The sequence below is a fragment of the Canis lupus genome, chromosome 25 (genome assembly GCF_011100685.1).
Source record: "Canis lupus familiaris isolate Mischka breed German Shepherd chromosome 25, alternate assembly UU_Cfam_GSD_1.0, whole genome shotgun sequence".
Classification (NCBI taxonomy): Eukaryota; Metazoa; Chordata; class Mammalia; order Carnivora; family Canidae; genus Canis; species Canis lupus.
Window position 1 is genome coordinate 29342076 of NC_049246.1, and position 144179 is coordinate 29486254.

At 43.0% G+C, this 144179-nt stretch overlaps 2 protein-coding genes and 1 long non-coding RNA gene across 7 annotated transcripts; 2 read left to right on the forward strand and 1 right to left on the reverse strand.

Moving 5' to 3' along the window:
* The first annotated feature begins 2631 nt into the window (after window positions 1-2631).
* ZNF395 (zinc finger protein 395) lies at window positions 2632-49251 on the forward strand. Of its 2 annotated transcripts, none has more exons than XM_038573723.1 (10): window positions 2632-2755; window positions 33047-33293; window positions 35064-35296; window positions 37192-37301; window positions 41283-41518; window positions 42009-42109; window positions 42865-43144; window positions 44496-44588; window positions 45321-45424; window positions 45740-49251. In XM_038573723.1, exons 2-10 carry the CDS (start codon window positions 33060-33062, stop codon window positions 45849-45851), a joined length of 1503 nt encoding a protein of 500 aa, XP_038429651.1. In that variant the 5' UTR covers window positions 2632-2755; window positions 33047-33059; the 3' UTR covers window positions 45852-49251. The 2 variants fall into 2 exon arrangements, with proteins under 2 accessions (XP_038429651.1, XP_038429652.1); XM_038573724.1 differs by lacking the exon at window positions 2632-2755 and adding an exon at window positions 2838-2937.
* Window positions 49252-50953: 1702 nt separating this feature from the next.
* PNOC (prepronociceptin) lies at window positions 50954-73470 on the reverse strand. Of its 4 annotated transcripts, none has more exons than XM_038573069.1 (4): window positions 73333-73470; window positions 63189-63346; window positions 54052-54442; window positions 50954-51396 (listed from the first exon to the last, which is right to left on the reverse strand). In XM_038573069.1, the coding sequence occupies exons 2-4, from the start codon at window positions 63312-63314 to the stop codon at window positions 51311-51313; spliced, it is 603 nt and encodes a 200-aa protein (XP_038428997.1). In that variant the 5' UTR covers window positions 63315-63346; window positions 73333-73470; the 3' UTR covers window positions 50954-51310. The 4 variants fall into 4 exon arrangements, with proteins under 4 accessions (XP_038428997.1, XP_038428998.1, XP_038428996.1 ...); XM_038573070.1 differs by lacking the exon at window positions 73333-73470 and adding an exon at window positions 73060-73151 and having other exon boundaries at window positions 54124-54442; XM_038573068.1 differs by lacking the exon at window positions 73333-73470 and adding an exon at window positions 73060-73151.
* A 1568-nt stretch (window positions 73471-75038) lies between these two features.
* LOC119865846 lies at window positions 75039-81951 on the forward strand. The gene is made up of 3 exons (XR_005378224.1): window positions 75039-75226; window positions 75514-75594; window positions 81796-81951. It is a non-coding gene; the product is annotated as an uncharacterized LOC119865846 (long non-coding RNA).
* Window positions 81952-144179: the final 62228 nt, after the last annotated feature.

Consider the following 144179-nt stretch of genomic DNA (forward strand, 5'->3'; position numbering starts at 1 on the left):
GTGTGTGCTATTCGATGTGTCTTTAGAACAGGGCCCGGATTCTTTATGAGGGTGCTAAGTGCTGGGTGTGTGTTTGGTAATGGCTGCTTGTGATGGGAAGTTTTCTCTGAGCCTGTGTTAATGTGCAAGACTCTGGAATGCATACTGTGCAAGTATATACCTGCAGTGGAAAGGGGTATGTGTGAAGTACACACTGAGAGAGAGAGAGAGGGAGAGAGAAAGAGAGAGAGAGAGAGCGCATACGCCTTTTGCTGGCCTGTGTTCACAAAAAGTCTCAAACAGCATAAGCAATGAGTTCTGTTCAAACTTAAGAGATTTTTTTGGTTCACTCTCTACACAGCAGGAACTCACATATTTGTCAAATGAATGATTGTTTCCGTTTTATTAAAGTTCAATCATTTGGGGGAAATAGAGAGGTTTGGTTACAAGTTTGAACTAGATGTTTTAAGAAAAATAAACTCATAGCCCAGCACCAACTCCATTTGCAAAACCTAGCAGTTTAAGCACTGTAAAGGAGTTTATATACTAGTTGGAGTCCTACCCCATGTAAAAAGCCTTCTTGATTTTGTATTCAGTAAACATTTACTGAACACCTCAGCCACATAGGCAGTGCTGGGCTGTTGCTGCTGAACTCACTTCCCTCTCCTCTGGGCCACCTTAGTCTGGGTGCAGCAATTAAAGCTTAATTATATGCTCTCTTGTATTGTTCCTTAATTGTTCCATGTGTATGAATCCACTTTCAACCAGGCTGTATGTTCCTTGGGGGCAGGGACTATATTACAAACTTCAGGATAGGTGAGGAACTTAGCAGAGAGGTGAACATACAGTGAATAAACACCCACCGTTTAGGGGAAAGGGAAGAAAGAACATAAAACCATTTATAAGCCACAGTAATACATAATATATAAAATACCTTAATAATAAGGGAGCATACATTATTGTCAATTAACTATAAAATACTCCTTTAATAATAAAATATAAAATTTGAATCTGCATTTTCATGTTAAGGAAAGGCTTTGTACATTGGTAGAATTGCTGTGATCCCCACAGTGGTTTCATTCTTGTTCTATTTAATGCAAAGCAAGAATGTTTCCTTGAGGATGAGAGTTGAAAGGTAGAAGTCTTTGGTGAACTGATAGCAGAATTATCCTATAGCAGGATTTCTCAACAGCGGCACCACTAACATTTTAGGCCAGGTAATTTCTTGTTGTGTGGGGCTGTCCTGCCCATTGCAGGATGTTTAGCAGCATAGTTGGCCTATACCTATTAGATGCTAGTACAATCCTCCCCTCCTCTGTGCACCGCCCCCCTCCCCCCCCCATCGCCCAAACATTTCTAATGTCTCCTGGGGGCAAACTCATCCCCAGTTGAAAACATATGTCCTATAAGGATTTGGTTCTATTTAGATATTTTTCTTATGTAACTAATGGTGAGAGAAGGGGGAAAGGAAATAATATTCATTGCTTATTTGGTATGAGCTAGGCACTATACCTGTTTCCCATTTCATCTTACAGATAAAGAAGCTGAGGTTCAGAGAGATAAAAATCTGCTGAAGATCATAAAGATAAAGCAGTAAAATCAGGATTGCAAACCAGGCTTGTCTGACTGCAAAGTTTAGTCCTTGCCAGCACACACCCCACTGCCTCTCTGCAAGAAAAACAGCATACCTCAAGTTGAAGAAGTGCAACAAGTATGTCCAAAAAGATTTAAAACTTTTCTTTGGAGGGGGAAGGGAATCATTTCTTCCATTCCTTACATTTACTTGATTCTAAATGTATGTTACCCATACCTATAGACACTTGGGGCCCCTCACTACCGTTTTGACTCTGTGGTCTTATCTCTGAAAAACACAGAGCAACACAATGGAACAGCTTCAATTCTCCTTGTTACAAATTATACAAAAGCCAGAGCCTAACGGTGCCAAAAGCAACTGGTATCGTTTACATAAGGGCCGAAAGCTAATAGTTAACTTTCTTTCATTTAATTCCAGAAAGAGTAAATAACGCCTCACTTTACAGCTGCGAACGGGTAAAATCGAGTAAAATGTCATAAAATGGAGAAGAAAACATTGACCCCAGAGGAAAATGGAAAGATTGGCTCCCAGGCTCCCTCCTCTAAGGCGCTTTCGCTGGCGCCCGCAGCGGGCTCCGGCTGCGCGGCCTGGGTCTCCCCGGTCCCCGGCGCCCGGAGCTCTCCGGCTTCCTTTCCCGCCCCGGGGCGAGCTCGGCCTCTCCGGGAGAAGCCCATCCCGGAGCCAGGCCTGGAAAAACAACAGCAAGAAACTTTGGCTCGGGTTTGCGGTTCAGTGAAAAAAAGCAAACACTCAAGTTTGGTTTGGGGCTGCAGCCGCCGGTTCCGATCCGGGGGCGGGGGTGGGGGTGGGAGGGGGGGGTGTCACAACTCGGTCAGGTTCAAGTGCGCATGTGCGTGAGGAGCCGCTCGGGCACTTATTGAGCGCCCACTGTCTACGGGAGGCGGGCGGGGGGGGGTGTGTGCGGGGAGGGCGCGCGCGGCCGGGGGAGGGGGAGGGGAGGGGAGGGGAGGGGGCGCGCAGGCCGCGTGCGCGCGCGGCGCCCGGGGCTGGGGAGGGGGGCGGGGGGCGGGCGCTGGGGGGGTGTGTCCCCGAGCCTCGCTCGCTCGCTCGCTGGCTGGCGCGCTCCTCCGCTCCCTTCCCGGGCGGGGAATCCGGGCCGGGTTGTGGCCGCGGCCGCGTACGTGAGCGCAGTGTCCCGGAGAGGGAGGGCAGGCCGGCCAGGTGGGCGCGAACGGAGCCTCGGCGGGCGGGCGGGCGGCCGGAGCGGAGCGGAGCGGGGCGGAGCGGGGCGGTGGGCCGCGCCGGGTGGGCGCGCAGGGGCCGCGGCCGCTGCAGCCCCGAGCCAGGCCGAGCTGTCCGAGCGGGCGCTGCCCGGCCCGCGCTGCTGCTCGTGGCGGGCCGAGGTGAGCTGCGCGGGGACCTCGCGGCGCTGCAGCGCGGGGACGGGGGCGGCCCGGGAACTTCCCACGCTCCGCGCGCCGGGGGGGCCGGGCCGGCGGCCGGAGGGCCCGGGAGGCGGGCGCCGGGGGCAGCGGCCGGCGGGGCGCGGGGGCGCTGCGGCAGCGCCGGTGCCCGCGCGGGCGGGGTGGGGGGTGGCCGCCCGCCCCGCCGTGCGCCGCCTTGTTTATCTCGGCCGCCGCGGGCGCTCGCGCGGGCACCCCCTCCCCAACTTTGAGCGGCTGTCCGGAGTCGCCGCTCCGACGGAGACCGACCTGCCCCCTCCCTGACCCTTTCCGGCTGGGCCGCCCGCCCAGCCCTCGCGGCGCCCCGCGCGTCCCTGCCCACTCCTCGGAGCGAGTGCCGGGCTCGGGACGCGCGGCGCGACACACCCTCCACCTCGGGGGCCGCCCCCCAGCCCCTCTGCCCCCTTTTGTCCACCCCCACTTCCTTCCAGGCGGTGTAACTCTGTCTCTCCTCGCCGCGGGGGGGGGGGACGGAGGGGGGCCCTCCTCGGAACTGGTGCTGTGGGCATGTGGGGTGCTCGGGTGGGGGCCTGGACTGGGAGTTTGTCGTGTGCAAACAATTTCAAAGGCAGAATTTTCTTCCCTGTCTTGGAGTTAAGGGTTCAGCGCCTTCACTTTAGGATTGACTCAGAAATCTAAAGAAGCCCACCTGCCCGGCGGTGGGGGTGCCACTGCCTCCTTGAGGTCAGGCAGTCCTGGGCAGCTGTCGGTGGCTTTGCCACATTCCCGCCAGGCAGGCGTTTTTCGTGATGTCAGGCCGCCGGCTGCAGGGTTACCTACAGGCCACCCCTGTCTTCTTTACGCTCTTTCTATTAAAGTGTCTCTGGTGCAGTTTGCCTGAGAGTGAGTGATCAACAGGTATTGAAGGCTTTTTTTTTTCTTGACACCCTCCTGAGGTGTTGTGTAAACAGAGGTTCTGGGTCTCAAGGAATTTGAAACACAGGGAAACAGCAATTAAGTTCAACTCCACAGGTACTTTTGAGGGGCTGCTGTGTTCTCAGGACTGTGCCAGGCTCTGAGGGAGAGATGATAGGAGGCACACAAGAAATCTAAGGCCTCAGAAATCCTACTGACCAGGTGGAAGTGATTTGAGAGCTCAAGTTCAAATTAATGTGCTGTGGCTGCCTAAATTACTGTAGATGCTGGGGGTGGGGAGGTGGGAGGAGGAATATCAAAGGAAAGGTTAGAGTTGGGGAATGGATTTAGGGTACTAAGTTATGAAATAAAGTTAGGCACTTGGAGAATATATTACCCATTGGCCAAGGCCCAAAGGCAAGAGAGGGAGAGAAGTAACAGGTGCCAGAGGTTGCAGAGGTATTGCCCGAGGAGAATAGGTTCAAACAGTTATTTCAGTGAGGGAGGATACAAAAGATACATGAGATGATTCCTTCCAGGGTTTATAATCTCATGGAGAAGACAAATCCTTGAGCACGTGAAAGAAGACCTCGAGATAAGGCACAGGGGCACCTGGGTGGCTCAGTTGGTTGAGTGTCTACCTTCAGCTCAGGTCATGATCCCTGGGTCCTGGGATCGAGCCCCATGTTGGGCTCCCTGCTCAGCACGGAGCCTGCTTCTCCCTCTGCCTTTCTCTCTCAAATAAAAAAAAAAAAAATAAAGATGAAACACAATTAGCTGTCAAAATATGAGGTATAGAAGAGGTGCTGTTGGAGCTCGGAGAAGAGTGCTATGCACAGGAATCACTAGAAATGTATTCCTGAGGATGAGACCCTCGAGATGGGTCATGAGGTGCGATTGACCATGGCCTTCCTGAGAGACAGGAGATGGGCTTGGCCAGACGAGGGAACGTTTCCTGAGCAGGAGATAAAGATGCAGAGGAACAATGGTTAAGATTGTGAAAGTCCTAGAAAGCCAGACTGGGGAATTGCACTTTACCCTGTGTGTACTGGGGAGACATTAAAGATTTTTGAGCCAGAGAGTGACGTAATAAAAGGGTATTTGGAAAGGTTTTTAAAAGTAATGTTCAGAGACAAATCAGTAGACAGTTACAGTTGTAGAGTGCTCAGAGTTTGGACTGGGATAACTGGAAATGGGAAAGAGGGTGGATTTTAGAAGCATTACTGTTGAAATAATCTGTTGACAGGGGCAGGGTGAAGGAAGGAGATGAATGGAAATTAATTCTTTGTGGAAATTGATTACACGCCAGGGCCTTGGAACTGCTGTAGTTGGTAACTCGAGAAATCGGAAATGTGTATTTTGGAGAGAAGCAATTGACAGGCTACAGAGGTTTCTTGTATTTGCCAAGACGTCCAAACATAGGTGTCTTGCAAGCAACTGAAGCTCTGCGATTGGTGGGAAACCAGGCTGCCAAAGCCAGGAGAGGGAAGACACGTTGAGTGGGATGTTGTCTTGGTCGTAGGTCATAGGTCCCAGCAGTGGAGGATGCTAGTGAGTGGGACTGAGGGTCTGAATTGGAAACGTCTGTTCTGATTGTCATTCAGATGACATTGCTTGGTCCTGAAGTTGGCAAAGTAACTTGGGATTGGAGATTGGAGGGAAGAATGGAATTTGCTAAACACAAAAATTATTGGGCTTTGAAACCGGTTGAATTATGCTCTCCACTGAGACCTTCAGGCTATCCCGGTGTCCCTTCCTAGGTGTGTTTGGGGGGATGGTGGTGTGGGTGTGGGGAAGCCACAAGGCAGGGGAGCTGCACAGTGACCAGCAAGGGATACTGCCCTTCCCAGGGCCAGATCTGTCCTAACCCATGCCATTGCCAGTTCTCAGGAACAGAGCGACCTGCAGCGGGGGAGCTGGTGCCGGTTTTTTCCTGAGCTCTGAATTCCGCTTTCTTGTTGCAAGGGTGACTTAGGGTGATTTGCTGAGCAAATTCCCCAAGCCTCAACTTGCAACATCTGAGGGCTGGCGAATTTGAAGGATGATTGCAAAAAGTTGCAGAATGGAGTGGAGAACGTACTTACAGTCCTTGAGCCTCCTTGTTTCTCTGAGATGCAGGATCAGTGAACTAGCAGGGGAAAGCTGCCTTGCGTGGGCAGAGGCGGCCGTCAGATATTTTTCCTTTATAGGGAATATATGACTGTCAAAAAAATTTCACGGAGCGATGGTTGAGCTAATTTATTCTTCAAACAGTAGTGTGTGTGTGTGTGTGTGTGTGTTTTGCACTTTTTTTTTTGTCTGTGACCTACATTAAGAAATAAAATTGACATCATGACCCAGGTACACGAAATCATGTATGTAAAAATCTAATTTAAGTTCTTGAAGTACTCCTTTCTTTTGCTTGGTGCAGTCTCCTTGGGTGCTTTTATTTTCTATTCTTTTATTTTTCATTTAAAAAAGCTCACTGTCTCCCAATAAGTTGACTTAACCACTCTGTCATGGATATAACCCAGAGTTTGAAAAACACAGTTATGGAGCGTTTTCACATCTAGTAAATGTTTATTAAGCTGCTCATGTGCAGGGCTCCCCTTACCAGTGCTGTAAGTGGAAGGAAGCATGAGGAAGAGATTGAACATTTACAGGCTAGTTGGAGAGATAAGGTATACCGATGATTAAGGAGCAAGGCAAGATGATTAAATGCCAAAGGGAAAAATAAGCACCTGTCAGGTTCATAAGAGGGGGCAAGCAGCTTGGGCTGGAGTAGCTTGGGAAAACTTTTGGGGATAGAGAAGGAAGTCTGGGATGAACCCTCTGAGGTGTTGCATGGTGCCCTGCAGGTGTGTGTGTGTGTGTGTGTGTGTGTAACCTGGACGAAGGCTTGGGGTTAGGATGAAATAGAGGGTTCTTGTTAAAGAGTGGGGAGAAGCCAGTCTGGAAAGGTTGGTTAGGATCAAAATATAGGGGTTGTAAACCAGAGACCCAGAGAACGTGTTCTACCTACAGAAGTGTTATAATTTGGAGAACACAAAGGTTTGAAAGAATTGGAACAATCCAGAAAACCTCTGGATTTGGGACTCCGTTAAAGAATCAGATCAGGCAGTGAGCAATGGTGAACCCTTGTGGACAGGAGACGGGTCCTATGGTCGCCAGTTGTCATTGTGCCAGCATTCCCTGTTGCACGAGTGTGGTTGCTCTATATTTCTTGTTTAGTCCGGCAGGCCTTTGGGTTTGTGACCGGATCTTTCAAGAGACTTTAAATGCCAACCTAGGGAATTTGGGATGGCTGTCCTGGCTTTGAGTGGCCACTGGGGGATTTGGGTAGGAGTGTGACATGTTGGAATCTGAGATATTTGTGTGCAAGTAATTTGTTTTAGGCAAGCCAAAAGGCCAGCACTTTCTGAGTTACTGCTGGCTAGGACTTTGAAAGATTTTTCTGATGATTGGAATGGTACTAATTAGGGCTTTGGGCTGTGTTATGTATTGTGAGGCCAATTTCTAGTGACCTCAAGATTTCTCAAGCCCTCCCATTTTCTACTTCTGGCTGGCATCAGTAGATGGTGGCTCCTGGCATGTATCTTCTGAGAATGATGTTGGGGTAATAATTTGGGGAGATGTGAGTCACCACTGTCAAATGCCATATGACATTAGATTCTCAGGATCTTTGGTTGTATGAGTCAGTAGTAAAGGAAGAGCAAAGAGAGGGGCTCTGTCATTTCTTATTTCACTAGTCGTAAGAAACCCCCAGGGGGTAGGCCTCTAGGGTTCAGAGATTTATAATCCAGGATTCAAAATGACCGCGGAATTATTGGTTTAAGCCCAGGTGTTTGTGCAAATGACCCCTGGAAAACTAGGCTTATTTTAGGACCAGCTGAAGTGAGTAAATTCAGGACTCTGGTCTAGAGACAGTTTGGTTTACCCTGGAAGTTCATAACCATCAGTGATTCTGAGCATTTCCCCAGGTGAGCTACAGGTTGCACAATCTGATTACTTAAACTGTTGCTGTTGTGGCAGTAATAGAAGTCAGAGCTGAAGTGCTCTTTGGTTAAAAATGTGTGGTGGTAGGGTGTAAGGATAATCAAAAGTCAGCCTAACGGTATCAAATTGAATCCATTTCCTGTTTTATATGGTGGTTCTGTTACTAGAACAGAGGAATGAGGCAGTAGCTATGGTGCACTCTGGCTTTGGTAAAGTATTTAACAGTTTCTTAAGATGTGATGGTCTGTATTAAATAAGCGGTAGAATGTGGGCTGGGTGGTGTTATTAATTTGACAGTCATATGCAAAAACTGTTAACTAGTGGCACTGAGTCAACCTGGAATGGGGTCTGAAAATTAGTGTTGCAGGGTTCTATTTTTGGCCTTGAGCTACTCAACATCTTTTCCAGTGTTGTGGATCGTGATACAGAAGGTGTGTTTGTCAGCTTTGTTGATGGCACAGAGTTGGGACAGGTTGCTTTTTTAGTTGATAGATCAGGGTTCACAGTCATCCAGAACGAAGGCCCAAATTAGAAAAGAAATTCAGTAAGGGATAAATAGAAAGTCTGATTTAGTTTTAAAAATTTGAATTGTTCGTACATTCTGGTAAGTTTATTTCACTTTTGGAGGTGGAGGTACAGCTAAGACCATATCCAAAATGTTAGATGATGTTTATGCACAGAGATTATTCAGAGTTTTTTTTTTAACTGTTACTAAAGTGATTAGAAGTTAGAAATAGCCTAAACATCCAGTGGTGTGACTGGGCTGAAAGTAATTTATAAGTGATTCTGATGGATATGTCATTATAATGGAATATTATGAAGCCATTAGAAATAATGTTTAGGGGGCACCTGGGTGGTGCAATGGATTAAGTGGGCAATTCTTGGTTTTGGCTGAGGTTGTGATCTCAGGGTTGTGAGATCAAGCCTGGTTTTGGGCTCTGCACTCAGTGGAGAGTCTCCTTGAGATTTTCTCTCCCTCTCCTTCGGCCCATCCCATTTACACACTCTGTCTCAAATCTTAAAAAAAAAAAAAAATAGTGTTTAGAAATAGCTTTAAAATAACATGGACAGGGCAGCCCGGGTGGCTCAGCAGTTTAGCGCCACCTTCAGCCCAGGGCATGATCCTGGAGACCCGGGATTGAGTCCCATGTTGGGCTCCCTGCATGGAGCCTGCTTCTCCCTCTGCCTGTGCCTGTGCCTCTCTCTCTCTCATGAATAAATAAATAAAATCTTAAAAAAAATAACATGGACAAATGTTTCTGTTAAAAGTTGAGGTGCATCTGCAATGTAATTTCAAATCTTAAACAAAGTGCCTAAGAAATGGCTGGAAGTAAATATCCTAATAATTCTAATACCAAAATACTAATACTGGATAGGGGGTGGAGTTGAATGACTTTTTTACATTTTAAATTTATTATTTGCATTTTCTATGTGTATTTATAACACAGTGGGGGAAAACGCTGTTATATATTTTTTAATGTATTTTTTTTAGAGCAGTTTTGTGTTCACAGCAAAATTGAGAAGGTATAGAGATTTCTCATTTGTCTCCTGCCCCCACACATATATATCCTCCCTCACTGTCGACATTCTACCAGAGTGGTACATTTGCTGTGACTGATGAACCTATATTGACATGTCAAATCACCTAAAGACCATAGATTACATTAGGGCTTACTGTTGGTGTTGTACATTCTGTGAGTTTGGACAGATGTATAAATGGTGGACGTGTATCCACCATTAAGTATCCTACAGAGTACTTTTACTGCCCTGAAATCCTCCGTGGTTTGCCTATTTATCCTTCCCACTCTCCAACCCTTGGCAACCACATTTACTTACTGTGGACAGTTTTGCTTTTTCCAGGATGTCATATAGTGGGAATCATACAGCATATAGTTTTTTTCAGATTGGCTTCTTTTACTTAGTAACATGTGATTAAACTTCCTCCATGTCTTTTAATGGTTTAATAGCTCATTTCTTTATAGCACTGAAGAATATTCCATTGTCTGAATGTGCCAGTTTATCCACTTACCTACTGAAAGGACACTTTAGTTGCTTCCAGGTTTTGGCACTTTTTATGAATAAAGCTGCTGTAAACATCTGCAGCTGCTGTAGGTTTTCATGTGGCCACAAGTGTTGAACTTGTTTGGATTAATACCAAGGAGTGTGATTGCCAGATCCTATGATAAGAGTATGTTTAGTTTTGTAAGGAACTTCCAAACTGTCTTCCAAAGTGACTGTATTGTTTTGTATTCCCACCAGCAGTGGATGAGATTTCTTATTGCTCCACATCCTCACCAGCATTTGGTGGTGTCATTGCTGTATTTTGGCCATTCTAATAGGTGTGTGGTGGTATCTCGTTTTAATTTGCATTTACCTAGTGACGTGTGATGAAATCTTTTCATGTGCTTTTTTGGCATCTGTATATCTTCTTCAGTGAAGTGTCTGTTAAGGCCCATTTTGTAATCAAGTTATTGGTTTTCTTAATTGTTGAGTTTTAAGAGGTCTTTTTATATTATGGGTAACAGTCCTTTATCAGATGTGTCTTTTGCAAATATTTTTTCCCAGTCTGTGGCTTGTTTTTTTCACTCTCTTGAGTACTGCTGTTAAAAACAAAACCCTGTCCTATTGTTTAAGGACAGCATAAAGACAGATGATTTTTATTCAGTATCTTGAGTACCTACCTACTATATGTCAAGCACTGCAGTCACAAAATGAGACTCAGTCCCTGACCTGCAGTGGATAATCTAATTGAAAGGGGGAAATCAGACAAGTGAATAGACATTGTCTTGTGAACTGACAAGTACACTGTAGTCCTGGTGGTACTCCAGGTATGCTGAAGAGGGGCAAATCATGTGGGAAAAAAAGTTTTGAGATTTTTCTATTGTTCATGGCTTAATGTGAGCTCTGAGTGGGATGTGGCTTTTATTTATTTATTTATTTATTTATTTTTTAAGTTCTTTTTTTATTATTATTATTATTTTTTATTTATGATAGTCACAGAGAGAGAGAGAGAGGCAGAGACACAGGCAGAGGGAGAAGCAGGCTCCATGCACCGGGAGCCTGATGTGGGATTCGATCCCGGGTCTCCAGGATCGCGCCCTGGGCCAAAGGCAGGCGCCAAACCGCTGGGCCACCCAGGGATCCCGGGATGTGGCTTTTAAAAAAATGAATCTAGTTCATAACTGGATGAGAAATTCATCCAGTCACAGGATGTATTTTAATGACTTCTGGTCATATGACATTTGGGCCATGAGGGGTTTGGGGAGGCATGATTTAAAGGAAACAAGAGGGCAGCCCCCGTGGCACAGAGGTTTGGCGCCGCCTGCAGCCTGGGGTGTGATCCTGGAGACCTGGGATCAAGTCCCGTGTGGGGCTCCCTGCATGGAGCCTGCTTCTCTCCCTCTTCCTCTTCCTCTGCCTGTGTCTCTGCCTCTCTCTCTGTGTCAATAAATAAATAAAATCTTAAAAAAAAATAAAGGAAACAAGAACAAGCAAGGCTTTATCCTCAGGAGGGACCCTGGGATGATGTAGGATCAGGAATGACTGCAGTGAGTAGTGAGTATACTCATGTGGTCGATATACAATAGTGCTTTCATGTACTTTCATGGTTATCAGGTACAGGAAAGAGTAGATTTGCTCATTTTTGGTCGTGGTGTTGGAATATGACCATTGGATAGAACAGTTGCTTTATCCTCTTTGTTTCAGGTCTCTCATCTGTAGAATGATTATACATTACAAGATCCCTTATCTGTAGAATGATTACACCAAAGTTTATGAGCTTTAAGTTTCCTTTTAACCCTAAATACTGAGAGATCAGACTTCAGGTCACTATGAAAAAGGGTTTTTTAAGCTGGCAGAGCTGTCCAACAATGGAAATGTCTGCCTATGGAGTAGTGAGCGTCCCTTTGTTAGAGGTATTCAGTTGGGGCTGAATGCTATTGATTAGGGATGCTCTAGAAGAGAAGGACAGGAATTAGACTGACCTCCAAAGTCCTTTCCAGTTCTTAGTGTTCTTATGTGATTTGTCAAAGCTGAAAGATACTGTGGAATAGGGGTTATACCTCTGGTTGTGTAGTATTTGAGTCAACATCATCATGTGTCTTTTAAAAAAAATGTTTATAAATGAGACCCCACACTTTTGAGAGACCCTTCTGGGGCCATTTTGGAAAGGATGAAGAGAACTGTTTCATGGTTGGTCAGGGTGGTGACCCCAGAGCTGCTGAAAACTTAATTTGGTCTTTCAGAGAAGCAAGAACGTGGGGGTGGGGTGGAAATGGCAAATCCTAAAATAGATTAACATGTAGAAGACCAGTGTGTTTATTGGATGGTTTTACTCAATATAATGAATGAATGAAGATGGAGCCCTTTAATTGAATAATGGACCCTTGGCTTGGCTATGGAGGACCTGGGAGTGCCCTTGATCATCTCCTTCCTATTTCATTTCCCACACCGCAGATTTATATCACTAGCTATAGCACATTAAAAACTATCCTGACGCCAGGGATAAGACTGAGCCTCGTGATGGCTTTCTCAGTTTAGGGACAAAGAATTTCAAGGGACAAATTGAAAGAAACTTGAGTGGGATTTTCCAGGAGTGCATATATTTGTTTCATATCAGACAATAAGTTTGTGGTTCCAGTTAAAAATGTTTATTTTTTCAATTTATTAATAGTTTACACATAGAAAATAAAATTTCTCTTTCTGTAAAATTTGCTTTAGTTTAATTTTGCCTAAATTTTACTTAAATATATGGCCTATTTAGAATCTACTCTGATTATTTAACATTTTTAGATATTTTTGGATTACTTTTTGTTGGCAGGTAAGGGGGCAGTGCTAGGGCTAAATATCCCATTGCAAAAGTTTCTTAGCTCTGTAGACAGAACGAAGGTTTATCTCATCTTTGGAGAATATCACAAGATGATTTCCATGTCCATGTGATCCAGCCTCACATTTTGGCACTTGAAAAATCAGTATTTGGCAAGAAAGTGCTCTCTTTACATGGAGTAAAGCAGTTTGGGGGTTCATGAAGTAGGAAACAAGGGTTTTAGATGTATATAAAAATACAGGCAGAACTTGGTTATTTAGAACTAAAGTTGGAGATGTTTGTGCATTTAATGATACAGGGCCTGGGTCTCCTTTATCTCAGTATCACTTGGGCCTCACAGAGTATGGTGTATCATCTGGGCTTGTTGACTTGCTTTGAACTGGTTCCTTAGGCCATGTATCATAGGTATGGGAAACACTTAGACTACCATTTTTTTTTTTTTTTTAAAGCAAAGTATGATAAGAAATAACCGTTCACAGCCTTTTTTGTCCTTTGAGTATAGGGAAGCCATAAAACTCTTTTAGTAAAAACAACCACTTTCAGTGGCTGTTTTTTTCAAAGTGCTGGGAATGAAAAACTCCCTCTCCTCTTTCTATTTTTCTTCTGCTGAAAATGAATTGCTCTTGGTGTGCCGTTCTTAAATTCATGTGTCCTCTATCCATTTTAATCTTGTTATCTATTTTTATGGTGACTGTCGCCATGGTACTCGAGCTCTTTACATAGCACAACAGAGATTTCAGATGTCTGATAGGACAGCTCAAAGTTCTGCTGCAGCCAGCAGAGAAACAGTGTTTGAGTAGCTTTCTTTTTTTTTTTAATTGAAGTATAATTTGCATACAGTGGAATGCTTAGATCTTAAGTATGCTGTTTAATCAGTTTTGACAAATGCATTTTGAGACAGAACATTTCCATCACCCCAGACATGTTTCTTGTGACCATTTCCAGATTATCCTCCCCCCAACTAGAAGTAGTACAGCTCTGATTCCTATCACCTCAGTTTAGTATTGCCTACTAGGTTCTTAATAATAAAATATTGTATTTCCGAGTAGTGCTTTGAAGGGATGGAAGAGTCTGTGGTTAAAAAATCAGTGTTCTATATGGTTAGGTGGCCCTGGTAAATAAATAATTTTTGGCACTTGTCTGCTCTTGCATACAGATTATTCCTTCTCATTAGTCCATGGGATCCAGATTAATGTTAGGAATTCTGGTAAGAGTCTGAGGCACAAGCAGCTAGGCCTAGTGTGGAATAGGCTGCCATTTGTGGCACGTGTGTACTAGTTGGTTGTGTTAGGGAGCTAGAATGCTCAACTAGAAGACCTGCAACTGCTCCTAGGACATCTGCGTGGATTTCCCAGAAAGCCCGCCTGATATACTTTCTTTTCCTGCCTCTTTCTTGAACTAGCTTATAAATTTAACGATCCACAGAGTTACAGTGTTGGGCTTGTAATATTGTAACAAGATCTGTGTTGCAAAGCCTACTCTCTCCACTGCTGAGCTCTCAGCCTCCTGGAAAGCATGTGTCAGATTCAGATAGAAATTGCCCCAACACATAATTGAAATGTATCGAACAGAGTCAGTTTCTTTCTTTCTTTTTTAAAAAACTTAAATGGTTACATGAAATTTTCATTACTAAAGTAATGCATGAATACATTCTCTGTAGGGGGAAAATGCAAACTTTCTAGAGGAAACAAAATCCCCCTCAACAACCACTCCTAATCCTTGTCCTTCTCTAGACATCAACCTCTGTTAGGAGTTTGTTGGTGTTCAGATGCTCTACGAACTTGTATTTATACCTTAGAACTTAAGACAAGGTAAGTGCATTGCACTGCAAGCACTGGGCTGTTGTTCCCCTGTCCCCCCTCAGTGGGACATCTTGGTGACTGCTTCCTGTCTGCAAATCTAAGACTTCTTGATTTTGTCCAACTCCTACATAGCTTTCCTGAGAACCTTCCCCTAACTGATGGACATTTAAGTTATTTCTAAATCCTCTACTGTTACAAAAGCTGCTACAATAAACTTGGCTGCACACATGCCTCTTTGCAATGCGTGTGTTTCTCTAGGGTAGACACTGAGAAAAAGCAATTGCTGGGTGATAGGGTTTTCCAGTTTGAAATCTTTTTTTTTTTTTTTAAGATTTTATTTATTCATGATAGACACACATAGCGAGGCAGAGACACAGGCAGAAGGAGAAGCAGGCTCCATGCAGGGAGCCCGATGCGGGACTTGATCCCAGGACTCCAGGATCATCACACCCTGGGCCAAAGGCAGGCGCTAAACCACTGAGCCACCTGGGGGATCCCCCCCAGTTTGAAATCTTAAGATATATTACAAGGTCAGTTCCTAGCTTAGTCCTGAGGTAGGCCAGGGCATATTTGAAGTGTGCTCAGACATGAAGCAATTGTTTCCTTTCTTCCCTCCTTCCCTCCCTCCTCTTCTCCTCTTTCCTTCTTGTTGACATGCAATATAATATTAGTTTCAGATATACAGCATAGTGATTCAACAACTCTCTACCACAAGTGTAGCTACAATCTGTCACCGTACAATGCCATTACAATACCATTGACTATATTCTCTTTTCCATATCTTTCATCCCCAAGACTTACTCGTTCTATAGCTGGAAACCTGTATCTCTTAACTCCCCTTCACTCATTTTGTCTTTCCCCTCACCCCTGTCTCCTCTGGAAGCCATCAGTTCTATGTATTTATGAATCTGATTCTTTTTGTTTATTTGCTTTTTTCTTAGATTCCATGAAGGAGTGAAATCATATGGTATTTATCTTTCTCTGACTGCTTTCACATAGCATAATACCCTGTAAGTCTGCCCATGTTGTCATAAATGGTAAGATCTAAATTTAAAAAAAATGTTGATTGAGTAATATTCAATTGTATGTGTACCCTGCATCTTTTTTTTTTAATATTTTATTAATTTATTCATGAGAGACACATAGAGACAGGCAGAGACACAGGCAGAGGGAGAAGCAGGCTCCATGCAGGGAGCCCAATGCTGGACTCGATCCCAGGACTCCAGGATCAGGCCCCTGGCTGAAGGCGGCCCTAAACCACTGAGCCACCCTGGCTGCCCTACCCTGCAACTGTGGACACTTGGGTTGCATCCATATCTTGACTACTGTAAATAATTCTGTAATAAACATAGGGGTGCGTATATCTTTTCAAATTAGTGCTTTAATTTTCTTTGGGTAAATATCCAGTAGTGGAAATCATATGGTATTTCTATTTTTAATTTTTTGAGGAAACTGCATACTGTTTACACAGCGGCTGCACCAGTTTGTGTTCCTACCAACAGTGCATGAGAGTTCCTTTTTCTCCACATACTGGCCAACACTTGTGATTTCTTTTTTTAAATTAAAAAATTTTAAAAAAATATTTAAAATTTTAAAAATTTCTTTTTGATTTTAGGCATTCTGACAGGTGTGAGGTGATCGCTCTTTGTGGTTTTGGTTTGCATTTCTTTGATGATGAGTGATATTGAGCATCTTTTCATGTGTCTGTTGGTCAGCTGTATGTCTTCTTGGGGAAATGTCTTTTCAGTTTCTCTGCCTAATTTTAATCAGATTATTTATTTTGAAGGTGTTGAGTTGTGTAAATTCTTCATATATTGTGGTACTAACCACTTAGTGGGTATGTCATTTCCAAATAGAGTTGCCTTTTTATTTTGTCAATAGTTTCCTTTATTGTGCAAAAACATTTATTTTGATGTAGTCTCAAAAGTTTACTTTTGCTTTTCTTTCTCTTGTCTCAGGAGACAAATCTAGATAAATGTTGCTAAGGCCAATGTCAAAGAAATTAGTATCCACATTCTCTTCTAGGATTTTTATGGCTTCAGGTCTCACATTTAGGTGGTTTTTTTTTTTTTTTTCTTTTTAAGATTTTATTTATTTATTCATGAGAGAGAGAGAGAGAAGCAGAGACACAGGCAGAGGGAGGAGAAGCCTGTAGTAGAAAGAGCTCCATGCTGGGAGCCTGATGTGGGACTTGATCCCGGGACTCCAGGATCACGCCCTGGGCCCAAGGCAGGCTCTCAACTGTTGAGCCACCCAGGGATCCCCACGTTTAGGTCTTTAAAGCATTTTGAGTTTCTTTTTGTGTATGGTGTAAGCAAGTGGTCATTCTTTTACATGTAGCTGTCCTTTCTTCCCAGCACCATTTATTGAAGAGACTGTCTTTTCCCTATTGTGTATTCTTGCCTTCTTTGTCATAGATTAATTGACCATATAAGCATGGGTTTATTTCTGGACTCTCTATTCTATTCTGTTGATCTATGTGTCAGTTTTTGTGTCAGTACCATACTGTTTTGTCTGTTGCAGCTTTGTAGTGTATCTTGAGATCTGGGATTGTGATACATCCAACTTTGTTCTTTCTCAAGATTGCTTTGGCTGTTCAGGGCCTTTTATGGTTCCATATACATTTCAGTATTATTTGTTTTAGTTCTGTGAAAAATGTTGGTATTTTGTAGGGTTTGCTTTGGGTACTATGGACATTTTAACAATATTCTTCCAAACCATGAGCATGGAATTTCTATTTGTGTCATCTTCAATTTCTTTCTTTCTTTCTTTCTTTTTTTTTATCTTCAATTTCTTTCATTGATGTTTTATAGTTTTCAGTGTACAGGTCTTTCACCTCCTTGGGTAAATTTATGCCTAGGTATTATGCTCTTTTTGGTGTGGATATAAATGGAATTGTTTTCTTAATTTTCTTTCTGCTACTTCATTATTAGTGTATAGAAATACATCTGATTTCTGGATATTAATTTTGTATCCTGCAACTATACTGAGTTCATTTATAACTTCTAATAGGTTTTTTGATGGAGCCTTAGGGCTTTCTATGTTTAGTATTATGTCATCTGCAAATAGTGACAGTTTAACTTCTTCCTTACAAGTATGGGTACCTTTTTCCCCTCTCAGGTATAATTGCCGTGGCTAGGATGGAGCCATTGTTTTCTAAGACTAGAGCAGGGTTTAGGTTGTGCTAGGTGTGTGTGCCCCGTAAGTTAGAGCTGATTGACTATAACACTTGGTGTTAGGAAGAGCCCCGCTGAGCCCCATTGTTCATTCTGTGTGGTCTTCTTGAGGACTTTGGTCTGCATGTTGGTCCTGGTTGTGTGGAAGAGAGTCACAGGATGAGCAACACATTGAGAACATTGAGAACTCTGGATGGCAAATTCTAAACCAGTTCATTTCCAAACTAGAAACCTTCAATGCATCTATAATTCTTTTCTGTGACATCTTGAGAATTCAAAGTGTGGCTGAAATGCTCAAGCCAAGGGTGAGGCACATTTGGAAGCATTTAGTGTTCTTAAAAAAAAAAAATCTAGAACACTGTCATGTTACTTTTATTAACAGTTTCATTTTATTTGGTGAAGGACAGTGTGTGTCTCTCCATATTTACACTTTGTGCCATCATCTCTGGATTTCTGAGAACTAGAAATCGTGAAAATTCATCATGTCAGGCCAAATCCATGCCTTTAGGAGTCAGTGTGGCAAGGGAGGGCTTGGCTCTGTCCCTCTTGAAGGCACATGCTGGTGCTGCCGGTCACCTAGCTGGTGAGAGGCAGAGTCTTTTTGCAGCTGTAATTATTTCACATCTGTTTGCCTTCAGATACCTTATGAAGACGTTAATACAAACAGTTCTGGTTCTGACCCCAGGGCACCACTCCTCCCCTCCCCCGCCCCAGGTTGTATGAAAACTCCTGTCCAAACCCAGTGATGCATTGATACAGTCTTCTTCTGGGGGTGTTTGAGGCATCTCCCACTCTGGTCTCCCTTCAGTGTTAATAGGTGTTCCCTTTTCTGTCCTTTCAAGACTTGGTGACAGAGTTGGCACCTTATTTCAGGGCCTCCTGGCCTTGGTCTTTCTGACCTTCTTAGCATACTTTCCCCATCACACACCCCCAGTTAGGCGACTGTCCTCTGGTTTTACAAGTTGTCTTTCTTATTGGGCAGCAACCAGTATTCTTAGTGTGGATGAATCTCTAATTTAATGAGGGGTGGTGTTGGTGGGCAGTGTGTTTGTTTTTAGTGTTCTTTTTATTTTTTTTTATTTTTTTATTTTTTTATTTTTTTATTTTTTTATTTTTTTAGTTTTTAGTGTTCTTGCAGTGGTGCCAGATGACACGGTTTGTCCATCTGTCTTTTGGCCTTTGTGACCGCATAGTAGGATAGCCTGATCTACAGTGACATCAAGGTCCTTTTATGAGGTTTGGACTGTTGCTCCAGAGCTTTTACGTGGTCTTGATTTTTTTGTTTTTTAAGATTTTATTTATTTATTTAATAGTACAAGCAGGGGGAGAGGGAGAAGCAGACTCCCCACTGAGCAGGGAGCCTGATGTGGGACTCCATCCTAGGACCCTGGGATCATGACCCAAACCAAAGTCAGAAGAAGCTCAACCAACTGAGCTGCCCCAGCGCCCCGGTTTTGATTTTTTTTCTTTAAATATTTTACATTGCCCTTGTCATTGTTAAAATTTACTGGCTGCTTTTCCTCATATTTGTTCAGTTTCCCTTGTAATCTTCTCATAAGTTTGACTCATCACTACCCAGAGTTTTGTATCTTTTTTTCTTTTTTCTCCTCCTCCCTCCTCCCCCGCCTTTCCCTCCTTCTCCTTCTCCCCTCCTCCTCCTTCTCTTCCTTCTCCTTTTCCTCCTCCTCCTTCGCTATCATTTATCAGGTACTCTGCGAGAAAGGGATGATGCTTAGTACTTGAAGTGCATTTTTTCATTTTTCCCAAGACTTCTCTGTCAGACCCAGGGAATCAGAATCTCTAGGAAGAGGAGCTCGGGGACACTTTAAAACCAAGACACTGTTGAAAGGGAAAAAGCTGCATTGCTTCCTCTAAGCCCCAAATTATCCTTTGAGCAGGAGCGAATGTTTCCCTCATTTTATAGGTGAGGAAGCTGAGGCACAGAGAGATGAGGTGACCTGCCTGAAGTCACACATTAGGAAGTTAGAGTTCATTTGCAACCTTGACTCTTTCACTGTGCATTCTCTTTGGGGTATTTATAAAAGTGTTAAATCAGAATAATTTTAGTTCTGACTCTGGGGTGAGCCCCATGCTTGATACTTTGCTCTCAGAATGCCCATTTCATTTCCTCTTCCGTGCCCCAACCACCGCTACCACATTAACCTCTCGGTGACCTGAGTTTTTACTAACAAGGAGCCTGTAAGAGGTCATTTAGTCTAGCTTCTTCCTCCTCTTCCTTGATGCATAGATTTCCTGCATAATATAGTAGAAAGAGCATAGCTTTTGGAATCAGACCTATCTGAGCTAACATCTCAGTTCCATCACTTTCTGGCTCTGTGGCCTCGGGCATATGATTCAGCCTCTCTGAGTCTCAGTGTCCTCATCTGTAAAACAGGGAAGACGACGGTCTGGGGAAGATGATGGTCCTTCTCTCATGGGATTATTGTGAGGGATGAAAGGTGTTACAGTACACAAAATACTTAGCCAGTGACTGGCACGTATGTCTTTGCCAGATAATGGCTACTGGAACATTTCTTAAGGAACATCAGTCTTTGAAAGGCTGTTTCTTTACAGAGAAGATCTATTTTTCTCTTGCTATTTTACTCTGGAGCAGTTCTAATGAAGTAGTTAGATGCAGTTTTGTTGCTTGTGCACATGGCAGTGCCTTTTCCCTCTAAAAAGGTTCTAGTCCTCTTTTGGCCCTGAACTAAGTATAGTCCACCTGCCAACCAGATACGGGGGTGGGTGGCCTCCTTGATTGTCCTTGAGGCAGGCAGGAGCTCACCAGTGCCGTGTAACCACGGCCTGTGTGTCTTGGCTTCCTGAGCGCTGATTTCATCCTTCACTTCTCTCAAAACTCAGGGGCGTGAGCCATCTGGTCTCTGTGATTGATCCACATTTATTTTGTCACTTTGGCTTAGAACATGCTTACCAGTGAGCACTCTCTGCCCAATGCCATTAGCCTGTCCATTTCAGGGAAAACATTCAAGAGTGGATACCCCAATATCCTGAGCCAAGACTGGGGGTGACCACTCATTCAGCCAGTTTCTCCATCTCTGTTTTGTCTTTGAACTCAGCCTCGGCCCTGCAGTTGTGAGGCCATGAGGATTCCTGAAACAGCCTTCTCCAGAGAAAGATACTTCCTTAGAGGTTGTGCTTTGGGTAAGCCCCCACCTCCCCCACCGTGTTCATTTTTCACTCTATTTAAACAGTCTTCCTTTATGGTGTCTATTGTCTCTTCACTTAGGCTGAATTTCTGTTTTCTGGGGAAATGTGTCTGTCTTCTTTACCCTTTAGTCACCCAGCAGATTTTTTTTTTTTTTTTTTAGGGTCATACTTTATTTCGGCTTAATTAACTTATGTCAAACACTTAAAATTTTAACATGCACACTCATTTAACTTTATGAGCTTAATCCTGAAAACCATCCTTTTATCAGGCTTCAGTGTCAGAGTGCTGGATGTTCTTTGCATTGTCCTGAAAGAAGCAAATTCTGATTTATTCATCTAATTATACAGCATAAATATATCAATGTGGCTCTGGAGCATATTAAGTGCTTTTATAAACAAGTGCTGGATGTGTGATCCAGGTGGGAGCTCAGTTTGGCCTAACGTTCTTTACAGGCAGGGTCTGAAGCTTAGGCTTCTTAATTATTCTGTTCAGTTCCTAGGTGAGAGTCTGGCACATGTGTTGAATATCAGCTTTTAAAAGTGCTGGTGTTTTGGTTCTGGGGTGCCCACTTCCCTGAGTTTCTGGTGAGTGGGTGCCAATTTGTTTCCCGTGTGGGTCTGCACTGCTGTGGGCCTGATCTGGATCTGGGACAGCTGGAATCTGAGACTGAGTGTCTGCGGGTGGGGTTACAGATTGGGAGGCAGTCACTGGAGGTTGCTCAGAGAGGCTGGTCAGATTCCGCCTCAGGGAGCTTTGGCAGCAGGCCTTGAACCACCCTGGGCAGGGCACCAAGAGTGAGATTTTGGCTTGGGATGAGCAGAGCACGATTTGGACCTGTGTGTGAGCAGGGGCCAGGTCATGTGGGAGACAGGCAGTGGCCCCTGGGTCTTGACTTTGTACTGCAGGGGCAAAGCTGTCTGGCTTGGCATTGAACTCTAAGCACTGATCCCTGGGGCTGATTCAGTGTGGCCAACAGGCCTCCAGATGGAATATGCTGGACTTCCCAGTTCCCCTAATCCTACTGAGATCAGTTTTGTTGCAATTTCCATTCATTACTGCCTCACCCTTGGTCTGCTTTTTGATTTCCTTCGGTAGTAGTATTACTGGTTTTGGTTGAATATCCTTTGCTAACTGCAGTTCCCAGATGCCAGCATGACAGTGGCTACTGAGCCTTTGGAGTGGCCCGTTGTGTTACTTAGCTCTCCAGCACTGGTCTAGAGTATCAGAGTCAGGGAAGGAAACACATCTGTTGAGTTCCTTCTAGATGCTGGATACATTTCTCATTTTTCACAGGTAAGGTAGGACATTGAGGCTCCAGTCACACAGGTGGAGGTGACTGACTCACATCCCTATCCCCATCCATTCTTTCCCTAGAGAAGTGCCCTCTACAGTGAGTGTAGTGGCTGTACTTTGGCTTAGCTTCACCTGCACAGGCTGGCCATCCACTTTGATGAGCCAGGGTCAGCCCCCTTAGCATTGCCCAGCCTTTCCCCCATCTCAGCCATGGTATTCCTGGGGGATTGGAAGCATTCCCATTGGTATTGGACGAATACTCCTCTCTCAGAGCAGAGTCTCTTAGGAGGAGATGATAGAGCGACAGGGTGAGGGGCTCCCCCCATCTGGAAACAGAAAGCATGTATAGTTAATTGGGGAGTAGGAATAAAGGGCAAAGTTGGATTAAGAGTTGGTCTGTGGAAGCCTGGCACCCCTACTTCTGGCCAGGGGGTAAGATCTATAGCCACTGGCCAGTCAGCCACTCTGGTCTTAGAACAAATTCTGGTGTCCAGCTCCAATTTAAAGATTTAAATGCTTCCAGCCACTAGAATATTTTGTCATGCCAACATCACATGCTTCTTGTGATTTATAATTTCCAAAATTGCAGTTTATTTCCCATTAGCTTAGATTTTAGACTAGTGCCTCCCAGATGACCCTTGGATTCCTGAGGGGTAGTTGGGTTGCACTCTGGTCCCTTTCCTCACCTATTTATCTTTCTTGGTTAGATGTCTCTCAGTTGGCCAGTCTTGTGTACATGTGCATGGCTTATCTTTAATTTGGGGTCTCACACTCCTGACCCGCCCCCAGACCAGGTGGCACTTTCCTTGAGCACTCAAAGCCCTGTGTGCCCTGATTATCCACCACAGGAAAGGGCTGCTGCCCTTTTATTACCTGCTGATTCCAGCCAGGCAAGTCGGCAGGTGGCTCCCACCCTCCTTACAAGCCTCACTGTCTGTTTATTTAGCATTGTCAAGAAATGTAATAGTTATTTTTTCCAGTTTATTGAGAAGCAATTGACATATTTCACTGCATAAGTTTAAAGCATACAGCATGATGGGTTGATTTACATATTTTGTGAAATGATTATCACAACAGATTCAGCTAACATCTATCTTCTCATACAGATTCAATAAAAAGAAAAGAAGGGAGAGAAGTGTTCTTGTGATGCGTACTCTCAGGATTTATTCTCTTAACACCTTTGCTATAGATCACACAGCAGTGGCAGCTCTAGTCAGCATGTTGGGCATCACATCCCTAGTACTTAGTTATCTTATCACTGGAAGTTTGTGTCTTTTGGCCACCTTCCTTTGATTCCCTGCTCTGCCATCCCCCTGCCTCTGCTAACCACAGGTCTGATCTCTTTTTCTATGAGTTTTTGTTTACTTGTTTGTTTTGCTTTTGTTTTTTTAGAGTCCACATGTAAGTGAGATCGTACAGTATTTGTCTGACTTATTTCACTTAGCAAAATGCCTTCAGGGCCTATCCATGTCGTTGTAAATGGTGGGATTTCCTCATGTTTCACGACTGAATAATATTCCATAGTATATACATACATCATCTTTATTCACTCACCCATGGACACTTTGGTTATTTCCACGTCTTAGCTATTATAAATGTTGCTGTGATCATGAGGATGGAGATATCTATTTGAGTTCATGTTTTCTTTACTTTTGACTAAGATCCTAGAAGTGGAATTCCTGGATCATAAGGTAGTTCTGTTTTTAATTTTTGAGGATTCTCCATACTGTTTTCTACAGCGGCTGCACCAGCTTACATTCCCACCAACAGAGGATGAGGGCTCCCTTTGCTCTCCATCTTTATCAGCATTTGTCCTCTCGTCTTTTTGATGATGGCTCTTCTGACAGATGTGAGGTGATCTCCTCGTGCTTTAGCTCTGCATTTCCCTGATGATGAGTGACATTGAGCATCCCTCCATGTACCCATTGGCCTCTTCTTATATCTTCTTTGGAGAAATGTCTATTCGGATCCTTTGCTCATTTTTAATTGGGTAATTTGAGGATTTTGCTTGTTTGCAATTGAGTTGTATGAGTTCTTTATATGTTTTGGATATTAAGGCCTTATCAGATACATGGTTTGCAAATATATTTTTCACTATTCTGTAGGTTGTCTTTAGGGAATGTGATTGATTATTCATTCAAATAGCTGTTGAATTCCAAATTGTTTCTACTTTAACCACTTAATGAAAAAAAATATATAGAGAGTACATTTTTCTGCCTTCCTAAGGGTGAACATCAGAGAGACTTTTTTTTTTTTTTTTTTTTTGGTCTTGGGATTGCCACCTTGGGCATCATTACTGTACAGACTTCTCTTTCTGGCACGTGCGGTACTCAGGGCCTTATGCTAATGGATTGTTAGGCTTTTTAAATTCTCACCTCCATGTTTTCTATTTTTGGGGGTGGTTCTTTTGTTGCTAGCTTTGTGCTTTTTGTTACTGTGAGTGCTTCTAATAGATCCCTTTTTCACAATGAAACTCACACTTTCTTCCTCACAGTCCTCTGAGGATCAGACAAGGTGGTGGGAAGGAGGGGGCTGTGAACTCCAGAGCTCTCCATCCTGAGCCCCTGTCCTGCTGCTGCTAGGTCTCCACTTGTGGAGAAGACAGAATGAGACCAGAGAGGATCCAGGAAATCTGAAAATGCCACAGCTTGTTAGCGTGGACCAATAAATGACCTTGAGGAACCTCAGTTTTCTGAGTTGTGAAATGGGGATTATGTTGTCCCTCCATATTTTCTATTTTCTTGAGTTGCTAGGAGATTGTGAGGAAAAGGAAGTCCCCAGATGTGTGTATTATGGTGAGTGTAAACCCAAGTGCCATTCAAACAGCCCTCGGTGGTTTGAGTTAATGAGCAGGCCTCTTGTATGCTTACCTTAAAAACTGCTGGAGAGAACTGTTAGTTCTCTGGGCTCGTTCTCCAGGAGATCCTCAGCTCTAGGTTTCCTCCCTCCCACTGGGCTCTGGGTGAAATGCCGAGTCAGCAATCACTCATCTCCCCACCTCCTTCTGGAACGCTCACATAGTTTTAGCACAGTGCAGATCAGGTTTAACCACAGTGCACACACACACACACGTACACATGTGTGTGCGTGCTCTCCCTTCCCCCGTGCATGTGCAAAAACAGTGCTACATAAACTCTCTACCTCACACAGCACGTTTGCAAGCATGTTTTTACTTATGCCTGCTGCCTTTTATAGAATTCTCTGCCTGTTTTCAAGAAAACACTACAGTCTTAGAACTGAGTTTAAACACTAAAACTCTACCTTTGCTTTTGATAACCTATCTTCATTTTAGGGCAAGCAGCAGATATTATTTCTTTTTTTATATTATTTCTTATAACACATTATCTCTGGAATCTGGGGCTCTCCTCACCCATAAGAATATCATCCATTTAAAATCCTACATCTAAAAGAAAAATCATCAATCTGATGGGATGAACAAGATTTGGTCTGTGCTCAAAGGGCTTACAGTCTAAGGAGGTGCAGTCCTACTGGCACTAGTAGAAATAGTTATAGATTACTGAGCCTACCCATGTGCCAAGCACTAGCCTCAGAATTGTCTTGTTTAATACAGAGTGGTGTATGCAGGATAGAGCAATGAACAAAGGGCACCGCGGTGGTTTTGAAAGCAACTGAGGAGCTAGGTGTGAAGGAAGGGGAAGTGCACTTGTTCCTGGGCAGAACTGTGAAAACAGCTTTCCTTCCCTGCTGGCAGCGCAAACAGAATGATCTCTTTTACTTGACTGAATGATGGCTGTGCCATCAGACCCACAAAAGTGTTTGTTGACCAGGGTCATTTTTTATTTGCTGGAGAAAATTCAGTGTAACCAGATCAGATGACCTATTTCTATGGCCCATCTGCTGGAATATGAAAATAGGACTGCTATTTGGGACCTTTATTTTTTTCCTTCCATTATTCTATTACATCTATTACTCACAATAATGGGAAGGCTGGGTACTCACTTATAGGGGATGCTGTGGAGAGGATGCCAGCCCTGGATGGGAGATGGGCACCCTTTAAGGTCCCTGTCAATCTTGGTCGTCTGTAATTTAAATTTTGCTGGTAGTCTAAACCATTATACACTGATGCAGTGTAGTCCAGCTTCTAAAAACCTACAGAAAAGGATGATAATTACAATGCCCTGAGAATCCAAATAGTCATTTTTCGAACAGCTGACTTAGAAATGTTGGTATCAAATCAATCACTAATCTGCTCAGTGCTGTAGATCTTCAGCTTGTACTGTGAAAATCTAAAATGCACACCATACATTTTGAGATGGCATAATAGGGCCTGATAAATGACTGGAGGGGTCTGAAAGTTTTAGCTTAGGCCCTTGGCCACTCTTGGAAGGGTTTCTATCAAAAGCCAGGCTGGACAGAGTCTTCTGGGAAGAAAGATCAATGTATGCCCAGTGAAGTGAATATTTTTTAACTTTTTCTGGAGCAGGTATCTTAGAAAAAAATAAAGCTTGAGCACTGCCAGGTAGCATTTGGGTGGTGATAACATATGGGTATGGCCACTTGCTTTTGCCAAGGTTCAAATGGTGACCTGCGAACTAAGAGGACCACAGGCATATTTGCATATAATCATAAGCATGCTGTAAATGCACATGGAATCTCTCAACAGAGATTATCCCTGGCTAAACATTGCTGGAAAATGAATTGTTTGGGAATCCTATACCCCAATGGGTTTTGCTGTAAAATAGTAGATATGGTTTGCTACAGTGTTTTGGCCTTTGGATGAGCTTAGAAAATCACCCTGAAGGACATTTTTAAGTTAAAACTTTATAGATTTAAAAGAAAAAATATTAGCTTTCTGATAAGAGATTAAGAATACTATGCAAAATATTAGCCAAAGAATTAAAAACTCAAACTGTCATTCTGTGCAGTAGTCAGCTGGTGGAGGTCATAAAATAGAAAACTGAGGTTTAGTAGAGGACCTGAAACTCTTGGTAGAGGGTTGGTGTCCCTTGCCATGATCCATAATTATTTATTAGAGAGGTAGCAGGCACCCAGGATTTAGCAAATGGCAGTCTTATTCCAAACTCCACTCTCCTTCAACAACAACAGCACCCCCCTACCCACCAAGAAACCCCATTGGTTGTGTGTTGAATCACATTGACTTATGACCTGCATCCTGGAAGTGCCACTAGGTGATGTCATGGCTTGCTGCAGTGTCCTTGGGTGGTAGGAGAGAGCAGCCATTGTGCGTGAGCATGTGCACACACACGTACGTGTGCTGAGACAGGTGGTTGTCCAGCAACAGTCACATGTCAAATACCAATTTGCAACTCAGAACCACAGAAAGAATTTGTTTTCCTATTCTATCTGTTCCAGTTATTTAACTGATGGCAGATGTTCTCATTAAGGGCTATTAGTAAGTACATCAGACTATATTTGCTGAGGTTAACCCCTTTCGGACGTTTGACCAAAATACAAGGGCAGCTACCCTACCTATTAGTGACAACAGCAAGGGTGAGAAACACAAGAAGGCTCAGGATCCCCTTAAAACTGTCCGTCTGCTGGGAAGGCTTTTTTAGCATACGTTTATGCTTCAATCAAGGAATTCTGTAAGTAACTTCATAAAGTGGGATTGGGTTACAGGCTGAAACACTGTTATTGTTACCCTGAAATAGAGGTTCCTTGATTTCTTTTTGCTTCACTAGAACCCTATAGATAATAGGGCAGGGCTGTTTATATGCATCACTGATAGCTCCTGAGAAAGAAACCAAACAGGGAATGAATAGAAGTAGAGATGAGGAAAGAAGGGTTTGAAGGAGGCTATAGTTAGATTAATAGAAGCAACGTAGGAGGGAGGGTGGGATCCCCTACCCCTCGTGTGAGACCCCCTACCCCTCGTGTAATGTAACGGGTGATCCTGGCGAGTCATTCTAGGTCCAGAGTTACCCTGGCTCCTTCACCCACCTGTATGATGGACCTCTGGAGGCACTACCGTTCATTTCTGGATCCCCGAAGGCCTCTGTGGTTTATGTTGTGCATAAAGCCATGCCCATAAAATAATGAGTATACTGATGAACACAAGAGAGGCATTGATTCGCTGCTGGCCATGCTGCCCAGTCTATATTTAGCCTCGATTTGTATTCTTCACTTCCATGCTCTCAATCCCTAGTATAAACTTGGCTAAAATTTTCCTTAACTTTTGGGACTGTCATGTTATCTCTGTGCCCTCCGAGAGGGCAGTATGTGTGTAAAGGTCTTCCCGAACCACTAAATGATTAACAGTGCCTTCGACTGTTTAACAGGGTCACACTAAAGCATTGACCTTTATTTTGTAGGTAGGAGGCCAAGTGGTGAAACAATTTTCAAAGAAAGAAAGTGCACTAGGAAATGGAAAAGAGAGACTTGTAGGATTGGGAGCTAGTTTTTTTCTATTGGGGTTCATTCATATAGGAAAAAAAATACCATGTAGATAAAAAGCAGCTTAACTGTTATATTTTGAGAGATTGCACACCTACTAGAAACCCCCCACCCTGAGCACTGGTTCCTATTTGTGTAGCCTCTGTAAGCTAGCCTTACCGGGGCTCAGTTTCCTCATCAGAAATAGAAGAGTTTTGATCTCAAGTCATTTCTGAGGATTTAACTAAGTACAGTGTGTGAAAGCTAGTGCCTGTTTGCTACTTAATAAAGGCCGTTTCCCTTTCTTGTTTCTCTTCTGCTTTTAAAAATTAAAATGTGGGCATCCTATAAATAAATCAAATAATAAAATGCATTTCAGTGGAATTGGGCCAGTTAAAGGAGGAAGGCCAGAGAATGAAAGCAGATGCACATGGGGACGAGCTGGGAGTGGACACCAACTTTGCAGGCTTTGGAAGGCGTGGGATTCACAAACCAAGGGAAAAGTTTATTCTTTAAGTTTAAAAAGAAAAAGGCTCACAAAAACATCATCAGAGTCTGTTAGCCAAATATTTCAGGCCCCATCTGAAGACTGGAAGCCCAGGAATTTTGGAAATACTATCCTTTCTTCATTTCAGTGGTAGAAACCTCAGACTTCCTGCTGTGGAAAGTGGGGGTGGCCAGTGTGTGTGTGTGTGTGTGTGTGTGTGTGTGTGTGTGTGTGTTTTGGTCAAGGAAAGGGTTGGGTTTTTCACCCCTCCCCCTGGATGGGTGCTGCCATCTGATGTCTGCAAGTGGCACTGCGGCTTCGCCTCTAGCTCTTAGGAACCCATTGAAATTAACCTGACCGTCTAGAGAGGTTCTTGTTTCAGGCTGGAGGCTTCAAGGATGAAGGTAGGTGACTGAGTTTCTAAAACTCAGTTAGCTTCGATATACTTTTTTTTTTGTAGTGGTAAAGAATTTACTGCTTACATGTTTCTTCCTTTTTAGTGTTAAGCTTCCTAATAGTGTTACTGAATGTAAAGTCACCAGACAGCTAAACAGGAACTCCATAGGATGCTGTGGCTCTGACCTTTTCTTATCTGTTCTTTGCTTTCTAGGGAAATCACGGTGAGCATACCATGCTATCTGATTCCATCTGATTCTGATACCATGCTATCTGAAGCTTGGAGTAAAAAGCATTTCTAAAAACAAGCCTAGCACTTTTTCTCAATATTTGCAACTGTAAAGATTTTACTTACTTATTTATTTGGAGCATGAGTTGGGGGAGGGGCAGAGGGAAAGAGAGAATCTGAAGCAGATTCTGTGCTCCATCCCACGACCCTGAGCTCACGACCAGAGCCAAAACCAAGAGTCGGTTGTTCAACTGACCGAGCCCCCCAGGTGCCCCTCAGTATTTGCAACTTTATTATTATCTTTTAAACTAATTTTTTCCATTCATGTTTTGCTACCGTAGAAATGTTTGCTTAGCATAATTTGCTGGAATGGTTGGAAAGAGGCCAGGATTGAGAGATGTGGAAATAGCATGGGACTAGACAAAGCCCCAAGGCACTTTGAGACAAGGGTAAAAAGTAGAGGAGATTTTTGGAATGGTTCAAAGCAAGCCTGAATTCTTTGCTGTGGTGATAGTTTTCTTCTGGTGTGAGTGTGGCCAGGGGAAAAGAGATGAGAGGGAGGAGAAATGTCAATGAAACAGTCTCTAGCAATGCCAAGCCTAATAGTCAGGGGTGGAGTGAGCCTGATGGGGCATTTCAGGTGTAGCAATAGCATTGGTATAGAGGTCCATGAAAATCCTTGTAGTTTATATTTACCACAGCCCTGGGGAATGTGCTTTGCACATATCAATTCCTCAACTAAATATTAACTGAATAAATGAGTAGGAGGGAACAGAGGACCTGGAACAGTAGAGGTTAGGAATGTGCTAGAGGACCCAGAGGAAATGAACTCCAGGATGGCTGAAGAATCATGAGTGCTGTAGAGAAAGACGGCAACCTGAGTTTGTAAAGTGCTGGGTCTGATTCCTCCTCTTCTTTCAGGGGACACAGCCCTGAGAACCCCCTGGTAGGCACCTGCCCCTTGAGCCCTGTGCAAGAGCAAAGGGAATATAAGGGTCTGTCATGTTGTTAGGTGACCAATGGAAGTCAGTTCTCAGGAGTTGGAGAAAAGGACAGCTATTAGGCTGGGGAAACCAAGGAGGAGGGTGTGGTTGGGAGTTGTAAGCACAAAGCTTACCCTTTTGGAATTGGACAGTACCTCATGAAGCCAGTTCATGACATAGGTGCTGGAGATGGAGGTTTGGAATCAAAGCAGGTGAGGAATGGGGAAGTAGAGGCTGCAGGTCATGGGTCCTAGGCAATGCATATTTGGAAAGAGGATGGGGAGCATGGTGCATGGTGTACTCTTAAGAAATACAGACTTTGAAGCCAGCAGGTCTTGGGATCCCTGACTTGGCCTTTCACCAGCTTTGACCTCAGTTGAGTCTCAATCTCTCTGAGCCTTCGTGTTTATCTTTTGAGAGCGGAGCAAGGAGGATGCTAATGGTACCTGTGGAAAAAAAGAGAATGCCATGACAGCATTTAGAATAGGGTCTAGCACATAGGAAATGCTCTCAAGCATTAGGTATGAATGTAATGTCTATGTATGTATGAGAGGTGTTTGGAGGTGAGCTGTCCAAATGACCTGGGGGTTAGAACTTATTACCTAATGGGAAAAGAAAGGACCATTCATCTTTTTTAAGAATATGAGAGTTAAGTCTATTACAGAATTATTGTAGAAATCTGTGTGCAGAATGTTCATTTCTCTGAATCTGGAAGCAGAGTGGACTTCATTATAATAATGCTACTTTGTATTTCTGTCATGCTTAGCAGGTTGGGAAGAGCTGCTACAGGAATGTTTTCATTTGCTCCTTCAAGATATTGGTGAGGGGAGTGTTGGTGTGATTTGTAGATGAGGAAACAGACTGAGTGGGTACTGCCCTTTTGGCCTGAGGGTACATCTGTGTTTTCCCTGCATCTCCTTTAGCAGGGAGGCTGTAGGTCAAGGGAAGGATTTCCCAAGAGCCAACTGGTTCAGATCACCGAGGTATCTGGAAAATAGAGTTCTTGTTTTCTGGAATGACGTAGGTGCATGAAGGTCAAGGAGTGGTCCAAAGAACTCCTGAGGGCCCCACACAGCCCTGGGGCTCACCGAGTGCCACGGTGGTCAGAACCCCTCCTCTCAGGAGGATTTTGACATGATGTCTGATGTAGGGAAACATCAGAGCAAAGTTTCTAGTTCCAACATCCTCCCTAGCTTCCTCTTCCCTACGATGTGGAAGGCAGGTGCTCCCCAGTTCTCTGCTTTCTGCAGTATGATAAATGGGGGTACAGGGATGCCCCCAGAGTATCCTGAGATGGCATGTGCCATTTTTCACAGCAGCTAGTGTTCATCACGGGATGAATGTGCCAAGGCCTGGAATAGTCTTCCTTGGTCCTTTTCAGGGCTGTGGTCCTATGGTCCTATGGTCACCCTTTATGTGTTAGTAGCCTGACACCAGGTGCTATTGGAGAGAGCGTATTGGCCACTCTGATTCATGGAGGGGACCTGGATTTGGACTTGGGAAACCAGATCTCCTTCAGGGCCTGGCACCTACCAGGTTTATTGCTGCAAACAAGTCACTTAAGCTCTCAGCATTAATTTCTTCAAGTGTAGAATGAGGAGAGGAGAGTTAGCTACTCATTTCTGTGGCTCTTTGCAACTGAATCCAGCTAAGCCAGAGAATGTGCAAGTCTCTGACAAACGTCCTCACACTCTGACTTAGTGATGTCCTGTATGGGAAGTTGACCTAAGGAAGCATCCTTGGTATGTGTGTGAGCTCAGAGGATGCTCCCTGCAGGCAGAGCAGATTAAACAGCATCATGCGGGATAGAACCCTCAGGTACAATAATAAAGGACTTGTTAAGTTAGCAATAATGCATCTGCCTAAGAAAATACCGTGTGGTTTCTAAAAGTGTTTACTTATTTATTTTTTATTATTTATTTTTTAAAAAAGATTTTATTAATTCATGAGAGACACACACACACACACAGGGAGAGAGAGAGAGAGAGGCAGAGACATAGGCAGAGGGAGAAGCAGGCTCCATGCTGGGAGCCCGATGCGGGACTTGATCCTGGGACGAAGGCAGGTGCCAAACCACTGAGCCACCCAGGTGTCCCTAAAACTGTTTTTATTGAATAACATTTAGTGTTCTAGTAAAACCTATAGAGGCTATTAAGTGAGAATTCAGTTTACCTAACCATGATCCCATTTCTGTAGAGATAGAAGTATATCAACATATATATTGAAGAAAGCATGGAATGTTATGTAGGTATTGGGTACCTCTGGGAGGCAGCATCTTGAGTGATTCGTTTTTTTCTTTGTGCTTATCAGTATTTTCTAAGTATCCTACTGGGGATGGGTGTTACTTTTGTAAAAGGAAAATAAACTGTAGAAGTTACTTTAAAATGTTTCACCTACTTTAACGGATACTTACAGACTCCTGCTGCATGTAGGGCGTTGTACTAAAGGCTTCCAAATTCCTCCAGATAATGGATAAAGGACTCCCTGTCCCCTTTGCCTCCTCAGGAAAGGCAGCAGCATGGCCAGTGTGCTGTCCCGGCGCCTTGGCAAGCGGTCCCTCCTGGGAGCCCGGGTGTTGGGGCCCCCCGGGGCTGCCCCACCCTCAGAGCCTCAGACTGAGCTGCTGGAAGGGGCGGCTCCCCAGTCCTTCCTCGCCTCTAAGGACATTTCCTGCCAGGAGCAGCCCAAGGAAATCCTCAAGGCTCCTGGTACCTCAGGCCTCCAGCAAGTGATCTTTCAGCCTGGGCAGAAGGTAGGTTGATCCCCTGGTAGACAGGTGTCTGATCTCCCCTGACTTGGGGCTGGCAGGCCAGCAGCACCCTGAGTGCCCGGCCAGAAACTCTCTGGGTACCAGTTTGTACATAGACCTTTTACTTGTAGCCCTGTGGGCCCTTGGGCAGCAGGCTTCCCTAGAGAATGAGCCATCATTAGCAGACCCAGGGCTCCTCCATGACAGCGCTGTCAGGCCTCTGTTATTCTGGACTTAGGCCTACTCAAAGCCTCAGTTCAGAGCACGGCAAGAGCTCAGTTTCTCCATCTGCCTCAGTTTCCAACTTGACAAAACAAGACTCTTAGGCTTGTAAGAGATAATATTGCACCTTTGAATTGCCTTTAGACGCTTTCTTTTTTAAAACTTTTATTTATTTATTCATGAGAGACACAGAGAGAGGCAGAGGCACAGGCAGAGGGAGAAGCAGGCTCCCTTTGGGGAGCCCATTGTGGGACTCAATTGCAGGACCCTGGGATCATGACTTGAGCCAAAGGCAGACACTCAACTACTGAGCCACCCAGGTGCCTTTTGCCTTTAGACATTTTCAAAATGCAAAGGTGTTGGTTTAGTCAGAGTGACATTTGGATTTCCTTTTTTAGTGTTCCCTCCCCTTGTGGCAGAGCCCAGTCATCATCTGTACCTGATATAACCACTAGGTCCAAGTGCATTGCCTTCTTGAGGGCCCATAAATAGAGACTCTACCTTTTGTCTCCTGCTGAGGCCTGTGTTGTCCAGGCCTCTCTTCCCATAATGTAAGGTGACCTGCCAACTGCTAGGCACCCCTTGAGAGAGGTCTACCTCTCCATTGCCACTATCTTGTCCCCAGGTAGACTTAGAATTCCCTGAAGGGAAAAATGCAGGGCTGATCAGTTCCAGGTATAGTTGGGAATATATATAGACAGTAGATATATAGGACTTCAAAGGCAAGACAAAGCAAGACATCAAGAGAATGGATACAGATTCCAAATTCATTTGGTAGAGAATTTAATCCATTTACATTTAAAGTAATTATTGATAGGTAAGGACTTCTTCTTTTGTTAATTGTTTTCTGACTTACAGTTCTTTTCTTCCCCTCTTGCTGTCTTCCCTTGTGAGTTGTTAATTTTTTTGTAGTTATATGCTTTGATTCCTTTCTCTTTATCTTTTGTGTATCTATTATTATTACTTTTCTTAAGGTTTTTTTTTTTTTAAAGAGATCTTATTTATTTATTCATGAGAGAGAGAGAGAGAGAGAGAGAGAGGGAGGCAGAGACACAGGCAGAGGGAGAAGCAGGCTCCATACCGGGAGCCCGACGTGGGACTTGATCCCGGGACTCCAGGATCGTGCCCTGGGCCAAAGGCAGGCGCTAAACCGCTGAGCTACCCAGGGATCCTCTCTTTTGTGTATCTATTAGAGTGTTTTTCTTTCTGGGTTACTGTGAAGCTTACAGAAAAAAAAACATCTTATGTTTGTAACAGTCTATTTCAAGATGATAACAACTTAACTTTAATGGTATATAGATTCCAAAATCAGAAGGTCCAGAAACTGGCATATTTGCTTCAGAGAGTTTATAAGGATCTGTTTTGGGAAGAACTGATCTACTGTGGATAATTTGGGTACTCAGGTGGGAATCAGGTACCTGAGAACATGTATTTGAATTAAAAATTAGAGAAGCAGTTTGTGGTAGGTGGATCCTGGCTCTCAGAACAGGGGGCCTATGGCATAAGAACTACTAAGTACTGACCACCGATTGCTCTTTTTTACCCCCTCAGGTTTATGTGTGGTATGGAGGTCAAGAGTGCACAGGACTGGTGGAGCAGCATCGTTGGGCAGAGGATAAAGTGATGGTCTGGCTTTTGGATCAGAAGTTACAAATCTGCTGTAAAGCGGAGGAGGTGTGGCTGGCAGAGCTACAGGGTCCCTTCCCTCAGGCACCACCTCTGGAACAGGGAACCCAGACACCAGCCTATAGGCCTGTCTCTAGGAACATTGATGTCCCAAAGAGGTTTGTGTGGGAGCACCTGGGCTCTGAAAGTCATATGGGTGGTGAGGTGTGGGGTTATGGGATGTCTTGTGATAGGGAAGGAATGTGAAAGTCCTAGGTGTCTAGTTGTCAAGATCTTGGACAAATGGGATACAGAGAGGGAGCGTCCTTTAAAAAAAAAAAAACACCTCAGAAACACCTCAGAATACCATCTTTTCTTCTCTGTAGCTCTGTTATGGGTGGCATATCTTTGGTGTGGCTAAGGGCTATTTCCCCCCTTCATCCTTAAATTAAAACGAGTAGTTTTTCATGATGAGAGGCAGGAAAAAATAGCTTAGATCAGGAGTCTGCAAACTTGTTCTGAGTGGGCCAGAAAGTAAATCACATAGGTTTGGGAGCCAAATAGTCTTCATCCTGGCTACTCAGCTCTGCTGTGGCAGTGTCAGAGGAGCCACAGACAATACAGAAACACAGGGCATGGTTGTGCTCCAATAAAACATTACTTACAGACACTCAGATTGTAATGTTATATGATTTTCATGTGTCACATATCAAGAGATAATTCTTTTGGTTTTTAATGCCATATAAAAATCTTCCCTTATGAGTCATATAAAAACAGGCAGCAAAAACAACAACAAAAAAAACAAAAAAAAAACAGGCAGCAGAGCATGTTGGCCCACAGATTGCTGACCCCTCGCTTAGATACTCAACACCATTGATGAGTGAAGAATGTATATTTTGCTTTAGAATTTTATGATACAAATTTTGCCCTAGAATATACATATATAATCTCCTAATTTCTGTATTATGTACTCTGTTATACATTGATATTTTAAGATTTTTTTTTTTATATTTTAAGATTAAGAAGGGAAATCTGCCAGTGAAGACTGCCTTATATATAGGATGTGTAAGCACTTAGGTCTCATTTTCACATCTTCTGCTGTGCTTGCCTCTGGGTACTACTGTTACAGGATATCTAATGTCTTTACACCAGACCAGAGCAATAATATTTGATTGTGAATTCAGTGGAATGCTGGCAAATAAATTATTTTACTGTCCTATGGAAATAAATATTCAAAAGATCAGACAAAAAGAGGGATGCACATTTGTTTAGTATGATACTCGATTTAGTTACTTTCAGACCCTGTTGCATATTTCAGTGTCTAAATAGTAAAGAATGAATTAATACAATCCTTTGAAATAGATGAGCCACCTAGAAATTTATTTCAGAATAACTTTTCATACTTTAGCCATAGCTTACAGCTCCAAGTTTACTTCCACATAATGTAACTTTATGTGGATTTTTAAAGAAGTTACATGTAAAATACTATAGAACTCTGCTGTCTGAAGCATTGAGATTTGTACCAGGAGATTTATTTTAGTGTTTCTGGTTTACTTGCTCATTGGCTTGTGTACTAGGTTCAGAAGCTATCAGAATACCTCATCATTTTTCTCAGGGGAGGGGAAAGGAACTGGTTAGTGTAATTGGTTCCTCTTCAGTTTAATAGAAGAGTGGGGGGAAGGAAGGTAATTTTAGTGCTTTCGAATCCCAGCAGGCATCTATTTGCTCATGGTTGATTTTATGACTTTCACTCATCTTCCTTTGCCCCCAAATAAAATCCTCCACTTTAAGCTGCAGTTAGAGGGCCAACGTGAATTTAGCGGGGGACGGAGCTGCCTCTAGGTGTCAGCAGTGGCATGGGGACCCACCTGCTTGCACTGGGGTTGACTGATAGTAGGAATGCCATTCAGAGTGGGTATTTTTCATCAAGAATGAGGAGAGGCCTTCATGCTTTATTTAACGCACACACTGGCTGATTGGAGTGGGGGCACGGAGGGGACAGTCCAAAAGTGTGAGCTGATCACGCGCCCCGCTGTCAGGAAGTAACCTTTGGCACTCACCCACTTGAATTCAGGAAGTCGGACGCAGTGGAAATGGATGAGATGATGGCGGCCATGGTCCTGACATCCCTGTCCTGCAGCCCTGTCGTGCAGAGCCCTCCTGGGGCCGAGGCCAACTTCTCTGGTGAGGAAGGGGGCCCCCTGGCGGCTTCTGGGTGTGGTGCAGGCCCGCCACTGACTGCCTCTGCTTTGACCAGCCCGTTGTGGGCCAGTAGGAGGATTTCTGGAGTCTCTTCCCCACTGGCTCCTTAGACTGGCTGAGTGACATTGAGTTAGATGCTTCCATTCTTTTTCTTCAGCTTCCTCAGCTGGGGAGGAGTTTCCGGGTGCCTTGTGAAGATGATTGAGCACGAGGCTCAGCCACTCGAGTGGCCACTCGAGTAAGTTCTTCTATGGGAGTAAGTGAGCGAGGCACTTTGGTGGGGGCCTGAACAGGGCCAGTCGAGCAATATTTTAGTTCACGAAGGGGAAGCTTACCAAATGGTCCCCTGGTGGCCTCAGAAGATTCACGCCCCCGATCCAAGTGCCTACTTCAGCCTTGTAAATCAGAGCAGGCCTACAGGCCAAGGACCTGGAATACATGAGCTGAAGTCTAACAAATCGAACTGCTTAATGCAAAGCAAGAGTAAAGGACTTCATGGCCAATTTCTTGATTAAAAGAAAATCCTTCTGGTGCGACCCCTAAACACATTATCATTAATATGGGAGGAAGAAGGGTTGCTGGATGCTAGTAGTTTGACGAGACTGGTAGTGAACCTGAAGTTCTTTTCGAAATTCACTGTAAAACTGGCCTAACTTACTCCCAGGGAATAACTTTTTTTCATTGGTGACATCTAACTGAATTGCAAGCTACTTAAAAGCTGATAGGAAAATATGAGTTAGCTCAGAACACATGCCAGGAGGAAAGTGGCCTTTACAAGTATCCGTCATAAGGAATTTCCCTAGATGGAAGGTAAATCTGAAGGAGCAGTGAGGCAAGCTTACTTTCTTCACCCAGAGCCTGTCATCAAGGCTGAGGCTGCTAGTGCGAGTCATGGCAGTCAGATGGCACCTAGTCGTGGAGCTCAGCACCGCTGGCCTGCTCTGTTAGCTCTTGGGAGCCGCACAAGCAAAACGGGGAGGAAAAGAATCAATCTTACATTTTTAAGAAATTCTGCAGGTTTAGGAGATCTGGGAGGTTTGTCAACAGGAGGAAGATCAGGAATGTGTCATAAAGGGAAACAAATCACTGACTCCGTTCCCATCAGGTTATATGTGTATGTTTAGTACATCAATACGTGTTCACACACACCCTGACACCAACATATGCACACCTGACTGATACTATGCCTGAACCTGACATCTTAGGTCCCTGTTTGACAAACATTTTTCATTGTCTATTAAAGATTCTTTTTTCATTACAATGTATTTCTAATCTATGGTCAAAGTCAGTGGAAAAATAAGTCTTTCTTGGCAGCTGATTATATTGAAGTATTCTGCAAGGTGAGCTCTATGCTTTGCTGTACTTGTGGGTATATTTGCACAGAAGCCACCTATTTTCTTTATTCTCTGTATTGTTAGGATGGGTGTCTGTGTGTGTGTGTGTGTGTGAACAGAGGAAATTATAAATATTTCTTAGAAATTCAGTGTAAACTCTCATAGTTATGCAGAGGAACACTTTGTTTTCATGGTATAGAATATCTATTAACCTTACCCTAGAAGATCTAATGATCGGGCACCAGGGTGGCTCAGTGGTTGTGCATCTGCCTTTGGCTCAGATTATGATCCCAGGGTCCTGGGATCAAGTCCTGCATCAGGCTCCCTACAGGGAGCCTGCTTCTCCCTCTGTCTATGTCTCTGCCTCTCTGTGTGTCTCATGAATAAATAAAATCTTAAAAAAAAATCTCATAACCTAAGGTAGAGTCATTTATGTTTATCTTATAATTTATAGATTAATTTATGATTTAACATTTGTTATTTCGTTTTCTGTTTTTCTTCCTTTGTATGTCAATTTGCCAGTTTTGACATTTGAACCATTTGAATGGTTCCTCCGTGGAAGGCTGCTGTATTGTAGGGTTGGCCTACTGTTTGACCTACCTTTTTTCTCTAGAGTCTTTTTTTAATGTTTTTTTTTAAATTTTTTAAAATTTATTTATGATAGTCATACAGAGAGAGAGAGAGAGGCAGAGACACAGGCAGAGGGAGAAGCAGGCTCCATGCACCGGGAGCCCGATGTGGGATTCGATCCCGGGTCTCCAGGATCGCGCCCTGGGCCAAAGGCAGGCGCCAAACCGCTGCGCCACCCAGGGATCCCCTCTCTAGAGTCTTGATCACACTAAACGTAGCATTCTGTTCCCTGGCCCTTATTTCCCTAATAGGTGTCCTAAGTAGATGTGTGGGCCCTGGACCTACTGGCCTGTTGGTGGCTCCTGAGTTCTTCCCTGAAGGGCTATCCTGTTTTTTTTTTTTTTTTTTTTCAGATTTATTTATTTTAGAGAGAGAGAAAGAGAGCAAGCTTGGGGGTGGGGGGGATAGAGGGAGAGGGAGGAGAGGGAGAGACAGAGAATCTCAAGCAGACTCCTCATCAAGCATGGAGCCCAACACGAGGCTTGATCCCAGGACCCTGAGATCATGACCTGAGCTGAAATCAAGAGTCAGATGCTTAACCAACAGAGTCACCCAGGCATCATGAAGGGTTACCCTGTTTTAAGCCCTATGTGTACATGTTGAAACTCTGGATTTTCAAGAAGTCATAGCTTTGAGACTTGACAGTGATACTTGGGGAGGGAAGAATTCCTCCATCCTGTTCTTTTTGGGTGAATTCTTTTTGAATTCCTCCATCCTGTTCTTTTTCTCTTCATATGGAGGAGAGCCTGCATTGGAAACATGTAATGCTGAGAGTCTATTTCAGATGTCTAGATGAGCCTAGAAGCAGTTGGGAATCCGGAGCAGGATGAGAGAAAAACCGTTGGATTTTTATCCCGGCCACAAGGGACATGGTAGCGGATCTCAGAATCCAGGGTAGGGCAGCTCTGTGGAGCACCTGCCCTTGTTGGCAGTTGGGACTTTAGGGGACATGGCTGCCATACCTTGTCCCTGGCTTTTTCCGCCTCCTTCTCTTGCTATTTCCGTGTATCAGAATTTCAGATTCTCCTGTCCCATAAATCAATCTGGATTTATGGCCTAGGCAGGGAGGGTCTGGGTTGCACCTAAAAAAGTAGCCTGAAGAAAGGCAGTGTAGAAACTGAAGAATGCACCTGTCTCCCTGCAGTCTTCTTCCTGTCCAGACACACAGCTGGGAGCAGGACAGTGAGTTCAGGGCTGTAGCAGGTGGAAGGGTCTCCCCGACATCTCATGGTCAGTCTGAATTGCCCTCAGAGTTTCTTTCCTTCTTCAGACGTGTTACTTGTGGATAAAAGCAGGAGCCGCCCGGGCTGTAGTTAGCTCTGGTAAATGTTACACCTCCCGTAGCTGTAAGGGCTGGTAGGATTGTTTCTCACACGCAGGTTTTGGTGTCCTTGCCTGGGTTTAAATTATGGAAAGGCATTTTTCAAGAAAGCCTGACCAAGGAACCCTTCAGTTGGCCTTTCCATCTGCCTTTGCTGTGGAGAAAGGGTCTCAAGTGAGACCTCGCACGCTGGTTTGTGCAAGTTCTCACCGACCCTCTTATGTCTAGATGCAGAGGAAGGTCTTGCCCCTCCCCACACCGGACACCCTACTCTCCCCCTGCCGTTTTTTTTTTTTTTTTAAACACATAAAGTGAGAAATACATTTTAATTAGTTTATCCTTCTATTAATAATCTATAAAAGAAAGTTGCAGTGTGTGTCTGTGGGTTAATGATTATCAACATGGCTGTGGTAGGAAATGCCCACTAGTGCAGAGCCGGGCTACTTCATGGAAGCTCAGAAAGGAAAGATTTTAGGGTCCTCCCCCACTCAAGGAAGTGGCAAAGCCAGGCAGAGCCAGAGCCAGAGCCAGCAATTGGATTCAGGAAGCCAGACTCCAAACTAGAATTTCATGGCCTCTGACTGGGGCTGCTGGTACGAATCTGATGTAGACAGAGCTGTGCCAGGGGCCCTGCCTGGGGATAGCATGTGAATGCCTCTGTCTTCTCTCTCTGGGCAGCTTCCCGAGCCGCCTGTGATCCGTGGAAGGAAAGCGGTGATGTGTCTGACAGTGGCAGCAGCACCACCAGCGGGCACTGGAGTGCGAGCAGTGGCATTTCTACTCCCTCGCCTCCCCACCCTCAGGCCAGCCCCAAGTATTTGGGGGATGCCTTTGGTTCTCCCCAAACTGATAATGGATTTGAGACCGATCCAGATGCTTTCCTGTTGGATGAACCAGCTCCACGCAAAAGAAAGGTACGTGGTATGGTGTGGCGCTGACATCGGCTTGAGGCCCAGCTGTAGAGGGGCGGGTGGGGTGGAGGTGGTGGTGGCGGCATGGGTCCTTAGGTCTTTAGTGTTCTCAGGCTCCATCCCATTTCCATTTTCCTTTGCTCCTGTGTTCCCTCATGATATCCCCAGGGGCACACTCCTCGTCCTTCACACTGGTTCCTTTTTACCTCTGCCCCAATCCCTGCCTTCTTCACTGCACTCATATAGGGCCCATGCACGAGGGCCTCCTGTGGGGTCTTATCCCCAGCACCCAGCACTGCTGCTAGCAGCAGGACCATCTCCTGGGTCTGGGCTTTCTGCCTCTGCCTATCAGTTTCTCTGGTCCCAGAGAATCCCTTCCTTAGAGCTTTTTGTTGGGTTCTGTTTGAGGGCAGCTGAAGTCCCCACTGGGTGAGGATGAGGAGTGGTGAGAGGGAGGGGCATATCCCCATGATCTTCTCTTCCTTTCCCCCAGAACTCCGTGAAGGTCATGTACAAGTGCCTGTGGCCAAACTGTGGCAAAGTTCTGCGCTCCATTGTGGGCATCAAACGACACGTCAAAGCCCTCCACCTGGGGTAGGTATGGAGCCCAGGGCCCATTTACGTGGGGACCCACTCAGGTGTTCCTCCACTGTGCCAATTCCCCATGACCTACAGCCAAGAATGGCTCCAAGAAAATGACTTGCTGAGAAGACCACCTGGTGCCTATCCCTGGCCCCTGTGTTTGGCAAAATAGCCTGTTGGAAAGAGATCTTTGCTGGGAAGGAAGGGCCCTCCTCTCATGGTGAATGTTGATGCTATTCATGGGAAGGGAGCCCTGTCCATCTGTGGACTTGTCTTCCTGCCTCACTGTAGCAAGATGTTTTAATTCTGTGTAGAAATTGGGTGATTTGGTGAGACCTCATTGTGGGTTCTGCACCCCCTTCCCCTCAGGGAGCTGGGGCTGCATCAGCTCTGACTTCCCGGAGCCAGGGCTGCTTCTGGCAGTGGAAACTGACTCACAGCCCTTTCCCTTAAGGAGAGGTTGTGACCACAGTATGTGGGGCTCAGAGGGGACCCGTTGCAGAGTCAGATGACTATTGCAGGAGGAGAGGTGTGCACACATCCCTTGAGAGGAGGAACCTTAGGTATGAGGAAAAACAGTTCCCACTAATGTGTAAGCACATCATCCTTTGCATCAGCAGTGAGACCTTTGAGGGTTCTCTTGGTCTCCTTCCCTGCCTTGGCTGGGTTGGCCTGAGCCATCACTCTTCCCTCTTGTGCCACAGTGTCCCTGTGTTTGACCTGAGACAACTTGTCCCTGACCATCACCACATCTCCCTCCCTCACAGAGACACTGTGGACTCTGACCAGTTCAAGCGGGAGGAGGATTTCTACTACACAGAGGTGCAGATGAAGGAGGAAGCCGCTGCTGCTGGCACCCCTGCAGCTGACCCAGCACCCACCCCCGGCATGACCAGCCCTCCTCTTGCTCTCCTTCCACCACCTCCTCCCAAAACCCAGTCCTCAGGCCCAGAACACCCTGGCCTGGAGTCTTACCTGCCGTCTGGTGCTCTCAGCAAGTCAGCTCCTGGCTCCTTCTGGCACATTCAGGCCGACCATGCGTACCAGGTATGGGACTGGTGGACATTGGGAGCTCAGCCTTGTGGCCATGAGGATGTTTGGTGTCTGACCTGTCACTGGTCAGCCTGATCGAAGGCTGAGGCCTTTGGCTAGATTGCTAATTGCTAACTTCTACAAAGAAGAAAAGAAAAATGACTTCATGGTCAATAAATGTGGGAATTCCATAGTTCTCCATCGGTGGCTGTCATGAGTAGTTACTAGAAATCTGGTTGAATCCGAGTGACCTGGTCGATGGATTTGGACTGGGGAATTGTTATATCCCTGGTTATACCAGGGGATGGAGTTGTGGATTCGGGCTTCCCACGGTAAATCCCTACCTCCTAAAATTGTGTGACGTTAACAAATAACCCGGCACCCATGTTTTTGAGCACCTACTATGTGTCAAGCATTCAGCTAAGCTTTTCAAATAGAGTAAGAAATAGTCGCTGAAGGTGTGAAGTGCATGGTTTAGCGGGAGAGAGAAATGAATATGTAAGTCTGATTAATTATAATAAGTAGTCAAAATGCCTTTTGAGAGGCAGGAGAAATTGTTGTGGGTACAGGAAGAACCAAGCTATCATGCCCGTGTGGCTGGGCAAGTTATCGTAGAGGGGGTGACACATAAGCTGATCTTTACCACACATAAGTACTCAGTGAATGCACAACTTGCTCTGTGCCATTTTTTAAAAACATCCTTTTAGGCTTACAGCTTGGTTTTATCAGACTCCAGCCTGGCTTACAAGTCAGTAATTAAAAAGCAGTGCTTTCAATCAGAAAGACTTTACAAAATGAGCCAGCTCTCCTTAGAATGAGTGGCTGCTTGGCTAGTTCATGTTTGGCCAACTTCAGGGGGCCCTTTGGGCTGCTGGCTGACCCTCAAGCGGGGCCCTAGAGAGGGCAATTGGTGTTTTTACAAACAGACCTAAACCCGAACATCTAGGAGAGTGTTGCCTCCTTCCAAGTGGTTGCCTGGGGACACCATATACTTAGTATAGCAATACCACCTGTGCTTAGAAGGGTTTTGGACTTCTTTGGGGGCACTGCCTTTAGCATGTTCTTGGAAGGTGAGCCAACTGATGCTAATCCACAGTGATGATTCAGTCGTGAGGCTGGCACAGAGACCAGCTCTGAGAGAAGGGATCCAAAAAAGGATTGGAGCCTGGGACTAAGGAGTAACTTGAAGACTTGGGCTTGCTGGTGTCTCCCCCAGGCAGAGTGTTTGGGTGCATCCCACTATTGTCTGCTTGGAGGCCCATACTCTGCTGTGGTATGAGTACCTAGAAGTTCTAGGGAGCATGGGTAGACTTGCACACTGCTCGAACAAGTGGGCCTGAGGCCGACCTGCTCTTGTCTTTGGCAGGCCCTGCCGTCCTTTCAGATCCCCGTGTCGCCACACATCTACACCAGTATTAGCTGGGCTGCCGCCCCCTCCACGGCCTCCTCCCTCTCTCCGGTGAGTTTGTCTGTCTCTGAGCCCCTGGGCACCTCTGGTGGGCCCAGAGCCAGCCCAAGGCTCTTCTGTATGTTACTGGTGCTGGAGGCCATCCCCCCCAAGCCCCTGTACTTGTTTCCAGTCCCCAGACTTCTAGATGGCCTACATGCACTCTTCCCCTTGCCTGGCACTCCCTAATGGTCACAGCCCCTCTCAGGAGCAGGTGTGTGAGAAGGAGCATCCAGATCAGGCAAGTTTGCTGCCAGGGAAGTCACTGGGCAAGTGTGGGGTCGGTGCCCTGCTGAGTCCTGAGTTATCTGTGGGTGCTTGTTAAGGTTCCAGTGTGCAGAGGAGAAAAAGGGAGAGAAGAAGGGAAGGTGGAGAGGATGAGGGTAGGCAAGACACATGATGGGAGCTTGTGAGGGTGTTGCTTACCTCTGAACTAAAATCAATCTGAAATCCTTTTGAGCCACTCACAGTGGGTCCTGGCCTTAAATATCTCCTATGGGAAGGTGTCACATGTTGTCAAGTCTGAGTGCTTGCAGAAGCCACTGAGGCAGCACAGCCCCTCCTTTGTTCTACCTGCAGTGATTCCACTTAAACCTACAGGTGGCCAGGTTAAGAGGCTCCCCTGCCAGAGGCACCTGCTTTAGGCACGGAAGTGTGCCTTAAAGGCCTGCCCTCACTCTGCAACCTTTCACTACTGTCCTGGTGTCCCCGGCCTGTGCTGATGGCCCCTCTCTCTGTGCCCAGGTCCGGAGCCGGTCGCTAAGCTTCAGCGAGCCCCAGCAGCCACCGCCTGCAATGAAATCTCACCTGATTGTTACTTCTCCACCTCGGGCCCAGAGCAGTGCCAGGTGAGACCGTTTGCTCCTGTGGCCTCCCCTCTGGCCTCTGTCCCCACCATGTCCACTCTAGGTGTCAACTATAGCCCAGCGAGCCTAGTCTCCAGGGTTAGTTCCCTGGTTGGGGGGTGGAAGAGGCAGCTGGGGACATGCTGGATGCAGGGGGACGGTGGTGGTAGTGGGGTGTGGAGGGGACTTTGCTCCTTTGGCCCATTGGCTCCCACCTTTTCAGCCTTGCTGGTTTGCTCAGCCTCATGCCAGGCTGTGCTGTGCTCCACGTCTTAACTACCAGTGCACGTCTGTACCCTCATTCTTCCTTTTTGACAGGAAAGCCCGTGGGGAGGCTAAGAAGTGCCGTAAAGTGTATGGCATCGAGCACCGGGACCAGTGGTGTACAGCCTGCCGCTGGAAGAAGGCCTGCCAGCGCTTCCTGGACTGAACCTGTCCCACCGGCTCCTCCTCTTTGCTCCCTGCCCTGACTGGCAGCCAGATGACAAAAGACAGATGTGTCACAAGCCCTCAGCAGAAACCTAAAACATAGAGTGGACATGGGGAGTTTGGGCTCTATTGGCTAAGGTTCAATACTTAACACATTTCCCCCTCCCTTTGGGGAACAGTTTAGTTTTTAAAAGAAGAAAGGAAAATATCCCCCCTCCCCCAGAATAGGAGAGAGAGCCAAAACTGACCAAGGGTAGTCTGCAGTGAACCAGAGACCAAAGAATTAATTACCCTCCCTTTCCTGAGTCTCTCTCTAGGGGATTAGTTTGCATGTTTCAAAAGACGGAACAGCTCATTCTGTTTCCTGCTGAGTTGGTGAATTCTTTGCTTTCTCAACTCTTCCAGAAGGGACGGTGAGCAAGATGAATTTACTTTTCTTAAAAAAAAAAAAAAAAAAAAAGAAGTTTCTGGCTGATGAGTCCGAGAGCAGGACCTGCTGTGGATAGGGTGGGAGGAGTGGGGAATCTGTGCACTTTTTAAGGTACAGCCGGCCCCTCTTCTCCACCCGCATCCAGGAGAAGGGAGAGCCTGTTCTCACCGAGCAGCTTCCATGGAAGTAAAAGGAAAACCCTTTCTTGATGACAACGATTTGAATCTGGGGTCACTCAGCTGTTGGGTTACATCCCAACAAATTTGTATGGCTTCTTCTCAAAGCCCAGACTAGTAGGTTTTTAAAGATTGTCCCCCAAATAGCTGAGCCAAAAGGCTATATGAATTCACTTTTTGAAAAATGTGGCAATTAAACACTACCTTGATCGTTCTCCCGTCTTTCCTTGAGGAAAAGCTGGAGGGTTTTAGTGTCTGTGAAAGCCCTCTGCTGTTACCTGAGTAAACTCCCTCTTGATGTTCCTCCCTCCAGTTATGGACAGGACACCTCTAAAACACTTTGTGTTCTTTTCCACTGTATTCAGAAGCCTTTTATCTGATTCCGGCTCCCTTCCACTTGAGTGAGAGGCCCTCCCTCCTTCGTCACACTCTGCACAGGTTCCTCGGTCTCTGGTTTTACCAGGGATTTTCTCATACTTTCCTGAGGCTGCAGTTAGGGCTGGTGTGGGGGGATGGAGGGAGGAAAGAAGAGACAGAAAAGTAAGTGGCAGCTTGCCCCCACTATGGAGAGGGAGTTGGCAGGTTCCAGATTGTTCTGTTGGCTCAGAGGGTCCGAGAGAATCCAATCTTCCTGAGGTGACGGGTAGGACAGGAGTCTTCCATCAGTGTCAGCGGCCTCTGGATTTTTATCCATGTTGGTCCAGTCCCTGTGGTGGGAAGGTCAGTTTGAGGCCGAGACCTGCTGGACACCCATTTCTTCCCTGCAGGTAGGAGGGGGACGGTAAAAGAGTGGAGGAGGAACTCCTGCGGGGGGGAGTTGGATGAGCAGCTCCTGGTGCTTTTTTAGCCTTTGCTGTTTCTGGAGCCCTCAGGAATGGAGGGGAGCCTGGATGGCACTGTTTGTGGAGTAAATAAGCAAAGCTATTTTTGTTGACAAGAAGGGAGATGTGGGTGGGGAGTTTAGAACCCTGCCCATCTGTGCTTAATTGAGACCAGATGAGCTGAGGAGCAGGACACATTTTGTTTTAGCCCTATGTGTGTGTCTGGGAGTTCCTCAGGCCTGCATGAATGTGGCCCCCTGCTGCTCACCTGCCTTGGGTACCGGCACTGCACCTACACGCCAGAGGTCAGGGGTTCAGGAATGTCACCAAGTCCATCCCCTGGCTGTAACTGAGGTTGTCCTCTTACTCCCAGGTGAAAATCCCTGGCTGTCGAGGCTCCTTTGGCCACTTCACGTGGGAGCCGCACAGACGCTTGTCAATCTGGGACACACTGAGTGTGAGAAAACCCGCTGACCTTAGAGATGTGATGTTGCAAAGGGTGATAGTGACCCAGGTTTGGTGATGGAGGGAAAGACACCCATGTATGGGTGTCTGTGGTGGTGATGGGGTATATTTTTATAACTTAGTAAAAAAAAAAAAAATAAGAAAGAAAAAGTATGTGGAATCTGTCCCTAAAGCTCAAAACCAGGCCAGCAAGAGGTGGCCCGGGGTCCTCCTTCCTGTCCCTTCCACCTCTGAGAGAATTAAAAGCTGACAGCAGGTGGTTGCTTGTTGTCTATCTTCAGCTCTTACCAGCGAGGGGAGGGAGCTTTTGAGACGTGAGGACTCTGCCTAGCAGCGTCTTCCCTTCCCTTCTTAATCACAGCTCTGGCTGAGTCTCGTCATTAGAAAAGCTATTTTCATTTTTCCCTCAGTTTGGTCTGTGTAGATATAGCTGGCTATCAAGATTTCCTCTAAGTGAGGTAGGCTTCTCATGTCGTTGGTACCCAGGGCAGAAGAGGCAGAGAGAAAGAAGAAAGGGATGAAACAGTTTAAAAACTGAGGTGGTTTTTTTTTTTTTTTTAATGTTTTATTTTGGTGCAGCTTTCCCTGTCTGTATCTGTTCCTCTCTCCTTATAGGTGGTGGTGGCGGTGGCGGCCTCCGCTCCCATCTTGTGGCTGTTGTGTTGGTTCTTGACATGTGGTCTGTCCGTGGGGTTGCCCCATTTGTTTCTTCTTGGAGGGTGGGGGTGGCTTGTGAACTGATCAGCGATTATGCCTGTTTCCTGCATCTCCGCATCTCTCCCTACTTCCCAGCCCACCTGGGCAGCAGAATCTGACAGGAGGGCAGGTGCCACAGCTGTGCACTGGAAACTAACAGGACCGATTTTCAAAAGAAATGATTTGGGGAAACCATTTATTCCAGGGATGTTACCCCTATTCAAAGTTTTTCTTGGGGTTGCCTCTGGAGTCTGTGGTGCCTGCTTCGGACAGCCTTAATGATTCTCAATCTGCACCCATGCTCATTCAGTGCAGAGTCCAGTGAATGATGTCTGTGGTCAAGTGAGATCACAGGGGCAAAGCTCATGGACCGACTAGTGAGGGAAATAGCTGGATTTAATTATGTGGCTTTTAAGCTGGCTGTGAAAGCAATTTTGTAATTTCAGAGAGCATTCTGAGTGATACCAACTTTCTGATATAAGCCTATAGCTTGACTCCTTGGAGGACAGCATTGATTTGGATGTGAGAAACTCATTTGTTTGAAGAAATCTGTCCTGTTACTTTCTGGTCCTCCCAGGTTCTGACTTTACCAGGGCCAAAAATTTAAAAAAAAAAAAAAAAAAAAAAAGGAAAGAGAGAAGAGGGAGATAAATCCCATCTGTGAATTTGTCTTATTGGCGCCTTTTCCCCCCAGCTGTCTTCCAAGTATTATTTTTACTGTTAAAAAAATTTTTTTAAAAATGTGAAATGTAATGTTTTTACAGCGACAATATGAAATATATTTTATAAGGAATAAAATGGTACATTGTCTGATTTCATGTGTGCCTGTCCCTCTACTCCCTCCCCCTCTACAGAGGCTAAGATTACTGTTGTTCTTGGTGGTAAACACATGATGGCATTTGGGCAAAGCCTACGCGCATTCATTAGCTTGTAATAATAGGGACCATTAGGAGCCAGGCCAAGTGCTTACCTGAATAACCCCATGAAAGTTACTACTATTATTCCCATTTTACAGATGAGAAGGAGGCAGCACAGAGGTTAAAGAACTTACCCAAGGGCATATGTTGGGAAATAAGGACACTAAGATTACAACCCAGGCAATAAGCATTTTTCAGTACTGCTTATCTTGACAATGGGAAATATGCTTTTGGCTCTATTCCTGAGTTTCTTGATGAGTGGCCAAATGCCTTAGGAAAAAGTAAGTACATATTCTGCTTATGGGATGGTCCTGACTTCAGGGAGCATGCTGGGGACACTCCTTGAGTTCACCAATTCCATGTACTGTGATGGCCTGGATGGCTGGAGAATGCTGGTCTAGGTGGTGGGAAGCAGAAAGAAACATCCCATTCTTCCTGAGCTGGGACTGCTTTCTGTAATTTTAGCTTCAGGGACTACGGATGTCTCTGGGAGTGGGATCTGGAAGTGGGATCTAGGGCTCCTAACGGGGCCTGCCAGTGTGGGTGAGGTGCCCCCAGTGGGGGGTTGGATTACCTCACTCGAGCCCAGTGGCTAGTAAAGCTGGCCCAGGGGTGGTCTTTTGGCCCTTTTCCTTACTATGTGGTAGAGTGGAGAACTTCTCTCAACCCCCTTTTCCTTGCTCCCCACCCCCATGAAAAGTCTCAGTAGAATCCACTGCTTCACTGAGGTTTGTCCAAATCCCTCTACATCAGTTGTGACTTTGGGCTGCACATCCTCCATGTGTACCTGCCAGCCTCACCTTTATGGTTGGCTGTATGCACAGACTTGAAGTTTCCAGCTTCCAGCTGGGTTTGATCAACAGGTGAGACCAGACTGGAGATTGAAGGGTAGGGGGAGAGAGACGTTGGGATAGCTCATCTCCTGGCCCTTCCTGTACCCCACAGTGTCTGAATGACTGCATTTTCCTGCTGAGAGCTACAGGGAGTGGGGGGGACAGCTATAGTTCTCCCTGGGTTCCAATAACGATCCCCCAGCATCCCAGAAGAGCTCCTTACCCCCTCATTGATTTCCCATCACCCGGTCTACACTGTAGATGTTTGACGCTCCTCAGTTACCCTGTCTGGGTGCACCATATGTTTCCCCGCCTAACTGACAGTTACACCTTAACATGCTTCATGCTAAATTGGAGATAAAAATGACACCAAGTGTGTCTAGGCTCTTCCGTTTTCCACGTGTCTCAATCCAGTGATCTGCAACCAGTAAGATCTGCATCACCTGGAATTTGTTAACAGTGTAAATCCTTCCTGAGTCAGAAACTGGAGGTGGAGACCAGCGAGCTGCCCCAAGGGTGCTGTTGACCGGGCGCTGGGAGGTTCTGAGCACCCTGCCCCCTCAGCCTGCTCATCCATTCACGCACTTGGATCTGGAGATGCAGTGCAATCAGGGTGTTTATGCTTATGTATTCTTGCCCGTCTTGTTTTATATAAAGCAGAGCCAGGTGCTTTTTGCCTCTGCTTCCCAAGAGAGGCAGCTCTGGTGGTGTGTCTGGAGTCTGGGCTTCTCGGTGACCTCACTTAAAAAACAGCCACCCAATGTATTAACCATTTGCTCAGTAGAAGTTTAATGGAGAAATATCTGTTTAAAACAATCAGTCAAAAAGAACAGCTCTTTTACAAACAAGTTATGGCAGTGACAAGTCAAAACCCCGGGCTTAATTTCCTGTTCCTTTGACCCACCCCTAGAAGAGGAGAGTGTGGAGTGAGGACGGATGGGGCCGTTTATATGTTAGCCAGAGGAATTACAAAAATACACTCTGATGTAGCAACAAGATTGTCATGAAACATGCCATGGGGGGGGGGGGGGGCGGGAAGGGACTGGGGGAGGGGGGAGAGAAAGACAACCAGACAGGGAGGTTCTCCACCCTGAGGGTGGAGACCTGAAGGCAGAGCTTGCCTCAGGGCCTTGGGAAGGAAGGAGTCCCGATTCCCAGCCGACAGGTCTGGGGCTGGAGACATGCTGTTTTGGGGATCACCTGGACACCTGGGGAGACAGAAATGATTAAAATGGCAAACACAGTAGTTTCTTTGACCTTTGAATGCTATTTGCCCTGGTGACTGAGCAATAGAAGGGAGGCAATGGAAAACTTATCAACTGAATAAAGAGCCCCTGAAGCAGCAAGTAGAGTTCCCTAACTTCCTCCATACACCTGCTTTTTTCTGGCCTCAAGTCTATTGACAGGATTCACAGAATAATGGCTGGGACTTGAAAGGCAGAGCTGAGGCCTGGAGCCCAGAAGCAGCTCTCTTATCCTTGATGTTTGGAATCCAAGTGTAGTAATTCATTTTTTGAGGCTAAATAGTATCCTCATTTATGGCTCTTTTATATTGCAAGTGCTCTTTACACCTGATTTCACCAATTCCTCACCACGAATGAATCTGCTCACTTTCCACTGTCTAGAAAGATCAAGGTGTGGGGCAGAAGAGAGTAGAATAGGAACAGGGAAAGGGATAGGAGGCAGATACCCTTTGCACAGATCTTTCTAGGACTGGACTTGCATCTCAATGTCCCTCCTTCTCGACATCATTACACCTTCTAAATAGGGTTCTTTAACCCATTTCAGTGTCAGGAGGCCCCACTTCCTCCAGCCTTCCAAGTGGTGGTTGGTATTGGGTATCTCAGAAGTCCAGAGCAGCCCTGGCAACAGGATTCCCCACAATGGAGACATCTGAGGCATGTGTAGGGCTGATTGGGGTGTGTGTGGGTGAGTGAAGACAGGGTCTCAGCTGCCTGGTGTGGACTCGTAAGTACATATCCATATTAGAACTCAGCCACCGTGAATGTGTGCAAAAAGGAACCAGAGAGATGGCTGCAGAAAGAGGAAGGAGAACAATCAATAATATACTCAAATGAGCTGGTTAACATTTCCAGTGGTTCTCTCAAGAACTTTACATCTTGAGCAAAGAAGCAGACAAGCTAGTTACCAAGTTATGTTTCAGTGCCTCTCAGCTGGAAGCTTAATAGAAAACTAGTAAAGTCAATTGTCTGAATAGGGGCTCAAAAATTTTTTTTAAATAAATTGATTTCTGCTAATGTGACTGATTTTATTTTTTATTTTCCTTTTTTATTTTTAAAAAGATTTTTAAAAGTCATGAAAGGCACACAGAGAGAGGCAGAGACATAGGCAGAGGGAGAAGCAGGCTCTCCAATGAGTAGGGAGCCCAATGCAGGACTCAATCCCAGGACCCGAGGATCACACCCTGAGCTGAAGGCAGACAGACATTCAACCACTGAGCCACCCAGGTGCCCCTAATGTGACTGATTTTAAACTTTTTAGGAAAAGAAAATAGCTGTGGTTCAAAATTAGACAAGAGCCTCAGTGTCCCTTAAGAGCGACTTTAAGAAGAATAAATATCTAAGATTGGAAAGAATTCAATCCATGCCACTTTTGAAAGATATGCTGTGTTAGGTACTATGCAAATATGGCTTAGGAAGGAATAGGATCCTTGTTAAGGATCCAAAAGTATGACTTCAAAAACCGTGAGGGTTAATTCAGGGCCTTTAGAGATTAGTCATTCTGCTAAAATGCACATGGCAGCCTTCTCCTCACAATTTAATACTTACGTCTGTATTTGGTAATGCATCTTCTACAACCAGCTTACCTGCAAAGAGCTATGTGGGCTGCCCCCATGCTGAAGTGTGGGTGCCAAAGATTAACAGTTGTATTAATATACTTTGAAAATGAGGATTATTAATGATCTGGCTACCTTTGACATATAGAGAGCAAAATAAAACAGCACATGTAGACTTTTTTAATGCCCCTAAATCAGGGAAAAGCCTCACTTGGGTAATGTTCGGGGGAATGTTTATGACCAATTGATTAGTTCTTTCTATTAGGGTAAGTTTCTACTGTTAACGAAGAGGTATGAGGCTCTGCAGATAATCAGATTCCCATATATGAATTAAGGCACATATGTTTGATGAGTAGAATTTTCTTAGATTTTCAGAAAAATTCCACTGTGCTAGTTTTCTACTCCACTAGAAGTTCTGTACAGGGTGACGGACCAAGGAAAGTGGAATTTGTAATGACTGGGCAATAAATTAGAGGGTTTGATGTTTATTATCTGATATGTATTATAGTACATGTAGAAGCATTCCCTTGGGCATAAGATGGCCCAGATTCTCTAAGCCTTGCTCAGTGATGATGATGAAGTAGGTCTAGCTATGGGTTCCTAGATAGTCTCTGAGGAAAGGTGAACTGAATGGTTACTATGGCAACTGGATAGGTAGATTGGTCCACTTAACTGTCCCCATAGTAACTGAGCTCCTGGAGAGTGATAGAGGAATTAGTTATCTTAACAGGCTACTATTATCCCCATGGTAACCAATCTCTAAATGGCAGTGGTCAGCCCTAAGGAACAATCTGAGGAAAATGTTTGCTCCCTAGAGAAAGGATAGGTAGGAGGCAGAGAGGTGAATATACCTTCCCTGCCTCCCAGGAGCTGAATACCTTGGGGAGGTCTGGGATGTGTGTGTGTATGTATCTGGGGGCTAATGTGCTTCCAGGCCCAGGAGAAAGGCTAAGACAGTTGGGTATATAAGGTTTCCTTTTGCCCCCAGCTCATTCGTGCCCAACTCACTCATGGGTTGAAGTGGACGGTGCAGCTGGGAGGGGCTCCCCTTCCGGCTACACATTACCATTCTGATGCAAGGTGCGCCGGCGCTGACTGGACTGCATGCTCAGGACCAGGTACTGCCTCATAAACTCACTGAACCGCTTTTGGTTGGCCAACTTCCGGGCTGACTTCCGGGCCCCAGTGAAGCCTCCAAATCTCTTCTGCAGCTGCTTCTGCTCTATCTCTCCAGCCTCATCCATGCCTGGCTCGGTCCCTTCCTGGGCTTGGATTAGGCTCCTGATGCGAGGCATGCGCTTCAGCTGGATCTCAGAGGTACTTGGCTGGTGAAGGACAGTTGCCACGTGCTCTGGGGCAGCAGGGCTGAGCTGCCAGGAGCTCCTGGCCATGACCTTGGTGCATGGAGTCCAGAGAGGGCTGCTGAAGACCTTCCCTTCACACTCAAGGATGCACACCTGCAAAGATATAGGCAGCGTGGGGAGGGAGGGAGGGAGGAGAAGGATTGGGAATGTCCATTAGTCCAAGGTGATGACATAAAATCCTTCTATTGCATACAAAATCCACATTGGTACCAATGCAAGTGCTTCTGAAGCATCTCTTTTTTAGGTATCGTGTAGCAGTTTTACACATAATCACTCAGGTTTGTAGAATTTCAGAGTTGCAAAGACACAGAAAACTATCTGGCCAGAGAGGTGAGTTAATTTACCACAGGTATCACAGAAAGTCAGTGCGGAATGAATGCCCCAAACCACACTCAGAGCACTAGCTGAGTTTTTGAAGCCAATACGACTCACGACTCACCCATAAAAAAGAATCTTATTTTGTTCTCTTCCCAGGCTTGGGAGAGATCAGTTTGGTTTAAGAAGCTGGGGATGTCAAAGCATGTACTTAAATCTGCATGTTGAGATGAACCCTGGTGTGGTTCATTTTTCATCCCACATATACTCGTTCTCACTTACCTGTGTCTCAGTTATAGGAAATGAGGGTCAAGACCCTTTGGAATGTAGACAGGTTGGAGTCGGGTTTAGGTGGGGAAGAGGGGCCATCAGATACCATCCAGTAGACCTGCCAGGGCTCTGGGAACTTCTGCTGCTGCTCTGTCTCTCCAGGTGTCTTCCACTTCTAGTCTATACCAACACCCTGGTTGGTATAGGTTTCCATACCCTTCCTGACTTGTTCTGGCCTTGGCCATGCTTCCCACATTCCTATCTTTGTGCTTTTTGGAAGCATCTAACCTCCAACTTCTTTTACTATTTGCTGTCTTTGCTTCACCCCAAGTACTTCTCTGTGTTTCTGTCCTCCGCCAGATGAAAACCCCATTTCAACTTGACCTTGCCATCACAGTCACTGGGTAGCTGCGGAGCCCTTCATCAAACCTTGGAGCTCTTGCCTGGCTTACAGGGCATCAAGAGATACTGCTCTGTCTGGACAGCTGTGGGACATCAGAAGACTGGAGTGTGTGCCCAGTATCCCCTATCTGGGGAGCAAAAGCCTCCCCATAGTGTTCAGAGTGGCACAGATGTTAATGTAGGCAAGGTTTCCCACCGGATCCCTAAACAAGGATCCCTCCTTGTGCATGAAGCTAAATCACATACCTTATAGCCATCACACTGAACTTGAAAAAATGGCTCCTCCAGTCCCGCTTCTCTGCGACCCTTTGCCACTCTTGACCCTGACCCTCTTTTGTCTCTGCCAAGCTTCTCCAAGATGTGGTCTGTACTCATGCCTCCATTTCCGCATCTTCCATTTTTGCCTCATCTCCTTGAAATCTGCTTTCTGCCCTCTTCTTCCACTAATTGCCCTCTCGAGGACCACCAGTGAATTCCCAGTCACCAGATCCACTTGGGCCTCGTTGTCACAGACTATGCTGCATTTGGCAGCACAGGCCACACCCTCCTGAAAATTCTCTGACATTGCACTCACCTCTCAGACTCCTTCCTTCTGGGTTCCTAAGATTCTATCTTTAAGATTCTTCAAGATTCTTATCTCTCTTTACAATCTTCCCCTTGGTGACTGTTCATTTCTGAACATTTTGGTCATAACTTTCAGAGCATCCGAGGTCTATAGGTTCAGCGCCTGACATCCACTGAACTCCAGACACTTCTCTGATCCCTGTCTGGTATCACCATCAAAGTATCTAACTAGCACTTTAAATGCAAGTTGTTAAGAATTCCCTTCTGGGGCAGAGACTGCCAGTTGCTCATTCCATACCCATCTTGCCGCTTCCTTCCTAACAGAACACTTGTCTTCTTCCAGAAGGCCACATGTATGTTTCTCAAACTCCTTTTTAGCCAGAGGTGGCCAATGACATAAAAATGGAAGTGACAAGGTGGGGCTCCTGGGAAAGTAGGAGGCTGACTCATCAGGGGAGAGCATCCTTTCTTCCTTCTTTTTCCCCGTCCTCCAGCCTCCTGCTGGAACTCAATTGGCTGGAACTCAATTGGCTATCTTGAAGACATGAAGTGACTCAGAGGATGGAAGCCATGTGGGAGTGGCACCCATATACGGATAAAGTAGAAAGAGAAGGAGCCTGGGACATTGGCGATGTGGTAAAGCTGCCATACCAGCCCTGGATTATCTACCTCCCAACTTCTTTATGAGGAATCAAATCGCTGTCTTATTTAAGCCATTGTTACTTTAGGTCTTTCTTACTAGCAGGTGATATACCTTCTCTACCTTAAGTCTGCTCTTCTGCTTGGTCTGGGTGGGAATCCAAATAATCTCAAAATTATTTATTTATTTATTTATTTATTTATTTATTTATTTATTTATTTATTTAATTTATTTTAGAGAGAGGGGTTGGGAGGGGCAGGGAGAGTGGGAGAGAAGCAGCCTTCCCATTGAGCACAGCGCCTGAAGCCGAGAGGACTTGATCCCATGACCCTGAGATCACGACCTGAACTGGTGATCAAGAGTCGGACGCTCAACCAAGTGAGCCATCCAGGTGCCCCTCAACACTTTTAAAAAGACAGAATTCAAAAGCCAGTTAAATTCCTGAGGAATAGAACCAGGGATTAAAATGCACTTTTATAAAGATCAGGTAATTGTGAAACCTACCTGGGTTTGGAAACTGCTAACATAGTCCATGTTCACATGTTATGATGAGGTTTAGTAATTAATGTGTCCAAAACTCCACTGTTAGACAAGATATTACCTGAACGAGAACCCAAGACTTTCAATCCAGGATGTCTCCTATTCAATGAGCCCTGTGTGCTTGCAATACAAATTGGTGTAAATTAATACAAGAGTAAGAATCTTGCGAGACTAAAAGGTAAAGTTCTGATGGGAAAATTGCTAATTTTTGCTGGGCCAGAGAGAAGAAAGAGACAGTAGCCAGTGGGAGTGCCACTTATCTTCTCTGATAAGATTTCCAAGGTGCACCTTTTGCCAGGCCCCCCTGCTAGCCATAGGTAGTGACGGTGGCCCCTGCTGATATACAAGTCGTGAGCATATCTTTTCCATTTAGATTTTCCTCAGAGATGCTGATAGAACTATTATCATTAGTGCCAACTCAGCTGAGATACAAAGAGAAGCCACTTTTTCACATCCACAGAGTCACTGGGTATGAATGAATGGGAGCTTCCATAGTGGGGGGAGGGTAGACTTTAACACAGTGGTAGCTACAAACCCAAGTGCTCTTTAAGAATGGCTACTGGTTAAGGGTGCTTGGGTGGCTCAGTTGGTTAAGCATCTGCCTTCAGCTCAGGTCATGATCCCAGGGCCCTGGGATTGAGTTCTGCATCAGAGTCCTTGCTCAGCTGGGAATCTGCTACTTCCTCTGCCTCTGTCCCTCCTCCCGGCTTGTGCTCACTCTTTCTCTCTCACATAAATTTAAAAAACAAATCTTAAAAAAAAAGAATTGCTACTGGTTTGTTAGAATGCAGATTCTTAGCCTATACTCCTAGAGATGCTGATTTAGTATGTCAAGGGTAGGGCCCAGGAATCTGCATTTTTAGCCAATGCCCCGGTGATTCTGAGGCTGGACTGTATTTGAGAAATCCTGCTTTGGATCTTGCTTTGAGGAGGAAGGTGTCATCATGGAATATAGTGGTCGGAGAAAGGGTTACTTGGGTCTTTATTTAGCTGTTCCTGAAATACTTTGAAGAAAACCAGGCACAACCAACTTGTAGTACATTCTTTTCAGATCATCATCCCATTGAGTTATTATTCTATAGCCGTGGGTATCTAGTGGGGAGCAATTTTGTCCCCAGGGAACATTTGGAAATGTCTGGAGCCATTTTTGGTTGTCACATGGTGGGTGGGGAAGGGGGGGATGCTACTGCTATCCAATGAGTAAGGCCGGGATGCTGGTAAACATCCTACAATGCACAGACAGCCCCCCACCCCCACCCCATGACAAAGAATTATCCAGTCTACAATATCCATAGCGGTGAGTGTGAGGTATCCTACTCTATAGGGTCAAGAGGAAAGCAGGAAAGCATGGCTAGTACTGGGAAAGCCAGAAGTGTAAAATTTTGGAGATAACATGGAGTTGGAGCAGACTTGGTCCGCTCCTTACAGAATAGAACCCCAAATGCTTGTTGAACAGTTCTACACCATCCATTTACAAGAACAGGTGGAGGTTATTAAACCTAGAGGCTATGAGATCTTCTGGGAGCCCCTGGGTCGCTAAACCCAGATGGTAATTAGATTAGGTGTCAATCGGAGAAAATGCAGTTCTATGATCAAACCAGATGCATAGGCTGTACAGAGACTCAACATACTGTTAGATGAATTGGATACTGACAAAATCATCTCAACCCTTGATTTAGGAGAAAGTTTTGGGCAAATGTGAGGAATCCAAATTTGCAACAGCATTTGTAGCACCAGATGGGCATATGAGCTTAATGCCTAACACTCTGGTCTAAGGGACCCACCAGCCTCTTTCCAGAGATTGGTTAATGGACTATTAAGTGGAGCTGGACACATTTTCACAGCCTATACCGATGACATTGCTATATTAAGCCAGAGTGTGGATGAGCATCTGGAAAGTCTCAGACTGGTGCCAAATTCATCTGTAAAGCTGGGTTTAGAGGGAAACTGAGCAAAGGGCCATCTGGATGTCTGGGATCAAACATTAGGGAAATAGGCACATGAGCCCATTGGAAGGAAAAGAAGAGGCTCACTGAGATTGTCAAGTTTCTGCCACTAAAGAATCAAATCACTTTTGACCAAAACATTTAGGAGCTATTTGCTTTAGTAAGTTATGCTAGAATATGAGGGCTAACATTAGTAGGGAAACATATAAATAGTGCAAGAGGAAAACATATTAGGAACTCTTACTGCAAATCAATCAGTAAGTTTTCATGTAATGAAGGTAGAAAGCACTAGAAGTTCATTTCTTTTGCTATTATTCAAGTTTCAGGAAGTTATAAATACATTTCCCCAGACCTTGAGGGTTGCCTTCTTCTTTGTCTCTAAAACAACTTGGTGAATCTAGTTTTTTTTTCTCTCTACATAAGCTTATGGGCTAAGTATCATTCATAATTAGGCAGAAGCCCAAGACATTGCAATGGGTTTGGGTGTGAGAGTCATTTACTGACCAAAACTACAGTCTTACACAAAGCCAGCCATCCTTGGACCATTGATCTAGAGTGAGAAATACAGAACTTCCTGATAAAGCCAAGGATTTAAAGTGTCCTGGGAATAGCTCAGAATTCCATAATTTAGTGGAGGGATTGGGAAGGTGATCCTTGCTGAAATATCTAAGTTCCCCCAGCTCCCATAATTCACAAAGTTGGGAAAGAGTTGTAAGATTTGGAAATGAGATGTGGTTGCCAACGTTCTAGGCATTTCATCAAACTTTAAAAAACAGGTGAAAAGTGAATAAAAACTAGGAATAAAACAACCAGGCAGTCAGGTTCTCTGAGGGTCAGCAGGCACTTTGAAGGATTTCTCTTTCACTGTGAAGGTCTAACTGGTTATATTCTAACTTGTTTCCAAGAAGTATCAACTGGTGTTGTCTGGATCCCAGATATTTAAATGCTAGGGTGGAATGGAAACATGTTCCAGATTCTTTACTGGCTTTGAAAGATGCCAATGTGAAAACTCTGCAGCATTTGCACTGGATGGACCCATTAGGAGCCTAGGGGTCTAGCTGTCTTACAATTTCCATGGAACATGTTCATGAAGTACTGCTCTCTGCCATGCTCTGTGCTACACGATGGGGATCCTCAACACAATCAGAAAAGGACCCTTACACGTTATGGTAAAACACTGGCAGACACAAGTACCTGTCAGAACACAAAGGAGCGAGGTTGTGGCTCTACAGGGGGCAGGTGGAGAATCAGCATAGTGTTCTCATAGGTGAAATTTATTTTTTTTTAATATTTTTTTTAATTTTTATTTATTTATGATAGTCACAGAGAGAGAAAGAGAGGCAGAGACACAGGCAGAGAGAAGCAGGCTCCATGCACCAGGAGCCCGACGTGGGAATCGATCCCGGGTCTCCAGGATCGCGCCCTGGGCCAAAGGCAGGCGCCAAACCGCTGTGCCACCCAGGGATCCCTCATAGGTGAAATTTAATCTGAGTTTTGAAGTAGGAGTATTGGATGAAGGAGGAGGGAGAAGGCACAGGATGGTGGGGCAAGTTCTTGAAGCCTTGGGAAGGCCAAGAAGGGAAAGCGGGATTTTTAAGGAACTGTAAAAAGTGATTGAGGTGAGGAGTGTACCCTGGGGAGACATCTGCAGCCTGGGGAGAGCTGCAGGCCTGGGATCCAGGATGTCATCTCAGAAGGAGAGAGTATAGGAAGAGGAGAAGCCCCCGATCTTGGTGATCACTTGTGTTTACAGAGTGGGGAGAGGAACAGGAACCCAAGAGGACATAGAGAGTCTGAATGGAGAAGAGAACCAGGCAAGTTTATCAGGAGAGGATAAGGAGGACCTACAAATTGGTCCTGGACCTTGCTCGATGTGATGCAGTACAAAGGGGGCGAAGGCACAAGTGTAGATTACTTCCTGAGTGTACAAATATCTGTTCAAGTCCTAATGCTTTTTTTTTTTTTTTGAGTGGGAAATAATGGGTTACTTACCATGAAAGCTAGAGATTCCAGAATTGTGCATAACTTTCAGTCTTGTCTAGGCTACAAATTGAGAATTTAGCAGGATGGTGATTATCAGATTATCAGCTCATCACGGGTTTACAGGTAAACTACGTCGTCTGCTCTGTTTACTAAGATCAGGGGAAGGTGTTTTTTAGATAAACTTTAAACCTCTTTGTGCTGCACAACAAAGCTGTGGGCCTTCTATGTTTCAGCCAAACTCAGCTTTTTCAGGTCCTTAAATGACATTTCCCTCTGGGCAGAGGCATTTGCACATGTGCGCCTGGCCTCCCTCCACCATGGGGAACACTCTCCCTGCCTCTTCACTCCCACTTTTCAGGTCTCCTTAGATGCTTCTGATCTTCCAAAAGCCCGCTCTGTCTTTCTAGTCTAGTTTGGGGGCCACTGCTCTGGGCTTCCCTAGCACCCAATAATTAATCACTCCCTCTTGGAGGGATTGTGGGATCTTCTCTCCCACTGGTTGCAAACTCCATCCATCTGGTTACCTACCTTTGGATCCTTTGCCCAAGCCTTGGGCTCAGCATATAGTAAATGCTCAGAAAAACCACAACAGATCAATGAGAAGGATGGATAAACTTTGGATGGGTTACCTGGGGATGCTCTTCATGATGCAGTAGTTATTGCTGTTCAGAAAACAGGTGTGGGGATAGGTTGGTTTTTGGGTCTGTAGGGGCTGTGTCCACTCATGGTTAGTGAGCTAACCCAATATGAATATATATTCCATATTTGTACACTTGCCTTAAGGAGCACTAGTTACTTTTGGTTGATTTTTAAAGATTGAGGAGTTTGAGGGGTGCCTGGGTGGCTCAGTCGGTTAAGCAGCTGACTTCTGATTTCAGCTTAGGTCATGATCTCAGGGTTCTGGGATGGAGCCCTGCATCAGGCTCCATGCTCAGTGGGGAGACTGTTTCAGGATTCTCTCCTTCTCCCTCTGCCTCTCCCCCCATTCTCTCTCAAATAAATAAATAAATAAACCTTAAAAAGATAAAGGTTGAGGGGTTTGGAATATGACACCTTTTCAAAGAAGTTTGACTACAAAGAAAAAATAATTGAGTTATATTGGGCTTAATAGAGGAATACCATTCAGACTGCTATGAAAGCAGTTAAGAAAACAGTTTATTTAATGTAAAGAAATTTAATGCCAGATTTGCACCTCAAATTCAAAATTTAAAATATAAGGGAGCATTTAGGTATTTGTTGTAGAATTAACTTTATTTTTTTATTTATTTTTTTTTATAAATGGATTTTAGCTATCCTTTTTTAAAAATTTTTATTTATGATAGTCACAGAGAGAGAGAGAGAGGGGCAGAGACACAGGCAGAGGGAGAAGCAGGCTCCATGCACCGGGAGCCCGACGTGGGATTCGATTCTGGGTCTCCAGGATCGCGCCCTGGGCCAAAGGCAGACGCCAAACCGCTGCGCCACCCAGGGATTCCCTGTAGGATTAACTTTAATACCAAAGATGGAGGGCAATGTACATGTTCAACAGGAGGACCATAGTTAAACAAATTATACTGTATTCATAGAAAGAAAGAACTTAAAATAATGTTAAATAACATGGGGAAATTATCCTGGTATAATATAACACCTGAAAAAACTAAAATTGTTTCTCTGACAGGTGGGATTAAGGGTAATTTTCTTTTTTTCAGACTTCTCTTAATTTGACAAATTCTCTAAGAGGAGTATGCATTATTTTAATAATGGGAATGAAATGGCGGCCCAGGCAGGCCTTTATCTGAATGTGAAAAAGTGGAAAGATGTCAGGGTTTGTACTTAGAAGATGTGAAGGCCCGTATTTGTTTCCTTTTTTTTTTTTTTAAGATTTTGTTGATTTATTCATGAGACACACACACACACACACACACACACACACACAGAGGCAGAGACATAGGCAGAGGGAGAAGCAGACTCCCCTCCCCACAGGGAGCCCAATGTGGGACTTGATCCCAGGACCCTGGGATCATGACCTGAGCCAAGGGCAGATGCTCAACCACTGAGCCACTCAGGTGTCTCCTGCATCTGTTTCCTACTGACCACGTGACACCAGATGAGTCACCTGACCTCTGGGTAAGGCCCTAAGTTTCTCCTTCTGGGTCTGGAGGGAAGAAGGAGGAGAAGGCAGGGATGCTCCAGGACCTACCTCAAGGTTGAAGCTGTCAAGAGCTGGGCGGAGCTTCTCTCTGCAGGTCAGACAGTCCTTTTGGCAGCTTCCAGACACGCTGGAGAAGAGGCTGAGCAGCAGGAGGTCACAAAGGAGGATTTTCATGGTGCAGGAGCAGGAAGTAGGGTGCTAAAATGCTAAAACACAAGGAAGAGTGAGGGGGCAATTACACCAGCCATTCTGTGGGGACCTCACACAGCGGATGCACTAGAGGTCACAGCACCAGAGCCTAAGATTCACCTCCAGGAGGGAGTGGGTTATCCAGGAAACAAGAGGCCTGCCTCCTGTCAGCCAGGTCTACCCTGCATGCCCGGGGTTGGGGGTCTGGGCTCCTAGGGAGAGCACCCTTGTGATTCTAGCCACCTAGCTGGTCTCAACAGGCAGGAGCACTTCCAGGGAGCTAAAGGCCTCACTTAGTCGCTTACCCATGTGTGACCGTAAGATGATCTTGCCAAACTTCAGTTTTCACAGCTACAAAAGGGGTATAGTGGTACCTGTCTTGTCACAGGGCTGATGCAAAGAGATGAGATCCATAAGGGGAGTTTTGCACACGGCCTTGCAAGAGTGAGATTCATGAATGACTCATGGACTTTGTCTTGTCCTCCCTAGCCTTCCCTGTCTCAGCCAGGAATACCTGAGTCCCGGAATTTGCTCTTCCAGGAAGCCTCCACCAGGCTCCTTGTCTGCTTCCCGCACTAGGTGTGAGCTGGCTTCCTGAACACAGGGCCTATATGTTCACTGTGTTTAGTCCACACAAAACACAGGACCAGGTATGTGGAGTGGAGTGATTGAAAAATGAACAGAGACACGAAGATAATAGCTCCAGCTATTAGTTAGGTCAGCCGTTTATATTCTTTATGTAGGATTGCCTAAAAGGTGTGCAGTTTTTCCTGCTGCTCTTTAAATTTATCCGGCAATCAAGCCCCTGAATCAAAATGCTGTTTCCTTGGACTGCATCATTTTAAGTCCCTGTAGAAACATCTTTACTTGGAGAATTAAATGGAATAGGGAACAAGGGAAATTTCTGGCAATGTTGGGAAAGTTCTTGGCTGAGGTATAGGTCGCAGGGGTGTATACACTTGCTGAAACCCTGGGAATTGTACATTTAAATCCTGTGCATTTCACCGTACATAAATTTTAACTTCAACAAAGAGTCCAGTGTAGAAAAACAAAAATTATTGCTTTCTCATCAGACTATACTGAGAAAACGTATAAGCCTTGCTCTTCAAATGCGGTCTTCAGACCAATATTGGCATCATCTGGGATCTTTTTAGAAGTGCAAGATGTCAGGCCCTAAGCCAGAGCTACTGAATTTGGATCTACTTTTTAAGCAAGATTCTCAGGTGATCCAGACACATGCTAAAGTCTGAGAAGCCCTGCTAGAAGATGGATCTGGAATGAAGCAAGTCAATAAGAGAAGGAAGGGGATCCTGCAATTGAATTCACCCAATGGCCACATTGGGAGACTTTCCCAGTTCTTCTCCCGTGTCATCCAAGCATCTTATACTAAGAGGATGTCCACTAAAAGATGCTTAATCAGTGCTTGCTAAGTCAATGAGGTGATATATGAGATGGGTTTTGAATGAGTAATGGTTTGCCAAGAGGACACAGAAGAGGGCATCTGAGAGGCTCAGGAAACAGCCTTTGGAAAGACATGGAGGAGTTGGGACCACAGCCTGTGAGAGGTACCAAGGCCACTTGCCCACACTCCCTATGGGAAGCTCCCTGGAACTGGGTCTTGCTTGCCATCCAAAGGGTTTAAGCTTTACTCAACAGGTGATGGGGTGTCCAGGGCTAATGAACAATGAACAGAAACACCAGTACAAAGAAACATATTATATGCATTTTTTCTTCTCTATCCCAAAGGCCAGTGCCTTAGTTGAGACTTACTGCCTTGGCTATTGTGATGGCCTCCTAATTAGTCCACCTAATGATCTGGCTGCCCACCAAGCCATCTCCAAATCTGATGACATTACTTCATACTTAAAATGGATCTGTAACCCCAGTGGGACTTCGTACTGCTCCTGCCCACTTTTTCTAGCTTTGTCTCTTGTTGTTCACAGTGACATCTCTTCTGGTCGTAGGGAATCATGCAGTTCCCATTTCTATCCTGTCCTCAATGCCTTTGAATCTTGGCACATGCTCTTCCTTCTGTCCAGAATACCTGTCCCCAATTTATACTTCCTACGCACCTCAAAAATTATCCCCTCTGGGAAGTCATCTCCAAACCATGGTCTGAGTTAGATGAAACTCCTCTGTTTCTATGCCATCGTGAAGCAGCACATCACAGTGGGAAAGGAAGAGAGCCTCGGGGGCCTGTCAAACAGACATGACAGACCTGGGTCACAGAGCTCTGATTTGCATTTTCTCATCCGCTCATCACTACAGAATGACTAGGTTCAGATCCTATATCTGAAACTCAACTTCTCAGTTTCTCATCTGTAAAAATTGGACAATAATAGTGCCTATCTCATAGGGCGATGAATGTGGTAACGTTTCTAAGAAGTTAAAATGGCACCTGGCACATAACCAGTGCTATAAAAAAGCTTATAAAAGAAAAAAGCCAGCGCATAGCCTTCGCTTTATAATGCTATCATCATCTCTCACATGGCACTTATGACATTGTACTGTAAGCTTGGATTTCTATGGCTACTTGTCCCACTGGGCTGTGACTTCCTGAAGGGCTGAGACCATGTTATATGGTTCTCTGTATTTCTGGCCCCAAGCACAGAGTGAGGAGGCACTTAAGAGGTGCTCAGAATGTTTGATAAGAGGCAGAAGAGTATCTCTGGAGCATTATTCCTTCTTTTTAGCTAATGTAGAGTTGAAGAGCATCTAGGAGCATCTGCCTCACTGGGGTCTGAGAAGCTAATGGCACAGGAGCCACTTCTGGACTGTGTAACTGACAGCATGTCTGTTAGCTAATTGTTCAGTTCATGGGGGCAAGAGTGGGAATGGTGTCACTCCAGAGCAAGGCAAGACACCATCCTAAGCTGTAGCCCCATGCCTGCTCTGCTATGGTTGCAAAAGGCTGGGAGGCGTGGCTGGAATAGTGTCACGTGCTAAGTCTGCAGGTTAAATACGTGTTGGTGCACAAGCTATGGAAGCTCATCACACCGGTTCTTTTGAAGAGAAAATGTGTCCTTGAGTTCCAAACAGCCACCCCATAAGCACATGTCAAATTGAGGACTGCTCGAATATGCCTTTGTTTATTCTGAGACTTGCCTTTACATTTATTATTTTCTTAAATTTTAGTCCTTCTAGGGGCACCTGGGTGGCTCAGTGGTTGAGCAACTGCCTTCCCTTCAGGTCGTGATCCCTGGGTCCTGGGATCAAGTCCCACCTTGCGCTCCCCGCAGAAAACCTGATTCTCTATCTGCCTATATGTCTGTCTCTCTCTCTGTGTGTCTCTAATGAATGAATAAATGAAATCTTAAAAAAATTAATACATTTTCGTCCTAGTTGGGAGACGTTTTTTGTAGAATTTGTCCAGAACGGCATGGCTGTGCCCTCTATGGCCACATGGTGGCAGTAGCTGTATGTCACCAAGGAAAGAGAAGGCCCGGCGGAGAGGGACGGGATCCTTCCTAATACACAACTGCCATACATAACGTTTGCATAGGCTGAGCTGATAAGTTGTGACAGATGTTAATGAAATGCTCTCCGGCTGAGGTTTTTCATGAACCTCATTAACTGTCGCTACTTGCACATTCAGGAAATGCCCGGTGGATTGACTGATGTTTGTTATCTCAAATTCTGGGTAAATGGGTTTTTAGGATGAGGTGAAGAAAGAAGATGAGCTCCTGGGACATTTAGCATGGAAAATGTATTTGATAGCCTTGCCGCATGTAAAATGTGAGCCGTCCTTGGTTTGGCACTTGGCAAATCTTATCATATGCACTTGGCATTAGCTTGCCCCCACCCCCCTGCTCCCCTCTGGGGTGGCCCACCATACACCTCTCTTACAGGCTCCAGCCTCCCTACCCTCTGTGTCCTACTCCTCGCTCTGAACAAGTAACTCCACCTATTATTTAAAACCCATAAAAAAAAAATCCATACACGAAGCTATTTATTCTTTGCAATTCCAAGAGTCCTTAAAATGGGACCGACGCAGGTCTATCTCAAAGGTAGTGATATCTTAATGAGACCAAAATAAGTGAAAGCTCAAAATAAATCTAATTATCCTTACAGAGGGGACCATATTTTGTACTTTTTGGTACTCCTCACAACACCTAGCATCATTGTGTTCTAGGTTAAGTCAGATTTTGAACTGTACTGAAAAATCAATACTTTCATTTTTAAGAAATCTTAGCAACATCGCTATGCTTTGTCCTGTAGCTCTGTGTATAAGTTAATGTCATGTAAGTGAAGGTGAGTAATTAGTTAATTCATGGATTTTTTTTATTTATTTATTTATTTATTTATTTATTTATTTATTTATTTTCATGGATTATATTTATAAGTTTTATACTTTGTGTGATCTGGGGTGAGCTACTTTACCTGAGAGTGTTTGTCTTCTTCACTGCAAAAATGGGATCATGACAGGTGGTGGTTTTTGTTTATTGCAAGAATACTGACCCTCAGTAAATAAAACTGCCTGGAATATGTTTGAATTTTACCTGGCTTGTATTTCACTTGGTGAACCAAGCTTGGTTAACACTTCCGTGTGATGATGCTATCATCTGGACATCTCTTATTGAATAAAGGAATGTTTAATTACCTCTTATTTCAGTAATGACACCTTATAAATATAATTGTGCCTCGTTGTTTATGAAGATAAAATACCACTGTGTTTTAGTCTTAATCTATTTGCATGTAATCTTGCTTCCCAGGGCAATATAATTAGGTGCTTATCTGTTTGGAGGATTACGTATGAAGCTAAAAGTTAATTGAGTTTTGTCTTATGACCTATGAGAAAGGCTGTAATTTTGGTGCTTTTAGTGGAGAAGGGGAGGGGCAGCCTTTCTGTGAGAGCCACATACTTCTCTGTTCTTTTCATCAGCCACGTGTGTAGATATTCTTCTTTAGAGCTGACAAAATATTTTTATATTCATATACGACCCTATAACCAAGGGTTAATAATATGTCTCTTTTTGAGAAGAATGTAAGTTCATAGGGGTTAAGCAACTTGCCTAAGATCATCCAGCTTATAAATAGCAGAGCCAGGACTTAAACTCAGATGTTTTGACGTCAAACTGTGTGTTCTGGGAAACTGTAAACTCTATATACTGCTTCTGCTTCAGAAGGGTTGGCCAATTCTGGTGGAATCTCACTGGGCCAGTCTCTATTTGTATTTGACAGTAATCACATTACCGCTATACTTAGAATACGATGTGCCAGGCGCTGTGTTAATCGATTTGTAAGCATTCATCCTATGGGGTAAGTGGTATTATCCCCATTTTACCATTGAGAAGACTGAGACTTGAAGGGAGTGCCAGAGGTGAGCCTCAGGCCCAGCTGATTTCCAGGCTCCTGCACTCACTAGGCCACTCAGTGATCTCAGCAGCTGTCTCTGGGTAGGTGAATTCATTCTAAGGATTACCCCCTGCCCTTTTATTAAGATTTTATTTATTTATGCATGAGAGGCAGAGACATAGGCAGAGGGAGAAGCAGGCTCCCCCTGGGACTTGATTCCAGGACCTGAACCACTGAGCCACCAAGGTGTCCCTAAGAACTCCCTTTTATCCCGACTCTGGGCTTCCCCTCTCTGATTGCAATGTCCTTATTGTTGTCTCTCTTTCATAGAGAAATTTTTCATTGCCCACAGGCATGGGGGTTTGTCTTCTGCATGCCTCACTCTTTGACCCTTTGTAGGCAGAGGACTCCTCCACTGGATTTTGCTTGTTCACCAGCTGTTACTAAGAGAGCCTCCTTTAGTGGCTTATCGTCCTCTCACCAATATGCTCATGTTCAAAAAGGTCCTTCTTCTGCTCTAAATTTCCACCTGGAAGGAGGAAATGAGCAGAGAGGAGGTGGAGGGCAAAGCAGGTCCCCCACCCCAGCGTGCCTGGTGCTGGTGAACAATGAATGAGCAAGAGCCCTGTGCTTAGAAACAAGAGTCCTGGATTCCAGCCTTGGCTCTCTTGTTACCTGTGGGATCTGGAGCAAATCTCTTTCTTTCTCTGGGCCTCAGTTTCTCCTTCTCCAGAAAGAGTCAGTTAGGTTAGATGGTTAATATTTTTTATTTTATAAGTGGCCATATATTTGGGCTCTTCTAATAAGGAGAAGCAAGAAGGAAGGAGGGAAGGACGAGGGAAGATGAGGGTTTCATGAGGAAGCAGCTTCAGGGCAGCACAGAACAGAGGCCGAACAGCCCAGCTCCAGCTCAGGAGAGGGCTGGGAGGGGGCGACAGACATATTCCCTGTCAGGGCTGCCAGGAAGTTGGAAAGGTATCACTCTGAACTTTGATTTTCCAGATTCTGACCCATAGTTCCACAGATGCTGTCAAAATAAGTGGATTTTTAAAAGCTTTCATTTACTTTTATATTAAAATTACCTAATGTTCTTTCAAAAAGATTAGAAAGTACATGTAAGCAAAAGGGCTATGAATCTAGACCAATAACCTTCAAACTTCTTTAGTTTTTTTTTTTTCCAAACTTCTTTAGTTTTATATCTCCAGCAATCAAACCGTTTTAAGCAGACATTCCCAATTGACCTATAAGCTAGGTACATTATAAAGCCCACTAAAGGGCAAATTAAGAAAGATAATATAAAAAGCAAGACTTCAGTTTCCCAAAGCCCAGTGGATTGTGGGGCACACACCCCTTTTGGAGACCACTGGCCTAAACTCATTGCCGTTCAGCTACATTGATGTGAGTTGCTACGAAGCCGAGGACATTCTGACAGTCTTCTCTGGCACAAAGCACTACGGGATCCTATCAGAATGTCAAACACGTTTCTTGGCTGGATGAATGAAATGATGAATGGGGATGGGGGGTGGAGAGAGAGCACAGGCCCAGTGTGGGAAGAGGAGAGCTTGGCTGTATGGTGATTCACTGACATTTTCACCAAGACTTAGACTTCTTGGAAGCAAGCTTTACACTTCGCCTGCCAAGCCAGGCCCTTCAGAGCTGGCAACACTTGTTTCTGCAATGCTGAGGGAGCAGCTAATATTTGAAAGTCAAGACTGAATGTGATTGTAGCTGGTCTAGGGAGATGCCCAGAAAATTGGCTTGCCCCTCAAATTGACATGCCCCAAATCTCAAGGTTTGTGGCCAGTAGGAAACCTTCATGTTAGGTACTGGGAGCACCTACAGGCATTTAAATAAAAGCGTTTAGAAAATCCAGTTTGCGTAATGAGTTGTCAGCCATTGAAGCCACTGCAAGATGCTGTCACAAGGACTCCTGTTTTCTGAGAAGGGCCCATCCCCTTCCTAGGATGTCTGATGAGTAGCTCCACCCAGACAAGGGAAGGGTAGATTGCAAAGTTTCCATCTCAGGCTTCAGGAGCTGTGGGTCCATGGGGTGGGGCTCCCTGAGCTCTGTTGATAAAAGCATAGAACACTCACCCTAAACCTCACATCTCTACTGTGTGTGTGTGGGGGGGGAGCGTGTGTTAGCATGAAACAAGCATGTAGACAAGCTTAGCTCACTTCCGGGCAATGAGGATTTCAATAAAGGTTAATTCCCTTGCCCTCCTTTTGGGCTTTGTCCTGGGAGCCACCTCCCTCTCCGAAGCCCTCCACCCATCCCAATCCTACCTCCTTGCCCGCTCAGTCTGAATCCCTGGAATCTCTGGAGCAAGTGCTCCTTCTTCCAAATTCCTCCAGCACTTGCTGTGTGGACCACACAATTTAGGACTTAATTACCCCCAGCCTTGCATCCGTTCTCTAATTGTTTCACTGTGTTTGCATTGTCCTACCCCCACCCCCATTAGTTGGCGAGCCCCCCTGGCCCCAGAGGGTGGTGTGCAGAAGCTGGGAAGGCTGGGCTTGGTCCTCACAGGGCCTGGTCCAGTTCAGTCCCTAACACGGTATTTAGCTGAGCTCTCAGCTTCAGTTTCGCAACGTGGAGACGATGACACCAGCTCACGGGGCTGTTGCTGGGGACAATGGGTGTGAAATCGTGAAGATGTAAATCGTTGTGCGAACATAAAGGACTGTTATTATCACCTCTGTTGGATCCACCAGAGCCCCCACATGCCTCCCCTGCCTGATGGAGTGTAGATGATAAATACCTGATTGATGGAATACAGAATGGCTTTGTGACAGCTCCCGTCACAGGCTCCAGAGAGCACGGGGTAGAGCCTAATCCTGCAATTACTCCCTTCATTGACAATGCAAAATCTCCTGCATTCTCTAAATCCCCCGAGTACCCTCAGCCCTCAGCTGATAAAGCAGAGGCTGCTGCCTCATGGAGAACAGAACAGCACCCCCCAGCAACCCGGGGCTGGACCGCACACAGTGCCCTCGACGGGGCAGCACACATGGCCTAGGGAAGGAAGCTGCTCCTTTTACTGATGTGGTGGGTAAGGACAGTCTTTCCAGGCACCCTCGCCCACAGAGGACTCCGCAAGCCCAAAGGAACACTAATCCTTCCTGTTAAAGGTATCGCAGCATCAGTGGAAGTGTATTGAATATTTCCCTGCCTCACTTTGTAAATGTGAAAAAGGAGTGTGCGTGCAGCAGCCACCCACAGGCAATGAGAAAGAACAGCAATTTCTTTGGGAGGTTTTGATAAGAAGCCAGGCAGTTACTTTCCCCCATCTATGTTGAGAACTCTGGTTTAGGCTTGCTGGCAAATGCCATGCAAAGCTCATCTTTTGTGAGTCTGCTGAACAATGTTATTGGTTATAATTGGGGCAATTATGGGCTGCTCGAGGAAGCGAAACACAGATGTTTAAGCCCGGGATCAGGGTATTCAAGTCCAAGCAGCTTGCTTTAAATAGTCCATTTCCCGAATCATCCTGCTTTACTTGAAATTCCCCCAGAACTTACCCATGTTCAGAGTGAGATGGGGGGAGGAGGGGATGGATAATAAAGGGAGGGGAAACGACACATGCAGAAAGTGACAGAGAGAGAGAGAGAGAGAGAGAGAGAGAGGGAGGGAGAGAGATGGATGCACAAAGGAGACAGAAAAGGAGGCTGAGAAAGAGCGAGAGTTTGGATGACTTCTGAACGTCATATTCAGCAGGACCTAGCAGAGACCTTTAAGTGGGAGAGATGGGCAGGAGGAGAAACATGCAGAGGAAGAGAAGAAACCCCCAGATAATTCAGGGGCTGGGAGCCCAAGGTCAGCCCTGCAGAAATCTACGTGGGTTTCGCACACCGTGGCCGCGATCAGCACCGGTCGAGCATAACGCCCCGGGTCCCACGTCATTACTGGCAATTTCTATTCAGTGCATCAGGGAGAAGGGTTCCCTCAGGACGGAGAAACCCAAATCCAAATCAAGTTCAGAGGTATGTTGAAAACCAGCCCGAACACACTCGGAGGGAAGGAAAGAAAGGAAGTCAGCCACAGAGAGAAATCATTCACCAGGGTGCCCCGAAAGGCCAGCCCCCTGCCCCGGTGCCTGCTCCCCCGCTAATCTCACGCCTGCATCCACCTCTTCTCAACAGAGAACAACGACATAGTGGGGGCCGCATCTGGGGAATCAAAACTTTTTCTCATTTCCAAGTTCAGCTCTTTCTTCTTCTGCAGCTCTCTTCAGGATGAAAACCTCAGCCCTCGCCTCCCACCCCCTATGTGAGCACTGAAAGTAAGATGAATGGAGAAATAATTTTGCAGGAGGCCAACAGCATCCACCCTGGACAAAGGAGACAGGGTGAGGGGAGAGCCCCTGGCTGCTGTGTTCCTTCCCCGGCCTCTCAGCTGTGCATCCGGGGCTGGGGTTCGCATGCAGTTGCCTACCTGAGAGCTGTCAGTAGCCCGGCTCCCTCGGATGTGAGGCTCAGTCCGCCGTACCAGCCACACCAGCATATATATAGCCTCCCCCCACCCCCCCACGCACAGCCCTCCCCTTCCCTGCCCACCTCGATGACACATACACACGCTGACCCCCTTCATCAAGCGAACAGCAGAACCTACAATCCTCCCTGGCTGCTCCCCGCCCCCCTGGCTCTGAGCTCAGACCTGTGACACCCCAACCGCCCCCCCATCCATCCATTCTCGAGCCTGCTTTACCTGGACTCTGTTCAGCCAGGATCCCACAGCTGCCTTCTCTTTGCTTCCAGAGGCACGGTGAGCACTGATGGGGAGCTCTGGGAGGAGAAAAAGACTCCTGGTGACAGCAACGAAGCAGACCCCAATCCCGGAGTCTCCTTGAACAACCTCTTTTTTTTTTTGCCTGAAGAGTAAGGAAGAGGAAGCGGGCAGAAGGAGGGGAATCTCACGCCAAGCTCCCACCGGCACAGAGAAGCCCAGAGCCGAGCTAAAGCCAAGCCCCCGCTCTTGTCACTGCCCCACAGGCAGCAACAGCTAGGCCACTCAAGAGAGTGGCTCTGACCTGCCACGGGTCAGGTCCGGGGGCATTTTCACAGGTGCCCACAGCAGGGCACAATGTAAGATGCTGAGCCCTTACTCTCAGAATGAAGTGTCTGAAACTCTGGCTCTACTGTCACAGCAAGTTACTGCTCTTCGAGAACCTCAGGTCCTCCTTCTGTGAAATGGGTATGGTACCTCCTGAGTAGAAAAACGAGATTCCATTTGCATTTGGAACACAGGAGACCCTTAATAAATGTGTTCTGCAACCCCCTCATCCATTTCACATTAAATAACACCCACCGAATCTAAAAATCCCCTGTCAACACCTAGTGTCACAGCAGAGTACTTTCAAAGCTGATGCCGAACCTTAGGGTGTCACCCCCCAAGGGCCTTGGAGTGTCAGAAGCTGTGGAAGATGCCTCCACTGCTCAGTGTGGAGCCTCCTTCCCTTGCCCATGGGGAGGTGGTTCACGGTCAGCCCAGGCAGGCAAGGTTTCAATCCCCAGCGTCCTGTGCATCCCTCCTCCTCTCTTTGCCCTGCACATATCGCAACATGACCTCCTCCTTTGTCCTCCCATGAAGATGCAAAAATGTTCCAGAATCCCGATTTGAGCCTATGTTGTGCTGGGCCCTCTCATGTGGCAAGTCTGGCCCTCTCGTGGACCTGGGAATGGCGGTGAAAAATGAAAGAAAGCATCTGCTTTGACTGCTAATGGCATGGTGTTTTTCTTTTTTTCTGGGAGGAGGAGCTGATGGAAATGTTCTGGAATTAGATAGTGCTGAGGGTTGCACAGCATAGTGGATATACTAAAAGCCACTGAATTCTATCCTTTAAAATAGTGAGTTTTATGTTATGTAAATTACATCTCAATAAAAAAACTAGAAAGCAAGCAAGTAAGCACCTGCCTCGAGTGAAGAGCAACAAGTTCTAAGAATAAAACTTCCCTTTCATTCGTATTCAACGGCAAAAGGGTCCAGGAGACCAACATATCCATGATTTTCCACTTAGATCTAGATTGCTAGAAACTTACACTTTGTTACTACAGGTCAAAGCCCCCAGTAGGAACTGAGAAATTAGCATGACCTGTAGTCACTTTTGCATCCTGCCCTATGTGGGGATCCTAGGCCTGGAGCTTGATTTCACTCATCCTGGGCCAGATGTTCTCGGTTGCCTCCCTGATACCCGTTCCTCTGTTCTTCTTTTCTAAACAGTACCCTTGAATTTATTCCAGGGGGCAATGTGCTGTGCTAAAAGGCCACATTTCCCAACCTTCCTTGCAGCTAGGGGTAGCCAATGAGAATCAAGCTGCTAGTCATTGGGTGGGGCTTCCAAGAAATCTCTTCTAAAGGGGGCTGGTGCAACCAGAAAAATCCTCTTCTCTATGCTCTTTCCTTCCTGCCTGGAACATGGATATGACAGCTGGGGCTCTAGTAGCTATCTTGGGTCATCAGACAACTTTGAGGGTGAAAGCCATAGACTAAAGATGATGAAGCATAGAGACAGAAGAATTCTGGGTCCCTCATGACTATGAAAATGCCACACCAATCCTGGATTTCCAACCTCCAACTTATTTTTAAGAGAGAAAAACCTCAGGTATTTAATTTCAAATATCAGTCAGGGTTCAGTTAGCTGTTGCTGCATAATAAACCACACCAAAGCCAGAGGCTTAAACACCAAATCTTTTATTTGGCTTGTGATACTGCAAATTGGCAATATCAGGCTGGGGTCAGCAGGGAGATTCTTTTGGCTCAGTTTGGCTTCCTCGTGAATCTGCAGTCAGCTACGTGTTGGCTTCAAGAAGTTGGCTGCTGTCACCTGGGGGCACTTGGTTCTCCTGCATGTGTCTTATCCTTCACATGTCTCTTATATCCCTTCAACAGGCTGGTCTGGCATGGTCTCCTAGCAAGGCTGAGGTGCAAGCGCAAGCAAGTACAATCAAGCAGGGAAACAAGCCGAATCAGGTATCCCTGGAGGCCCAAGTTCGGAACTGGTGCTCCATTGCTTTTGCTGCATTTACTGGCTTAAGGCAGTCACGAGGGCAGTCCAGAGTCAGGTTGGGTGGAGATTACAAAGTCACAGGACAAAGCAGGTGGCTAGAGAGAGGCCATTCCCTGGAGCCATTGATACTTTTCTTTCTTTTAAAAATTTATCTGAGAAAGAGAAAAGGAATGGGGCGGTGAGGGGGGAGAATGGCAGAGCAAGAGGGAGAAGCAGACTCCCTGCTGAGCAGGGAGCCCAACATGGGGTTTGACCTAGGACCCCAAGAATCATGACCTGAGTCAAAGGCAGATGCTTAACTGACGTAGCCATCCAGGCACCCCTGAGCCATTTGTAACTTTAATCTACCAAGTTTTGCTTAAGCCGATTTGGATTTTTTGTTACATCCAGTAAGAAAATCATCTTAAATGAGATACCCACCTTGGAGCACCTAATCGTTCCCAGAGTGTTTGGTAGCCAACTGCTTTAATCCCCGTGCAGCTGAGGTAAAGAAAAAGCAAGACAGAAGTCACAACTTCTCTGAACTTTTCTTTCTTTAGTCATCAAATGAAAGAGTTGAGCCAAATGACCTGGACGTTCTCTTCGGGGTAAATAAAGCTATGGATTTGGATTCAGATGGGCTGTCTCCTATAATGCCTGGAGGGGAAGGGCAGGGATGAATCTAGGAAGGGGCTTTACAACCAATTGCTGTTTGGGGGTAGAAGAACCTTGCCTCTTGGAACAGCCAGAGCGAATTAGAAAGGGTGCAAATTGCCTGGTACTTGGAATCATGCAAAGGCTTTCTCCTGGGCACTTTGCCCCTGAATCAGCATGTCCAGGTCTGCGGGCTTCCCTCGCTGTGATAACTGGTCCTAGGGAAGCAAGCTGCCCTCTGTTCTTTTTTTTTTTTTTTTTAAGATTTTATTTATTTATTAATTAGAGACAGAGGCAGAGACACAGGCAGAGGGAGAAGCAGGCTCCATGCAGGGAGCCCGACATGGGACTCGATCCTGGGTCTCCAGGACCAGGCCCTGGGCTGAAGGCGGCACTAAACTGCTGAGCCACCAGGGTTGCCCGCTGCCCTCTGTTCTTCTGACAGTATACATTAATTAAAATCCTTGAGGAGGAAAGTCACATAGCCTATTTCTAGTGATTAGGGGGTGATGGTTGTTCACTTCTGCTCATACCAGCTTGCCATCCTCTTGCAGTGAAGACACCCAATCTAATTCTACAAGAATTAGACTCTATTCCATTCAGATGGGTACATTTTGAGGCAGCTTTAGAAGCTCTTAAAACAGGGGTGCCTGGGTACCTCAGTGGCTGAGCATCTGCCTTTGGCTCAGGTCATGATCCCAGGATCCCGGGATCAAGTCCTGCATTGGGCTCCCTGCAGGGAGCCTGCTTCTCTCTCTGCCTATGTCTCTGCTTCTCTCTGTGTCTCTCATGAATCAATATATATAATCTTAAAAAAAAAAAAAAAGACACCCTCTAAATAGCCACCAGAAAATTTCAATAGAAGAAGTATAAAGGGAAGAAGGCAGTCATGGCTGGGCTCCCACATTGAACTCCTGGAACCTCCACCCACCCAGCAATTTTCCCCTCTCAAAGTGAAGAGCCTCTCACCATCAGGTATTTGGCTGCTCAGAATTTACTGATTAATTACAGCACCTACAGCCAATTGGTCTCCTTAGTAACCACTCTAGCAGGGTCCCAGCTGGAAAAGCTGCTTCTTATTTCCCTCTTCACACTTTAAAACACCTCCAATCTGAACACAGGCTTTTATTTTATTTTATTTTATTTTATTTTATTTTATTTTATTTTATTTTATTTTATTTTATTTTATTTATTTTAATTTAATTTAATTTAATTTAATTTATTTTTGTCTATATTTTTCTTTTTTTTTAAAGTATAGTTGACATACAATGTTACATTAGTTTCAAGTCTACAACATAGTGATTAGACTATGCTTTCTGCTGCATTCACTACGAGTGTAGCCACCACCTGTCATCGTGCAACACTATTATAATACCATCGAGTATATTCCCTAAGCTATACCTTTCCTCCCTGAGATTTATTCATTCTGTAACTGGAAGCCTGTACTTCTCATTCCTCTTCACCCATTTTCCCTATCTGCCTACCCTCCCTACATCTGGCAATCACCAGTTTGTTCTCTGTATTTATGGGTCTGTTTCTGTTTTGTTAGTTTATTCATTATTATTTTTTTTAAGATTCCCTATATAAGTGAAATCACATAATATTTGTCTTTGGCTTATTTAACTTAGTATAATACCCTCTAGAGCCACCTATGTTATTGCAAATGGCACAATCTCATTCTTTTCTTATGGCTGAGTAATAGTACACACAATATAAATCCCACATTTTTTTTTTTTAATCCATTCACCTATGGATGGATACTTGGGTTGCTTCCATATCTTGGCTATGGTAAATAATGCTGCAATAAACATTAGGGGGCATATCTATCTTTGAATTAGTCTTTTTGTTTTCTTTGGGTAAGTACCCAGTAGTAGATTTACTGGATCATAGAGTATTTCTATTTTTAATTTTTTTGAGGAAATTCTGTTCTTTTCCCCAGTGGCTGTACCAGCTTGCATTCCCACCAACGTGGGTTCCTTTTTCTCTGTATCCTCACCAACACTTGTTATTTCTCATCTTTTTTATTCTGACCATGCTGATAAGTGTAAGGTATTATCTCATCATGGTTTTAATTTGCATTTCCCTGATGATGAGTGATGTTGAGCATCTTTTAATGTGTCTGTGGCCATCAGTCTCCTTTGAGAAACTATTCAGGTTTTCTGTCCATTTTTAAAATTTATTTTATTTATTTATTCATGATAGAGAGAGAGAGAGAGAGGAAGAGAGAGAGAGAGAGGCAGAGGCACAGGCAGAGGGAGAAGCGGACTCCATGCCAGGAGCCTGATGTGGAACTCGATCCTGGGACTCCAGGATCACGCCCTAGGCCAAAGCCAGGCGCTAAACCGCTGAGCCACCCAAGGATCCCCCTTTCTGTCCATTTTTAATTGGATTGTTTGTGTGTGTGTGTGTGTGTGTGTGTGTGTGTGTTGGTTTGGTTGTATAAATAATTTATATACTTTGAATACTACCCCTTATTGGATATATCCCTTGCATATTTTCTCCCATTCAATAGGTCACCTTTTCATTTGTTGATGATTTCCTTTATTGTGCAAAAGCTTTGTATTTTAGTGTATGCCCAATAGTTTGTTTTTGCTTTTGTTTCTTTTCCCTTAGGAGACATATCTAGAAAAATGTTGCTGTGGACAAATGGATTTTTAAAAATTTATTTTAGAAGGAGGGAGGAGGAGCAGAGGGAGAGAGAAACTCAAGTAAACTCTGTGCTGAGCCCAGAGCCTGACTCGGGGCTTAATCTCAAGACCCTGAGATCGTGACCTGAGCCAAAACCAAGAGTTGGATGCTTAACCAACTATGCATTTCATCCAGGTGCTCCTGGGGAAATGGATTTTTAAAATAAAGGGACACTCATATTTCTCCACAACTTTACTTCCAACCATGAATGGGCTTTGAGTTATTGAGGGAAAGTGGAATTTTAGTGATCAGTAAGAGATAGATTTTATTTTATTTTATTTTTTTTAAAAGATTTTATTTATTTATTCATGAGAGACAGAGACAGAGAGAGAGAGAGAGCGAAAGGCAGAGACACAGGCAGAGGGAGAAGCAGGCTCCACGCAGGGAGCCCGACGTGGAACTCCATCCGGGGACTCCAGGATCATGCCCTGGGCCGAAGGCAGGCGCTAAACTGCTGAGCCACACAGGGATCCCAAGAGATAGATTTTAAATGAAGAATTCATCAAATACAATTTCAAAGCAAACAAGTATAGGTTTGACTACTCAGAGTACCCAGCTGAGTGCTGTGCTAGGTGAGGTGAGAACAAGGGAAGGACTTGGATGCAGGTCCTTGCTCTCAAGAGCTGTCCCAGGGGACAAGACATATGCTAATAAATGGTGGCCTGGACAGTGTATATTATAGTGGCCCAGAGAATTTAGGAATTAGAAAGCACACAATAACGTAAGGTGCTAATTGTAGATTAGACTAGAGGTTAAGGAGTTCAAATGAGAAGGGAGGATGACATGATGTTTATCTTCTCTTTTTGGATGAAATGTTAAGATGTTGAGGATCAGTAGCAGGATCTGAGTGGGCAGAAAAGTGACTGCAGGGCTTCGATAAGAGTATGAGGATTAGGGAGGTTACAGTCTGCCCGGGCTGCCACAGCAGAGTGCCATGGACTGGGTGGGGGTGTGTGCTTAGCAACAGACACTTAGTTTTTCACAGTTCTGGAAGCTGGAAATCTAAGCTCAAGGTGTCAGCAGGGTTGGTTCCTCCTGAGGCCTCTGTCCTCAGCTTGCGGGTGGATTTTTCCTCCCTGTGTCCTCACACAGCTTTCCATCTGTGAGTCTGTGTCCCAATGTGCTCTTTGTATAGGACACTGGCCAGTTTGGATTAGGGCCCATCCTAGTGACTATTTAACCTTAATCATCTCTGGAAAGACCCTATCTCCAAATACAGTCATATTCTGAAGTACTGGGGATTAGGACTACAATATACAATTTTTCTTGTGTGTATGTGTGGAGAGAGCCCAATTCAGCCTATAATAGGGGCAAAATGATACTATGCCCATCAGGTAATGTGGATAAAAACCCAGAAAGGGAATGAGGGATCACTATGGATTGGTTGGTGACTAGTGAGCACAGTGGGTTTCTTTTGTCCTCTAGCCTCCAGGCCCAGGCACTGGTATCACCAAGCCAACAGTGTCCATCCTGCCTTGCCATATCACAGTGTGCCTGGAAAACCCAGGCAGTTTTGCTGGGTGGTGGTTCTCATCTTACCTGCATAGGAGGACTGTAAACCACCTGATGGAAGCAATTTATAGTCTCTCCTATTTCTCTTTGAGCACAGTGCCAAGCATGCTGAGGTCAACCAGTCCCACATGGTTGAGTACCACTTCTTTGGTAATATACACAAGGCACATATTATAGGCAAGAGACTAAATTAAATACAGAAAAAATCCCAGCACTCAAAGAGCTCACCGTCTAGCTTGGAAGATGGGCTGCAAGCACCAACAAGGATGTACAGTTGACCCTTGAACAACGTGGGTGCTAAGAGTGCCAACAGTCCCCCTTTCTGGAATTGAAAACCCACATGTAATTTTTGACTCTCTCAAAACTACTGATTGCCTACTGTTGACCAGAAGCCTTCCTGATAGAAAAAACAGCACATATTTTATGTGTTATATTAATTACATATAGTATTCTTTTCAACAAAGTAAGCTATAGAAAAAGGAAATTTTTTAAAAGATTTTATTTAATTCATGAGAAAGGCAGAGACATAGGCAGAGGGAGAAGCAGGCTCCCTGTGGGGAGCCTGATGCAGGACTTGATCCCAGGACCCCGGGATCATGATCTGAGCCAAAGGCAGATGTTCAACCACTGAACCACCTGGGTATCCCCCAAAAGGAAATGTTTTGAAGAAAATCATAAGAGAAAAATGTATTTATGGTACTATACTATAACAAAATCTGCATATAAGTGGACCCATGTTTTCGTGGACCTACATAGTTCCAATCTGTATTGTTCAGGCTGTTACAGTGTCAGCAAAAGACATTCAAGGGTGATAATTCCCCTCTGGCTGGGATGGTAGGAAAGGCTTGGCCAACAGGGAAGATTTGAGCTGGGACTTGAAAGATGGGTGATATCTGGATTGGTGGAGATGGGGGGGTGTAGGAGCCAGTGGACAGGCCGGGTGAACTGGAACAGAAGGGAGTGGTAGGAGAAGGGGCTAGATATGCAGACTGGATGAGACAGTGAAAGGCCTTGAATGATGGCCTCAGTAATTAGTACCTTGGCAATCAGAAGAGATTGAAGATCTTTGCCCAAGGGGTGATATGCCAAGGGGCAATCTTTGGAGGTTGAGAAGCTAAGGCTGATACTAAATACTTACTGATTAGAGAAAGCAGGAGGGTATTTATCTGTGTAGGTGTTCATCAGTCTCTGTGTAGTTAGTTCTTATGGATGACTGCAGCCTCAAAACCCCACTAGAAATAGACAAATAATCAAGCAACTGCACTGAAAGCTTAGTATTTTTTCAGCAAATAATGACACATGAAAATCTCCTAATCTCTTGACATTTCCAGTTTCCAGACCAACTCACCTCTCTCTTCACCACCATCCTCAGAGCCCTAACAGCCAGACACAGTCTGAACCTGTGCCTCATGAAGAAGGGTCCCTCCTTCCTCTCTCCAAACAAGTGCTGGCTTAAGGATCATAGAATGCCATTTCAGGAAATTGTGTTGTTGTTCACGCAAGATGACTACCTTTCCAAAGCCATTTCGTGGTTCTGGAAGGGGAAAATAGGAAACAGATTTTTTTTTTTTGAGAAAGAAAATTGTTTTATCCTTTGTAAAATAAAAAAATGGATCTCCAAGTCCAATTTTTCTGCATCAATTAAAAGACATTTCCTAAGAACCTTGTTGTAATCTTCTCCCTCATGCATGCCCTCTGCCCACCCTGGGTATCTGCTGGCCACACACACACACACACACACAGCTGGTACTTCCAGCTCTGTCTACCATCATTACAATCAAAGAGCTTTTACCAGCACCCACATGAGCTGGTGCCATTAGAATTGCTTGCAAAATGTATCTTGTTGAATCACAAGAGCACAGTGCCTAAAAAAAATCCAAAGCTACTGGTTGCTTAGGATAATGAAATTGTTTCTCTGAGGGAAAGGTAGGAGATTAACCTCTTGTGTCACATAATAATAAAACAGAGAGCAGATCACCAGGAGAGGAACTTTTTCAGAAGCTAACTGGTGCTTGCCAAAGCTTGGCTCTGTTTTTTTTTTTTTTTTTTTTTTTTTGTCGTGTTGCCCACCAATGTAAAAGAGTTATCCAGGCCTAGGCCCCGGGAGTTCAGGCTCCTATCCTAATGACAGATAAGAGTAAATGAGAATGGGACTCCCCTCTGAGGTAGCACATCTGTATTCCAGGCTGCCATGAGGCCTCCATGGTGCTGCATCCAGGACCTGAATGTTTTATTGAAGCATTAATAGTGAATTTTCTGCTTGGATTCCTTGCTGCTTGGAGACAAAAGGCATCAGAGGGCTCTGAGTCAGGGCTCAGGGTTGGGGTGGAAACATTCTTATTTGCATTCCATAGCTTTGTATGTGTGCATAGTCTAAATACACACAGACTCTCCCCGCCAACATAACTGTACAGAGATTTTGATTAATTCATTCAACAAACACAGACTCAGTGGCAAGCACTGTGCTAGGTGCTGGGCACACAGATGAGAATGAGACAGGATCCTGGCTGCAGCACACCGTAGCCCCTGAAGCTTGAAAAAGGCATTTAGGATAAATGCAAAACGCTTATATGCCAAATATTCATAGATTGCAGAGGATTTTACATTAATGAACTGAAGATTCAGAGGAGAGAAGTAAAAGGAAGTCCAGATGATGACAACTGAGTAAATCATATGGATACAGATTAGTGGGAAACAAAAAGAAAGAAATCATTGACATGGTGATTTTTCCTTCTTTTCGAAATTTTGTTACATGTTGTTACAATAATATTTACATTGTAAAATAGGAACAAAACACTTAAGGTTAGATGAGAACTTCAAGATGTATCCAGGGCCTTTGTAAGCAACACAGTATTCTCTTATACTGAAATATTTGCTAAAGGAATTTGTTTCATCAGACAAACAATTATCTCAATCATTTCCAGAGATGGAAAGACAACTTATGGAATAGAAAATGGTATTTTTCCCAAAAATGAATGTAGTCATTTTTCTGACTCTACAAGCAATGTGTGTTCAAAAAATAGACTACCCAAAAAAAGTATAAAAACGAAAGTAAAAATACATCTGGAAACCCATACAGATATAAGTCAACTGATCTTTGACAAAGAAGCAAAGGCAATACAATGGAACAAAGATAATGTTTTCAACAAATGGTGCTGGAAAAACTGGACATCCACATGCAAAAAATAAATGTAGACAGAGGCCTTACACCCTTTACAAAAATTAACTCAAAATCCATCGTAGGCCTCAATGTAAAACACAAAACTATAAAACTCCAAGGAAATGACATAGGAGAAAACTTAGATGATCTTGGCTATGGTGATAACATTTTAGATATAGTACCAAAGGAACAGTTCATGAAAGAAAGAACTGATAAACTGGACTTCATTAAAATTAAAAGCTTCTTTTCTGCAAAAGACAATGTCAAGAGAACGAGAAGACAAGTGACAGACTGGAAGAACATATTTGCAAAAGTCACATCTGATAAAGGGCTATTACTCATAACGTATAAAACTCTTAAAACTCAACAATAAGAAAGCAAAAAACCTGATTAAAAATGAGCTGAAGGCCTTAATAGATACCTAACAAAGAAGAAATATAGATGGCAAACAAGTACATGAGAAGATGCTCCATAACATATGTCATCAATGAAATGCAGATTAAAACAACAATGAGATGCCACTATATACTTATTAGAATGGCCAAAATCCAGAACACTGACCATACCAAATGCTGGTGAGGATGTGAAGCCACAGAAACTCATTCATTGCTGGTTGGGAATCCAAAATGGTACAGTCACTTTGGAAGACAGGTTGGTAGTTTCTTATAAAACTAAACATACTCTTACCATATGATGCAGCAGTTGTGTTCTTTGGTATTTTTCCAGAGAAACTGAAAACTTATGTCCACACAAAAACCTGCATGTGGATGTTTATAGCAGCTTTATTCATTATTGCCAAAACTGGAAGCAGCCAACATGTCTTCTAGTAGGTAAATGAATGAATCAATAAATATGATTCAGTGCTAAAAAAAAAAAAAAAGAGCTATCAAACCATGAAAAGACACAGAGGAAGCTTAAATGCCTAATACTAAATGAAAGAAGGCGATCTGAAAAGGCTATTTACTTTATGAGTCCAACTACAAGACATTCTGGAAAAGGAGAAACTGTGGGGACACACACACACTTTGATTGCAAATAACAGAAAAACTCACTCATATTGGTTTTAACAAAGAGGAGGAGTTCAGACACAGGAACATCTCCCAGAACCTAATGGTAGGCATGTGGCTAGCTTTCTAAGGGACTGGGACCAAGAACCAAAGCTTCAGAAACAAGGAGCCCCTCTCTCAGGCTCTCTGTCTTTTCTACATCTGGGGTTGCATGGTCTCTCTCTTTTCTGCATCATTCTGGGCATCTGTTTCTTCCATTGTTCTATCTGGGCTAGTTTTCTCTGCTTTTCCAAGCATGTAGTAGAAGAAGGTGACTGTCCTCAGCTTCTGGGTTGACTTGTCCTCTAACGTTATTTTTTTTTCCTTAAAAAAAAAAAACCCAACAACTCAATTTTTGGGTTTCAGTAATCAACCTAGAATGGCTTAACATTTCTTTCTTTCTGTCTTTTTTTTTTTTGGCTTAACATTTCTAAATCCCAATGGCAAATTCCCAAGAAAGAGATGATTTGTTCTCAAGTTTATTCTAAAAAAAATTCAAACCCATAGAAACGTTGGAAGAACAGAACAATAAACCTTCCACCAAATTAATCAATTGTTAACATTTTTCCATGTTCAGGTGCTTTCTCTCTCTCCACACACATACACTGTTTTGTGGCTGACACACTTGAGATCAGGTGTGCTCAGGGTGGTATGATCATAGATCATAGCCAGGTGGTAGATCATAGCCAGCTGTGACTGGCTGAACCATTTGAAAGTAAGTTGTAGATACCATGATGCTTCTCTCCTGAAACCTTCAGCATGATCTCCTAACATAGAGATGGTCTTTTGAACACTATACTCTTATTGCATCTAAGAAAATTAACCACAATTCAACAACATCATTTAATGTCCAGTATATATTCAAAATTTCCAAAGTGTCCCAAATTTTCCTTTGTAATTTTTAAAAAGATTTATTTATTTATTTTAGAGAGCAAGTGAGGGGAGGGACAGAGAGAAAAAGAGAATCCCGAAGCTGACTCCCTGCTGAATGTGGAACCTGACTCAGGGCTCAATTGCTGGACCACAGGATCATGACCTGAGCCAAAATCAAGAGTTGGATGCTTAACTGACTGAGCCACCTAGGTGCCCCTATAATTTTTTGTTTAACAAGGATCCAATCAAAGTTTTTATACTGCATATCTTTGGTCATTTAAAAAATCTAGAACAGTCATTCTGCCTTCTCTTGTGTTTCTTGATATTGACTGTTTTGAAATGTTCTGGCCAGTTGTCATATAGAATGAACTTCATTCTGGGTTTGACTGGTATTTTTCCATGATTAGATTCAGATTAAAAATATTTTTTAAAAAAATATTTTTTGATAAAACAATTATCTAGGTAATGTACATTCCTTATTTCATCATGTCAGGAGGCAATTTCTGGTAATACCAAGTTGATGACTTGGTTTGATGACTTAGTTAGTACAGTAACTACCAAGTCTTTCCATTGTAATGGCATATTTTGATTTTCTAATCAATAAGAAATCTGTGGTGTAATAACTTTGAGATTGTGTCCCTATGAGTTTTATTCAATATTTTTGGATGATCTTTACCTGAATAAATTATTATTTTGGAGGTTGCAAAATAATATTTTTTTCTCTCATTACTTTTTTATTTTTAAATGGCATTGTTGTAAAGAAGAGCTTTCCTCATTTTCCTTCCCTCTCTCTGCCCCCACCTCTCCTTCAGGAGCACTATAGAATGTACATCTCAAAAAACCCCAAACTCAAAGTATTGTAAACACCATAATTTTTCTTTTTTGATACTCCAATTGCTCCCAAATTTGGCTAGTGAGAATCCTTCAAGTCAGCTCCTGTGTCCTGAGCCGATGCTGTTAATCTTTGAACACTTTATGTTTTCGTGCACAATATGTTCCAGAATTATCTTGTAGTTCCTTGTCCCAGATCTAAAATCAACCAAAAGAGAGAATCTAGATGGCTTAAGATGAATCTGTTACCCCTCACCTTTGGCCTAACTGGCTATCGAGGGCATGGGATAGGGGGTAAGGGCCTGATAGAACAAACCTTTCTGCCTGTATGGTATGTGTGTGACTGTGTTGAGTGTGTGTGTGTGCGCGCGCATATGTTTAGGTGTGTGTGAGTGTCTGGTGGGAGTGGGAATGCCCATGGGTGCTGGAAAAATCTGGTATGTTTGATATTTCAGGACACCAAGATTGAGACTGGTGCCTCGCCCAAGCTTTTCTCATGTTACTCTTTTGGGACATCTCCATCCTATCTTTCCACTTCAAATCTAGTTCTGATGTTCATTTGGATCAAATTTTACCTGTTTGAAAATGTTGATGGAAGCACAACAGTTTTATTTATTTGGGTCCCTCACCTCCCTAGAGACCCACATTCAAACAGACTCTCATAACCTCAGCCAATATTTACTCATCTCTCACTATGTGCCAGGATAGCTGATTTCACAGATATCATTTCTTTAGACTTGAAGGCAACCACGCCAAATACATACTATTATTCTCATTTTACACACAAGGGAAGGAGTGTCAGGTTAAGTAACATGCTTAAGGTCATATGCTGGTAAATGGCAGAGTCCAGGCTTGAAACCATTCTTCAGACCTCAAATGTGGAGGTCTCCTATTCCTTGTAACCCTGCATGTGAAAACAACCTGTGCTCTGATATAGTCAATCACCAGGTATGACCTGAATGTCTACTATGTATTCACCACTGTATCAGGCATGTTCAAGGATATATCATTTATTAAGCACTGTGTGTAGAGTATTAAATTTGTTAATGTAGCAAATGAATGGAAGGTGTGATTCCCATCGTTCAGAACTTTATACTCTGACTTTGGGGTGAAGGGAGACACACATGGAAAGACTTATATAAAGAAATAAGTGTAGGTTAGCTTGGACAATATGAAAAAGCATCATAAGAATGTCTAATGAATAGATTCTGGAACAACCATGATATGTTATTTCAACTTGTTTGAAGAATTTTGTAAAAAAAAAAAAAATGTATTGACCTAGGAGACAAAAGACTTTAAAGATAATTAGAAAATCCCACTCTTTTTATTTTTTTTTAAATTTCTATGGTCTAGTATGATATGTTCTTAAAATTTTTTTTATTTAAATTCAATTTGCCAGCATATAGTATCACACCCAGTGCTCATCCCATTAAGTGCCCCCCTTAGTGCCTGTCATCCAGTCACCCCAGTCTTCCACCCCCCTCCCCTTCTGCAACCCTTTGTTTCCCAGAGTTAGGAGTCTCTCATGGTTTGTCTTCCTCTCTAATTTTTCCTTATTCAATTTCCCTCCTTTACCCTATAGTCCCTTTCACTATTTCTTATATTCATATGAGTGAAACCATATGATGATTGTCTTTCTCTGATTGACTCACTTCACTCAGCATAATACCCTCCAGTTCCTTCCACGTTGAAGCAAATGGTGGGTATTCATCCTTTCTGATGGCTGAGTAGTATTCCATTGTATATATAGACCACATCTTCTTTATCCATTCATCTGTCAAAGGACATCATGGCTCCTTCCACAGTTTGGCTATTGTGGACATTGCTGCTATGAACATTGGGGTTCAGGTGTCCCAGCATTTCACTACGTCTGTATCTTTGGGGTAAATACCCATTAGTGCAATTGCTAGGTCATAGGGTAGCTCTATTTTTATCTTCTTGAGGAAACTGTGCACTGTTTTCCAGAGTGGCTGTACCAGCTTGCATTCCCACCAACAGTGCAAGAGGGTTTCCCTTTCTCCACATCCTCTCCAAAATCTATTGTTTCCCGTCTTGTTAATTTTAGCTATTCTCACTGGTGTGAGGTGGTATCTCATTGTGGTTTTGATTTGTATCCCTGATGGCAACTGATGTGGAGCATTTTTTCATGTGCTTGTTGGCCATGTGTAGGTCTTCTTTGGAGAAATGTCTTCATGTCTTCTGCCCATTTCATGACTGGATTGTTTGTTTCTTGGGTGTTGAGTTTGGTAAGTTCTTTATACATCTTGGATAACCCCCTCTTTTGAATTGAAATATAATTAACATACAGTGTAATGCTAGCTTCAGGTGTACAACATATTGATTTGACAATTCTATATATAACTCAGTGCTCAACATGATAAGTGTAGTCACCATGCAACATTATTACAATATTATTGACTATATTTCCTATGCTGTATTTTTCATCTCTGTGACATATAACTGGAAGTTTATAGCTCTTAACCCTCTTTATAAATAAAAAAAAAAATATATATATTTTTGCTCACCCTCGTACTCACTTCTCTGGCAACCTCCAGTTTGTTTTCTGTATTTGAGTTTATTTTTGTTTGTTTATGTGCTTGTTTTTTTTAGATTCCACATATGAGTGAAATCATATGATATTTGTCTTTCTCTTGTCTGACTTATTTCACTTAGCTTCATACCCTCTAGTTTCTCCATGTTGTCATATATAGCAAGATCTCATTCTTTTTTATGGCTGAGTAATATTCCAATATATATATATATATATATATATATATGTATATATATACATACCATTTTTTTGTTACTCATTCATGTATAGATGGACACTTGGGTTGCTTCTATATCTTGTCTATTGTAAATAAACCCCCCAAGTGTCTGTCCATAGATGAATGCATAAAGAAGATGTTATATATAAATTAGATTTATTTATTTATTTACTGATACTTGTATTTTTTTTCTTAAAGATTTACTTATTTATTTGGGAGAGAGGGGACGAGAGGGGCAGAGGGAGAGAGAGAGGGAGAGAATCCAAGCAGACTCCCTGCTAATCATGGAGACTGACAAGGGATTCCATATCATGACCCTGATATCATGACCTGAGCTGAAATCAAGGGTTTGATGCTCAACCAACTGAGCCACTCAGCTGTCCCTGGATACTTTTGAATTGAGCTTCTTCTGTGTACCAGTGTTGTGTGCCAATCTCAGCCTATCAATAACCAGTGCTGTATTTGAACTAGCTCCTGAGAGTCTCATTATGATTGCAAGATCCCCTTCAGCAAGAAACATTAGGAAACTTAAAAAAAATACAGGTTTATTATTTTGGGGAAGGAGGGAGGGAGGGAGAGAGAGAGAGAGAGAGAGAGAGAATGCGTGGGGTCTGGGGTTTAGCTTTCATTGGGGTAAATGGTGGGGCCCTAGGGTTTTACAGGCTCACTCTCTATTGGTGATTCTAAAATATAAGAGTGGAATTTAAAGAGAAAGAAGAGAAAAGAACAAGTGGTCCAAATGGTCAGTTACTGAAAGCACTAAAACATGTTGCCTCATTTGAGAGTGGTAGTCTGGCTCTTTATCTACTCATGTGGCTGGTAAAGTGTTTATCTGAGATAACCCTCTTTTGAAGATACCTCCAAAATCAAAGCCTAAGTCAGGCTCTTGCATTGCAAAAAAGAAAAGGCAACATCAGGGCTTACACTACAACCAGGTATGTTATATATAGCATACACTCTAACCCTCATGGCACCCTCCTACGGACTGGGTCGTATCTTTCCAGACTTCATATGTTGAAGCCTTGACCCATAACGTAACTATATTTGGAGGTAAGGCCTTTAAAGAGATAATTCAAGTTAAATGAGGTTGTAAGGGTAAAGCCCTAGTCTAACATGACTGATGCTCCTGTAAGAAGAGGAAGAGACCTCAGGGATGTGTGCCTATGGAGAAAAAGGCCAGGTGAGGACACAGGGAGAAGGTAGTCATCTGCAAGTCAAGGAGAGAGGCTTCAGGAGAAATCAACCCTGCTGCCACCCTGACCTTGCACTTCCAGCCTCCAGAACGGTGAGAAAATGAATTTCTGTTTTTTAAGGCATTCAGTTTGTGGTATTTTGTTTTGTTTTGTTTTTTTTTTAATTTTTATTTATTTATGATAGTCACAGAGAGAGAGAGAGAGGCGCAGAGACACAGGCAGAGGGAGAAGCAGGCTCCATGCACCGGGAGCCCGATGTGGGATTCGATCCCGGGTCTCCAGGATTGTGCCCTGGGCCAAAGGCAGGCACCAAACCACTGCGCCACCCAGGGATCCCAGTTTGTGGTATTTTGTTATGGCAGTCCTAGCAAGCTAATATAGACCTCCACGTCTCAGACTAAGAGAACAAAGTTCAGAGAGGCAAGGAAACTTCCCTAAGTTCCTGCAAATAGGAAGTAGTGATAGCAGAATTCGAATCCAGGTTTATCTGTCCCATAGCAGAAGCTATGACTCTTTTCACTTCACTCTCCTTTGATCATGTTTGGGCCCTGCCACAGCTGAAGGACATGCCAAGAAGGCAAGGATGATGCTTAATTTGCTTACTGCTGTGTCTCTATGGCCTGCTATAGCACTAGCCACAGCACTCAAGTGTTTGTGGGAAAAATAATCCTTGCCCTAAGGAACTTCATGATTTGGTTTAGATAAGAAATGAAACAAATGCATAACTCACATCAAACTACTGTTATGGAAGAGCTTCTCAGAACAATACTTCTAGGGAGGGAAAGTTCAGGGTGGGCTGGAACAGAAGAAACAGGTCCAGGAGGTGGATGAAGCTCCAGCTGGACCAGAACTCTCAGAATATGAGGAAAAATAGTTACCATCGAGAAAGCTCAATGGCTTATCTATTTATCTTTTATATTTTTAAGTCATCCTGTAAATATAGAAGTGAAAATAAAGGGATAGTGAAAAACAACTTTATTGGATTTTTAATAAGAATCCAAACATAATAAACTTCTTTGTAGCAAGTAAATTTTGAGGCACAAACATCAATGAAAATGAAACAATGCTATCATATGTCCTTTTAGCAAAACGGGAGAAGTCAGGTTCTTGTCACAAATGATTGCATGAAGAGGCTTTCCTTTGACTAATTGGATAAAAATACTGTATTCTCTTCTTGTCCTTAAAAATAGGTTGTTCAGGTGCACCTGGGTGGCTCAGTTGGTTAAGGGTCAGACTCTTGATTTCGGCTCAGGTCATGATCTCAGGGGTCTTGAGATTGAGACCCAAGTCAGGCTCTGCGCTCAGTGGGGAGTCTGCTGAAGATTCTCTCTCCCTCTGCCCCTCCCCACCTTCCTATCTCTCTTTCTCTCAAATAAATAAATAAATCTTGAAAAAGTACATTGTTCATATGTTGATTCTTAAATTTGAGAAAGATCATTAGAATATTGTCATCCGAGGACTCACTGTCTGAGATTTCACTTACAGGGTAAATTTTACCATCATCATTAGAGTCTAGAGTGCTGCTGTCTCTTTTCATTTCATCTTCTGGTTGTCTAATAATTTGAAAGGTCTTTCCCTGTTCATTTTCTTTTCTTTGGCTTTAAGAGTAGAAAATGAAAAATTCTGAATTGTCATTTGTTTTCCGTGAAGGCTAAACACAGACTACGAATATGGTGTGTACTGCCTTCTTTCATGCCCCTTGAAAGATGATATATTTCTTTTAGCAGTCAGAAAACTAAAGGATGGTGATTATTTCACTACTGGTTCATCTTTCTAGATAATTCCATCATTCTTCCACTTAAAAATTATGATGATTTTTTTTTTTTTTTAGTATAGTTAGGAACAGGTGATGAGTAATGATGAGGGATGATGAATAACAATAATTCCAGGTAATGGAAGAGTAACGTGTTTGAAGATATAGGAAAAAATAAGATCATTAAGATCCCACATTGTATCTTAGACACATTGCCCTTGGATAAAATGGTTCATATGGTAATTGCAAGCTAGAATAAGTTCTGTGTAATTAAAAAATATGTAAATTCCCTTTTTGTTCTTTGGAAGACCTTTAGGAAAAAAGGAAGTCACAAATTATCAATCCTCATAAATAGTTAGAATTGAGAAAAGAAACACAAAAGAGGACTCCCAGCTGTGTGGGGCAGGGCTGGCAAAAACAACAGGGAGAGGCAACACAGCAGTGTGTATATGGGAGCTGGTGAGTAGACGAGATTTATCACTGCTGATGTTTTGTTGGAAAGTAGGGGGCTGCTGATGGCTACTATCACCTTGAACAGTGTGGACTCTATTCTGTAAGGCATGGCACAGTAATTTCAAAAGGTCTTGAGCAGGGGTGGCATAGAACATGCAAATATTCTCTGGCTGTTTTCTACTATAATTGTGAAGCTATATTCCCAAGGGAAAAAATAACTTTTAACATGTAAGAAAATCATACATAAGAATCTTAAGATTTAATTCAGAGCATTATGTATCTATTTTTCTAGTCCTTCAGTATGTATTTTTTTCTTTTATACAAAGTAAAAACCCACAGGCTGTCTTCCAAGCCAATTAAAACCATACGCATATTAACAAATTTCTTAGTTATACCCCATTTCTTTGGGACTTTGCACTGACTCCAAAGGCCTTGAATGTTTCAGGTGCCAAACTGGTTTGCCAGTAGGGAATGTGATGAGAGATTCTAGACTTTGCAGTCTGCAAAGGTAAAATTTAAGAGTGAATGTGATTGTAAGTTCTGAAACGGTAAAAGCAGTAGATAAATTGAAAACATATTTGTTGGGCAGCCCGGGTGGCTCAGCGGTTCAGTGCTGCCTTCAGCCCAGGGTGTGATCCTGGAGACCCGGGATTGAGTCCCATGTTGGGCTCCCTGCATGGAGCCTGCTTTTCCCTCTGCCTGTGTCTCTGCCTCTCTCTCTCTCTCATGAATAAATAAATAAAATCTTTAAAAAAGAAAAGAAAACACATTTGTTTTTCTAATTCTGGAAGAGTTTCATAAGGAAGAAGCTTATGGAACTATTATCCCAAGTGATGGTACTGCCTGACAAAGTAACTTCAAAGATTAAGATAAATGTGACAATGACAGTCATAATTGGCTATTAAAGAAACCAAAGTGTCTTGAGTGGCACTCCCCTAGAAGCTATTGTCAGCGCCGTAATTTCCAGCTGCTTAGGCAGAGTCACAACTAATATGGCCCTTCGTACATTCTTGGGAGGCAATCTTCATCAAGAGATGTAACTCAGAACACAGGCTCTTTCCTTTCTTTCTTTCCATCTTCCCAAAACAATCATTTATTTTTAAGTGGGCTTAGGAAGTGGTTCTCACTTGGGGTTCCTCATGAGGTTGCGATCAGATAGTGAGTGGAGCTGGAGTTATCTCAAAGGTTGTTAATGCTCTCTGTTTGTTAGGACCTAGATTGGAGTAAGGACTTGGCCTCTCCATTTTTGCCTAGGCTTTCTCACATTACAGTGGCTGGGATTGAAGAGCATCCCAAGAAAGGGAGAGCCAGGCTAGACCATAAAAGACGGTCTTTTATGGTCTAGCCTAGGAAGTCACACAATGCCACTTCTGTCCATTCCCTTCCTTAGAAGTGAGTCTCTAAGTCCAGCCCAATTCAAGGACAGGGGAATTAGACTCTACCTCTTGACAGGAGGCTCATTGACTTAAAAAAATGCTGGTTATCATTACCACATATTGATAATAATTATACCTAACATCTCTCTCTTGCAATTTAATCATTCACTCAACAAATATTTATTATGTTGGTATTTTGTCCACACTTGACATCTCAATGGGGCTTTATTGTTTCAAAGCATTATCTACACTTTCACTTGATATTCTCAACAGTCATGTATAATAGGCTGAGCATATTTTATTACTTCAGGTTTTTCAGATAAAGCAAGAGACTAAGGAACTCATCCATAGTCCCTAGCTGATGCCTGGTCCAGAGATCGTTAAAACCCAAGTTTGGGCAGCTCCGGTGGACCAGCGGTTTAGCGCCGCCTTCAGCCCAGGGTGTGATCCTGGAGACCGGGGATCGAGTCCCACATCGGGCTCCCTGTATGGAGCCTGCTTCTCCCTCTGCCTGTGTCTCTGCCTCTCTCTCCCTCTCTCTCTGTCTCTTTATGAATAAATAAATAAAATCTTTAAAAAAAAACAACCCAAGTCTGTCCTGGCACCATGTTCTTTCCACTTACTACCCACAGCACCACCATATCCCTTTCTCTCAAAATGTCTAAGATTGGGGTGCCCAGGCTTGCTCTGAAGTCATATGTTCTATGTACTGGGTGATTACATTATCACCAAACAGGGACAGCTGAGAGTGGAAAGCAATGCTATTAATAATTATATTGCTTTTAAAAAAAAGATTTTATTTATTCGTGAGACACACACACACACACACACACACACACACACACACACACACAGACATAGGTGGAGGAAGAAGGAGGCTCCATGAAGGGAGCCTGATGTGGGACTTGATCCCAGAACTCCAGGATCACGCTCTGAGCTGAAAGCAGATGCTCAACCACTGAACCACCCGGGGGTCCCTATATTTTGATGACAGACATAGATCAGAAACGTTCCAGGTAATCAGGACATATGGTCACCCTATCCACATAGTCAAACTTCATTGGGACCCAAGCATCCTGTATTTTTCCACCAAAATCTTGTCTTAATTTTTAAACTTCTCATTTCTTAAAGCAAACCCCACAACTACTAAGAGAGCCATCAGCATATGAGTGATCTACAGCCTCCCCAGATAAGGCACAGGGGCACCTACTGCTTCTACACAACTGCATGATCAGATCCCCATACCTGGCTCATCCTACGTGAGTGGAGGCCCCAGGATGGATTTGGGTCAATGGACAGGGGCCTGTAGGGAGCCTGTCCAGTTGTTCTGGACTTCTCTTCTGTAGTGCTGCATTGTTGGCTGGGAAGACAGGAAGACCACAATCTCGAGAGCCAGAGTTAAGGGTGAAGGGGGTGACTTGGTTGGTAAGGGTAAGAACTGAAAGCCAGCCTCGAATTAGGGTGGGCAAGTCAGGGATGAACAAAAATTGAGGACAAGGTGGTTGCCAATTGAGTGTGGGTGTGGCATAGCCTGGAAAGGCAGGTGTGGCAGGTTGGGTGCTCCAGAAGCAGATGCTGAGGAGGAGGAATCTGGGATGTAAAATGTTTATTAGGAACCAGCATCTATGAAAGAGAAGGAAGGAAACTGGATTGGGCAGAGGAAGAAGTCACAGATCTGATAAAACTCTGGCTAGCCCAGTGGGAAGCTCTGGAGTGAATACCACCCACCAACATTGCCCCATTAGGCAGAAATGTCTGTCTTTATATCTTGCCTCATATAGTCAGTGGATACAGGCTGCCATGGGAAGACTGTGACCTTGGGTAGCATGGACTTCTACAGTTGAGGCAGACCCTGAAGGCACTGAGAGCTTTAGGCTGTGTACTGACCATGCTGCCCGCAACTGGACCACAGTCCTTGCTGAGAGGAATTCTGGGTGGTACTTCTCCATGACCACCCTGGCTGTTCTAGGAGAAAGAGAAAAGAAAGGAAGAAATTTCTATTTTAAAGTAGGCATGATCTCAGATTTAAGAGACCCAGATCTGGTGCAGACTCACTACGAATTAATTATGTGACCCCAGGCATGTCTTTGCCTCTCCCCGGATTCATAGTTTTCACCTGTAAAAGTGAGGAAACCCAATTAGAGTTGGAGCTAGCCTCCAAACCAGGCACTTCCCAGCTCAAAGTTACCTGGGCTAAGAAGGCTTTTCTATTCCTACTGTGGGTTGAATTAAGCATTTTTGCTCTTGGTTGGGGATATTTGTCACCGGCTGTTCAAAGTAAACTAGAATACTCCCCGGAGAATAATGTTTTAAATGGAACTACAGAAAATTTATTGTGACTGTTAAATGGCTAAAGAACAGAATCCCTAGGGAGTGATCAGATGCCACCTGTCACACTTGGAAAAGATTTAGCCTTTCCATTAATGGGAAAGTGTGTAGAGTTGTGGTTAATAACTGCAGTGTGCCATCCTTAGCATTTACAGAGAACATTTTTGTGTTTTTCCTGTCCTTTGGATTTTACTTCCTTCCTGAAAACCTGTCACTGGCCTCTTTTGTGTCTTGCAAGCATCAACTTTAAATTGCACATTTGACGTGGAAGTGTTTTTTTTTTTTTTTTGGAAACAAATGGATTATCTGTAGCTTTCCATTATTCTTATCTCCTGTTCCCAAGGTAATTAAAAGATGGCTGTGTCATTGAGTGATTTCAAGTGCTTTATCCAGTTATCTACAGTTTTGATCTTTCTCTGTGCAGCTGAATATCCTCTTTCCACTAGCTGAAGAAAGGTTGGCACCTTCAGTATTTCTGGCAGATTGCTGGTAGGAAGGATGGCAGGTCATCCTGCGAGCTTTCTGGATAGTCAGGTTTAAATGAGGGTGAGGTGGGAGCCCTGGCCAGCATCTTAGAACATTTTGCCCCCTGACTCCCCTGAGAACAGGTGGAAGGATAAAGGGAAAACTGGGGACTTTGGGAAGTGTACGTCTCTGAAGCATGTGGAATTCTCTTAGGGAGAGATTCAGAGAATTATGATTCCTGCCAGGTTGGGGAGAATAGAAAGGGTCCCTTTTGGTAAAAGGGCCACCTCTAGTGCTGCTGGTCTTCAGTGATGGGAGGGGAGATAGGGAACCCATAGGGGGCATGTCCAGTTGATAATGGTCATCTGTATGTGAATCCTAGGTTTCCTGGGGATGGGTTGCAGGCTGGATTTTGAAGAAGAGGGATATAGATGAATAGAGGGGAGTCAGGCAAATGACATAAAGAAGCACCAGTGGCAGGACTCAGCCAGTCACTCATATATGTCAGAAAACAGACCTTGGTTGGCAGCAAGGCCCAAGGGGGCACAGGACATAGATGAAATAGAATGACCATTTTCTGCTAGGAATCTGAGGGGTTGAAGTGGGAACGATTTTAGGTTCTTGAGCCAGTGGGTACATTCATTTGCAGTGTGATTCTAGTAGCCTCTTGTGAATGGATCACCTTGTGGAAAAGACTGATGGGTAGGGGAGTGGCACCTGAGGGAGACCCATGGAGCCCAGCTAGGAGAGAGGGGGAGGGGAGGAGCCACATAAGTGTATCCTCTTTTGCATAATGTCATCAATACCTCCAGAAACCTGGACCTCAAACCCTGATAATATCCCAAAGAGCTCCATAATGAACCATTTCCAATTTCACTGCCCTGGCCCTAATTGAGCCCATTAATAATGTGAATTTGGACTCTTATACAAGCTTCCTACCTGGACTTCCTGCCTCACTTCATTCTTCTGCTTATGACTCCTTCACTGTGCCTGGAGCTGTCCTACTAAAACACAGCTGTGATCCCCCCTCTGGTGACCATGTCTTTGAATCCCACCAACCCCTCTTAGTGTGGTGATTTCCTTAGCAAGCACTAAGTCCTTAGCTTGCTTTTTTATGCTGATGTCCTATAATCTCCCCTTCCCCTGATCTTATAGAAAGTCACAATTTTAATTTTGCTGCTTCTGTGTCCTTATTTACAGATTTCCTCTGGATTAGAACCTCCTTTTTCTTCCCTCTCCCTAACCTCAGCTAGAGAACTCTTACCATTCCTAAAGCTGAGTTCTAATGCAACTTTGTTAAAAAGCTGACCAACTTTTCTGGGCAGAATCTGTTTTGTTTTGTTTTGTTTTGTTTTCTCCTCTGCTGCTATAGCACTATTATAGCATGTAATGTAGTTTTCCTTGTTTATTGGTTCTTTTCTGTCTCCTTCATGAAGTGCTGGTAATTGATGGCAAGGACGGCATCACATTGATCTGTATATGCCGCATGGTACCTGGGGACTCAGAGACAAATCATTATAAGTGTTACTACTCTCTCCCTCAAACCACAGGCATCATTTATTCTTGTCCTATACGCTATTCTTCTTGGGGACCAAGGCCCCTTCCCCAAAGTCCTGATTTTGATTCTCTACAGGGTCAGTGCTACTCTATTTCCAATGTTCCCTTGTATGTGTGATAACAGATTATATCTTCAGCCCCACTACTGTGGCAGAAGCTGTGAATTCACACAGGATTCATTTGCACTGTCTTCGAAGACCAAATGGTAACCCACTAGGATCAGAAGGGCTGAATCACTGGGCAAGGCCCCATCCCCTTTTTGCAAATATTAAAAATGGACATTAATAACTACTTTTTAAGGGGTGTCAAGGATAACAATAAAATCATGGGCAAACAAGCACTTACAAATAAAAGTTTAGGGCAGCCCCAATGGCCCAGCAGTTTGGGCACCGCCTTCAGCCCAGGGTGTGATCCTGGAGACCAGGGATTGAGTCCCACGTCGGGCTCCCTGCATGGAGCCAGCTTCTCCCTCTGCCTGTGTCTCTGCCTCTCTCTCTCTCTCTCTCTCTCTGTCATGATTAAATAAATAAAATCTTAAAAAAAACAAATAAAAGTTTAAACCTCAAGATAAAACATTTAGATGATCCTTTGCTCATCATTTGATTTTTTGGATGCTGTTGAAAATATAGTTCACCTCCATTTATCATCTATAATGTTAGAACTCTACATCCTCAGGAGAATTGTCTGACCCCCTGGAGAGTGTGAGGGGTGGACAGAAGTTAGGAGACTGGCCCAAGGTCACACAACTAGTGGGTGTTGGATTATAAACATGACACAGCATTAACCCAAATACAGAGAGAAGGAAGTTCTAACTGAAGCTAGCAATGCTAAAGGCAAGATTTCCTTCCTGAACAATTAGACCTGGCATCTTCTCAACAGGTTATTAAGCTGATTGCTGAGGCCATGGCTATTGACTAACTGGGTCACCTGACTCACCCATACCTCTTTCCAAATGAACACAATTGAGACTTAGCCTTTGGGGTATCATGCTGCAGCTAGCTTACAAATGCTGCTGCTATGGACAACAGCAGTGTGAAAAGGCATGGCCAGGAAGACATAAGCTCTCCTGTTGAGCCAGCTTGGAGAGTTGTTGAAAGGTTAAGAGATAGTGGATGCAAAATGCACTCCACAGCTCCCAACACAGAGGAAGCATTTAATAAATGTCACCCACTGTTGTCATGTTTATTCACTCCACATTCCAGAACTGTAGCATAAACTACTTTTATATCATCTCAGAATATACAGCTGGAAGAAGCTTTCAAGATCTAGTTTAACCTCTTCAAAGAGGACTTCGTGACGGACAGTCTAGAGTCTTGCTATCCATTGAATCAGACCTATTGCATTTTAATAGGATTTCTAAAAATAGGAGATCCTGTTAAAACAATCTAGATACCATACCCTTAAGTAGGGCAGCAGTTCTAACTACTCCCCCATTGGTTGGCTTTGTTAGTTCTTCCTTATGCTGAGTCTAAGTCTTCCTCTAGTAATGTGTGCCCCTAGGTTGGGGTTTGCCCTTCGGTGCCACACAAACATGGTCTTCCCTGCTTTCTGAAGAGCAATCTTTCAGGTATTTGAAGACACCCATTGTTTCCCCCCTGAGTCATCTTTCTGTCTAAAGGAGCCCAATCGCTGCAGTTGACCCATGACTTCCTGAGCCTTCACAATCTTGCCTTCCTTTGAACAATTTTCAGTCTGTAATTAATGTGGAGTATCCTTCCTGAAAGGATTAGAAATGTTTGTGATGACAACAGCAAAAAATGCAACAAGGTTAGGCTTTATTCCTTATATTAAAGGGAAACCAGGATAAGGGGAAATGAGGAAAACAATATGAGAACTCTAAGGATTAATGTAGCTGATATAATCGAGCATAGAATTTGGCTTTGAGCATCTGAACAGCAAAAGTAAAAACAAAAGGACAATAAGTTGTATTTATTGTTTAAAAAGAAGGAAGGATATACAGCTCTCTTGGGAGATTTTTTTTTTTAACTGTAAGCTTATCATGCAAGCCTTTTCTTTCTAAGTAAACTTAATTTTGGAATAATTTTAGATTTACAGAAAAGTAGCAGAGATAGTACAGTGTTCCTGCAGACTCTTCACTTAATTTTTCCTAATGTTAACATTTTACATAACCATGGCACATTTGCCCAAAGTAAGGAAATAACATTGGTATTGTTGGCCTTAATAGTAAAGCAGCCAGTTATTTTACCAGGAAAATGGGTTTATTTGGGAATAGAGGAATTGCAATTTGAGACAAGCAGTCTATAGCAAAAGCAGGAAGTTGGGAGGGGCTATTATACACAAAAGCCCATTGGCACAAACTAGAAGTTTGAAGTGTAGTGACTTTTCATTGGCTGGCTTGTGGTAGTTTCTCATTGGCTGGGCTATTGCTGGGCAAGGAGGAAATCTTCTTTCCTTCTGCTGGGGTAGTGATGTTTCAGATGAATATCAGTTGAAGATTTTGCCCTTAAAAAGGACAGTAGCTGATCCAATAGGGATAAATGACTGGTATCCCCAGACTTAGCCATAATGCTGTCAGAAATGGAGCAAATAAAAGCCGTGAAGGGGTCATTTAACTCACCTGGTTGGCTATTTTGATTATTACTGTCAAATTCTAGAATTGCTACCCACTTTTTGGAGAAAGAAATCCCAGCATAATATTTTTCTAAGAAATCTGGACCCAATAAATGAATAGTGGCAGAGCAACTAAGGAGAAAAAGATGGGTATCACTCAAAGGGCCTTAACCAAAGTGCATAGGTTCAGAGACGGGAAATTATTGAGGTTTATTAGAGACCCCCAGTATTTGGGCATTTGGGCATTTTAGTACTCCAAATCCAGGGCCACTTTATAGAAGTTGGGTTGAGATCAAGAGTATAGCTCCGGTGTCAATAAGACACCAAGAGATAAGAGAGAGATTAATTCCCAATCTGGAGAGTTATTTTCTCCACGCTTATTAAGAGGGAATATTGGGAAAAGCTCCTGTTGTTCCTCAAACCCCATCATTGGGAATTAGGAGGATGTTGGAAAGGATGGTTAGAGGGCTGAAGGATACAAGTTTATAAAAATCTTTTCCCCAATGTCCTGGCTTTTTCAACAATTGTGGAGACTATGAGGCTTTTTTGGTTTTATTTTGGGTCCTCCATTCACCAGAGTTGAAAATTAAGAATTTTGAGGGTCTCCCTTTTAGTTGACTCAAGGAGGGTGTGGGTGAGCTGATTTGCCAAATTAACTAAATCTGGAGTGGATTATAGTTTCCCATTCTACCCTGGTCCTTTTAACTAAAACAAAGATCCTGGTTTAGTCTCTCAATAAACATAGAGTTCTACCAGAGTGGATTCAACATCTAAAGGAACACCAGATTTATAATGGTCATTAAGAGGTTCATCAGGCTTATGTGTGCAAGCCTGAATTTTATTTCAATCAACAGGCTTAGAGAAAGCTACTGTTAATTGCTTGGGTGGAGATGTGCAGTGAGTGTTCTAGCTTCTTGCCAAAGTTAGGGATCCATTTCTCTAAATCCTTTTGGAGATGTTCCCATTGGGGCTAGTTTCATACAATCTTGGCCTGACCCTTACAAACAAGCATGTGGACTAATTAATATACTCTAAGAAACCATATTGGTAAGTTTGAATGACTATATTGAATTCTTCTGCAAACCTGTGGGTGTCCTCAGTTACTTTAGGACACACTTTATGACTTACAGTTCAGCTTTAGTCCAAGGAGCATAAGAAGTTTGAGATTTATTTGGATCCTCAGAAGACTTAACTCTAAAGGGAGAGGTTTTAAGAGGTTCAGGAAAGGAGGGAGCAGGGAGAGTTTGGAGGAAAAGGGAAGTTTGGCAAAAAGATTAGAATGAGGGAGGAGGGTTATAGAGGAAGTGGGACAGAACAGAGGGAACAGAGGAAATGGCACCAGAAATGGGTCCTGAGTACAGAATGACTGCTTCAAGAGAAGGGGAGATGCTTCAGAAGCCATTTTGACTTTCATTTTTTAAAGATCTATTTATTTATTTTATTTATTTTAAAAATAGATTTTATTTATTCATGAAAGACAGAGGGAGAGGCAGAGACATAGGCAGAGGGAGAAGCAGGCTCTCTGCAGGGAGCCTGACACAGGACTCAATCCCAGGACCCCGTGATCATGACCTGAGCCAAAGGTAGCTGCTCAACCACTGAGCCACCCAGATATCCCTCTATTTGAGAGAGAGAGAGAGAGAGAGCACGCAGAGGGAGAAGGAGAGAGAGAGTCTCAAGCAGACTGAATATGGAGCACAACTCAGAGCTTAATCTCAGGACCCTGAGATCATGACTGGAGCCGAAATTAAGAGTCAGGTGCTTAACCAACCAGGTCCCCCTTGATTTCTTTTGATTGCTTATTTGCCTCAGTTAATTTAGAAATTGTATTTTGCAAAGAGGCAATTTTAGAATCTGGGAAATATTTGAAGCCTCAATGTACCAATTAAAATAGGCATTCCATTCAGTTTTTGTTTTTAATTTTGGAGCTTTCTAATTTAATTTTGAGAAAAAGAAGTTTGGGGAAATCAAAAGTTCCCCATAATGGCCATTTAAGTTTTAAATCATCTTTAGCCAAGTTGGTCCATTTAGTTAAGAATGAACATGAGAAGGGATCATAGTTTTTAAAGATAAAGTTGGCCAATGTCCCTGAGGGGGGGTGCCCTCAGATCATTTAGATGACTGGGATTTTTCTCTAGGGTTTCCCAGAGTTGTCCTCTAGAACAAAAGAAAAACTAAACAGCTTAGTTCCAAGGGAGTGAAGCCAAATATTAGCACAATTCCAATAGGAACAGCCTGATTCCAAAGCAGTTGGGCCAAATGCTAGCACAGTTCCAGTGGGAACAGCCTGATTCCAAAGGAGTCAGGCCAATGCCAAATGAGTACTTACAAAAAAGACAAAGTCTTTAATCCTCCACCCTCCCCTGGCCCCAAAATAGGTCCCAAATAAAACCTGGAGAGCTCAAGATGCAAAGAGAGTAAGCCTGAGCCCAGGAGAAAAATGATCCTCAAATTCAAGAGTCTATGAGAAAGAAGTGAGCTCAATAGGCTCAGTGGATACTGGCACCTATTTGCTCACCAGTCTCAGAGTTGTGTGTGTGGGGGGTCTTCTCTGGAGTCTCTGATACCAAATAATGTCACCCTTTAAAGCAAAACAGCCAGTTATTTTACCAGCAAAATGAGTTTATTCCAGAATAACAGAGGAATTACAATTCAGGACAAGCAAGCTATAGCAAAAGCCATAGGCAAGTCCAGAGAACAAGAGGAACGCTTCTCAATAGAGGAAAGGGGAATGTTGGGAGGGCTGTTATAAACAAAAAGTCCATTGGTGTAAACTAGGATCTTGAAGTATAGCGGCTTCTCATTGGCTGAGTTGTGAGAGTTCCTCACTGGCTGAGCTGTTGCTGGGCAAGGAGAAAATCTTCCTTCCTTCTGCTGAGGTAGTAAAGCACAGACTGACTCCTGTTGGGTCTGCAGAGGATTGCAACACGTGGAAAGGTGTGAGAGCTCCCCTTCCTGGTCTCCTGATTCCATTTTAAATGAGGTTTCCTATATTCATTTTCACAGTACACAACTATTAATTAAACTCCAGAATTTATTTAGATTTTTGCCAGTTTTCCCAGTAATATCTTTTTTCCTGTTCTATGGTTCAATCCTGAATACCACATTGAATTTGGTCATTTGGTTTCTCTAATCTCTGGTTTGTGAATTTGTCAGGCTTTACATAGGGTTTTTATTGCTGCCTTTATTATTGGGAATGTTGAATAATTTCCTTAGTAACAAGATTTTAACAAAAACAGAATCACATTTCATATAACACTTCTTGTAATGATGCTCAATAAGAGTTGATGTTAAAACACTTAAGTGCACTTTAGTAAAGATGATTCTGTAGCTCAGGCTAATGGGTACCAAGTATAAGGCCTTTTGGCGATTTGACCTGAACAATAGGTAGATTGAAGTTAGAAATGGATGACTCCAAGCCTTCTTTAAATATCACATCTCTTAACAAGGCTTTCTAAAACAGCCAGAATATGTGAATCAAGGTTATATTCTCTGACAGTGGCCTGCAGTGGTGGTGTCTATATTGCAGATTAAGATGGTGACTATCTAAATTGGTGAATCCTCACCTTTTGAAAAACCATGTAATAATGCTGTGGCTCTGTGTCATGCTGATATAAAATCTATCCTCTTGGTTAAGTTTTAAAATTTACTCTGTGCTGCTTTTCTCTTTCTTTCTCTCTTTCAAACTTAGGAAATGAGTGTTCTTCTTCAAAGTGTTCTTTTTTTTTTTTTAAAGTTGCCTTCACATCAGCATGAGTGAACAATGAGAATTAATGCCAAATCTAATTCCCTATCATAAACAATGAGAATTAATGCCAAATCTAATTCCCTATAAGAGATAGGTCATGGAAATTATATGGTGGTGATGTGACAGTTGTTAATCAGGCTGGGAAAAAAGGTTTTGAAAATAATGTATCAAAATGGACTGGAAAATGTGGAATATTCAAAGAAAAACTAATTCTGTAGTCTGGTTTAAGGAATCCTCTGGCAAAGCAGCCAAGTCTTTTGCTGGAGTGAGAAACATTTACTGCTGATAGCACATATTGGCCACTTCACATGGTTTGTTATAGAATTTTGTGACATTGACAATATGAATGAGGTTTTCTGGTCCAGATGAAGAAGAGTGTCAAATATTGGATATGCAGTATGGCATCATTTTGGCTGAAATATTTATGTGCAGAAACCCAAGTAATATTCCAATCTCAAATGGCTCTTGAAATACATTACATGTAAAATAATAGAAAATTCTTTATTATCCTGTGAGTTTCACATTAAATACTTTAATTCATTAAGTAATTGTTTTAGTCCTGCAGGGCTGCTATTACAGAATGCCATAGACTGGATGGCTTATAAATGACAAAAATTTATTTTTCACAGTCCTGAAAGCTAGAAGTTCAAGATCAAGGCCCCAGTAGATCCACTGTCTGGTGAGAGCCAGTTTCCTGGTTAATAGGTGGCCATCTTCTTGCTGTGTCCTAATATGGCAGAAGGAGCAAGAAAACTCACTGGGATCTCTCTAAGAAGGGTGCTAATCCCATTCATGAGTGCTCCACCCTTGTGAACTAATCAGCTCCCAAAGGCCCCACCTCCTAATGTTATTATATTGGGAATCAGGTTTCAAATATATGAATTTTGGGGGACACAAATATTCAATCTATAGTAGTAATCAGGGAACACTTGTGGAAGGATTGTAAAAAAGGAAGTAGAAATTTCAGTTCAGGGATCCCTGGGTGGCGCAGCGGTTTGGCGCCTGCCTTTGGCCCAGGGCGCGATCCTGGAGACCCGGGATCGAATCCCACGTCAGGCTCTCGGTGCATGGAGCCTGCTTCTCCCTCTGCCTGTGTCTCTGCCTCTCTCTCTCTCTGTATGACTATCATAAATAAATAAAAAAAAACAACAACAAGATTAAAAAAAAAAAAAAAAGAGAAATTTCAGTTCATTTGGAGACTGTTTAACTCAACAAATAATTTGACATGTTTTGTGGATATGCCAAGTGGCCAGCACCATGCTAGGCACTGGAAATATGTAATGAATAAGACAAAGTCCTTCACCTTGAGGAGCTAATGGCTTAGAAGGAGCCAAAGCAACAGAAGATCAATACAGTGTGTGATAAACATTATAAGAGAGGCTTCACAAAGTGCTATGGGAGTACTGATGAAGAGTATGCAACCCAACCTGGGGGTTTAGGGACAACTTCTTAAAGGAGGTGACACCTGAGCTAATCTTGAGATAAAAGACAACTTGGAAGTGAGATGTGGCAGCATCAGCAAGAATACATAAATGTTGGAAATATAAGCAGTTCTATCCTATTCAGGTGTAAAATGTACATCCATGATTGGTAGAATAAAACTAGTAAAATGTGGTGTAGAGCTTGCACCTTGTCTTTGGCTGATGGGATATCAGGAAGGGTTCTCATCAGGGTATATTTTTATGTGTTAGATAAATCTCTTTGGAGACCATCTAAAAGATAAGTTCAATGGAAATAGGACTGGGTGCAGATGACTCTGGAAAGATGTTGGCTGGAGCGCTCTTTTGTGTCCTCCTGTCCCGTTTCCTCTATTGGGATCATCAACTAGTAAGAAAATTGTGTTTCACTGCTGGATCCTGGAGGGGAATCACAAACACACCTGGAGCCCTGAGTACGGGAAAAAGTGCAGGTATGGGCACTATTATTTGCAATATTGGGGACAAGCTGAAGGACTTGGGAGGAAGCCAGTCTTTCTGGCCAATGCTAAGCTGGAGCCCACTGATGCAAATGGCATGGACTACTGGTTCCATCATCCTGTCTTCTTCAAATGGAACTTCTTTGCTCATTTAACTGCTTTCTTTCCATGTAGTTGTGAGGAGATTGTTCTTCTTGTAGTTTCTAAGAAGTTGAGTGCTTTCTCAGGTCCCTCAATCAAGAGGTCCAGCATGGGGGTGCCTGGGTGGCTCAATTGGTTGAGTGTCAGACTCTTGTTTTCAGCTTGGGTCATGATCACAGGGTGGTGAGATTGAACCCTGTGATAGGGTTTGTGCTCAGCAGGGAATCTGCTTAAGATTCTCTTTCCCTCTCCCTCTATCCCTGTTTATGCTCTCTCTCTCTCTCTAGATAAATAAAATCTTAAAAAAACAAAACAAAACAACAAAACAGGTCCCAACATGCCAGGCCATTTGGCTCTGACACACAGAATTGGTTCCTTTCTAAGCAGCTGGCTCCCCATTGCCTGCAAGAGCCCAATATCCTAACCTACATTAAGTGACACAAGTAGGCAAAGAAAGCTCCTAAGTTACTTAAAGGTCTCAGTAGCTTGAAGACAAATCTAAGCAAAACCTGATTTGTTTCTGATTAAAACTCAGGAAGAAACAAGAGTTTAAAAAATTATATAAATCTTATGGAGATATTAGACTATATTGCAAAGGAATGGTCAAAGAGCTGAAAAGAAGTTTCTGGAAATATAAAATTATTCTAAACTGAAAAAAGTGAACAGAATACCTAAAAAAATGGAGCAAACATGTTTGATTTAGTAATCTGGAAGACCAAAAGGGGAACCAGGTCTATAAATTATTGTGATTCCCTGCTTCACCCTTCATGTGATCAAAAGGGATTTTCAAAGGGAAAACCAGTGGGCCATATGATTCATATGCATTTTATAAGTTTATAAGTCCAATTGTTATTTTAAATGAAACCTTACTGCTTTATTGTTCCTTTCTCAAAATTTGTGTTTGGATTGCATTTTGTGATGTCATCTTCTGTAATATTTCAGTGAATAGATTTCAGTTTTTCTAGGGTTATATATTTACATGTTATTGTATACATTTGTTGAATTTTGCATTCATTATAGTTAATTTGTATTATAATGTCTGGAAAACCAGTGGAATGGAGAACAGAAGAACATTTTATATCAAAATCAATTAGAAACAGTGAAACCAACATTCAAAGGAATATTTATGTTGTTAAATGTGTTGTGGTATTTTCCTAGTTTACAAAGAAGGATAGATGGCTTGGAAATGGTTCAATGAAGCATGAAAATGGAGGTGAAAATGATAATGTAAACACTACAATTCAAATGTGGAATGTGCTGGAACAAGTAAAACCACGCAATTTGTTAGAAGGGAGGTACAAATAAAAAGTATGACAATAAATTAGAAATTGGATTTTGTTGGACAGGTAATCCATTTCCCTCCAGTCTCTAATATGTTGACTGCTATGAAACTTTGTCAAGTAGGTGCAGAGCCACCAAAGTTCTTGTAAATGAAAATCAGAAACCTCTTTAGTAAACCTCCAACTGATTGATTTTGATGCAAAAGGCAGAAGATAGGCCAAATCTAGCTGCATCTTTCAGAATTGCAATCCTCGTAGCAAAAAAAAGGTATTAGTTACATTATTGATGGGATATTTGTAGAACCAGACAAAAGCTGATGGTAAATATGGTTGGAGAGAAAGAATAACAAGTTAATTAAAAATTTATTTAAAAATTGCTGCTGTTGAAAAAAATGATGCTATTGGACAGCAGAGGCAATATGAAAGAGTGATTACCATCGTGTATGGTTGGGTGAAACTACTGTGTGATGTTACACATAAGGGAGAAGTGCTTTGAGACGTTTTGTCTTTTGAAAAGCACATGCTGCAGAAGAGATTTTTCATTTCATTTCTAATTAGTTCATCAGTGATGGTTTAGATTGGAAATGAAATGTTGAGATCTTCTCTGAACATGCTTAACTAGGTATAAAGCAAGAAGGGGGATTCTTGCTCTGCAAAAGTTTGCTCAGTAATGTCATCCACACATTGCCCTATTCACTCAGAACAATTGGTGGCCAGCAGTCTGCATCCTGTGTTAAGCATGTCTTTTGTTTTCTTTTTGCTGATGCTTTGACATCTAAGGCCTTGCTAACACTGGAGGGACTGCCCCTGCTCTCCCAGGGCTGGCCAATTCCTAGAGATAGGAAATGATTCCCTGTGAGCATGACTTCCATATGCAAACCAACCAATCCAAAGCCCTTATTTCCAAGCTCCTCCTTTACCTGGCTCTCACACCCTGGGGTCACCGTCTACGTGCTAATCACTCTAGGAACATGTAGCAGACAACTAGGGACAGCCCCTATGCCCCAGAGCCTGGTGAAATTATTCAAACTAGCCAATCCCTGTCTGGTTTACACCTCTTCCTTCCCAAGCAAGCCATAATAAAGGCTCTTGCCCACATTTCTCCTCCCTGTGCCTTTGCCTCATGACCAGCCCTGGTGCTTCTTCATGTGCCATCCTTCCCCACCATCTATAAAACAGTCTGTCTTTTCAATGGCAATTTTCTCCTGATCTGTTGGCTTCACTGTACCTGAATAATAATAAAGCCTGCATTTTCAAACACAACTTGACCTTGATTCAAGGTTAATAGAAATAGCAAAAATGGTAAATCCATCCAAATTATGCCCACTGGCAGCATATCTTTTTAATGTGCTGTGTCAAGAAATGGACTTTTACTTACAGGACTTTTTCCACATTGAAGTACCCGAGCTGTCAGAGAAAGCAGCTCTTAAGAGTTTTTGAAATCAGGAATAAAATAAAAACATTTCTTCAGGACACTGATAATGTCATAAACTCCATTTCTAAGACTTCATGTGTTTTGCTCAACTGTTTCTCAGCAATGTATTTATTGTCTTTAAAGCTTGAGCCTATTGCCTAAGGGCTGAATGATCATGAATTTTAATATTGAGGATAAGATATCAGAATGTGTCCATGGTGCAAAATAGCTCAGTTGCAGAAGGTTTGTCTTTTTTCTAGCACTTGCTGATTTTCTTCTCAGGGAGAAAGAAATCAATGATGTATTATTTGGTATATTTTAAAATTACCTCCAAGGGCTGCAATGGAGCATGAAAAGCTACTTTCCGAAGGGTAGATTAGGAATCCATTCAGTGCCAATTCCCAAGCTGAGAGTCATCCCTCCAGTTTTTGAGTGTGATGTACTTATTGACTTAGCGTCTGATGGAGAGCTGAAAGACTTCAGTGAGTCATCTCTTCGTGATTTCTGTGTCCCTATTCAACCCAAATACCTAGCACTATGTGCTCAATAACATCATAGAAACTTAGAATTTTGTAATTAGGTGGGAATAGAGTGAAGAAACCAATTAGAGTAGAATCTGGTGGCACAAACTATGTTATCAAGCCAAAAAGTGAAAGATTTCAAGTTGTCATTCTTTTCAATTGATCTGAGTAAACAGTATTGATTTTAAAGTGTTAATTTTTATTATTAAAATTATGACGACTCTCTTCAGCAATGATTGAAAATTTGACCCATTAAGTGATGTGTGGATCCCCAAAGTCAGAGAAATCCTGATTTAATGTAATGGCTCCTAAAGAATTGCCCTTCCATTCTTTACTGGGTCAAGTACATTTCCTTATTCCCCAGGATCATTTTTCTTTCAAGTGAGTCTGTATTAGGATTCTCCAGAGAAACAGAACAAATAGAGTATTTTTGTATTTAGGAATTGGTTCATGTGATTATGGGGGCTGTGAAGTCTCTAGATCTACAGTCTGAAGGCCTGAGAACCAGGGGAATCAGTGTTGTAAATTCCAATTTGAGTCCAAAGGCAGAAGGCTGATGTGCCAGTATAAAGACTATCAGATAGAAAGCAAATTCTATCTTACTCAGCCTTTTGTTCCATTCAGGCCCTCAATGGATTAGATGGGACCCATCACATTGGGGAGGACAATCTGCTTTACTCAGTCTGCTGATTCAGATGCTAATTTTATCCCCATTCACCCTCACAGACAAACTCAGAATGATATTTAACCAACTATTAGGGTTCCCCATGACTCAGTCAGGTTGACACATAAAATTAAGCATCACAAGGTCCTCAGCCCTCCTGAACAGAGGATTATGTGTGGCCATTCCATTAGTCTGCTATAGAAGATATGATGAAATCCAGCAGGGAATAGAGCTTAAAATTTCTTTCCAAGAGGCACCATAGCCTATATAATTACTGTACTAATAGGCTTTGCCATGACCATGCCATCAACTTCCTAGGGGTGCCTAGAGTCTAGATGTTTCTGGATCTCTCCTCCTCAGAAAAGGACTTATGTATCATGGTTCTTAATGGCAATCAAAAGAAATTGATTTTGATTGTGCTAATGGCAAAGTCACCTGTTGAAAGGATATTGGGAAGGGGATTCATGTGTACTATTGGTGGGAATGTAAATTGGTGCAGTCACTATGGAAAGCAGTATTGAGGTTTCTTAAAATATTAAAAATAGACCTACTATATGATTCAGCAATTCTACTTCTGGATATTTACCCAAAGAAAATTGTCACTAGCTCAAAAAGATACCTGCACTTCCATATTCATTGCAGCATTATTTACAATAACCAAGACATGGAAGCAACCTAAATGTCCATTAATAGGTGAATGGATAAAGAAGATGTGGTGTATACATATAATGGAATATTATTCAGCCATAAAAAGGAAGTCCTGCCATTTGTGAAAACATGAATGGAATTTGAGGGCATTATGCTAAGTATAGTTCAGACAGAGCCAGACAATACTGTGTGATCTCACTTGTATGTGGAATCTGAAAAACAAACCAACTAGAACTCACAGATCTGAGAGGACAGATGGTAGTTGCCAGAGGCAAAGGGTTGGGGTGGGGGTGAGGGAAATGAGTAACAGTTGTTGGAAGATACAAACTTCCTTTACTTATAAGATAGATCTAAGTCCGGGAGATATAATCTACTGCCTAGTGACTATAGTTAATAATACTGTACTGTTAATAATACTGCTAAGACAGAAGATCTTAAAAGTTCTCAGCATAAGAAAAAAGTTATTATGTGTGGTGATGGGTGTTAACTAAACTTATTATGGTAAGAATTTACATCTATCATTTTTTTAGTATATGTCCTGCCGAAGCAAGCAAGAATTTATATATATCAAATCATTATGTTGTATACCTAGAATGAATATGTCAATTATACCTCAGTAAAGAAAGAAAAAAAATAAATAATAAGAATAATAAATATAAATAATAAGAATAATTCTTAAAAACTTAAACCACTGTACATGTGCATTAGGATACTTTTGTCGGCAAGTAATAGAAAGTAATAGAAAGTCCACTTAAGTGGCTTAAAAGAAGATGACATTTATTCATTCAGTCATTTGAAAAATGTTGATTGGGTGCTAACTGTAAACTAGATACACATCCAGGCGCTGAATCCAGCAGTGAACAAAGTTTCCTGCCTTCATAAAAAATTCTGGTTGGAGGAGGTGGGAAGGAAGAAAACAAACCAATAAACTATATATAGGATATTAACTAGTGATATGGGCCAGGGAGAAACACAAAGCAGGTTAGAGTAACTGAGTGAGGTAGGATCACTATTTTTAATAGTGTGGTCAAAGAAAGATTCTTTGATTAGGTGATGTGTGAGCAGAGACGGGAAGGCAATGAGGGAATGGGTTCTGAGAATATCTGGGGGAAGAGCTACCATTTTCATATTAAGGTGAGTTAAATTACTCTGACAAACTCTGTTTCTGAAAATAAAAATGTCAAATTAATTTTTTAAAATAAACTTTTCATTTTAAAATAGTTTTAGGCTTACAGAAAAATTGCCTAAGCTTGGGGCACCTGGGAGGCGTTAAGCGTCTGCCTTTGGCTCAGGTCATGATCCTGGGGTCCTGGGATAGGGTCTTGCATCAGGCTCCCTGCTCAGCGAGGAGTCTGCTTCTCCCTCTGCCCTGCCCTCCCCCCCAGTCATTCTCTCTCTCTCTCTCTAATAGATAAATAAAATATTTTTTAAAAAAATTGCCAAGCTAGTACAGAGGGTTCCTGTTTGCTGCTCATCCAGTTTCCCTTATTGTTAACAACTTACAAAAGAATGGTCCATTTGTCAAAACTAGAATCCAGCATTGGCACGTTACGATTTTTTTTTTTAAAGATTTTATTTATTTATTCATGATAGTCACACAGAGAGAGACAGAGAGGCAGAGACACAGGTAGAGGGAGAAGCAGGCTCCATGCAGGGAGCCTGACGTGGGATTCGATCCCGGGTCTCCAGGATCACGCCCCGGGCCAAAGGCAGGCGCCAAACCGCTGCGCCACCCAGGGATCCCGCACGTTACGATTAAATAAGCTCTAGATATTATTCAGATCTCATTAGTCTTAAACTAATATCATATTTCTGTTCCAGGATCCAATCCAGGATACCACATTGCATTTGGTTCTTATGACTCCTTCTGATCTTGTCTCAGTCTGCTCAGGCTGAGACAGATTACTATAGATTGGGTAATATAAATAACGGAAATTTATTTCTCATAGTTCTGGAAGTTGGGATTTTCAAGGTCAAGGCACTGGCAGATTTGATGTCTGGTTAGGACCCAGTTCCTTTTCCATAGATGGCTGTCTTTTTGCTGTGTCCTCACAGGGCAAGGGAGCTCTGTGGGGTCTCTTTTGTAAGGGCATTAATCCCAATCATGAGGGCTCCACTCATGATCTAGTCACCTCCCAAAGGCCCCATCCTCTAGGGGCCATCCATCTAGGATTTCAACATATGAATTTGGGACATAAACATTCAGTCTATAGCAGATCCATAAAAGTCTTTCTTTCCTTTTCATTACCTTGACAGTATTGAGGAATACTGGTTAGATATTTTGTAGAATGCCTCTCAATTTGATTTTGTCTGATATTTTTGTTATGATTAGGCTGGGCTATTGGTTTGGAGGAAGACTACCAGAGAGGTAAAGCATTCTTCTTATCACATCATATCACAGGATACACAATATCAACATGACTTATCCCTGATGGTGTTTCTTTTTTAATAAATTTATTTTTATTGGTGTTCAATTTACCAACATACAGAATAACGCCCAGTGCTCATCCCGTCAAGTGCCCCCCTCAGTGCCCATCACCCATTCACCCCCACCCCCTGCCCTCCTCCCCTTCCACCACCCCTAGTTCGTTTCCCAGAGTTAGGAGTCTTTATGTTCTGTCTCCCTTTCTGATATTTCCCACACAATTCTTCTCCCTTCCCTTATATTCCCTTTCACTATTATTTATATTCCCCAAATGAATGAGAACATATAATGTTTGCCCTTCTCTGATTGACTTACTTCACTCAGCATAATACCCTCCAATTCCATCCACGTTGAAGCAAATGGTGGGTATTTGCCATTTCTAATGGCTGAGTAATATTCCATTGTATACATAAACCACATCTTCTTTATCCATTCATCTTTCGATGGACACCGAGGCTCCTTCCACAGTTTGGCTATTGTGGCCACTGCTGCTATAAACATCAGGGTGCAGGTGTCCCGGCGTTTCATTGCATCTGAATCTTTGGGGTAAATCCCCAACAGTGCAATTGCTGGGTCGTAGGGCAGGTAGGTCTATTTTTAACTCTTTGAGGAACCTCCACACAGTTTTCCAGAGTGGCTGCACCATTTCACATTCCCACCAACAGTGTAAGAGGGTTCCCCTTTCTCCGCATCCTCTCCAACATTTGTGGTTTCCTGCCTTGTTAATTTTCCCCATTCTCACTGGTGTGAGGTGGTATCTCATTGTGGTTTTGATTTGTATTTTCCTGATGGCAAGTGATGCAGAGCATTTTCTCATGTGCGTGTTGGCCATGTCTATGTCTTCCTCTGTGAGATTTCATGTCTTTTGCCCATTTCATGATTGGATTGTTTGTTTCTTTGCTGTTGAGTTTAATAAGTTCTTTATAGATCTTGGAAACTAGCCCTTTATCTGATACGTCATTTGCAAATATCTTCTCCCATTCTGTAGGTTGTCTTTTAGTTTTGTTGACGGTATCTTTTGCTGTGCAAAAGCTTCTTATCTTGATGAAGTCCCAATAGTTCATTTTTGCTTTTGTTTCTTTGGCCTTCGTGGATGTATCTTGCAAGAAGTTACTGTGGCTGAGTTCAAAAAGGGTGTTGCCTGTGTTCTCCTCTAGGATTTTGATGGAATCTTGTCTCACATTTAGATCTTTCATCCATTTTGAGTTTATCTTTGTGTATGGTGCAAGAGAGTGGTCTAGTTTCATTCTTCTGCATGTGGATGTCCAATTTTCCCAGCACCATTTATTGAAGAGACTGTCTTTCTTCCAATGGATAGTCTTTCCTCCTTTATCGAATATTAGTTGCCCATAAAGTTCAGGGTCCACTTCTGGATTCTCTATTCTGTTCCACTGATCTATGTGTCTGTTTTTGTGCCAGTACCACACTGTCTTGATGACCACAGCTTTGTAGTACAACCTGAAATCTGGCATTGTGATGCCCCCAGATATGGTTTTCTTTTTTAAAATTCCCCTGGCTATTCGGGGTCTTTTCTGATTCCACACAAATCTTAAAATAATTTGTTCTAACTCTCTGAAGAAAGTCCATGTATTTTGATAGGGATTGCATTAAATGTGTACATTGCCCTGGGTAACATTGACATTTTCACAATATTGATTCTTCCAATCCATGAGCATGGAATATTTTTCCATCTCTTTGTGTCTTCCTCAATTTCTTTCAGAAGTGTTCTATAGTTTTTAGGGTATAGATCCTTTACCTCTTTGGTTAGGTTTATTCCTAGGTATCTTATGCTTTTGGGTGCAATTGTAAATGGGATTGACTCCTTAATTTCTCTTTCTTCAGTCTCATTGTTAGTGTATAGAAATGCCACTGACTTCTGGGCATTGATTTTGTATCCTGCCACGCTACCGAATTGCTGTATAAGTTCTAGCAATCTTGGGGTGGAGGCTTTTGGGTTTTCTATGTAGAGTATCATGTCATTGGCGAAGAGGGAGAGTTTGACTTCTTTGCCAATTTGAATGCCTTTAATGTCTTTTGGTTGTCTGATTGCTGAGGCTAGGACTTCCAGTACTATGTTGAATAGCAGTGGTGAGAGTGGACATCCCTGTCTTGTTCCTGATCTTAGCGGAAAGGCTCCCAGTGCTTCCCCATTGAGAATGATATTTGCTGTGGGCTTTTCATAGATGGCTTTTAAGATGTTGAGGAATGTTCCCTCTATCCCTACACTCTGAAGAGTTTTGATCAGGAATGGATGCTGTATTTTGTCAAATGCTTTCTCTGCATCTAATGAGAGGATCATATGGTTCTTGGTTTTTCTCTTGCTCATATGATGGATCACATTGATTGTTTTACGAGTGTTGAACCAGCCTTGTGTCCCAGGGCTAAATCCTACTTGGTCATGGTGAATAATTTTCTTAATGTAGTGTTGGATCCTGTTGGCCAGTATCTTGTTGAGAAGTTTGCATCCATGTTCATCAGGGATATTGGTCTGTAGTTCTCCTTTTTGGTGGGGTCTTTGGTTTTGGAATTAAGGTGATGCTGGCCTCAGAGAATGAATTTGGAAGTACTCCATCTCTTTATATCTTTCCAAATAGCTTTAGGAGAATAGGTATGATTTCTTCTTTAAACGTTTGATAGAATTCCCCTGGGAAGCATCTGGCCCTGGACTCTTGTGTCTTGGGAGGTTTTTGATGACTGCTTCAATTTCCTCCCTGGTTATTGGCCTGTTCAGGTTTTCTATTTCTTCCTGTTCCAGTTTTGGTAGTTTGTGGCTTTCCAGGAATGCGTCCATTTCTTCTAGATTGCCTAATTTATTGGCGTATAGCTGTTCATAATATATTTTTAAAATCGTTTGTATTTCCTTGGTGTTGGTAGTGATCTCTCCTTTCTCATTCATGATTTTATTAATTTGAGTCTTCTCTATCTTCTTTTTAATAAGGCTGGCCAATGGTTTATCTATCTTATTCATTCTCTCAAAGAACCAACTCCTGGTTTTGTTGATCTTTTCCACAGTTCTTCTGGTCTCGATTTCACTGAGTTCTGCTTGAATTTTTATTAACTCTTCTTCTGCTGGGTGTAGGATCTATTTGCTGTTTTTTCTCTAGCTCCTTTATGTGTAAGGTTAGCTTTTGTATTTGAGTTCTTTCCAGTTTTTGAATGGATGCTTGTATTGCGATGTATTTCCCCCTTAGGACTGCTTTTGCTGCATCCCAAAGATTTTGAACGGTTGTATCTTCATTCTCATTAGTTTCCATGAATCTTTTTAATTCTTCCTTAATTTCCTGGTTGACCCTTTCATCTTTTAGCAGGATGGTCCTTAACCTCCACGTGTTTGAGGTCCTTCCAAACTTCTTGTTATGATTTAGTTCTAATTTCAAAGCATTATGGTCTGAGAATATGCAGGGGACAATCCCAATCTTTTGGTATCGGTTCAGACCCGATTTGTGACCCACCATGTGGTCTATTCTGGAGAAAGTTCCATGTGCACTTGAGAAGAATGTGTATTCAGTTGAGTTTGGATGTAAAGTTCTGTAGATATCTGTGAAATCCATCTGGTGCAGTGTATCATTTAAAGCTCTCGTTTCTTTGGAGATGTTGTGCTTAGAAGACCTATCGAGGGTAGAAAGAGCTAGATTGAAGTCACCAAGTATAAGTGTATTATTATCTAAGTATTTCTTCACTTTGGTTATTAATTGATTTAAATATTTGGCAGCTCCCACATTCGGGGCATATATATTGAGGATTGTTAAGTCCTCTTGTTGGATAGATTCTTTAAGTATGATATAGTGTCCCTCTTCATCTCTCACTATAGTCTTCGGGGTAAATTTTAGTTTATCTGATATAAGGATGGCTACCCCTGCTTTCTTTTGAGGACCATTTGAATGGTAAATGGTTCTCCAACTTTTTTATTTTCAGGCTGTAGGTGTCCTTCTGTCTAAAATGAGTCTCTTGTAGACAGCAAATAGATGGGTCTTGCTTTTTTATCCAGTCTGAAACCCTGCGCCTTTTGATGGGGTCATTAAGCCCGTTCACGTTCAGAGTTACTATTGAAAGATATGAGTTTAGTGTCATCATGATATCTATTCAGTCCTTGTTTTTGTGGATTTTCCACTGAACTTCTTCTTAAAGAGGAATTTTAAGAGTCCCCCTTAAAATTTCTTGCAGAGCTGGTTTGGAGGTCACATATTCTTTCAGTTCTTGCCTGTCTTGGAAGCTCTTTATCTCTCCTTCCATTTTGAATGAGAGCCTTGCTGGATAAAGTATTCTTGGTTGCATGTTCTTCTCATTTAGGACCCTGAAAATATCCTGCCAGCCCTTTCTGGCCTGCCAGGTCTCTGTGGAGAGGTCTGCTGTTACCCTAATACTCCTCCCCATAAAAGTCAGGGATTTCTTGTCTCTTGCTGCTTTAAAGATCTTCTCTTTATCTTTGGAATTTGCAAGCTTCACAATTAAATGTCGAGGTGTTGAACGGTTTTTATTGATTTTAGGGGGGGGGATCTCTATTTTCTGGATCTGAATGCCTGTTTTCCTTCCCAGATTAGGAAAGTTTTCAGCTAGAATTTGTTCAAATACATATTCTGGCCCTCTGGCCCTTTCGGCGCCCTCGGGAACCCCAATTAAACGTAGGTTTTTCTTCCTCAGGCTGTCATTTATTTCCCTTAATCTATCTTCATGGTCTTTTAATTGTTTGTCTCTTTTTTCCTCAGTTTCCCTCTTTGCCATCAACTTGTCTTCTATGTCACTCACTCGTTCTTCCACCTCGTTAACCCTCGTCGTTAGGACTTCTAGTTTGGATTGCATCTCATTCAATTGATTTTTAATTTCTGCCTGATTGGATCTAAATTCTGCAGTCATGAAGTCTCTTGAGTCCTTTATGCTTTTTTCTAGAGCCACCAGTAGCTGTATAATAGTGCTTCTGAATTGGCTTTCTGACATTGAATTGTAATCCAGATTTTGTAACTCTGTGGGAGAGAGGACTGTTTCTAATTCTTTCTTTTGAGGTGAGGTTTTCCTTCTAGTCATTTTGCTCAGTGCAGAGTGGCCAAAAACAATTTGTATTGGGAAAAGGGGAAAAGAGAGGAGAGAAAGAATGAAAGAAAAAAGAAAAAGAAAAAAAAAGGAAGAAAAAAGAGAAGAAAAAGAGAAAGAAAAAGAAAGAAAGGAAAAAAAGGGTGGGGGAAGCAAACAGAAATCAAAAAGCAAAACAAACAAACAAACAAAAAAACACGGGGAGTATCTTCTGTTTTTGTATACTTTAAGTCCCTTGACTTCCCCTGGAACTTGTCAGTCTAGCTGGTCTTCTGGGGGAGGGGCCTGTTGTGCTGATTTTCAGGTGTTAGCACTTGGGGGAGCTACTCTGCCCCCTGCCTGGTGCAGGGCTCAGTGGGGGTTGTTTACCCCGTGAGGCCCCAGGAGGAACAACCGCAGCAGCTCTGGAAACCTGGAGTCAGCTCCCACAGTAACCCCGGAGCTCTCCGTCTGCAGGGCCTGGAGGCTCCGGGGCGGGGCCGCTGATCTGCTCAGCTCGGGGCAGGAGCGTCCTCGCTGTCCTGGGCCCTCCCGGCCTCTGCCTGTCCCGGGGGAGGCCGGATCCTGGGCTGTGTCCCGGCGCCCTGTGCTCCGGGGCCTGCGCTGTTGGATTCGCGCTCCCGCCCCGCAGCCCCCTCCGCGGAGCCGCCCCTGAGCCCCTCCGAGCAGCTCCTGGAACCGCGCAGCCCCCTCCGCACGGAGCCTCTTCCTCCGCCCGAGCCCTCCGAGCTGCTCCGGGTCCCGCCGTGCGCGCTGCAGCCCTTAGGGAGCTCGGCGCACTCTCCCGGGGCGCAGGTGTCTGTTAGTGTCCCCGGATCCCGAGGGCATCCCCCCCTCCTGGGTCCTGCTCTAACTCCTTGTGAGCCCCTTTCCGCCCGGGAAGGTCGGTGCAGCTCCTGCTCCTCCGGGACGGGGCTCTCCTGTCCTGGGGACACTCGCCCCGGCCTCAGCCCGGCTCCTCGCCGGGCCCCTCCCCCTTGGAGGCCTTTTATTTCTTTATCTCTTTTTTCCCGTCTTCCTACCTTGATAGAAGCGCGAACTCTTATCCCTGATGGTGTTAACCTTGATCAAGGTAATATCTGCCAGATTTCTTTAGTATTGAGTTGCTGTCCTCTCCCCCTTTCCACATTCTGATCTTTGAACTCAAGTTGTAAATCCAGTCCACATTGGGGTCTGGGAGGGCAGAGATGAGAGTGGTTAATTAAACTCCACCTCCGGGAGGGGGTATCTACATAAATTATTTAGAATTCTTCTGCAAGGAAGATTTGCTCTTTTTTCCCCCATTTATTTATTTATGAAATGATTTACTTTATTTAAGATTTTATTTATTTATTTGAGAGAGAGAGAGAGAGTGAGAGAGAGGGAGAGGGAGAGAGAGAGAGAGAGCTTGAGCAGAGGGGAGCAGCAGAGGGAGAGGGAGAAGCAGACTTCCCTCTGAGCAGGGAGCCAAATGCAGGACTCAATTCCAGGACCCTGACATCATGACCTCAGCCAAAGGCAGATGTTTAACTGACTGAGCCACCCAAAATAAGCCCAAAATGATTTACTTTAGGTTATAATCTAGTGCTTTGATATTCATCTCATTGCTTAAATTGCTCCAGCTTTGGCCTTTGGGAGCTTCCTTAGCTTGGCTCTTGTGTCTCTTTGACATGTCCTCTTCTTTTATTTATTTTATTATTTATTTATTTATTTATTTATTTATTTATTTATTTATTTATTTATTTATTTTTGACATTTTGTTACTTTCTGCCACTGCAAGATATTCCAGGTTCATCTTGTGTTTTCTTTGCCTCAGCCTTAGAATAAGCCATTTCAGTAAGGAATCCTGGTTCCTTTACTGGAGAATGGTATTTAGGTGCTGGATGATCTTGTTCCTAGTTGGGTGTTACTGCTTTTGGGCTCTTCTACAGACAAAGCCAGGAAATACATGTTTATATATTAGCTCATGTGTACATAATTATATGTGCACAATTATATATAAATATATAATTGTTTTTGTATCTGTAATAAGGTTGACATTAGTTCATACTGATGTCTTCAACTCTAATCCAGTATCTTCATTCTAGCCCTCCCCCCCTTTTTTTAAATCTGTAACTTCCTTATGTAACATTGAGAAATCCAGCTCCCAGTGGCTTGGTCTAGTCCTGCATTTACTCCTTTCCTCTGATATGCTGGGCTCAACCAAGGTCACCTCTAGGTGGTTGAGAGAAGGTCTAGTTCATAGGCCCTTCAGCTCTCATGGCCTCCTGGGGCTCCATTACGGGTGTTTTTTTCCTCAAAAAGAAGTGTTATATACTAAAGAGGGAAATATAGCTTTGCCTCACAACTTTGGGGCTGCTGCTAAGATTCTCCGTCTTGGGAGAATAAGTACATGGAACACCATTGGATGCCCTGAGTCATGAGATAGGCCAAGTTGCATTGTTGCTTCTGTGAAGTAAGGGGACCTCTTCCTCTAAACACTGGGGCTCTAGTATTGGGGCAAATATCAGGAGAAAATCAAGATACTATATTGTGTTAGTTTGCATATAGATTTCAGCAAAGTCCTTTTTTTTAAAATTTTTATTTATTTATGATAGTCACAGAGAGAGAGAGAGAGAGAGAGAGAGGCAGAGGCATAGGCCGAGGGAGAAGCAGGCTCCATGCACCGGGAGCCTGATGTGGGATTCGATCCCGGGTCTCCAGGATCGCGCCCTGGGCCAAAGGCAGGTGCCAAACCGCTGCGCCACCCAGGGATCCCAGATTTCAGCAAAGTCCTGCAAGAGAGGGAATAATGTAAAGGAGAGGTAGAGAAAAGAAAATATGACTCTTTAAAGAGAGATCCTCATTTTCAGCTACCTAATAAAATCTATCTTAACTGAAACTTCTACCATTTGGAGCCTTGAGGGATTAGGAAAACCAACTTCTTTAGGCCAAGATGAAGCTAGTATTAGCAGTAGCCTTACCAGTTAGCAAGAAGACTAAAAGTTATTTATCCCCAAATCCATTTTGCCCCTCTTCTTTACTATTGTGTTGCAGAGCACGTTGCTTTTTGAAGGGCTACATTTCTCATCTCTCTTTATAGTTATGAAGCTAGGATTTAGGTTTTATCAATGAGATATGAGAATTTCTGTAAAGGCTATTTTAAAGGGAAATAATTATTAGCTTTTATCTTTTCTTCATGCTTATTCTCTCTGCACTTAGATGTGATGACTGGCACTCCAGTACCCATGTTGGACTATGAGGTAACCTTGGGTTAAGAATCAAGTGTGGTAGAGCAGAGTGGTCAGAGCTACCATACCATACCATACCTTTGGACTTGTTTTATGTGGTAGAGATATAAACTGTATAGTGTAAGCCATTGTTAATTCTTGGTTTCAGTTATTAGCACCTGAGTTCATTTCTTCATTAATACAAGGCCCCCTACTTCAATGGTTATTAGAGCCTGTGCCATGGCAGTGCTTCTCAAACTTTAGGCTCCCTTGGAGGGTTTGTTAAAACCCAAATTACTGGGTCTCCTACCCAGAGCTTCAGGTTCAGTAGATCTGGGTGGGGCCTGAGAATGTGCATTTCTGAAGTTTCCAGGTGATGCTGATATTGCTGGTCCAAGGACCATAGTTTGAGAAGTCTTGGGCCAGAGGAATGGGTGGAACATAGGAAGTATTTTTTTTTTTTTTGAACATAGGAAGTATTACATAAAAGTCATGAATTTTCAATCTTATAGGTTCTGTTTAAACAACATCTTTGTGGTTACTTCCATGTAGGGTTGATCAGAAGCAAATAAATTGGATGACTCTAAGTTTTTAAAAAATGATTTTATTGAGATATAACTCATAAATCATACATTTCACCCATTTAAAGTGTATAATTCAATGGCTTGTAGTATGGCCTGCTAAGTTAGAATCTTTTCATTGTGATAAAATTTACATAACATAAAACTGGAAGTTTTAATCATTTTTAGTGTACAATTCAGTGGCATTAAGTACATTCACATTATTGTGTAATCATCATCACCATCCATCTCCAGAACTTTTCATTTTCCCCAACTGAAACTCTGTCTGTGGTGAAAAACAACATCCCATTAACCCTCCTAGACCTTGGTAACTTCCACTCTACCTCTCTGTCTTTACAAATTAAATACCCTAGGTACCTTGTGTAAATGGAATCATATAGTATTTATTCTTTTGTGACTGGCTTATTTCATTTAGCATAATATCCCCAAGATTCACCCATGCTGTAGCTGTGTTAGAATTCCCTTCCTTTTTAAGGCTGAATAATATCCCATTATATGTATATTTCATATATTGTTCATTCATTTGGAAATTTTGGGTAATTTCTTTTTTTGGCAACTTGAATAATGCTGCTATAAACATTGGCCTATTAAGTGCCTGCTTTAAAATTTTAAATAGCTAATATATTCATATGGCTCAAGTACAAAAGAATGAGTACACAGTGAAAAGTCTTGCTCTCACTCATGCTTGCAGCCACCCAGTTCTCTTCCCCATGGCTGTCTTTGTTATCAGTTTCTTGTGTGTCCTTCCAGAGATAGATGACTTTCTTTCTGACACAAATGACACTTACTATCCTATATGCACTGTTCTGCACCTGTTTTTGAAAATTTGGATTTCTTCAAGTCCCAAATTAAGAGCTTTTCCATTCTTTTTTATAATCATATGGTATATCATTGTATATCATACTTTATTTAACTAATTTTATTGATTGTCATTTAGGTGGTTTCCAATCCTGTGCTTCGGAAACACAGCTGCAATGAATAATCTTGTACAAATGTCATTTTGTGTATACATTTGTATGATAAATTCCTAGAAGTAGAATTAGTCAACAGATATTGCATGAGTAATGTATATGTATATAACCAAATGCATATAGAAAGATATCTATATATATCTCAAAATTACTCATATCTATGTATGAGTACTATATTTAGTCAAATTGCCCTTCAGGGAAGTAGTCGAGTTTATGCTCCCATCAGCATATATATGAGAGTGCCTGCCTGCACGGCCTTGCCACACAGTGTGTTATCAAAGTTTCTAGTGTCACACACACAAAAAATTTCTAGTCTCTTCCAATCTGTTAGGTGAAAAATGGTTTCTGATAACCACAGAAAGACTTGTACAAGAATGTACACAGTAGTCTTACTCATAATAGTAAAACCCACATGCAGTTTTAAAAGGCTGTGAAAGTCATGCAGTTCCCAGAAAGCCATCTTCCTCAGCATCTAACTCAGAGAGGACTGTGGAGGAGAATGGGCAGGGAAGTTTCTCTCAGGGGCCAGGACAAGGGGTCACAGAGGCCAATGGACAAAGAGAACTATCCTAAGAGCAGAACTGGGGATTTCCAGGTTACCTGACCAAGGAACTCACTCTTCTGCTAATGAGTGTCAATTCTATTCATCTTCAGGAGAATATAGCACATGTGATGGACTTTAGCACATGTGATGGATATAGCAGTGTGGTGATTGCTTTATGTTTTCCATTCTCCTCTTTTCAGGAAAATATTATTCACTTATCCTATTCCTTCATTATCACTGCTTATTGGGTGAGTTCAATAATGTGTTTTTTAGCTTATAGATCATTAGACCTTGAGAAGGCACAATTGGGTTCAAGATCCTGGACTTAGAGCTGGTACCTGGATCAGATATTGAGAAGTTGGCTGGTCTCATGTATAGACTGTGGCAGATATTGGTGGATCTTTGATAAACATTTATCCTACTTTCCTTTGGCCTTCTATTCTTGCTTTTATAACTCTAATTTTGTTGAGGAGGTTGAGGGGTTACGGTAGGGATTGCCCAACTGCCAATATGAGTCATGATGGATTCACTATAATCCAGAGAACCTCAGAGCAATGTTTTGCTTTTCTGATAAGTAGAACAGATGTACTGGTACAGTCCTTTCCCTCTCTCTCCTACCTTGATGCACACAAGATGCATAGTGTTATAACAGCTACCTTGTAACAGTGAGGTGATGAATAAGGATGATAGACCAGAACACGATAAAGAAGCTTGGGTCTTTGGCCTCACTGAACTTTCTACATCAGCCCTGTAATTCTTATTTCCAGATTTTTAAAATATGATATAGTTAAAGCCTTTATTGTTTAAGCTACTATTGACATGAATATTCTTTTTTTTTAAAAGATTGTATTTATTCATGAGAGACACAGAGAGGGAGAGAGAGAGGCAGAGACACAGGCAGAGGGAGAAGCAGGCTCTACACAGGGAGCCTGTGTGGGACTCAGTCCTGGAGCCCCAGGATCACACCCTGGGCTGAAGGCAGGTGCTAAACTACTGAACCACCCAGGGATCCCTTTAACATGAATATTCTATAACTTCCAGCTAAAGCATTCCTAATGGATATGTATGTACTGCCAAAGTCCCATTCGTTAATAATAGAAGGACTTTTTTTTTGACTACCTTTGGTTCTGACCATTCTGGATAACCAACCCCTCAGCTCCCTTTCCTGGTTTCCCTAATGGCCTATTGCCCAAACCACCCTACTTCTTGTGTCAGTTGTCAGAAACTCTGAAAGGTATGAGATTTTGCCTAATTGTAAGCTAATAAGTCAGTTTGCCCACATTTCATGGACACGAGACTCCTGGGTCAGAGACAGAGGACTACTACTCACTGTAATGGAAATATCCAGAATATCAACATTTACACTAATTCTCTGAGCCTCAATTCTCATAGGGTAAAGTAAAGAGGTCCAGATGATGTCTGCAAAAACATTGAGGTACACTTCAAGAAAGGAATCCCAACTTTCAGTAAACTTAATCTTTTATAATGGATGTGAGTCTGCCTGACTTGCCCTGGAGGGAGATATTGTCTTCATTATACCAGACAATAATAAATCTGCCCTGCCCTCTGCTCTTGAAGAAGACCCTATGTTTTCTAAGGTTGTTGACTATACAAACATTCTTGGACAAGTAGTTTGAAATAAGTCATAATTCTCTGCTTTAAGACATGCAAAAATATGGGAAACCCGTGGATAATTGTTCCTTACCATCATTCTACATTCTTAGTTACAAGTTGGCTCTGGATGGTGTCGGCAGCAGAATAAACTTGTTAAAGTGATATAAAATGCAGCCACTATAGAGGACTGGATATGTGACAGTATATAGTCGACTTGGAAATGCTCATATGGTATGACCTAGGACTTCTAGAACTATACCCTCTGGTAACCCTTGTACACACACTAGGAGACCTATATAAGAAGGTCTGTAGCAGTATTATTTATATTAGCATAAAATTAGAATAACTTAAATGTCTGCCTATAGGAGAATATATAAATTATATATTCATTCAGTGGAATCCTATAAAGTCGCAGTAAAAATGAATGAACTAATAGCCAAATATATCATCCTGGTAGAATTTCATAATTGTAACATTGAGTGAGAAAAAAGCCAGTTGCAGAAAGTAAGACACCATTTATATAAAGTTAAAGAATATTTAAGATGATCACTATCTAGTACTTAGGGTTACATACATATGTAGTCAAGTATTAAATATGCATGAAATGGCTAATACCACCTGAAAGCAGTATCTGCCTCACTAGGGAAAGCCAAGTGGGATCAAATTGATTTGTCAAAGTTTTACTTTTAAGGTTTATCTTCTTTATACCCTTTATGCCTTACATTTTGCTTTCTAAATCAAAATTTTGTAAGAAATATATTGGTTAGTTTACTGGAGTGGTAGAGGAATACAGATGTGGGCTCAGAGGCCACCAGGCCATGACCAAAAGATGAGACCCCAGTACATCCCAGTACAGAGCTGGTTTGAGGAGGGCACCACTGCTGGCCTTCTGAGCACAGGGCCGTCTGTTGCAGCACCAGAAATGACTCTGGACACGAGCAGCCACCACTAGCCCTGCACCACTCTTACTCTAGAACTTCAATCTTATTTAACTTCCGGACAGATTTGTCTGTGATCCTTGAGTCTCTACCTCACTTGCCCCTGTTTCAAAGTCTAGAGTGAGTATAGCTGATTGACAGAGCTTAGGCTGTATGGCCATGCTCTAGTTGCATGGGGGGCTAAAAACATTACTAGTTGGCACTTTTAGCCTCTATAGTGTGAGGTGGGCTCTGCTTCTCACTAACATTTGTAAAGTTGGGAATTCCTCAAGTCAAAATGTCCATGAGAAATCTTCAAAACATGTGGTTGGGTAGAATTAGTAAAAAACAAAACAAAACAAAAAACCAAAAAAAGAAAAAATCTTAGATAGAAGAAAATAGAAGAAATGAAAATATTTAAGTGGTATTGTTCTAAAATGTAGAAAGAATAGTAGGAGGCAAAATTAATAGCCTAAACTTTACCTGGTTATAAGGAGTATTGAAATCTCAATCTCTCTGTGTTTCTTTTCTGTTTAGTCATCATCATTTTTTTTTTAATTAAACCCCTATTAGGCAATCTCCTCAAAATCAAAGAGCATTCCTTGCCTGGGAGAGGACATCATGTTTGCTATGGAAAGTTTGCATTCAAGTCAGATGGAACTGAGCTTGAATCCTGGGTCTACTGATTAGCTAAATGATAGTGGTTGTATAAGGCAGCCATTCTTGAGTCTTGGTGTCCTTGTGAGTAAAATGGAGATTGCACCCACTTTTTTGTTTGGTAAATATTATACCCAATATAAGTAGGATTAGAGAGTAGATATTCAGTAAGTATTCTCTCATTACCTTTTATTTAGGCCCTTTCTGTTTCCTCCTGAGGTCTTGCACTGGGCTTAGAAAGCACTTGACTGGTGTTTGTGGAATGAATGAACTTAGCTTCATCACATCTATAGGTGTGCTTCTACTCCTTCCTACCATATTTGAACTGATCTCTGTAGCAGTTTTGGTAGTTTGGTGTAGTTCCCTTTTTCATGACAGCTTTAAGGAGGTTTTTACACGCCAAAAGGACCTCACTGGTGCTACTTTTTCTTTATTCACTAAACAGCTCATTTGACAAATGGAACACCAGATATGTGCCAGGCTCTAGGGATGAATTACATGAATCTTACCATCAAGGAGTGTGTAGTTGTAATAGGAGAGATGGGCTTGTAAATTGCTAATGTATAATAGTAAGTGCTGCAGTAGAGGTAAGCACAGACAATGAGCAGCTCTCATGGCCATCTGTCCTAGGAGTTCAACAGATGCCATTTTATTCCATTTTTATGTTATGTAATTCCTAGGGGTTTTCCAAAAATATGATCAGATAATGATGTTTAATTTAATTATTTAATCAGAATATTTTTAGAAGATGACATCCCTACACATGCTTTATCAGCATGCTCAAGCCACAACTTTCACTTTACTTCTATTTACCTGTCTCCTGATCTTCTTGAGTAGGAATTAGTCAGGTCCCATCTCAAATTTCCTGCTTCATGTAGTTTTGAAAAGCTCTATTCCCAGAGTTTCATCTCAGCTTTTTCCTACTGAGAAGGATCATGACTGTAACAATTTCCACTGAGAACTAATTATGAAGATGGCAATGAAATTACTATATCAACAGTCTCATTAACACAATCACTTGAGATAAACCGGATGGAAATTAGTGAAGGCTATAACGTAGCAGGGGATTGGCCCACCGGAAGCACAGGAGGGATTGCTGAGCCCATCTGGCTCCAAAATCTGACACTCAGTCCTGAGGAGGAAAGTCAAAAGAAGACAGACATTGGACTTCCAGCGAGTCTTTAGCTGTTGAAAAGAGGTGAAGCCATGTAATACTAAACAGTTTAAATGAATGAATTAGAGCAAATATATGGACAAAGCTCAAAATCATTGTGGAAGGAGAAAAGCAAGTTGTGGAATAATGTAAAAGATTTTCAAATCTGCAAAACAATGCTTTATGATATTTATGTGTGTATACCCAAGGAAGAAAACTATCAAAAATACATGGAAATACACATTCTGAATTCAGGACAGTAGTTAATTCCGGAAGGAAGGAAGGAAGGAAGGATGATGAAATCTAGGAAGGGACTCAAGTATTATCATGCTTTAATTAAAAATAACAAAGATTTGAAGCAAATGGAAGAAAAATGTGTGAGGACAAAAGCTCTTCCACCCTATGGATGGACACAGCCAAGGTGACAGTGAGAAGTGAGTGGAACTGGGTGGAGCAGGCAGTGGATGATGTGGGGGTGGGGGACAGAAATCCAACCACGTCTTGTCTCTGCTATGGTGAGGTTGTGAGACCTTGGTTGAATTTCTTCTTTTTGTAGAATGGAGAAAGTCATATTTAGCCATAACTTCTTTAAAGTGTTTCTGTGAACATCTTATATGTATATGAATACGTTATGAAGACTGTTGAGAGTTCTCCAAATGAGCGATTTTTAGCAACCAGTGAGAGCTTTAGAGTATATTATGGTTAAGCCAGAAAAAGAATGAGGTTAGCAACCAGGTTATAGCATCCAACCTCTGTATTTATCATCAATACAGGGTTTAGGCATAGAAAACAGAATGTTTAGAAAAATACGGGGAAAACCTAACAATCACTGAGGAAAAATATCCCTAAAACTCCACCTATGTTCCACATTCCACCCACACACCACAATAGGATTGTCACATCTCTATCCACAATAGTGGTCCTTGGAATCTTCCAGAGGATACTGTGTATATGCTCCCTGTTGCGTCTATGTTCACATATACATACATATACGTGCTTGGGCATATCCTTGGCTTAAAGGGTAGAGGATGGGTGGGAAAGAGCATCTGACATTACCTTGGAGTGAAATCTGATGCTACCTGTAACTAATTACCCATTATTCCTCAAGAATATGAAGACTTATGCAAGATTCACTTGACTGCATGAGGCCAAGGGCCCTCTATCCAACCTTCTCCGCAAGGGTAGCTTACTGAAGACACAGGGCAGATCCAATTATACCTTAGAGACTTTCACTTGAAGTCATTCCTGAAAGATAGTCATTTCAATGACATACTTGTCACCAAGGGCTTTCGACTAATGATTTTGGGCTAAGACAGTGAACTTCTGCCAGTGGTTGTTTTGCCTATTAGTTTTTGTATGTTTTTTGCACTTGTCTCCACATGTCTGTCTCTATTGGCTGTCTCTGGTTGATTTTTACTATCATTTTTATTTCCAGGTCTTACCTGTCATTCATTTTCCCCCTTCCCTTATTTCTCCTCCAAGCACTTTGCTGCTGCTGTGCATACTATACTTTACTTTCCTGGATATATTTTCTCTTTTCTCTTTTTTCCTTTTGTGTCTGTGGCTCATTCTTCCTTTTGTCTCCTTATTTTGTGTTTTTCTGCATGTTATCTGATGCATAATGGTTGGGACTCCAGACTACTCTTTAGACTTGATGATTTGGAAATCTTTCTTTGTTGAAATGGTTGCTCATACTCAAACTAATGAATACTTTTTTTCTGCGAGAACACATTTTGTCTTGAGTAGAGTGTGCCAGGAGAAAGCAAATACCAGTCACCGTTCATTTTCTTCCATATGCGCCATGGTTCTCTTATCTTTTACAAGGCAGCAAGAGTGAGAGAAGACTTTTGTTGCACTGAATATCTTTTACCTTGAGATTATGCTGAGCTATGGCTGAGAGAGTTACTTTCAGGGAAGTAGGTCCTGAGAAGGAGTTACTGGGTAAGCAGTATGACCTTGCTGTTCAGATATGATTATATTTTGGGGAACTCAGAGAGCAGTTCAGCAGAGGGAAGAATCTTCATTTCAGGGAGTCTTAACTTTTCACTGTAGCATGTCCCTGCAGATGGTATCAGAAAGGAAAAGAAACAACAGAAAAAAAATGGTTTAGTTTTTCTAGAGGTCCTGTGTGGTCATTTGTTTAGCCCATGGTTAATACATTGGAATTGTGAAATGAATGTCGAATTTTCTTGGGCTCCTGGAACTAATTAGCCCCCCAAAAAGACAAAAGCATGGACCAAGGTACTGGGGAATGAAATAGAGGTATCTTAGGGAAGTTGTCAATGAGCAAGAATGTGGAATTCAAGGTAGCAAGGAAGAGCTTTTGCCTCTCAACTGGGTCTCAATTTTTTTTTTTTTTGTCAGTGTTGACAAAGACTTGGCTCAAGGCATAGAAGCTTCAGCTGCCAGTTCACAGACAGATGTTTCTCTAGGTTTTAACATTAGAGTTGTATCTAAGGCAGCAGTAAACTTTATTCTGATCAATTCACACCCACACCCATGCATGAATGGACAGCATGGGGCATGCAGCCATGAACATAGATGGAGCCTTACACACATACCCTGTGCAGTGTGTAGACAGATTTACCCTCTCTTTGGAGGTGGCCTTTCTTCATGCCATGTCCTATGGGCTTTGACTTGGTTCCTGCTGCTTCTTGCCAACATGCCTAATGAGGCCAAGTGTCTAGATTGTACCTCCAAATCATTTTAGTATCCAGTATCCCTCTTTCCTACAGTCCCAGTTCTATAGCTTCTGAACCATTCTCCTGGTTCCTTCATTGCTCTTTCTGCTGCTCTTGTCCCACTTAAAAAAAATGAACTTGCCTCTTCCCACTCAAAGAGCAACTTTATTGTTTCAAACATAGAGATATGAATACAGAATAATATATTGAAAACCCACATACCCATTATCCAACTTCATCAAATCTCTATATTAAGCTATATTTTCAGGAGAATTCTTTAAAAGAAGTTACATGTTATAGCTATAATGGAGGCCTCCTGTGTACCCTTTTCAGATCTTTCCTTCTCTCTCTTCCCAGAGGGGATCATACTCATGAATTCAGCCTTTATCATTTCCATCTATGTTTTTATATTTTTGCCACATATGCTATATAACCATAAAAATTATAAAACATTGTTTTGCTTGTTGTAAAAGTTTATATAAATGATGTCTTATTGGAAATGTCACACTGTATCTTGGTTCCTTTGCTCAAAATTGTTTCTGGATTTATTCAAAGTTGATAGATGTAGCCCTAGTGCTTTCATTTTTAAATGCCAGATGGTGTTGGAATGTCTGAATATAACATAATTTACCCATTCATTCTCCTGTGGGTGGCCATTAGGTTATTTACATTTTTTTGGAGTTGTTTTGCTTCTATTACATACAATCAGCATTCTTACACATGTCCTTTTGTGCACATATGTTAGAGTTTCTTTAGGGCATTTATAGATTTTAAACTTGCAGATCAAAGAGCATGCACATTTTCAGCTGGGCTAGATAATGCCAGATAGCTCCCCAAAGTCAGAATAATTTATACTCCTCTGTGCAGTATATGGTGTTTCCTGGCTTTCTTTATCTTTGCTAACCACTTCATCATCAGATTTTACATGTTTTGCCAATCTGATGGGCGGAGGGCACTGTTGTTTTATTTTGTATTTTCCTCATTGATAGCGATGTTATACATCTTTTCATGTGTCTGTTGGCTACTTGGGTTTTCTCTACTAGGAACTGTCTATCATCCTCTGCCCATTTTTGCTATTGGATGTGATTAGCACCTTCTCTCTGATAAAGAGAAAAAGCATCCCCTGACATCCAGATGCTGGCCTAGTACTATTAGCAAGACCTGTGTATTCTCCTATTGAGCATATTAATTTCATACAATGTCAATTTCAGACAAAGCCACTCTGGAACCATGATGGATCGAGATGAAAACAGGAGCGCTCTGTACTTATATCTGAATGCAGACAGCACATAAATAGTGTGCAAGCCAAAAAATATAAATCCCATCCCCCCAGTAGTAGGCAGAAATCTAATTCCCTCACTTATGGGCAGGCCCTGGTGTACACACACTTTCCTGTAGTATTAGCAAACACTAACCTATGTACCATTGTGAAGGGGTTTTACAGATATGATTAAAGTCTCAAATCAGTTGACCTTAAAATGGAGATTATCTGTAGTCCCAAACTAATCCTATGCAACTTTTACAAGCAAGGAGTTTTCTCTAGCTGACTATAAAAGAAAAAGTCTGGAACATACTGGTCTGGCAGAAAGCAAACATCGATATTGGGAACTGCCCATGAAAAGTGTACGTGGCAGAAACTGCAAGGAGCCTCAGGATCTGAAAGCCATCCCATCAACAACTAGAAGGAAAATGGGGGCCTGAGTTCTCTAGCTGCAAGGCAATGGCTGTTCTGCCAACAGTCAGTGAGCTGGAAGGAAGAGCCTGAGCCTTGGAAGAGAATGGCAACCCTTACCTGGTGAGACCCTGCACCACCACACCTGGATTCCGACCTATAGAAACTGTGATAATACACATGTGCTGTTCTACACCACTACGTTCGTGGTTTTGTTACAAAGCAGTAGAAGACTAATTTCCCTGCCTGCTTTTCCCTCTGTCTATGTCTCTGCCTCTCTCTCTCTCTGTCTCTCATGAATAAATAAATAAAGTCTTTTAAAAAAAATCTATTTCCCTCAACATTGTCTTCTGCTGAGCCATCCTAGTTCTCTTGATGTATTTGTATATCTCTGAATCTAAATAATAAGCAATTCATTATTTTGACACATGCTTAGGGAGCAACCTTATGTGTCAGGCATTACTTTATATGCTGGGATACAAGAGGGACAAGAAAGGTAATATTCCTGCTGTCGGGTGGCCTACTTAGTAACAGAGTGAGCCAATGAGCAAGTACAAGAATAAATCAGTAAGATAATTACTGAGTTTGATCAATGCCAAGAAGGAAATATATATATATATATATATATATATATATATATATATATATATAGAGAGAGAGAGAGAGAGAGAGAGAGAGAGAGAGTAGGATTTGGGGGTAAGACACTAACTTAGACTGGCCAGGTGGCTTCATTTGCTGGGACTCCTGTAACATAAACCATATACTGGGTTACTGGGTGGCTTAAACAATAAACATTTATTTCTTATGGTTCTGGAGCCTGGAAGTTTGAGATCAGGGTGCCACTGTGGTTGGGTTCTGGTGAGGTCCCTCTTCCTGGCTTGCAGAGAGATGTCTTCTTGCTGTCTTCTCACATGGGGAAGAGAGAGCTCTTCATTGTCTTATAAATATACTAATCCCATCATGAGGGCTTCACCCCCCATGACCTTATCCAAATCCAATTACTCCCAAAGGCCCCACCTCCAACCATATTGGGGATTAGGGCCTCAACATATGAATTTGGCGGGGGGTGGGGGGGCAGGAGGGTGGGGACAGAAACAGTGAGTCCACAGCAGCAGGTAAGACCTTCCAGGGGAGGAGTCAGAGGGGGGCAGTTGAAGAACAAACAAGGGATCTCATTTGCAGAGTCAGGGAGGAGCTGTTCATCATGTCAAGTCCTAAAGGCTGTGGTCAAGGCATTTGGATTTTGTTCTAGCAATTAATCTGAGGCAACTGAATTACGTGAACTTTGTCATAGTTAGAATAAAGGCTATGCTGACATAACAAAGCAACCCAAGCACACTTAGTGGCTTCAAGAACACAGACATTTATTCTTCTCTCATATTAAGGTCCAAAGTAGGTAGGCCTTTGCACCATGGCCTCATCCAGGAGCCCAGGCTAGCAGATGCCATTCTCAATAAGTGACACGGAAGTTGTACACATCACTTTCAACTACAACCCATGGGCCAGGACAAGTCCCATGGGCACACCTGGCAGTAAGGGAAACTGGGAGATGGTGACTCTAGCTGTCCAACCATGTATCTTGGAAAAAGGGGGGAAAAAAACTGTGGGGACAAGTGGCCTAGTGGAATCTGTCACATCTTGTTGAGTGATGCTAGAGGAGAGTATATCTCTATTAGGTTTTACATGATTTCTCTGTTAATTGATTAAATTTTTTGTTTGCTCCAGGAATCATCTGTGGAAGGAAGATGTATTCTATTCTTAGAGTGAAGCCTTGGGGTAAGATTCAAGGCTGTTGATGGGGATGGGGCTCGTCAGGAGACCAAAGCTCGGGACGCTACCTGGGGCTGTAAGTTAATTGAGCGGAAACAATGACTTAGTCAATTGTCATTCGAGTCAGACCATATGTCTGACACACTGTATCATCAAAGCCAAGGCGTTTTGGAAGAGAATGATTATTCCCATTCATTATATGCAAAGATTTTAGATACTTCAAAACCTCTGGATTACAAAGTTGCTGGAGTAGAACCTGCAAAAGATAAAGTTATAATTGAAAACCACTTACGTGATATATTTAAAATGAGTTTGACCTTCTGCTTCTGGGCATGTTAAGGGATCTCAAATAATTGTTTTTGGCCCGAGCTAAATTTAGAACCCCTAAGATAGATAGTTCTGTCATGCTCTCACTCAGGTAATGTTAATGGTTTCTTTTGTTTAATAAGCGCTACCACCAAGTGCCTACTGCAGGCACGAGGCTGACAGGCCCTTGTAATCATTTTACCGAAACCTCACAATACCCTTGGATAAGGTTCCTGGATTTAGTAAATAAAATACAGCATGCCTGGTTAAACTTGAATTTCAGATAAATATTTTCCCATAATAAAAGCATGTCCCCGATATTGCATAGAGCATACTAATACTAAAAGAATGTTACTTATCTGAAATTCAAATTTAACCAGGCATCCTGCGTCTTATCTGGCAACCTCTACTGAAAAGTAGGTGGTACCATCCTCATCTTCCACATGAGGAAATGGGAGATTCAGGGAAGCTTATGTGACCTCCTTGGGTCATGTAGCCAGTAAAGACGAGTATGGGATGTAAACACAGTCTTTTGGATTTTCAAGCTCATGATCTTGCCAGCATATTGCGTTTATCCTTTAGACTACTCCTTGAACCCTCCTGACCTGGCCCTAACTTCCCTCCAGTCTTACCTCACCTCTCCTGTGCTCAGCTCCAGCAGGACTCTGCTGGCTGCCAGGGCATCCTTGTCCTCAAGAAGTGCCCATGCGGGGGGTGGGGGGTTGGCAGGTAAGGATCCAGCTTCTTATAGTACAAAGTGATAAAGCGAGGGGGACCAGTTGAGGAAATAATTTATTCTGTCCAATAAAATACCATAGAGTGGGTGGTTAAAACAATGGAAATTTGTTTTCTTTCTGTCTTGGAGGTTGGGAAGTTCAAGATCAAGTTGCCAGCAAGGTAAGGTTAGTTCTGAGGCTTCTTTTGGCTTGCAGGTGGTCACCACCTCACTGTGAGCTCATATGACCAATTCTTTGTGCACATGCAGACAGGGGGAGAGAGAGAGAGAGAGAGAGAGTGAGCACTTTCTGGTTTCTCTTCCCATAAGGGACATGAATCCTTTCAGATCAGGGCTTCATCCTTATGATCTTATTTAACCTTAACAACTTCCTTAGAGAACCCCTCTTTAAACGTGGTCACACTGGCGATTAGGGCTTTAACATATGAATTTTGGGAGGACACAAACATTCAGTCCATATAAGAGAGATGGTGAAGGCTTCATGGAGCAGGTGACACTTAAGCGAGGTTTATTTTTTTAATTTTTATTATTTTTAAAAGACTTTATTGATTTATTCATGAGAGACACACAGAGAAAGGCAGAAACATAGGCAGAGGGAGAAGCAGACTCCCTGCAGGGAGCCCGATGCAGGACTAGACCCCGACCCCAGGATCACCTGAGCCAAAGGCTGATGGTCAACCACTGAGCCACCCAAGCATCCCATAAGCTAGGTTTAGAAAAATAAGCAGGCATCAGCAAAGGAAGGAGAAAGAGAGTTATAGATGGAGAGCACAAAACCAAGTGCTATGCTGGAGGAACATGAGCAGTCTCCTGGCTCTGAACAGTGACTCTCAAGCTTATGGAGACCAGGACATCACCTGGGAAAGTTGTTTTCAATTCTACCATCATCGATGGGCTCAGGAGTCTGCATCTTGACCAACATCCAGGTGATCCTGATACAGATGGTCTACCAGCTGTCTGGTAGAGAAACTTGGTTCCAGAAAGTACCTGGAGATGAAGCTGAAAGGGCAGACTGCATCAGGTGGTGAAGACTTTTTATGCTAGATTGAGAAGTTACGATCTTATTTTAATGACAACTTTAGACTCTAAGGACAGAGATCAAGATGAAGGCTCCTCAAATAAGAATAGAGGAGTTTCTTGAAGTTTAACTTTGAAGAGATTTCAAATAATGAAACTAGAGCCATTTTGATAATTCATCTGGATGGGAATGTGATGGGGGAATTTCACCCATAAATCTGGGACTGAGCTTAATTCCAAGGATCAGCTGGAGACTGGAAAGCTGGCTGGCTGGGTTGGGTTGGCTGACTTTCAGATGCTTGGCTTCTGTCTATCATAGAGCTGGACCAAACATATTTTTCTCTCCTGTAGAATTTTCAGTTGATTGAGTCAGAAAACTGGTGACCAATTCTTTCAGGCTCAAGAAACAATATATATATGCCTTAGTATCATTTTGAGAAGGAGCATCCAGTGGATTAAACATAAAAGATAATATAATTTCTCTTTTCAGATTTACTCATTTAAAAGTTAATTTTTGTTATAAATAAGCACACATCTCTCTCTCTCTCTTTTTAAAGATTTTATTTATTTATTCATGAGAGACACACAGATAGAGGGCAGAGACATAAGCAGAGGGAGAAGCAGGCTCCCCTCCCCGCAGGGAGCCCAATGTGGGACCCGATCCCAGGACCCCAGGATCATAACCTGAGCCAAAGGCAAACACTCAACCACTGAGCACCTGGGCACCCCCAACACACACCTCTGTAAGTAAATTAGGAAAACACTGAAAAGCAGAAAAGGTCATTCCTGTTACTTCCCAGACATAATCCATTACTTTCTGGTTTTAAAATGGAAAATGTTTATATTTTATTATTTGATGTTGTTTCCTGTTTGGACAGCCTCAGTACGCAAATGTCCCCAGCTTATCTCAGCGAAGATAAGTTGACTTTTCGCTAAACTAAGTGGAGATAAGCTTACCTCTGACTTTTTTTTGAATTTGAACTGAATTGATGACCTAGTGTAGATTACATTCAATTTGGTGATATCTTTTGAATGCCTGCCACGTACATGATATTGAGTTAGTTCCTATGGTAGTTACAAAGATTAATAAGACACAGCACTTGACTTAAGCAGGTTATAAACTGTAAGACAGCCAGACTCGTGTAGAACATGAAAGAAGGATAATATGGGAACCAACAAAGAAACAAGGTAATTTCAATTGATATGTTTATGGGCAGGATGAGAGTGAAGTACACAGACAGGTGTTTTGTTTTGTTTTGTTTTTGTTTTGTTGTTATTGTTTTAAAGTGGGTTCCATGTCCAGCATGGAGCTCCATGGAGCTTGAACTCATGACCCTCAAGATCAAGACTCGAGCTGAGATTAAGATTTGGCTACTCAACTTACTGAGCCACCCAGGCACCCCAGGAAGGAGGTTTCTGAGAAGTGGAGTTGAGCTGGAACTGAAAGGGTACCTTGGCATTAACTGTAATCCTAAGAAAGGAAAGCTAATATGTGAAAAATACACGATACTGGTCTTGGCAAGGATGGCTGTCATGCTTGAGTAAGTAATGAAGAAGAGAAGGGTCCCTCTGAATTCCAAGTGGCTCCTCCCCACAGAAAAAGAAGAGCAGTGAAGGAGAAGAGGTTATGTTTCCCATGGGGCTTTGGAAAGCAGTGAGGGTCTCTAGACTCAGAGATGGTAGCCAGTGATGGAGAAGGACATATAAGGAGAGTGATGTGGCAGGAAGGTGGGAAACTGTGTGTGTGTGTGTGCATCCACATGTGTACATGTGTGTGCATGGGTGTATGTGTATGAGCAGAAAGAGAGAGGGAGAGAGATTGATTTTTGGCAGTTGCTGTTGTGAAAAACATTTGATAAAGAGATATTCTAAAGAGGATTCTAGGAAGCTTTCTGTATGACATACCTTACAAAATCCATAAACCACTTTTTCTCACCTTTAAGATTATCCTTCAAGAATTTGGTATCAGATAATTGCTGTTTTTGGATGAGTTGACATGCAGAGTCAGGTGGCCCATTATAGTCTGATTTCCTATATGCTTTCTAAGATTGGGTCCTGAAAACTTTCTTTTTTTTTTTTTTAAGATTTATTTATTTATTAGAGAGAGAGTATATGTGTAAGAGCAAGTGGGGGGGAGGGGCAGAGGAAGAGGGAGAGAATCTAAGGTGACTCTCTAATGATCATGGAGCCTGCCTTGGGGCTCATTCCCAGGACCTTGAGATCATAATCTAAGTTGAAATCAAAAGTCTGATGCTTAACCAACTGAGCCACCCAGGCACTCAAATAATTGAAAACTTTCAAGTTTTCAATTATTTGAGATGTTTTCATTTTCTTGTTTTCTAACGTTAGGTCAATATCTATTGCTATAACAGAGCACACTGAGTCTCTGTGGGTAAAGACAACTATTTTGTTACTTATGAATCTGTGGGTCAGGAATTTGGGCAGAGCTCAGGGAGTCCAGCTCATCTGTTTCATGTGATGTCATTTGGGATCCTATATACCTCCCTCATGTGGATGGAGTGGCAGTGTGGCTGTCAGCTGGGGGATCTTGGGTCTCTTTCATGTGACCTCCCTCACTCTGTGATCTCTCATCCTTGGGGGTCTCTCACTCTACATGTCTTCCTCTGGCAGGAGAGCCTGGATTTGTTTACATGGTGGTTGTGTAAAAAGAAAGAGAAAGTAGAAGCTGCAGGCCTCTTAAGATCTAGACCCCCCCCTCCCTGTGTTCCTTCTACCACATTCAGTTGACCAAAGCACATAGCAAGATCATCCCAGATTCAAGGGGTGAGGAAATAGACATCACCTCTTGGTGGGAGATGCTGAAAAATGCTGTGGCCATGATTTCAAAGCTTCCAAACTTCCAATAGCATTCCTAGGGGCTTCTTTTAGCATCTCTGGCCCTGTCCTTCCAGAAAAAGTCTCCAGGCTCTAAAGCAGGCAGCCTCAACCTGGGCTCCCACATTTGCTCGACACCCAGCCCATACTCTCTGTGGATGGGACAGGGTCCAGAATAGAGACTCTGTATATGGCATCTTCAGGGGTCTCCTCTCCCTTCTAAAGAAGAATTCAAATTCCTGGGAATTACGACATCCATTGGTGCATGATTAAACACCAATTTACTTCCAATCTGGGGCTTCATAAAGGTGTTTCTTAGACTTTTTCACTCTACTAAGTTTACACAATGCACCTTATGTCTGCCTGTCCATCCAAAAATATTTCAGCATGTGCAGGGCATTTTTTTTATGTCATGCTGACCTCAGACTTGTTGCTCTAGGTTCTCTCTGAAGATCACTGTGGCTCACACAGACAGGGTCTCCACTCCCCTTGGACCTGACACTTTCCATCTGGTCATCTGGTTGAGGGACACTCTTTCCTTAGTTCTAGAATGATTGTTTAATCCATGCTGTTCCTGAGCCCTTATGGCATACTTTGAAACCCTTAACTCATCTTGAGACAGGATCATGCTTTGTTGCATTTACTAAGTCAACTCTAACTCCACAAGACATGAGTAAATAATGTAAATTTTACTCAAATTGTCCTGGAGAGATGGAAGAGATGGTTATAACATTTGCTGCATAATGAAATTTAACTTAAAAAAATCCCACATAATCACTTCATTCTACCCTTCCACCCCCAGCTGTTGGTTCTTCTTGAACTACCAAGCTGTTCATCTGCACCTTGTCCCTTCCCTTCCAAACTGCTTCACCCCTTTCTCCTGCACCAGGGTCTTCCAGGGGCTTCTCTCATGTTCTCCTTTCCTCAAGCAAAACATCTCTGCTTCTCCAGGCTATATCATGGCAACCATCATTCTGTGCAAATTGGTGATGGATTATAGATATGAAATAACTTTTCCCCATCTCAAATAAGTTTTTTCCCCCAAGTCATATGAATTTCCCATTGCTGCTGTCATAGATCGCCATAAATATAATGGCTTAAAACAACACAAATTTATTCTCTTAATATTCTGGATGTCAGAAATCTGAAAAGGGTCTCTGAAACCAAGAAAGACTGCATTGTTTCTGGAGGTTCTAGGGGATAATCTGTTTCCTTCTTTTTCAAGTTTCAGAGGCTGCCTGCGTTCCTTGGTTCCTTTATCTTGAAAGTTTAGCATCTTCAAGTCTCCCCCTGACCCCGATGCTTTTGTTTCACTCTTAGATAGAACCTTGTAATTCCACTGGGCACACAGGGATAATCCCAAGACAATCTCTCTATCTCAACACCCTTAATCTAATGACACCTGCAAAGTCCATTTTACCATGTGACACAACATAGTCCCAGGTTCTGGAGGTGAGGATGTGGACATCTTTTGGGGGCCATTATTTTGCCTACCACACACATACAGTACATATACTAATATATACATAAAGGATTTTTGAAAATGTATCAGAAGGGTACTATTAATTGTAGTTTCCTGTGGGGCTGGGGATTGAGAAGGGCGGGAGATTTTTATTTATTTTGTACATTTCTGTAAGGCTTAAACTTTTCCCAGGTGCTTGTGTGTTTTACATACATACATACATACATACATACATATATAGTTTAACATGTATGTATAATATGTAATATACTACATATTGTATGTGTTTCTATATATGTTATACGTAATTTAGATAATATGTGCCATGTATATGTATGATATATATTATTCATGTACATCAGTACTATGTATATTATTTATGCATGTGTATTAGTTTCTTAGGGTTGCCTCCAAAGTGCCACAAATTGGGTGACTTGAAACAACAAAAATTTATGTTCTCATAGTTTGGGAGGCTGGAACTCTAAAAACAAGGTATCAGCAAGGCCATGCTCTCTCTGAAAACTATAAGGGGAATCCCTCCTTGCCTCTTCTGGCTTCTTGTAATTGCCTGCAAGCCCTTGTTTTCCTTGGCTTGTAGATATATCACCCAATCTCTGCATCTGTCATCACAGTGCCATCTTCTCCCTGTGTGTCCCTTCACATTGTCTTCCCTCTGTTAGTGTCTGTGTTCAACATTCTATTATGAGAGGACATCAGTCAGATTGGATTAGAGGCTCATGCTATTCCAGTATCTAGTAAGGGCTTTATCTTAATTAACATGTACAATGACACTCCTTTCCAAATAAGATGATGTTGTGAGGTACTGGGGGGTTAGGATTTCCACATCTTTTTTGGGTGATACAATTCAATCCATAGCAATATATATATATTATGTAATCCACATATAGTATTATTTATATGTAATGCAAACATCATATATTTTTGTTATGTAATACATATACAGTGTTATTTACATACACACATATATACCTAGATATAAAGTAAATTTCATGATGTATTTGGGAAATAAGAACAGTGTCATGAGCACACAGTGTATATAGTAGGAGGAGAAATCTGAAAGCCAAAGTTACAGAGGGATCTTGAGGTTCTTTGGACTTCTATTCCATAACCAGCAGAGAAACGTTGATTATTGTTCTTCCTAAATAGGAAAGATTTCAGAGTTCCACTTGTAATTTGTCAGTATATAATAATAATATATTATTTTAAATAATACATTTTAAATAATATTTAAATAATATATTATTTACATATTTAAATATATTTAAATAATATATTTCACAAGGTTTATGTTTTCTGTTTCTAGAAATAATATCTATTATTTGAAAAACAATTAGAAAATTCAGAAGATCATATAGAAGAAGGAAATCACCCATAATCTTACTACCTTGAGATGGCCACTTCTAATATTATATAATAAAATATTAATTAAAAAATATTTGAAAATGCAAAATACTTGTCAGTATATATGGGTTGTGACACATGGTAATAATATGAACACTTGTCAGCCCACCACTCAACAACTAGAACATTATCAATAAATCCTCAGGGGTTTGGAAACTACTCACCACTCCCGGCTCTTCATTTCCTCATCACCTGCTCCAGGAGGCAGCTGTCATCATGAATTTCATGTTGGTTAGTCCCTGGCTTTTTAAAAAAGAGTTTTTACTACATATGTATGTAGCCTAAACATGATTTTGTTTAGTATGTGTTTAGATTCGGTTGCTTTGAGCTGAATAACTAATGGGCCATAAGTCGGTCTGCCCTTTGCTCCAGAAGGAGACATTATCTTTATCACACTGGACAGGAAGCAAAACTATGACCTGGAGGGAGGCATTCCCAGATCTTCCAAGGCTATTCACTAAGTGAATGTCCTTGAAAAAATAGTCGGAAAAAAAATAGTCAGGCACAAAAAGCCGTCATTGCCTTTCCTGTAAGGCACACAGGAATGTGAGAAACCCACAGATAAGTGTCTTTCAACAGAGATTTACCAGCAGACAAGGCAGGGGGCAAGAGCTCTGTGCTCAGTGAGTGGACGTTTTAGTAGGGAAACAGGTCACAAGTACACAAATGAAACGGATTATCTTTAGTGCTCTGAAGCTGATAAATAGGTTGTAGAGATAAAGACCAACACAGGGAATAGTGTGCTTACATGCCATCATCAGGAAGGCCTCTCTCAGGAGGCTACATGGATGCTCAGAGGCAAAACATACAACCTGAAGGAAGTCCATTGCTGGCAGGGGAACAGCCTCCATGGGGGCTCAGAGGCACAAAGGAGCTTGGTGTGGTATAGAGCTGAGAGGTCAGTGTGCCTGGTGGACAGTGAGCTGGAAGAAAAGAGGTGGGGGGGACATTTGGATTTTAAGTGCACACAGAAGGGTTTCGAGCAGAGGTGTGAGTAGAGCTGATTTGCATTTTTACCAGCCTCACTTGCCTACTGTCACAGAAGGGCTTAGGAGGGGGACTTCTTCGAACATTGGCAAGTCCTTACAGTTTCTGATTGAATTGTTAACCTATTAGCTCAATCTGACATCAAATGGGCTTTGAGTTACATATTCCCAGAATTAAAACTGACTTTTTAATCACTGACATTTTCTGCTGCTTCTGATATAAGCACATCACTTTGAGTCATTTCTCTTTTATACTCAGGCACTTGCGTGTACTCATTCTGGTTAGTCCAGCAAGGCTTGAGAATCCCAGTGTAAAGTCCTTTAGGAAGTAAGAAAAAGGAAATGCCAGATGAGCAATTCAGATTTCCCTGCAGCATGCGGGCCTTCTGTCATAGGAAATGCTATATGACATTTAACTCCAGGGCTATATCAAGCAGGTACCTATGAAGAAAATGGCCAATGACTTAGTTCTTTGAAATAAAGCATTTTGAAGTTGAAATTCTTGCATCCTACCCATTTGCTTTGAGCGCTTGGTTGGGTTCGGTCTGTAGGACTTGTGACCCCCAACAGTGTGGATGAGGGTGAACAGGGAGCCATCAGGGGCCAGTACCAAGCTAGGGATTTCTCTGAGGGCTCACAGTGCATTTAAAATATGTGCAGATTTTCACACTTCATGCCATAACATAGCTTTGTTTTTGTTTTTGTCTTTTAGAGAGAGATTGAGCATACAAGTGGGGAGCAGGGGAGAGGCAGATGGAGAGTAAGAGAGAGAATCCTAAGCAGGCTCCATGCCCAGTGCAGAGCCTGACGTGGGGCTTGGTCTCAATACCGATCATGACCTGAGCCGAAATCAAGAGTGGGATGCTCAACTGACTGAGTCATCCACGTGCCCCCGTTTTGTTTTAATATAAACATGCTTTAAACGGGGTCTCTAGGGTAAGACTGGCCCTGTCAGCCTTTGGCTGTATATACCTGGCCTGCCACATGGGTGCTGCGTGGGGTTCATTCCTCAGTGTAAACTTCTTTCTTCTCTTTGTAGACTCTT

What these genes read in the sequence shown, in the direction of transcription:
- ZNF395 (XM_038573723.1), top strand. Translation starts at nt 33,060, where the DNA reads ATGGCCAGTGTGCTGTCCCGGCGCCTTGGCAAGCGGTCCCTCCTGGGA. An exon ending in CAGCTCCACGCAAAAGAAAG is followed by an intron (nt 41,519 to 42,008) that starts GTACGTGGTATG and finishes CCTTTCCCCCAG; the next exon opens with AACTCCGTGAAGGTCATGTA. An exon ending in CGGCCTCCTCCCTCTCTCCG is followed by an intron (nt 44,589 to 45,320) that starts GTGAGTTTGTCT and finishes CTCTGTGCCCAG; the next exon opens with GTCCGGAGCCGGTCGCTAAG.
- PNOC (XM_038573069.1), bottom strand. Translation starts at nt 63,314, where the DNA reads ATGAAAATCCTCCTTTGTGACCTCCTGCTGCTCAGCCTCTTCTCCAGC. An exon ending in TTGACAGCTTCAACCTTGAG is followed by an intron (nt 54,443 to 63,188) that starts GTAGGTCCTGGA and finishes ATATCTTTGCAG; the next exon opens with GTGTGCATCCTTGAGTGTGA. An exon ending in GCGCACCTTGCATCAGAATG is followed by an intron (nt 51,397 to 54,051) that starts GTAATGTGTAGC and finishes CTGTCTCCCCAG; the next exon opens with GTGTCCAGGTGATCCCCAAA.